The sequence below is a fragment of the Protopterus annectens genome, chromosome 6.part0 (assembly GCF_019279795.1).
Source record: "Protopterus annectens isolate FY-2018-M chromosome 6.part0, PAN1.0, whole genome shotgun sequence".
NCBI classification, from domain to species: domain Eukaryota; kingdom Metazoa; phylum Chordata; order Ceratodontiformes; family Protopteridae; genus Protopterus; species Protopterus annectens.
In genome coordinates, this window is record NC_056737.1 from 1,768,361,939 (window position 1) to 1,768,506,117 (window position 144,179).

The 144,179-nt window shown below is 39.1% G+C and overlaps 1 protein-coding gene across 1 annotated transcript; it reads left to right on the forward strand.

Annotated features, from left to right (window-relative positions):
• The first annotated feature begins 17,610 nt into the window (after positions 1–17,610).
• IGFBP5 (insulin like growth factor binding protein 5) lies at positions 17,611–81,577 on the forward strand. Its single transcript, XM_044075141.1, has 4 exons — positions 17,611–18,521; positions 65,392–65,609; positions 72,539–72,658; positions 74,737–81,577. The coding sequence occupies exons 1-4, from the start codon at positions 18,182–18,184 to the stop codon at positions 74,866–74,868; spliced, it is 810 nt and encodes a 269-aa protein (XP_043931076.1). The 5' UTR covers positions 17,611–18,181; the 3' UTR covers positions 74,869–81,577.
• Positions 81,578–144,179: the final 62,602 nt, after the last annotated feature.

A 144,179-nucleotide genomic window follows, 5' to 3' on the forward strand; every position in this document is an offset into this window, starting at 1 on the left:
CATAGTGGGTCCTTTTCGGGACACAGATCTGATTTTACAGGCCAATACAAACCCACGGTCAGTACAAGGGATAGAACTTTCCTTTCTTGCCTAATTATAAGCTTATTCTTGTAGCAGTTTAGTAGTTTATCCTGTTTCCTGTACCATGTAGGTACTTTAGATACAGAAATAACTATTGTATGCAACTATTACAGTACGTATGGGACATAATTATATCCTACAATCCCAGGACATTTGCCACGTTTAATATATTTGGTCAGGACACAACCGCCGAAAGAGGGAGTGTCCCTCGCAAAGTGGAACAGGTGTTAACACTATCATTGGCTCATGTCCATAGCACATATTTGTAATGGTGTATAGGCATATATCTCCATATCCTCTGTTCATAAAGGTTGGTACTGGCAGAATGTGTGATTGCTATGGTCTATGTTATACACATATGTGAACACTTCAACCACTGTATACGGGAGATCTACGGAATCCCAAGATCACAGTGTAATGATGCACACAGTCCCGGAAACAGACTCCCATACCCCACATTACCAACATTGACAGTAACTCGCGAAGTAACACTAACTTGGAACACACACATGCACACACAGACACACTGCTACCCAACACATCCAAACAAACCATCCTACATTATGTATGAGCAGGTGGTCATGCCCCCTACACACCCCATGTAGGTGCCTGTGCCCCACACACCAGCCCCTACTTTAATATTCTACATCCTAGGTTGAGCAAACAGATGCGCAAAGCTAATCCACAACCACACATTACAGTCCCCCATGAACACACAACACACACAGAACACACACTTACAAACACTACAGCCCTAAGAAACACATGTACACCCAGTAACCTACCCAAACCGTAACACCAAAAGCACTGACTAACTGTCCATTAACATTGTGAGATTACACCTCGTGCATCTGGTGTTTCGGTACTGTGTTCTTTCGGACCTTAAGCCTTGGGATTATGTGCGTCAGTATGTAAAGCAGTCGGTATGTGGTAGGTATCCCATTTATATGTACCTCCATGGTTATGTAGATGTTGTTAACCTATCTATATATCTACATATATATGTATATACCCATATATCGACATATCTCTCTCTCCCTCTCTCTCTCTATATATGATGATGTATATATATATATATATATATATATATATATATATATATATATATATAACATACACCTTTCATTGTGTAAATGCCAGTTTGTCCTATTTCAACATATTCCTACCTTTTGTGTTTTATCCTGTCAGTATACACAACTGCCATTGGTACATCTCAGGTAGCTTAGTGGTATGTTATTGTGATGAATGTGTACATGGTTGCATGTTCTAATCCTGGCAGTGATATCTTACCTCTCAGAACAGGCACTGGTAGTGCAAGGGTGATGAATGCATATTTCAGTGGTTGTGTGTTCCACATGTTTATTATTCTGTGGAGAACTACGTATATATGCAAGCTGTGTTTAAGATATACTATGTAACATGTACACATCTGTAAAGATTCCTGTCAGGGATACTCCCCATTATTTGGAACTACATCCCTGATTACATTATACAAAACCCCTCACTGATACTCTGGTGAATCCTTGCAGAGTGGCTGGTGAACAGTAGCTACACCCCAGGGATCCCGCAAGTGGCTCTGCTCCACAGAGAGACAGTTAGTTGATCGATGGGGTGGCGACAGCAGACATGTTTTGCCTATGCTTATAAGTGGCCTCGGCAGTTGGGCATGTACCTACCTATGTATCTATGAACCTGTACATACAGTATGGACACATGCTGATAGCTTAATATACTGTTCAGGTATTGACTTACCTTGTGCCAATGGCGGTTGTATGTACAATAGTTGAGGGCTACCTATGTAGGATGCACACAGTAGACCACCTATACATGACAATTTCAGGTGGTCATGTGTGTCTGCCATCCATGTTTGCTGTGTGTGCAGGTGGAGAAGGGTGTCAGTCCATGAATGCCTACACTGTCAGTGTGTGTGCTATACGTTCCCTCTTTGCCAAGGCATGGGTATACTGGGCACGCCTCCGTCTGCCTACTGGGGCAAGCAAAGGGTGTTCGTGGTCTGAGTCCCCCTGTGCCTGTGGGTCCCTTAGCAATGGTGGTGGGCTGTGAGGGCCTTCATCATTCTGTCCCTGCTGCAGCTGTTTCTGCAGGATCATATTGTGTAGCATGGCACATACTATGAAAATGTGGGCACACGTTCCTGGAGATTACTGCAAGTCTCCACCAGATATGTCCAAGCAATGAAACTGTGATTTAGCATCCCAAACACGTGCTTTATGATGATTCTGGTTTCTGCATGTGCCTCATTATGGCGTTCTTGCATGGCTGTGTGTGTATTTCTGATGGGTGTCATCATCCATGGTTCCAGTGCATAGCCAGCCTCCCCCACCAGGTGGCCATATGGGATGTCCCCCCTGGCAAATACCTAATACAGCTGTGAGGCATGCCAGATTTGGGAGTCATGATAGCTTCCAGAACTGCCAGCACACACATCCATGATAATGCCCTGGGCATTGCACATGACCGGGCAGTTGATGGAGGGGAATCCCTTGCAGTTTATGTAGCACCTACCCCCTGCTCACCGGGTGGTGACTTGATGTGTATGTACGTGCAGTCTATTGCATCCAGTACCTCTGGGTAGTCCGCCACATGGTGGAAGAGACGCATATTGCTGGCCATCTCCTCCTGTGTTTGGGGGAAGTGTATGTGCTCATTGGCATGTGGTAACATGGCATCCAGGAGCTGGTGGAGTTCTCTGGATGCTGATGCCTGTGAGATCCCCATGATATCCCCAGTTGGCCTTTGGAAAGTACCTGTGGCTAGTATTCTCAAGCTTACACATACCTTCGTTTCCACTGGGATGGGTTCCCCTCTTTTACTTCTGGCTCTGAGGCATGACCCGCACAGCTCAAGTTGCTGGATGATGTCCCTGTCCACCCTGTAACACTCTACTATCTCCAGATTATGTAGCCCCTGGTAGGTTACCCTGGGTCTGAACACTTGTCTCCTCCTCTGATGCCTGAGATGGTTGTCAGCATCATCTTCCACACCACCGTCAGTCCCCAACACATGCTGGTGAATCAAAGCTATGGCAGCCCCTAACATATACATATTAAAAGTTCCCCGTCTGTATACACCAATGGTGCAGAGTGTCTGGGAATACACAAGTGTGTGTGTGGGGTTTCCACACCTTATACTATTGTGCAATGGATGATGATGGTGTAATTGGGTGTGTTTATGCTATTCCTGCTGCAGGGTATCTTAATTATTGGTTTTACAGCAGGTATTGCTATTGTGGGGCCTTTGGTGTTGACTTACGCTTGTCTGCCGTGATTCATCTATTGCCCTTTACTTCTATTTTCAACTCAATTCACCTCTCATTGTCAGGCATGCATCCAGCTGCTGCCTTTCTTGTTTTGTACTTCCACAACCCAGGATTGTGTTTGGGAAATGTGCTATGTAGCTGATCTACAGCAAGTTTGCTTTTTTCTGCTGAGACAGTTCTCTTTTCGTTGCTGTATGGCACTTCCCCTTTCCTGTTCTGCAGGTAGCTGCTAGCAGCCTTGTTAGCTGTTGTCTATGGCCCACTGTGAGTTTCTAGGTGTTAATTACTCATTTTGTACTCCAATTACCATGCTGCAGCATTTCCTTATTGTCTTCCCGTATCCTTCCTGTTTCACCTGTGGTTCGTGCCACGCACAACCGTTTATCGGGTTTCATGTGCGTTTTCATCCACGTTCACATGAACTTTCAGTTACCTTGTGTACTCTCAGCTAAGCAAAGCTATGGCTACTTCCACACCCCTATCCTGCGGCTTTGCTTAGCAACACGCAACATGGATTAGCAATGATCCAATGTGCTTATAGATACAGTGGCGCACCCCTCTCATGATGACATGTTTACCTCCAAGCCACTCCTCGGTGTTGTAACACTACGCCATGTGGTACATCCTTATGCCGGCGGGATGTTTGTGATTCAGTATTACTTGACTCATTTGCATGGCATTGACTGCTAATTCCTAGTTACCGCACGGAACACTGTCACAGACTCTTAGCAACCCTTGTGCCATGGTTGTGGTGTAGCATGCATGCCATTGACTATTATGGGGATATCATGAATTGCGTTACATTACAGTTTTATGACATCTAAATATATTTTCCTTATGATCCTGTTGGCGCACTGATGCACTGTGGTTTTACTTTGCGTTGGTGTGGCCATGAAATTAAATGTTATTTTTTATATGTTGTGCATGTTGTTTTATGCCATTGGCTATATATTTAGCCACTGGCATATATTATCATTATAATACGTAAGTTCGGTCCGCTTTTATGGCTCTGATTTTATGTTTGACAACATGTAAACCTTTTTTTTTTGGTTTACATTTCTACATGTTTATGCTACACCTGCACAACTTCATGAATCACTATATACCTTCATTTTCATGCTACACTGCTGCACATGGGGTAATTAGCATACATGCACAGGGAGCTGTGCAGCACTGGCGTACGCTGGTAGTGCACATGGAAACAGCTCTTACCTGAATCGCTCGATGGCCATATTTGGCGCTAGATCGCCGACGCTACTCCGGCGCATGGCGCAAGCTTCATGAATCCCGGGGCCTGTGTTTAAAACATAAACTTAGATAAATGTATAACCCTCAAATGAATATTGCAATGGAAAGGCACAAATTTTACATAAGAAATCTAAAGCTTGATGAAACTATTGCAGCATACATTACTGACTTAAGAAATAAAACTTGTTTTAAATCAGCAGATCCTGTTTGGGCATCCTGCAGACTACTACAGCACCAGAAACATGAAAGGGAGACTTTTTGTGTTAACTGCAAGTACTTTTTGCTGAATTTTCTAATTTTTACTGATTTTCGTCGTTTTTATTACCTGCACTTCTCAAAAAGCTTAAAAATTAGATTAGCTACTTATTTCATTGTATTTCTGCTTGTAAGTCATTTTCCAGTTGTGCATTTGCCTTGCTTTATTTAAAAACTTTACATTTTCAAATTTCTAATTTTGCAAAGTTTTAATTGAGTTTACTGTTCTGGGCTATACACTCAAGTGCATTAGCCTTTCTGTGCTTATTTACTGTATAACTGCATTGTTTAGCCTGATTTAACAAAAAAAATTATATCTTGTTTGCTAATTCCCCCCTTTTTCTAACTAGAATAGTCCAGTTTCCAGGCTTTGCTGGATTCAGGACTTTAGTTTCAGTATTCAGACCTGTCCAGACCTTGCTGTGGTAGAGGGAGGTCCTACTGCTTACCAGTGAGAGTGGGAGCATCGTACTGCCTATCTAATATTAGAGAAGTAGTTTCCAGCTCTGAAATTGCAATTGTATTGGCCATTTTGAGATAATTTCTATCCCTTTCAACTTTCTGGCATAAATATGTGTGTTTGCTCATATCTGTGCTTGTTTTAGATCAGCAGACCCTGTTTGGTCATCCTGCAGACTACTACAGCACCAGAAATGATTAAGAGAGACTTTTTGTGCTAACTGCAAGTACTTTTTGCTAATTTTGGTCATTTTTATTATCTGCACTTCTCAGAAAGCTTAAAATGTAGACTAGCTACTTATTTCAATGTACTTCTGTCTGTAAGCCATTTTACACTTGTGCACTGTCCCTGCTTTATTTAAAAAGTTAACATTTTCAAATTTCTAATTTTGCAAAGTTTTAATTGAGTTTACTGGTCTGGGCTATACACTCAAGTACATTAGCCATTCTTTGCTTATTTACTGTATAACTGCATTGTTTAGTCTGGTTTAACCAAAAAAAATTATATCTTGTTTGCTAATTTCCCACCTTTTTAACTAGAATAGTCCAGTTTCCAGGCTTTGCTGGTTTCAAGACTTTAGTTTCAGTGTTCAGCGCTATCCAGACTTTGCTGTGGTAGAGGGAGGTCCTACTGCTTACCAGTGAGAGTGGGAGCATTGTACTGCCTATCTAACACTAGAGGAGTGGTTTCCAGCTCTGAAATTGCAATTTTACTGGCCATTTTGGGCTGATTTCTATCCCATTCAACTTTCTGGTATAAATATGCGTGGTTGCCCATGTTTGAGGTTGTTTTAGATCAGCAGATCCTGTTTGGGCATCCTGCAGACTACTACAGCACCAGAAACAAGAAAGAGAGACTTTTTGTGCTAACTGCAAGTACTTTTTGCTGAATTTTCTAATTTTTGCTGATTTTTGGTCATTTTTATTACCTACACTTCCCAGAAAGCTTAAAAAGTAGACTAACTACTTATTTCACTGTATTTCTGCCTGTAAGTTGTTTTCCAGTTGTGCACTTGCCTTGCTTTATTTAAAAAGTTTAAATTTTCAAATTTATAATTTTGCTAAGTTTTAATTGAGTTTACTGTTGTGAGCTATACACTCAAGTGCATTAGCCTTTCTATGCTTATTTACTGTATAACTGCATTGTTTAGCCTGATTTAACCAACAAAAAAATGCTATCTTGTTTGCTAATTTCCTGCCTTTTCTAATTAGAATAGTCCAGTTTCCAGGCTTTGCTGGTTTCAGAAATTTAGTTTCAGTGTTCAGAGCTATCCAGACCTTGCTGTGGTAGAGGGAGGTCCTACTGCTTACCAGTGAGAGTGGGAGCATTGTACTGCCTATCTAACACCAGAGGAGTGGTTTCCAGCTCTGAAATTGCAGTTTTGTTGCCATTTTGGGCTGATTTCTCTCCCTTTCAAATTTCTGGCATAAATACCCACGTTTTCATGCATTTGCGCACCGTGGGGCTAAGGTTAAACTATTCCCTGTACCAGAAAGTCTGCTCTTCGAATTTCCCCTTAGAACTAGCTAGTTTATCAGTGGTAGCACTAAAATCTGTGTACCTGTGATAGCACTTGCTCTAAAACTCGCTAAAAAGCACTAGGAAGCCTTAATTTGTTACAAGAACTTACCTCTCCTTGGTAATAAGAAGAAAATAGCCATAGGCACTAGACAGCCTACAATTGCAAGTACCTTGCCAAAAAGTAAGGGAAAACAGTTCTTGTACTCCACAAAGAAAGTACCTAACCAGGTATGTCCAAGGGTCAGCTTCCGGTGATTTCTCCTGTCCACCTGGTGAATCTGGGCATACTGGGGCAATGCAGCAATTGCCTCATGTACACAGACAACTCTCTCTCCTCCTACCACCAAACACTACAACCTGCAAAAGATGCACTTACATAGCCAAATTGGAAGCAAAGCTCTCTCCAGCCAAGATTGTGCTAGACAGTCAAGAGGAGAAGGTTAACACTCACACAACACCTCAAACAACACATAGTCTTTCAAAGCCACACCACCAAAACCCACACATAGTATCACAAAACCCACATATGCGGAGACTCTTAACATTAACCTGCCCAAGCAACAAGGACTCTGAAGCTGAAATGCAAACAAACACCACCCCCAAAGACAACCAAAGCATCACATAGCTCACAACACCAGTGTGCCACCCAACAGCAGCCCATAAGACAAGACAACGTACCCTACACTTAAGTCATAGGTGACTCTATAGTCAGGCACACTGATGTCCCACTCACCAGGCTGAACAAGGAGAAAATTACAGTTAGTTGCCTGTTGGGGGCCAGGATCTGCCACATAATGCATGCAATCAAGTCACTCCACAACAGGTACAAATATGACTCTGTCATTCTCCATGTTGGAGTGAATGACTTGAGACATACCTCCCTGGACTACATGAAAAGAGACATGGAAGAGCTCTTGGATCATGTAGCCCAGGCAGGTATGACCCTAGCCCTGAGTAGCATCCTGCCATTGCCCAGAATGATACCACAGTATAAGGACAAAATGATTGACTTCAATAATTGGCTAAGCTTCTGGTGTCATTCAAAGGGGATCTAGTATCTGTCTGCCTGGGATGACATGATCGACAAACCATGATGCTTTGTAAGAGATGTTTACACCTGTCGCCTCTGGGATTCTGTGCCTTTTTTAGGAAAGGTTCAAAGGACAAAACTACCACTGTAACGGGTACAAGCAAGCAAAATCTGAAGGCAATGCTACTCAATGCTAGAAGTCTAAACCTCGAGATGCACTCTATCAAGGCTCTACTAAAAATGGAGAACATTGATATCTGTGCAGTAACGGAGACCTGGTTCAAAGTCCCAGAGAACACCCCTGTATGACCAGGCTACAACTCATACCACACTTTTCGCACACCAAACCAGGACCGAAACACTAAAGATGGAGGAGTGTCCATATTCACCAAGGATATTCACACCTCCGGGCTGGTTGCCCAACACAATGCATCTGAAATTCTCCAGGTGCAACTAGCACTAGCTAAGACTGCAATACAAATTGTATCTTGCTACAGATCCTCCACCATGCCCCAAGATTCTCACTACACCTTTCTAAACATACTGGAAAATTTTAAGATACAACCAAACACCCTAATACTGGGTGATTTCAACTACTCTGCCATTAACTGGGAAAACGACTCCTGTACCAAAACCTTTGCTCAATGGTTCTTGGAATTCATAAATTCCAATGCCCTAGAGCAACTAATTCATAGTCCCATCAGGGGTACCAATATTCTAGACCTGGTCATTACCAACATGGGAGATCGATGCTCCACACCAGTGGTCACCCCCTCCTTGGTCAGATCAGACCATAAGCTAATCACCCTTGACATCCACATCACACCCCAACCCCCTTTTAAGGAAACCTCCTTAAAAAAAACTTCTCCAAAGCCAACTTCATGTTTCTCAAGTCAGAAGTAACAAACTTATGACACCCATGCAGATAGGAACTGGAAGTTCAACTGCTGAATCCTACACTAAGGTGCTGTACAAGCACATTCATTCGTGCATGGACTGAGCCATCCCAAATAGCACCAATATGCTGTCTTCTAAAAAAAGGAAGCCAATCTGGTGGTCCCCTGCCATAAACAAGCTGTACAACAGAATGAGGAAACTGTTGCAGAAAAGAGGAAGAACCCAGGATTCAAAAAACTCTCTCACCAGGCTCAATAGAAAAATGAGATCCCTCATAAAATCTTCCAAAGCTAGTTACGAAAACAAAATTGCCAAAGATTCCAAGGACAACCACAAGGCATTCTATAGCTGTGTCAAGAATCTAAATGGCAATACTCAGATCTGCTCTGAGCTACAGCAAAATGGCACCTGATATACTGATCCCAAGGATATTGTCAATATCCTGGCAGATAGATTCAGTGCCAACTTCACCCCCCTCTCACCCCCTAAAGAGCCCATCACAATACCGAAAGAATGCCAAATTCCAGTAATCACAGCCACTCAGGTAAAAAACACACTCTCCAAAGCCAAGAATACAGCATCCATGGGACCAGACGACATCCCAGGCTGTGTACTGCATGAACTACAAAATGAACTGGTACCTCACCTATATGTCATGTTTAATCATAGCCTCACCTCAGGCTTCATGCCCACAGAGTGGCACACAGCTACAGTTATCCCGCTCAACAAGGGGGATCCACTTTTGATCCCAGGAACTACCGTCCCATTAGTCTGACTAGCCTGATCTGCAAGGACATGGAACATACTATCATGAAACTTATAAACAAAGACATTGGCAACCTTCAAACACTGGACCCCACCCAGTTTGGGTTCGTGAAGGGACAATCTTGCCTCCTGAACCTGATTGACTTCTTTGAATCAGTCTCCATAGCTGTGGATGAGGGTAAGGTGGTTCACACAGCCTACTTGGACCTAGCCAAGGCTTTTGACACTATCCCCCACTCTGGAATCATAGATAAACTTACTAAGCTGAGCATTAATCCCTATGTCACTTGATGGGTTGCAAACTGGCTTACTAACAGAACACACACTGTAAAAGTAGCCAACTCCAAATCCAGCTCCAGACAAGTGACAAGCGGTGTAGCACAGGGTTCTGTCCTGGGACCACTCCTGTTTGGAATCTACTCTCTGAAGTACAGGCCAACACTAAGGGACTCAGGATTACAAAGTTCGCAGATGACTGCAAGCTGGGAGCCATTACTGAATCCCCAAATGATGTGGATGTACTACAAAAGGGCCTTACCAAAACAGATGCTTGGTGCCAGAGCCATGGGCTCAAGCTAAATGCCAAAAAATGTAGTTGTCCCTTTGGGAAAAAACACATACCTGTGAACTACCACATAGGTGGCAGTACAAAAAACACTGAAAGTGTGATAAGAGACCTAGGGACACAGGTGGACAGTGTTCTCACCTTTGATAACCACATAGCCACAACAGTTAGAAAATCCTTCTACATGGCACACCTCATCACTAAGGGCTTTTCATCCAGAAAAAAGGAGGTCATTGTCCCACTGTACTCATCCCTCATTAGACCCATTATAGAATACAATGCCTCGTTTGGTATGTACCTCACAAGACATCTGCAACAACTAGAAAGGCCGCAGAAATACCTCACAAAAAGAATCACAGGCCTAAAGCACATGCCTTATGCTGATCGTCTAAAGAAACTCCAGCTATACTCTGTCACATATCGCCTACTCAGAGGTGATCTCTGCCTAACATACAAGGCCATGTCAAACCCAGAGTTGATGGACATGCTACACTTAAAGAAATCTCAATCTATCTGTGTCACATGCTCCAGGGATCTTAACCTTGTCATCACGATGAATAGAACATGATGGAGGGATAGGTTCCTGACCCAGAGACTCCCCATGCTCTGGAACAGGCTGCCCATACATGTCAGGCAGAGTGCTACAATGGCCCTCTTCAAGAGGAACCTTGACAATTGGATGGGAGATAGGAAATCACTCCGGGGGTCACATCAGTAGCCCTGCTAGACAGGGGTCCAGGAAAGTAAATATTTGCGGGAAGCAATAGCCAGGGAATCGTTATGGCTAGGCTTGTATAGGCCAAAGGGCCGATAGCCTAGTACCTACCTATTAACCTATGAACCTATGAACATGCAGATTTGTTGATCTAAGAAATGAGTTGATAAAGGACCAACTTGCATGAGGTGTTGATAATGATGCAGTGAGAAAGATTTTGCTTCAAGATAGTGAATTAACATGAAGCAAGCCCATAGAGATTTGCCAAATACATACAGAAAAACATATGAATATGTTCATGAATGAGAAAAACATGTTTGCGGTATCTGCTAGTGAAAATGTCAATAGTGTGCATCAGAAAGTTAAGATGAAAAAGAAATATAAACCAAAGAGGCCATTCCAAACCTCATTGTTAACTGTCACAATTGTGGAGGCAGTCATGAACTTAAATGGGAAAAGTGTTTAGCTTTTGGTCAGCAATGTCACAAATGTAAAATGTGGAATCATTTCAAAAGGCTTTGCAAGTCTAAAGTGTTGCAGATTTATGTTAAAAGACAGTATCCAAAGAAGCAATTAGATTAGATAGAAACTGAGCCGTGAGGAAACTGTCTGTGTTGATGGTGTCTCTGTGATCTATGAAATAGTTAATACAGCAGACTATCAGTTATCAGCAAAGAGTGAAATATTTTGTACTGTACAAATTAACGGGAAACCTATACAGCTTAAAGTAGAGACTGGATCCAAGTGCAATGTTATATCAGCACATATGTTTGCTAAAGTAAAAGCTGGTGAGAAACGTGATTCATAAAAGTGTGCAAAACGAGTTGCTTATAGTGGTGAAAGGATTCAAACTGATGGCGCAGTAGTTCTTTCATGCCATTCTGTTGGAAGCACCTATGACTTGTAGTTTTACCTAGTCAAAAGACATGTGCAGTCACCGTTAGTCCTCAAAGACAGTCCAAGAATGGAACTGATTTCATTTAATGAAAACATCCACCATATAAGTCTGAATAACGATAGTTTTATGCAGAATATTTATATTGAATATGGCGATATTTTCAAAGACGAGCTTGGTAAACTTCCAGTAACATATTCCATGAAGTTAAACCATGAAGTAAATCCAGTTGTCAGACAGTACGGAAGATTCCAGTAGCAATGCAGAGCAAGGTAAAAGCAGAACTAGACAAAATGGAGAATTTAGATGTCCTTACTCCAGTAATAGAACCAACTTAATGGGTATCCTCCATGGTCATAGCTCATAAGAAAAGCTCAGATGATATTCAAATATGTTTTGGTCCAAGAGACTTAAACAAAGCACTTAAGTGTACTCATCATCTAATGTGTATAGTAGAAGAGGTGGCCACTCTCATGCCAAATTCCACTGTTTTCTCAGTCTTAGATGCAAAAAGCTCTTTTTGGCAAATTTCGCTGGATCACAAATCTTCATTGTTAACTACATTCAGTATACCACTTGGTAGATAACAGATTTTTGAAAATGCCATTTGGAATCAGTTCTGCCAGTGAAGTCTTTCAACATGCAATGAAACAAAGCTTTTTTCTGGTTATCCATGTGCTATTATGGTAGAAGACATTATTGTTGGAGGCAATGGTGAAGACAAACATGATAGAAACCTCAGGAAAGTTCTAGACTGTGCATGTGAAATAAATCTCAAACTGAATCCTCAGAAATGTAAATTCAAACTGAAAGAAGTTACTTATGTGGAACATTTGTTTGATTCAACCAAAAGAAGGGCAAGAGGCATTGTATTTTGGCCCTCTATGTCCAAAGGTATAGAGAAGGAAACTCTAGCATGTTCAATTTGCAACAGCACTAAACCGCATCAACAAAAAGAACCATTTCAGGTACACCAGATTCCTGAATTACCATGGTAGATGGTTGCCACAGATATTTTCAAATAGAATAGTCAGCATTACTTAGTGTTAGTTGACTCTTACTTAAATTAGTTTGAAAGTGACCTACTTCCTAACTTGACGTCCAGCACTGTCATTACAAAATTGAAGAGACATTTTTCCGTCCATGGTAGTCCGCATAAAGTCATGTCTGACGGTGGTGGACAGTTTACAAGTCAGCAGTTTAAGAAATTTGCTGAGTCTTAGGACTTTGTTCATATTACCAGTAGTCCTGAGTATCCACAATCCAATGGATTAGCTGAACATGCTGTTCAGAGTGCAAAACATTTGTTAGAGAAATCCAAGAGAGATGGTACCAATGTTTTCTTTAATTTAGTCAATCTCAGAAACATTCCTCGAGACAACTTGCTTGGTTCACCTGCTCAGAGATTAATGTCCAGACAGATTAGAACAACCCTTCCAATCAGTAAACAATTGTTAGTACCAAATGCAAAGAAGAAGAAGAAAGAGTGGTCAAGGCTCAACGTTCGAGAAAATATCAGTCGCAAACGTTGTACTATGATAAGACCAGTAAATGCTTTAGACCATTACTACAAGGAGAAGTTGTGAGAATACAAACATCTAAGGAATGTGACTGAGTGGGAATCATGAAGAATATTTGTGAAGAACCGAGATCTTACATCATACAATCTGAAGGAATGGATTTCAGATGGAATCGAAGACATGTGTTACTTGTTTCCAAACCAGTGACGCAGCAGATTGCCTGTGCCAGCAACTCTATTTCCCAGATGACTCTACACCTGTTCAAATTCAAAAGGACAGTGTGCTTCCTTCAATCAATTTTGATGTAATCTCTAATGTTCCAATTTTGAAATAATTCCCAGATATTGTCCCTGTTGCTAAACCTGGTCAGAATTTCTCTGTTACCAGATCAGGTAGAATTTCCAAACCGAATCCAAAATACACAGAGACTTGGACTTGAACTCAGTTTTGTTTATTAAAATGTTGATGTAATGTTTAGCTGTCAAAATGTCTTTGTTCTCTTATTTTGTATATCAAACAATATTAAAGAGGGAGGATGTAATTCAGTGTGTATATTGAACCTAGTCAGCCACTGTAGCTAGATAGCACGTGCATATAAATTAAAGTTACTAAGCACGTGCAAGATCAGTGCCATTTTGTATAGTCATTCAGTGTGAGTGCTAGCTTGAATGGAGATGCATATGTGAGTGTGTAAGAAGTAATGAGTCAGTCAGTTAACAGATGAAGCTCAAAGTATATGTTCCAGTTACAGGTCCTGATATGTTTATGTACAATAAACAACTTAAGCCCATCCCGTGCCTCAGTGTCTCATCTGAATACATGAAACATGTGATAGTGGATAAGCTGTAAATCTTCAAAAACACAAATTTATATTTCCAGTTCCTAAAGGGCTAAATTGTATCTTTGCAGAGACTCTTAATCTAAGTTATTGATTTTATATTGTTATCACATCTTTTTGGAAGGCTGTTGAAATTGCTTCTCTGCTTTTCGGCTAAGATTAAGTGATTAAGTACTGTATTAAGTGTAGGAATCCATAGCTAAATTTCTTGTAAAATAATACTTTTTGTACCACCTCTCAGCTGTCCAGAATTTCACAAATGTCTAAATGTTGCTTCATATTTTGGTCTGTTCCACATAACATTTGTGTTTTTTTAGCAAATATTTGAAGACTAAAGTTATTAAATAAAGACAGACAATTCAATTTCAGACTTCATATCCTTCAAAAAATGTATGTTAATGGAAAACCGGTTATGCTATAAACTTTCTAAAAGCAATATTTAAAATATCTCCTTAATTTTGGACCTTTCTCCTCCCATTATGTATGACTTTGTCTAGGATGTTTCTGTTAAGAGGTTGAGAGTTATGTTACCTTTCCTGACATCCACCTTGGGTGTCCACACGCTGTCCTCTTTCTCTTTTTTATGTGAAAGCTAACTCAATGAAAATTAAGGTAAGTCACACATCCAGGCACCTGAACATGACTTCAGAGAACCTCCCCACCACATCCAGAGGGACTGTAGTACCACCTGGAAGTAATGCTGTATTTTAAGGGGGAGAGTTATGTTTTGGAAAAGTGTTACCTCTTATTTCCAAAGTATTCAAGGCCAATACTAAAGAACAGTATTGTGCAATATGTTGAACAGAGTAACAAAGATAAAGACACAAAACTGATCATGAGCACATCAATGTCAAACGCAAGGGACTATTTTTAGTCTTTTTATTTGTCCTACTGACTTAAAGGAACTGTGCAAGTAAAGCCAAAAATAATGGGGGACAAAGGTTTAAAATATGGGACAGATTTTAAATATTGCACTTATAAACATAGAAAGTCAATAGAACAACAAGTTTTATATTAGCAAACGTTTTCTGAAGGATATGAAGTCTAAAACTGAAATGTTTGTCAGTATTTAGTTACTTCAATCCTCAATAATTTTCTAGAAAAACACACATTTTATGTGGAATAGTCCAAAAATATGAGACAAAAATCTGGACAATCTGCAAAATTCTGGACAATTGAGAAGTATTATAAATAATAAAACCTGGAGGTGATCAGAAGGCTCGCATAACTATCATAGCAGACCATTATTTTATTTATGTTTATATGACTGGAGCATTAAATTCCATTGTGTCAATCTGTGCAGCTATGCCTTCAGCAAGGAAGCAGTTAAAATCACTGCTTGAACTTGCAAAAGGGGAAAAAACTCATTTGGTAGATTAGGGCTCCCTCTAATGGGAAATAGTGAGTAGTGCAGGACTAAGTACACATGCTGCCATTTGAACATGGAAAAAGAAAGGAGAAAAAGAACAGCGATGGAGAGAGAGAGAGAGAGAGAGACTGCGAAGCAGGCAAGCAGAGCAAGAACTCGCACACATTCCTTCTTTGATATTTATCTAAGAAATAATAGACAAAAATAGAGAGTCGGACGATTATGAGGCTGCAGTAGATGTTATATTGTATTTCTTGCTTGATTTTATTTTGGTTTCATGCAGCTAGGGAGATTTGCATTTCTGGGACAGAGCAATAAACTAATATTTGTACGAAGTACAGTGTCCTGTACCAAGGGACTAGGAAAGCACATACAACTGAAGATCTTGGTAGAAGCTGCTGTTCTCCTTGGCTTCAAAACATAATGCTTTATAAATCATTTCTGCAGTAGGTAAGACTGAGAGTTCAAGTCTGATGGCACAAGAGTCTCTACACCATTAAATTGAAGTACTCTGAATTTTGATGTGGCAGTAATAAACACATGACTTTATTTTATTCACAGCCCCTCTAACAATGATTATTGCATGCAGGACTGCAATTTGGATACAGTTCTGTCTGTATTACTTGATCAAGACCTTTGATTCTGCATTTTGTTTTATCTTTATTTAGCACGTGTTAGATCATGCAGTCTGATGGCAAAGAAACATGTGACATCGAAATGCTTCAACTTACTGATGGAATAATATTGATTTATAGAATTATTTAAAAAACAAGAAAGGCAGCAAGACGCATGACTGCAGAGATACGTGTGTATGAGAAGTGTTATTTGTGCATAGCAGGTCAGAAATGTGTAACATCCATGAGTCCATCAGATTATTTACAATTCTGACAGAAAGTAAAGATAACTCACAACAGTATTCTTTATCATAGTTATAAATAAATTGTTTAATCACAGTAGTTTTGCATGTTTAAAGCTTTTGACTCTGCCTTTGCCTTATCTCGCTGAAAACATGCATATATTGCAAGAATAGCATAGTGATTTATTAATAAGCATTCCTGAGGATAAGCTCTGCTTGTCTGCATGTCTGGATGAAACCAGTGGAAATCAATGATTGGGGAAATAACTTAAAATACAGCAAAAGTTCCAATACAATCACTGTAAAAGTCAAATAGCTGCCCAGGCTTATAGCATGATACAAGCATGGCAACAGGTATACACAGATTTGCCTGCCTGACCCTCCTCCATTCAAAAAGTATTACAACTCCAGTGACACTCCTCAGACTGAGTTAATTGTGTGCATGCATGGGTATGTATGTTGGGGGGGGGGGTTGCTCAAATATGCAAAAATTAATTTCCTTACTGTATACAACTTGCAACTTGTAATTAGCACACAATCATGTGCTCATGTCTGTAAGCAAAACAATTCAATAAAAATTAATGTTTTAATGCGACCAAAAGTAGCATTTCAAGTCAAGAGGTAATGGCAGGATTTGAACACCATTTTTACTAAACTTAGAAAAACTTTGGAAAGTGTTATTCCACCATTTCACCCAAATGGGGTGACATCTTTGATAGAAACCTTTTGCACTTTGCTTTTCCAGGCAGTCTTGATTCTAGGTATAATGGCCATAATCCCCCACCCAAAGCTAAAAAGTCAAAGCTGAAAAGCCAATATGTCATCAGAGGTATCAGCTGTGCTTCAACTAACAGATCACGGCTCTGTATGATTTCAGACAGCAAACTTGGCCCAGAGTTTAATCAGGCAGTTATCTCTTTCCTCCTCTTGAAGCTGGTATAACAAGTATCTTTTAACAAGAACTCATTTTAAAACTATGCTGAGCTACATGAGCAGGCATAAATACTGTTCTCTCCACCTCTTCTCCAAAATATAACAATCTGGCAGTAAATTCAGGAAATAGGTGTGTACATGTGTGTGTGTGTGTGTGTGTGTGTGTGTGTGTGTGTGTGTGTGTGTGTGTGTGTGTGTGTGTGTGTGTGTGAGTGCGCGTCTTGATCTCCCACCCCACCCCCACTGCCAAGGTTTGAATCTGTATCCCTTGCCCTGGTTATTGGCATCTCTTCCATCTGGGGTGTTATTGTGGCTCAGATTACAGACTAGGGGTTGGCTGTCAGGCAGCCAGAGACGCAAGTCTATTTAAAAAGACACAGCAGTCTCTCCTGCTCTGTCTGCACTTAAACTGTCTCTGCTTAGAACTTCACTAAGTCCAGAAGAGATTGCAAGGAAAGCAGAGTGACAAAAGGTTTTTGGTGTGGAGTTGTGCTATTTCCTTCCTTGGTTTTTCAAGTACCGAAGCTTTAAGGAGAACACTGCTGTTTTATTGGAACAAAGGACTGTCTGATCTGAAACTGCACGAGAATTTTGCAGTTACCAGTTGGATAGACGTCTTACTCTCAATTTAAGAACAGCAGGTTTCTGCAGGTTTTCCTAGCTTTATTACTTAGTGCTGGGTTTTGGTGCACACCTTTGTGCACTGTTTTTGGATATTTTTCTTCAGAGCTGCTAGAATTTCCAGTGTTTCAGTTTATTCAGCAGCTCAACTTGAGGCCTTTGGACCTTCCAGTTTTATTTTGGACTCTACTCACAAGCTAGCAATCCCACTCAGCAAAGAACAAAAGTATATAGACTCCTTCCAGTCAGTGGAACAGTTCCCTCTGTAGGATTATATCTCTTTATTTTAATATTGTTTTTTGTCTTGTTTGCCAGTTCTTTTCAGGGGGCTGATGTTTCTCTGCATGTTCTTGCTGTTTGTACTGTGCCTGGGTGTCTCCCAGTGCAGGGGCTCATATGTACATTGTGAGGCGTGTGATGAGAAGGCATTATCTCTGTGTCCTCCAACTCGAATGGGGTGTGAACTGGTGAAAGAGCCTGGCTGTGGTTGCTGTATGACATGTGCACTTTCCGAGGGCTTCTCCTGCGGTGTCTACACTGAACCTTGCGCTCACGGGTTACGCTGCCTGCCCAGGCTGGGTGAAGAGAAACCCCTTCATGCACTGCTTCATGGGCGAGGTGTCTGTATTAATGAAAAAATCTATTGGGAAGAAAGAGAGAGACTAAAGGCAGGTGAGTTTCACTGCACTTGTATAAGTTTCTCTTTTATTTCTGAAAGAATCTGAGATGGAGGGTTGATTCAGCTTCATTATTGCTGTCTTCATCTCCTTATTGTGAAAAAATAATAATAGTACCACATAACCAATCATGACAAAAATCATTTATTACCTTTACCTTCTTTGTTGACATTGCTTGAATGGGACACTTTGTTGCTGGGACAGCACTGAGTGACACGGGTAAGTGATAGAACCTATAAAGCATACATTCTGAACAAGTTTTTCAGAACTGGGTATTCATTTGAACAGCATTTTTGCATAAAATACGTTTTAAGAACTGACACATACATTTTGAAACTCTTCCACTCTGTTTTTCTTTACATTATCCTTTTCCCAATTTCTTAGCCCCCCCCCCCTCCCCAGCACCATTCTTTCTGCACACATATACCTCCACAGGTGGGTAGGACAGATACATGCAATTTGTGGGTTGCAGAACAAAAGTCACATTGTTTTGATATCTTATATTGTTTAATTAGTTGTTTTTTTTTAAACAAGAAATTGTAGTTTAATATACTTTTCTAGTAGAACGTCATACTTCTCCGTATGATATTAATTAATTGTTGCCCTATTTGAGGTTGCTGCTGTCTATTACCTCAAGTACATGATGTCTCAGTGTTTAACTGTGTTAGCATTATATACATTACTCTCTGTATTAGATGCATACATGTCTGAGCAAACAATCAACAAATATCATACCTACAATAAACATACTCATGTTTTGTAGATGAAACCCACTACCTATTTTTTGAAAACATGCAGCAGGTGTAATCTAAAGGAAAGATTATGTCTGTAATGTATTCTGAGAACTTTAAAGACGTTTATTTGCTGTTGTTTAGACTGCTCTGTACAGGAGATTTTTTTCAGAAAATATGTGGGATGGCAAGTGTATAATGTCTGGCTGTTACAGCAGAAGGGTTCAGATAACAGTACACCATCCTACGTGGACCTGTGTTGACTTAATTTGAATAAACTGTATACAGTGGGAAGTACCGAAGGCATGCAAGTTCTTTAAGCAAGGAGAAGAATGTGAGCTTAAGAAGCAATCATCTAAAACATGCTGTTCACCATGCTCCCCCACCCCAGTCAAACAATGAGCAGTTCCCTAAACAGCAGGCGATTTTAATGCTGGGGAGCTGAGTTCTAATCCCACTTGCTCAGAATATGATGACTATATATAAAGCATGCAGCCTTTGAGTTTAACATATCCTAAATATGGGTGTAGCTCAGATTACACAGGAAATCTAACAATCGAGTAAAGGCAAAAAAAAAAAGTTAAAGAAAGAAAAAGTACCATTCCATGTAGATAAGAATGTGGGGTTGACTACTGTATGGACAAAATGGAACACAAAAGGGCAGGGTAGAGCATGATATATGGATGACTAGTTGCTTTGCATAAAAAGAATATATATAGTGAAGTACAGTGCAAATAGTGATGTAGGGTTGTGTACACACAGCATTTACACTGCCTTTTCAGTCAGATTAACAATTAGAGTATTGACAGGCAGCCTTGCTTAAAGTAAAAACACAAATGCTTGGTAACATATCTAAGAATGTAAAGGGACGTTTAGGTAAGGATTTTCATCAAGCTGTGAGGCAGTGGGCAAAGTAAGGATAGCAAAACATGGGTTGCAGTGGAAAGCAGGCACTGGGTCCACAGACACTGGTCTGAACATCAGATGCTGTATACAGTATGGAGAGCAACTACTAGGTCCACTAAGGGCAAGAGATGTGTTTGGTGTGAGCAGCAACTTCTGTCACTAGTGTGGAGAGCATACAGTGGGTTTAGTAAGTGCAACAGATGCTGAGGACATTAGGGGCAAAAAGCAAAGGGAGTAGTAAAGGCAATGAGTTTATTATGGAAACAAATGCTGGGTGCAGTATGGATATTAGACTCTGCATACAGTATGGGCAACAGACACAGCATACAGTGTGCAAAGCAAGTAGTAAATACAGTATGAACAGCAGAGCAAATGGTGGGCAGGTATAGTATTGGCAGCAGACAGGTTGCAGTATGGACATCAGACATGGTACAGTATGTAAAGCAGTCTGTGGTACGTTACAGACATCAGCCACTGGGAATAGTATGAACAGCAGAAAGTGGGTACATTATAGCTGTATAATTGCTGGTGATATACAGACCATAGGCATTTAGCACAGTGTGACCAGTAAGTACTAGGAAACGTGAAGAGTATGTTTTGGACAGCATGTGGACAGCATCTGTGTTATGCATAGATAATGCATTAAATGCACTATAGACAGCAGTGCACTGAGTATCGTACGGCGAGCATACATTATATGAAATGTGAACCATAAACTGAATGTTAACGTACTGAGGAACTGCAACTGTCTCAATGTGAGCTGAATGTATGAGGTACAGTATACATAAAATGCAGTGTTTATAGCACAGATTTGGTGAATTTAGCACAATAAGGGCAGAATGCACCTGGTAAAGCTGGACAGTAAGCAAAGATTGGTATGGCGACAGAATGTTTGGGGTCAAATTAAGCAGTCAAGCATAGACTTTTTTTTTTTTTACTGTGTAGTTATATCAGTCCTGGGGTGGTTAAAGTTCAAGGCAAGCTCAAGGATTTTGACCCCTAGATGTGATGATATTGCATAAGCTAAGACTAGAGTAGCTTAATCTTGATACTGTAGAATGATATTTCCCCTAAGGGTAATTAACCCATAATGATACATGTCCCACTATCATCATTGCATCTGTAGTTCATCTGCAATTTTGGCCATTCAGATGTGCACAATATGGCCATCATCAATATGTGTGTGTGTGTGTGTGTGTGTGTGTGTGTGTGTGTGTGTGTGTGTGTGTGTGTGTGTGTGTGTGTATGTGTGTGTGTGTGTGTGTGTGTGTGTGTGTGTGTGTGTGTGTGTGTGTGTGTGTGTGTGTGTTTGTATGTGTGAGTGTGCACGTGTTATTAACATGGGAGTACTGGTACAAATCAAATGCAGTGGGAACAATATGTACTACATTAATATACATATATATATATATATATATATATATATATATATATATATATATATATTTATTTATTTATTTATTTATCATGTATGTATGTGTGCATATGCAAGTCTCCTGCACTCTTTGGAATGCCCAGTTCTTCAGTTCATCAGTTCATCAAATCAACAGAGTGAATGACTGTGAAATGCAGTTGAGTGTTGAATGCATTGAATGTTGAATGTATCTTTAAGAAGTAATATTGAATGTATGCAGGTAAGTTAAATGTGGGTTTGGGTTACTAATGCCAAAATCTTGAGATATGCTGACGATGTTGGCATTAGGAGGTTGGGAGTATTTGTGACATTGTATGTGGTTAAGAGCTAGAGTAAAGGCTAAGTATGGCAAAAGATTTCATGTTGTGAATGTATGCTAGGGCAAGTGGTGTATCTCCAATTGCCCTTTTGTTGAGTACTGTTACTGAAAGGGCCTTTGTAAGGTAAGCTGTAGGCTTAGAGGCAGGGGTAGGGTTAGAGTTAGCATATTAAGATGGTGGAGGGGTGTGGTATGTTGATTTTCAAAATGCCTGAATCAATCACCTGTGGTTTGTGTCTTCTGCATTTTGATAAATCAGCATATAATCATATATACAGACAGAAGCACACACATACAGACACACACACACACACACACACACACACACACACACACACACACACACACACACACACACACACACACACACACACACTTTGCCTGTGTGTACAGACTACATTTTATGACTGTAAAATGGAGTGTAATGTACAGATGCTGAATGCAGAATGCACTGGGAGGTGTAGGGCCTAAAACACATGGCACCTTATCCTGGTTATGAGTCAGTACAGTTTGGGGAGGTTGTTCATGGTACAGAAAGAAAGATTTGCAAAAAGTAATTAGCATGTGTACTCAGTCTGTGAAGAATGTGCCTGGTACAATGCATATTGTGAATAATGCATTATGGTTAGTGACCATTAGATTTTTTTTTAATTGCATGTTCTGTACTTTAAGAGGATAAGCACAGACTTTAGTGTAATCAGATGTACAAGGTGTGTGAAAGACAGAAGGTAAAGAGCATAAGGTCCTGTTTGGACAATAAATACAGAATATGTGCTCACAGTTAAATATTAAGAGACTGTAATATGGCAGCACATGTTGAAAGCAGACTACATATACTTTTGGTAAAAAATGCATGGCCACTGAACTTATTTCCTAGGAAATATAAATGTTTGCTTTTGGCAAATCCATCCACAACCCCTTTTTCCATGTGGGGTTGGGGTGGAACTTCAACAGTGACAATCATCTAGAGGTGAGGTTTACACTGCTAGTGGCTAGCCCTGTCACAGCAGTTCTTCCCCACCACACACTCACACCTATGGCCAATTTAGAGTGACCAGTTCACTTTCTGTATGTCTTTGGAATATGGGAGGAAACCCATGCAAACACAGGGAGGATATGCAGACTCCACACAGGAGGCACCCCAGCCAAGAATTGAACTGAAGAACCTCTTGCTGTGAGATGAAAGCACTAGCCACTGTGTTAACCTTTTGGCATTTCACCACACAGTTGTTCTGCTGATTTCAGACTCTGATGAAGTACATAACTGATGTCTTTATACCTGTATTTCCAGCCTACAACAGGCATGCTTCCATATCAGCCTTTGTAGGTTTGTATCATATGGCAACTGTTTTTTTTTTTGCCCAACCTTGTTTAGAAGTGCAGACGTAAATTTCATTTATTACTGATATCTGATATAACTTGATATGGTTAACTTTGTAAAAGGTGCATTGCAATATAGGACTATTAGGTTATTAAGTCACAGGAAAGGCTCATTGGTGAAGCATGGTGCAGCATGTTAGTATCAGCTTTGTCTCAGAATTACGAGTGTTGTGTGCAGCATACATTCCTGCAGTAATAGGTAACTACATTTCAATGTCCCATGTAACCCCAGCAATTAGCTCACATAGTATGTTAACTATTGTATGGTATTTTCAAAAATGGAAGTCAGATAATAAGTGATGCTGTTCAGAGAGTCAAGTATAATTCCTGAAACTGGATAGTAGTTTCACAAATCTTAACACCCACAACAGAATAATTCCCAGAAAATATATCTAGTATTTAATCTGTACAATCAATGTGATAATGCGCTTTAACCACCAGGTACATGGCTCGTGCAAGGTGTTTGTCCCAATACAGGATCAGACTGAGTGCGCCACATACAAGTGTGCCTTAGAAAAGTACTCGTCTCTACTTGCGCATAAAACATTTTTTAGCTCTCATTCAGACAGTAATGGTACCACGTAAGGATTTTACATAAGTAAATCCCACCCACATAACTGCTCTGGCATGAGGGCAGCACTGAGTTCTGGAAGAAGTGTACAGGAAATCACTGAAGATTTTGTTTCCACTGCAGACTCACTGCTGTGATTTGATCTTAAGTGTCTGAATTCCGCAGTTGTATTACTCTGCAAAAAACAGTTATGTTCCACTCCACTAATAGGAACATTTTTTCTTCATCATTCTGCGGACTGTCTTTCCATAGCAAGCTGCTCTGTGCTCTGCACAAGTTGCTTTGAGTTCTGCAAAGTGCTATCTAGGAGTGAATCTGCGATTTCAGTACCACAACAATTTCAGTATTTCATAAGATTCCTTAATTTGGAATTCCACTGCACAAGAATGTCCTGCTTCTTTGCCTTCCTTTCATATAGCAAATGCATTATCAAATGCATGACTTCTGTGTTACAGTAAAGTTATCCAATGAAGACAAGATCAGAAAAAATGTATTGACTGCTCTGTGATGCCATGTTTCTGAGTTCAGCAAAGACACTCATAACAATTAAGTGCAAATTTGAGTCCTAAAGCAAATGCTTTGAGGACACAATGATTGTATACCATTATGTGTCACAGCAGATGAATTACTTGCACAGCTGTCACAGGAGATGATGTTTGACAGCAGGTGCATTAGTTTACCGAGGCTTCTTTCATTTGATTCCAAGCACATGCATTATAACTTACTTGCTTCTTGGATTTTCATGCCACTGCAACTGAGTTACTGCAGTTATACCAAGAATCCAAGCCCCTTTTTCAAATGCGCTGTGATCCCATGTGTTTCAATCCCATGGCAGATAAATGTCTGTAAAGTAGTTCCCAAGTGCTCTAGCTCCATCAGTAGTGGCATTTCCAATGAGTGATTCTATGGTATACCATCCAAAAGGAAATGTATTACTGATCACTGGTCCTACTAATTCAATCCCAAAGCATGTACATTATTGTTCAGTGACTTTATGGGTTCAAGTCCCACCACAGATTTGTTAATATTCACTGTTGAGTTGAATTCAAATCACTCTTCAGGTGTGCTTATATATACTAATCCTAATTGTTTGAATAACATGAAATGTGTATTGGTATGTAGCAATCCTCTGAGAGTTAATGGTTAACAACAAATCAGTACTAACAAGTTAAGCATGGGTTTGATCCTGAGAGCAGCCCCACTTTATAATACAGAAGGCTGTATTATTACAGAATGTGTTACTGAATCTTAATCATGTAGAGGTTCAAGTCTCGTGACAGTGGATTACTAAGATATCACACAAATTTGAGTCTTGTTATAATTCCAGTTACCCTACAATAATCCAAAGAACTCAGTTGTTACAGCAGGGACATTAAAGTACGGTAATCAAACCCAATAATTTCCCAGTACAGATGCATCACCAGTGAATGTTCCTTCCTGCATGTGGATTGATGCATAGTTCATACCAGGACTTACCTTACAGTGCTACTAGAGTTAAAAATTCCACAGCAACTACATGGGTCATGTCTGAACCCTAAAGCACATGTTTTTGTTGCATTACTGGGCTACACATTCAGATTTAACTGGATGTGTATTAATCTGCAATGGACTAAGACTAATTTCAACGACAGTTTTAGACCAGGAAACTGCTCTATAGGCTCAGCTTTTATTGCATGTCTATTACTATGTTTTGCTCATGCTTATTAGAAACTTATTTACCTACATTACTGTACAGTGATCTCAAAAGACTGAGTCCCACATCTCCATCATTCTACAGTGGGTGATTTCACAGGACAGAGTTCACAGCTCTAGCACTGCAGTAATCTCGCAGGACTGAGTCCCAACAGCTGCATCACTGTACAGTGAATTATCTCACAGGACTGAGTTCCAAAGCTGCATCACTGTGCAGTGAGTGATATCACACAACTGGATTTCACAGCAGTGTTACTGTATAGTGAGCTATCTCACAGGACTGAGTCACACAACCACATCACTGTACAGAGTTTGATTCATAGAATTAAATCTTGCAGGTGCATCACTGTATAGTGATTACTCTCACACGACTGAATCCCACAGCCCCATCACTGCACAGAGATCTCACAGGGCTAGTCCCACAGCTGCATTATTCTACAGTGAGTGATCTCACAGGACTGGGTCCAACAGCTCCATCATTGCACACTGATCACACAGGGCTAGTCCCACAGCTGTATCATTGTAAAGTGAGCGATCTCACAGGACTGAGTCCCACAGCTGCATCATTGTACAGTGATTGATCTCTCAGGACCGGATCCCACAGCTACATCACTGTACAGTGATTGCTCTCACAGGATTTGGTCACACAGCTCCATCTCTGTAGAGTGAGTAATCTCACAGAACTAAGTCCCACAGCTACATCACTGCACAGTGATTGATCTCACAGGACTGAGTCCCACAACTGCAGTACTGTACACTAGTCTCACAGAAATTAGTCTCACAACTGCTTTACTGTACAGTGATCTTAGAGGACTCAGTTTCACAACAATTGCATCACTGTACAATTTTGATCTCACAGGACCAGGTCATACAGCTACATCACTGTACAGTGATCTCACAGGGGCTGACTGACAGTAGCTACATCAATGATTTCACAGGCTATCACTGGACTGAGTACCACATTATCTGCTTTACTATACTGTTATGTTGCCAGACTGAGTCCCACAACTGCAATACTATACACTGATCTCACAGAACTGATTCCAGTAATAGCAGTGTTACTGTACCGTGATCTCAGGGAGCTGAAACTCACAACAGCAGCATTACTATATATCGACTGAACAAGAATGAACTTCACTACAATGCATTACTGCTCAGCAGTTTTATGGACAAATTCCCATAACACATGGATTACTGCAAAATGTTTTTACAGGACCAAGTCTCTTAACAGCTACATTACTGTGCATTGAAGCCATTTGACTGAGTCCTACATTACTTATATTACTGTGCAATGATCTCATAAGACTAATTTCCACAACTGCTTCATTACTGTACATGGATGTCACATAAGTGGGACTCCTGTAATGTCATTTTTATATGGCAATCTCACAGGACTGAATCCTGTAGCAGCTACATTAATATATGGATAACATATGGGTCATTGTCCCCAAAAGCTGTATTACTGTAAGATGAATTCAAACTCTGTCTTCTGGTAATGCTTTCAAGAATGAGTTCCACAGCAGATTGGACTGAATGCTGAAACAGCTGCAATACTGACTTGATGCTGTCAATTACATTTATAGATCTGTCCTGTAGAGGTTCTCTCTGGAAAAAAAGTCATTGCTCTAGTTACCTGCAGAGTCAGTCTCAATACAAGTAACTTACTATACTGCTGTCCAATTAGTCTGCAGGTTGGAGTCTTGCAAATTTTGGAACATTACTACTAGTGAACTGAAGTCAGAATGAGTTGATTATCATGCAAAATAAATTTATGATGCCTTTGTAGGCTTAAGTTCTACCTCTTTAACCTCTTAAGTTTTCCAGTATAAATACAAATCAATAGAGTGAAGATTGTAAATGGCCTTGCTGGAATAAAGCTGGTAGACTGAGTGCAAATACATGGTGGTAATGTATGGTGATCATGAGAGTTCAGTTCTTGAACTAGTGCAGCTGGGCAAGATCAATACCCACATCAGAGATTTTGTTAGTGTCAGTCCCTTAACAGGTGCATGGGCAGGTAGCAATCCTGTAAACCCTTGGCATTCATCTGTAGTGGTGCAGCTCAGTACTTTCGTGCTTTGGAAGGTATTTACTGCAGTGGTTTGCAGGGCTTCTACTGTCTACATTGATGCAGTCGTTTGCACTGCTCATGTAGCTTCATAATGCTTCTGTAGGGTAATATGTTAACATATGTAGTGGTATTCAGTGCTCTTGCGGGTTCATATGTCATTAACTATAATGATATATAGTGTTCCTACAGGTTTATATGTCAGGAAGTGTAGTGGATGCACTGCATCTCTATGCTTATATGGCTGTGTACAGTGGTATGTAGTGTTTCTCCAGGTCCATATATCAGTATGTGCAGTCATATATAGTGTTCATGCCAGTCGTGTCAATAAATTCAGGGGAATGCACTGCTTCTGTAGGTTTGCATGACAGTAAATACAGTGGTATGTGGTGATCCTGCAGTTCATATAACAGTAAGTACAGTGATATGACAATGGGTAAGTTTGTTCAAGATACATTCAGCACTAAGTCTTTGTTTCAGCTTGAATACACAGACAGTGACACACACACACGTTACTATGTGATGGTCAGGTAACATCTGATAGATATGGGCTGTGCAGCATAAGTGCATTGATGCAGTGATCCTATGGCGTCTAACTCAACAGAGATTAGTGTTTGCCCTAGATTTTTGAGGAACAATGTCAGTAAAGTGTAGTGGGATTTGAACCCTTAGCCTCACTGGACAATAATGTACATGATTTGGGACTGAAGTAACAAGACCAATGTGTACTGCTTTACTTATTTTGTTTTGTTATGGGCATATTCTGATTAAACAGTTAATCTACAAAGAAACATCAGCTTTATGGAGATGTTTAATAATTTATTGCTTCTCAGCATACAGCATGACATTTTTTTTCCTTTCTTTTAAACAATTTTTTTTTTACTTTAGAAATGTATATTTGTTTTAATACTTTGCACACTGGACAATGGAAGAGGAAGAGGTCAGAGAAGGGTATAAGAATACATTTGAAAATGCTGATAGTGATGTAACAAAGAAACCTTTAATATCAAGGCTAAATTTCACAGCATAAAATAAAACAATTTTGAAGGTTTGATGTTGGAAAAACAGATATGATTTGAGATATGAGAACTAGAAAAGCCTTAAAAGTACTTTCCAGGTTCCAGATTTAAACAGCAACCAGTCTTTACTGCTGAAGATGGAGCCCTGGCTTGGAAGCCCAAACAACATCCAACCATACAACAGTTTCTTCTTTTAGCATTAGGAATGCAGTTTAGTGGATTTTTGTTAGTAAGAGTAAAATAGGAAGCATTGTCCTTTAGCACAGGTCTCCATTTTTCCTATCTCTCATATCTTCTCTGGAACAGGTAATTTTGCTGGATATAGTGGGAGGGCTCATACTAGGTTCGTAATGATAAAGTTTCCAATAATTATCCTCCTACTTCTTATACATAAATATATATATATATATATATATATATATATATATATATATATATATATATATGTGTGTGGGTGTGTGTGTGTGTGTGTGTGTTGTGTGTGTATGTGTGTGTGCGTGTGTTTGTTTGTTTTTTGGCCAGTTGTTGCGCACATCTTTTTTTTTTTTTTTTTTGCTAATGAAGTCACTGTGTATTTTGGCACTTGGCAGTTTTTACAGCTGGAAGGGAGTGACCTTAATGAAAAGCAGGTGTGAGCTGTGTAATTGCTCCAAAGGGAATGAAAGATGACCTGTGGGTCAGGAGCATAACTGATCCTGGACTCTGAGGTCAGGGTTTGTGACTCTTGCCTTCTTGAGGTCATAAATAAAAAAATGCCTGTTCACACTCACATGTTGTGTTCTCTTTGCAGAAGTTTGCAGCAATTTTTTTAATGTCTGTGGTAGGAACCCCACTACAAAATCAATTTATGCCTGATAGTGACATGAAAGTGGTCTGTAGTTATAAGCCTGCCATCTTGAAGCTTTAAATAATGCATATTTGAGTTGAGCAGGGGCTGGAACTGTACATGGCTGATATGGTTAGAGCAAGTCTTCCTACTAACACATTTAACAACTAATGCATATAATAAGTCATAGGTGAAACAAGTCACATAGATTTATGCAGTTCTTCTTATGTGTTTTAAGTTACTCACCTGCAGATGTATATTTTATTTAGCTGTAAATGTGATTGGTCCATTTTCAGCCATGGTCTTGTTGCAGAAATAAGAATTCAAATACAGATGAGAACAGTAATGTAAATACAGATGAGAACACTATTGCTCAGTTCTGCAAAACATATACACACACACACACACACACACACACACATATATATATATATATATATATATATATATATATATATATATATATATACTCATGTTATACTTTGATTTCATTACTGTTATGCAACAATAGTATGATTTGCTAGTAGTAGATCTTAATAGGTTTTACAGATTAAGGAGATTAACAAGCAGCAAATTAACTATAACATCTGACATGAGTTTGATTCTCACACTGTCCACCTGCATACTGTGTAACTTTGAACAAACCATTTAAGCTGTTCAAACCTCTAAGGTAACCCCTGATGATATTATTTTGACATTATGTCTTATTTTGCATAGCTGTCAGTATCTTACAGTTGCAGTGTATTTTCCTTGACAGCTGCTGTTACCACTGTAGCATTCTAACAGTTTGCGGTATATAACAGGAGGAGGTGGAGAAGTGGTGATGGCATCATCTGTTTTTCTGGTCACTATCACTTGATTGTAAGTGGGGCTGGTGTTCTCTATAAGCCCCCCCCTCCCACCAAAGCATTCATATTTAAAAAAAAAACAGTTGAGGGTAGAAGAGGAAGGTTGGGGGATGGCAGCAATTTGCAATTCCTTTCATTCATAAAGTCCGCTGTTATTAGAATTGCACACATCTACATACAGACACACACTCACACTTAGGCACACAAAAATAATTCAGTATACTGATGTAACTGATCAGAATCCCACACATTCCATTTAAATTTTTTTGTCTCACTTTCTGGCTCCTCACAGCTGACCACCTGCTGCCATCAATTCCTCTCCTCATTAACTGGGCCTACTGGACCCACTTTAACCTTCAGTGGGGGAGAAACCACTCATGTCTGGGGTGGCTGCTGTCAATGGGGAATGTTTTTGCTACTTTTTCTCAAATCCCTGAGGGTAGGATGTGCAATTGGCTTCAAAGTTTATCTGTAACTTCTACAACAGGCTAGTAGCAGCAGCATGCTCCATCCTTCTTCAGTAGCACCTTTTTGTCTATTTCCATGGTCTCCACCAGGGAAGTCAGTTACTTTAGTGTACCCTGTGCATATGACCCTCCATCCTGCCCCACCAGTACCTCAGACACACAAGCCACTCTTCAGACTCAGGTTGCATGAGTCATACTCAAGGCTTTAACACCCTATGCCACTGACACAATTTTACTTTATTTTTGATTAAGTAACTTCAAGGACATTAACAAAATAAGCTATGGAACACATTCTCTAACCACTTCAGTCTGCCTGCAGATCCATGCAAGGCACCCCAAGTGGTATATTAACCCTACTGATCTGCTGCAAAAAATAGCTTACTTATTATTCTACTTGGCAATTCTCTTTAGAGCCATTTATTTGCCTGGCTATTCATTTGTTGTAAAAATAACAATAAAATAAAAAATGTGCCGTAGAGCTCCTTGTTTTAGTAGGTCTGCTGCTTAGGGCACTGTAAAACCTTATCCATTAGCCAAATAGAAAACATGAGGCAGTGCTGAGTGACAATTACTGAAAACAGTAGATAAACCTGATATAATGATGCCACTTGGTATTCTGGGTATAGAGTTACATAAAGTACAGTGGTCTCCATAATCTCTCCTCTGGTAAGGAAAATTTGCCTACATGGTCTTAGGTGGTCAATGAGAAAATAAAAGTTCTTAGTGTCAGTCCACGCTATCCATGAATTAACAAACAACATGTATAAATAAATAAACCTCGCTGTGGCTGTGAGTACGTGATAGTCAGATACACCTGCTAATTGGTATGAAACCATCAAGTGTCACATGCTGTTACAGAACTGTTTCATAAAGTGCGCATGCTGTCCGTGAACAGTAGCAATTAGCATTTCATTCTAAGTAACAGAACACTTCTACACCTATTGAGACACTCTGTCCGCATTTGTATTAATAAGTTAACAGCATACCTTTAACAAAGAGGTGGCAGCTATATTTAGAAAAATCATTTGCCCATTATTGTATACAAAGTAACTGATCCCCACACTTGTTTCTGCCAAACAGATATGTGTGTTTGTGTGTGTGTGTGTGTGTGTGTGTGTGTGTGTGTGTGTGTGTTGCTCCACTCCCTTCTTGTCAGTGCAGCTGTTAGTTGACTGCAAAATCATTGGAAGGTTTTGGTTGACAAGCAATATGTGGATTATTTGCAGGGTTATTTTACGAGACTGAGTAACAGTGACGATATGGATGTTTTTTTTCCAGTTATGTGATTACATATTTGATGCATCATTTCAGCACCCTTACTACACATCACTTAAACCTCTTATCCTGATTTTCTTTCCTGTTCAGCTGTTAATGACATTTCATTCCTACTGTCCTGCTTCAATAATGTCCATATTGCAAGTAACATTTTATATAATACTAAATCTTTAGTTTATAACTATTACTAATTCGATTGCATTTCTGTTTGTTTGTCTGTCACATTTATATATTTGATTCCTGCTAATTTTACTTTTGTACATTTATCGTCATTGTTGTATCTTTCGGCTTTTCCCGGTTAGGGGTCGCCACAGCAGAACTCCGGTCCGCTAATGATTGGCAGCAGATTTTTACGTACCGAGTTGCCAGCCCTGACGTACAACCTTCAACGAAGGAACGCCCATTCACGCATGTCTCCACACAGAAGACACTTTAGCTGAGAATCGAACAGGATAACGTCTTACTGTGAGGCGACAATGCTACCGCAGCACCACCACCGCAGTCAGCACCACCACCACAGTATTTATCATCATTGTTTTCTTTATTACCTGGTACTGGGTCTGAATGTCCATTGGGATTACTGTCCTACTCTGTAAACAAATTCAAATAAATAAATATGTGAATAGGTAAGTGGGGTGCAGGAGGGCTTGTCAAATTCGATTTTTTGTACTTTTAGTGAAAGGTGATGGCATGGTGTTTGACAAAGAGGACACTGGTTGCCCTAAAACTATACATGTAAATATATATATATATATATATATATATATATATATATATATATATATATATATATATATATATACATGCATACAAATCTCCCCAACACACATGGATATATATATATATATATATATATATATATATATATATATATATATATATATATATATAGACACACACACACACACACACACACACATATATGTGTTTGTGTGTGTATGTGTATATGTATATATATATATATATAGAGAGAGAGAGAGATGTATACTAGAGATCTGCTAGTTATGGTAAGATATGTTTCTAATTAGCCTGTTGGGGCAGACAGTTGCTTTCCTCAGCATAGCTGTGCTTTTCTTAAAGTAAACTGTTAACTGATTAATATAGATACAAATCAAAGTTTACTTGGCCACACAGGTATGGCCAAGGGACCCTTTATGGTTAAATTTGTCTGGAATCCCATAGTTTACAGATAGATATTAACAGAGTAAATTCTATGACTATAGGGTGAAGTTCATTTGCAGTTTATAGCCTTAACCATCTGAACTAAACTGCCAGGCAATGTTTGCTGGTCACAACAAAACTTTTTTGACACTGAGAACACCAGAGGTGTGTCAGTTTTCAATTACATTGTGAATAGAGACATTTCAGTTTGTGAGACATCTCTATTTTTTTAGCTTCAGTGGTAAGATGCCCCAGTAATCTCCATCATATGAAGTGCCAGCCCTGCAGACATGCAGCTGTGCCTTCATATATGTAACCCCAGGTTCTACATTTTGCTCCCAGGTTTGGTTTGGAGTGCTAAGTTCAAGTAATCTTCTCCTCACCCTATGCAGCAGGCCATCAAACTTCAGATCCTGGTTTATAAGTAATACTGATATTTGTGTATTGCAGAGCTGTGTAATCCAGAAAAAAAAGCTGTTAAGCAGTCCCTCTGCATGAAAGATCAATTGACTCCATAATTCTGCCGACGCAAGTTGTTATAGTCCATTTACAGAGGATGTCAGCAGAGCCAAGGTTACTATGCTGTTACCAGCAGGAGCTCAACCTGTCATAACATCAGGTCAGCAGACAGCCAGCATAATCTTCTGGTTCTCTGCTCACCTGTCTTAATATTAGGTCAGCAGACAGTCAGGAGATGATGCTGATGTGGTGGAAAAAGCAGTGTTTAACATTTCTGTTTTAGCTACATCAGCAAGAAAAGCTGATTTTCTTGCTCAAGCCAACAAATACTTCACACCTCCTTTTAGGTGATCTTAAATAAGCGCCACCATCTAAATATTACAGTTTTGTTTTCTTTATCTCAAAGATACTTCCTGGTGTTGCAGATTCACTTCATTTTGGAGATGGGATCAATATTTTTATAGTTGTATAGGATCATAGGGCCCTTACGAGCCTAGCCATGTTTAACTCCTGTTCCCACGAGTGTTTTTTATGGGCAAACTCTTAATTCAGCACCTGTTGCCTCTGTCCAAGATGCACACTGATGTACCCCCTGTAGTGAATTTTCTGTTCCCCCTCCTATCGTCTAAATTACACTTAAATAAGGTCAATGAAGGGCTTTGTTTAACTTGAATTGGGAGTTTGTTCCAATGGTGAGGTATCCTTTGCAAGACAAACCTGTCCCTCCAGCAGGTTCTGTTGATGTCAAATACAAGGTTATGTTCCTTAGAGCGAGTGACTCATATGCCATTAGACTTGCATATGTGCAGTGTTTCCATTAAAGCTTGGTCAGAGAATGCTTTATATGCAAGGCACAGGCCCCCTCTGCATATTCTGTGTGACACAGAGTAAAGTGACAGTGATTTCAGTCTGTCCACACAAGACAGATGGATGCTGCAGACCCTGAATTTTCCTTGTAAGGAAACCTTTGTGGTCTCTCCGACTGATGCAGGTGTTTAGAGAGGTATATGCCAAAGGGAGCATTGTACTCTATTATTGGCTTGATGGGGGAAGTGTAGAGGGAGGTTATAACTTCTTTTTTTCTGGAGGCAATGCCCTTGCTTATGACATGAGCTATATAAAATGTCCTTCTTACTAGTGTGGAGACATGGTGAACCAAGATGAGATTGCTGTCAACCTGTGTGCCCAGATCTCTTACCACTGTTTGCATGCTTAATATATTGCTACTGACATGATAGTTCACAGGGACATTGCCGTGGCATTTTTTTGCATTAAGTTTGAGGCCCAGACTTTGGCTCCAAGCATTAGTAGCATGAGTCCTTCCTGCAGGATGTTGGCATCATTTTGGGACTCAGTGACCGCTCACAGTTTGCAGTCGTCAGCAAACCTAGTCAGCCAAAGACCTTTAGTTTTTGCCTGTACTTCAGAGAAGTAGATTCCAAACAGCAGGGGCCACAGAACCATCCCCTGTGGCCCAACACTAGTTACGGGCCTGCTGGAGGAGGTGGAGTCCCCTATTTTGACTAAATTAGTTTATCAGTGAGCCAGTTTGCAACCCATCTGACAATGGATGGGTTGATATTCAGCTGGGTGAGTTTATCAATGATGCGTGGGAAAAAGTGTCTGAGGCCTTAGTTAAATCTAGGTAGGCCATATCTACAGATTTACTTTCAGCTTTAGTGACTGTTTTGAATAAGTTTTCCAAGTTTAACAGGCATGACTGCCCCTTGACAAAGCTGAACTGAGTGTGGTCAGGCATTTGGAGATTTCCTGTATCTTTGTTAATGAGGTCCATGATGGCCCTGCAGATAAGGCTGGTCAGGCTAATGGGTCTATAGTTCCTGGGGTCAGTGGATGCTACCCCTTTGTGCAAGGGAGTGATGGAAGCTGTTTTCCATTCCTTTGGGACGTAGCCAGTGTTTAGGCTCTGAATGAAGAGTACCCAGTGGTGTTCCTAATTTCTGTTTTAACTCATGTAGAACACAGCCTGGGATGTTATCTGATCCCATACAGGCTATATTTTTGGCCTTGGAGTGGGCATTTAAGACCTGCTGCTTAGAGATACTAGATGGAGAACAAAGAAAAAATGTAGAGGAAACAACACTGGACTAGCAGCTCCCAGGCTACCCCAATCAGTGCTTCCATCTTTCAAGCCTTCCAAGACCCAACCAGACACAAAAAAAGCAATTAAAAAACTTCCCCATACACACCAGGATGGATCACATGACAAATACCACAATATTGTCGCGCCAACAGTTCTATTCATTTCCACTTGTTGATAATGACCTTTACTGTAATCACCTTGCTTTGCACTGACACAGGTTCTTTTGAGAATAATTTGAAAACTGTAATGTGAGATCAGCAAAAAATACACAACCGCACAAATGCTAGGGTTACCATAGGGCTAACTCTCCCTTTCACTGTCATTTAATAGTTGCTGGTTGTTGGTCAGACTACTTGCTGGGACCAGGTTAGAAGTCGCACAGTGGAACTGATTTCCTGATTTAGAAGCAGACACTGGCTAATCCTAGCATCAGAAAGGACAGGCAGGACTCTGGACTAATGGAGAAGTAATCATCTTCCCTGGCTCCAGTCCTATCTACCTTGATCAGAAGCAGGACCACTCCCCCAGAAATGAGTAGCTTCCCTGATATAAATCCCGATTTGCAGCAGTAGCATAAAAAAGCAGATTCCACTCAGTGCACTTAAGTTTATCATAGATTCTGAGTTATACATTTGTTTATTTTCAAGTACACAAAGAGTTTGTTAGAATCAATTTTTTAATGTTCGATGTATTTAGCTGTTATTAGCTGCATAAGACCCACTACATGAATGTGTCTGTTTCAGGGATAACCCACAAGCATTTTTCTCAAAAACTTGGCTCTAAAAATCAAGCAACTAGCTGTAAGAATATAGATTGTTCCCACATGCTTCTTTAATTCAGTAATATTACCATCTTGTTACACTATGTAAGGGATGTTTCCAATACCTGTACTCTTTAGTAAGATAGAGGTCTGCAGTAATATTTTATTGGTGATGGTGATGTGTGTGCGCGATGTAACACTTAAAGCTAAGTATAGCAGCACAGCATTGCATCTATGGAGGAGGGGTGGACACTTTAGGGGTCCGGCTAAGTATAGCAGTACAGCATTGCATCTCTGGAGGAGGGGTGGACACTTTAGGGGTCCAATACCATTACTGTGTCTATATGTGAGGATGTGTAGGACAGTGTTGCAAAGAGTATGAAAAGTGCTACAAAAAGAACTGAGGAAGACAGAATTTCAGGTGACACCCTTATAGCTGATCTGAAATGACTGGCTTTTGCAAAGCTTCAAGCTTAGTGTAACATATAATTAAAGTGTAATAAGACCACCATGTAAAACTGGTCATCAAGTGAAGTGGGAATTTTGTGTAGTTTTCAGCATAGCTTTAACATGTCCCATATTTTTGTCCATATATTAAACATTTTTTTTTTATTTTTGACAAATCACTTAGAATTATAGTCAGACAGTTAAGCAATACCAAACAGTAAAGTTTCATACTTTATATTCTTCAGAAAATGCATGTTGGTAAGATATGTTTCTAATTAGTTGACCGGGTTTGTCAGTTCTATGGTCAAAGAGTCAACTTTGTTTGCAGCTTATAGGTTAATGTAGTGTAATATTTAAAACTGACCCAGATTTTGGTCTTTTGTCCAACATCATTTTTATATTTGTCCCTGATTCTTGAGCAGATGTTGAGAGCTATCGTTTGCAGCCCGGTTAACATCCTTGTATATTTAAAAGTATATGCATACCTGAAAAGGCAGAGGAATGTGCGGCTATTTATGAATATCTGGCAAACAGGGACAGTTATAACAGAGACGCTTTATGAGAAAGTGAAAGAGAGAGAGAGAGAGATGTTGGATCTTATGAGATACTGTTTAGTAACATTACCTTGCACAGAAGGCAGGTTACAGTGGCGCCCTCTGTCAGTGGGTAGACCAGTGTTAGAATTCAATTATACAATGACTGGCCATTAATATTCTAAAATGAGCACACTGATTGGCCAGCCCAACCAGCGTGCCCATTGTAAATCTGAGAATATGTTTGTGTCTTTCGGCTTTTCCCGAGAATATACCACAGAAAAAGGTCCGGTCACCCAGACTTTTTTCCGTTGGTATATTCTGTAAGTTTTATTTTTTTAAACAAAAATTTAAAAAAAAGTCTGTAGTCTGGACTCCGTACATACAAGAGAGACAGCATGGAGAAAATACGACGAAAATCAGGTACGTTATTTGAAACTAAAGACATGTACCTGATTTTCCTTGTATTTCCTCCATACTGTCTCTCTCTCCTACCCCTAAACTGCCCGAAACTTTTTTTTTAATTAAAAAAAAAAAAAGAAAGAAAAGAAAACCTTTTCTCCGTTGCTTCCTTTGCAAAACAATGATGTACTGGGTAAGTGTGGGAACACAAGTCCCAAATGCATGCACAGTACATCAAAAAAGTAACAGCATATGTAGCAGAAGTGAAAGGACAACATGGCGCCATTGTACAAAGACATTATTTAAGAAAAGTAAGCATTTTTTCCCTTAAATAATGTCATTGTATAATAGCAGTAACTGACTCAGTGGTGTGGTATATTAAGATTTACCCACAGTTGGCTTTATTTAATCACTCGGGCTTCACCCTCATAATTAAACTACACCAACCATGGGTAAATCTTAATATACCACACCGTCATCGGTTATTATTTAATTATCATCTGAAAAAGTAGCTTTATGTACATGGAGACCAATTGCTGCTGCAGCAGATGTGTTAGATCTGAGTGCTGTAAGTTCATGAAAGTTCACTTATCTTTTTTTTTGGAAGGCAGGACTGACATAAAACAGTTCAAGCTTTGCCCCAGAAGTCTCGAAGCAGAAAAGCACATTAAGTTTCTTAACTGCTAATAAGCATCACCCTGTTGCACATTGTTTGATTCCCTTAGTATCAACTTGCATTCTCTAACACTAGAAGCAAGTAATTTTAACCAAAGCATTGCTGTTGTTGTCACCTTTGAAAGAAGACATTTCTGTCTGGCAAGTCTTACTTGTTTAACAAATGAATAAAAATATTATATTTTCCTAGAGAGGATAGAGCAAATAAGTGGCAGTGGTGGGTGGGTGTGTCTTTTCAAGGTTGTTGCAGCAACAAAAGGGGCTTGGGCAGAAATGTTTACAGTGGGAGGTGAGGGACTTTCAGTGATGAATGACTGACACAGCAGCTTTGTGTATACTGCTGAAGATAAAATAAAAATATTTATAGTGGGGGATTGGGGTTCAGGAAAGAATATAACTTTGGAGAGCACATTTACTAATATTAAATCTGAAATGTAAGACATTTGCAGCCAGAATCATGTAATGTCTTATATGAACAAAGCTAGGCTGGAATTTCATACAACTGAAACCACAATGCAATAGCTTTGTATGTGTCTGGGTTACACAGTAAAGAGACGCTCATTGTATAGGGGAGGGGTGGAAGTTTGCATGGCTAACAGCTTGCTATAACAACATTGTTAAAACAACAAATGGTTACACTAGTCCGCAAGGTAATACATTTAAACTGAAAACACGGCTTATGTAGGCTACACTACTATGTTTGCTGTTTTCATTGTACTGGTAATATATATACCTGTTTTTGCAGATAGTATAAAGTAAATTGTTCTTAATTTTCAGCTAGGTTATTTTGCACTATTTGTACTGGTCAAGAGTGAAAAAGGGTCCTATGGTCCATTCCACATATCTGTAAATAAATCCAATTGTGAGAATCTTTATGCCAGCTGTGGAGGGATTCTATTTGCACAGCTCAAACTCTGATGTAATAGTTGTATATGTAAAACAAGGTTTGAGTGAAGTATAAAAGTGAAGGTATTTATGATTTTTGAGACTATGTGGGTGGTATCTCAGTCTTTAAAAAGCATGTTAAACTTCCAGAAAACTCTGCATAACAAGAGAACATCTTAATGAAACCACATATCAGGAAAAGGGGCATGATCTGAATGCAACAGGCCTCACTCATACAGGAGTATGAAAGAGAATAATTTAATAAGCTTTTTACAGCCTAAGTTACCAGTGCAAAAGGCCAATGTCAAGTAGCAGAACCACTACATTTTAATATGGGGATATAGGTAACAGTTGAGAGTGGAGGTTGCCTGGAGTGACAACAATTTATTTATTTTTTTTAATTCGGAGCCCAATGTTTGAACTCAAAGGGGAGGGTAGAGGGATTGACAGTGAAGAATCATAAAATTTAACAGGTGGGGGATGACATTGTTTGGAACATGTGGTACACTACAGCAGTCTTTATATGAGTTGTTACGTTTCAAAAGATGAAACAGCATTAAGAGAATTTTGCAGAGCTGACATTATTTACTATAAGAGTACTGTGGAGACCATAATTCAGTATGTATTTAGGCTAGATGTACAGAGGAATTCTGGTACATTATCCTTAATTCTTTGTTTTGACACCTCCTCTGCCCTATTCAGGATCATGAAAACCTGGAGCCTATTTCAGCAGTCACTGAGTATAAGGTAGCGACCCTTTCATGGATATAATGCCTGTGTGTGTGTGTGTGTGTGTGTGTGTGTGTGTGTGTGTGTGTGTGTGTGTGTGTGTGTGTGAGTGTGTGTGTGTGTGTGTGTGCGCGTGTGTGCGTGTGTGTGTGCATGTGTGTGCTTGCATTTTCTGCAGTTGGCTACGTTTTATTACACTGAACCATGTCAAATGTGTATTGCTGCAGCTACATAAAATGAAATGCATAGGGATAGACTCCAGTAGACGTTATCCTACATCAGTGAGACACCTGTTACCCAAACTTTATGCAGCAAAGAAAGAACATATTTGGCCAGTACCTTAAAGTAAAATTAATTTGAAAATAGGAGACATGCATAATTTCCTAACTTGTACACTCTAACTACACACATAAGCTAACCTGAGAGTGTCATTGCACAGCTATTAACATAGGTGTTTACTGACTGTTACACCCCCCCCCCCCATGCACTCACACACACATATACCAGTCTGCATTTATTGCAATGCAGTTATACTCTGTCTGCCCTGACTAGTTATACACTTGAGTCCCACAATGTAGAGCAGGCCTGTCTTTTCCATTCATGCTTTGCTGAAGTACATTCTTCTAACTGCAGAGCTAAGCAGGTAATAGTTTTTAAGTCACACATTTCAGGTCATCATTTCTTTACTCAGACTGGGGGGGGGGGTCACTAGTTTCATTTATGTTAAGAAATGAAAGGAATGAAGCAACGGTTTTATAGGCAATTACTGACCCATACCACTCAAAAGCATTTACAAAATATAAAAAGCATCTTCCTTTAAACCTTCACTGTTGGCATTTACAGTTGATTTCTGTCCCCTGTACTAAACTGTACTACATACTTTACAACCTACTGTCTGTCAACAGCATAGTGATAGCATTTATAGATAAGTGAGGGGATATACACTGATGAAAGGATTTGTGTTCCTGAAAGCTTTGTTTTATTAAAATAGCATTTATACAAGTCTAGCTTGTTATATTAAATCTGCTTTATGCCTGATGGAATGTATAGAAACTATACTCAAAAGAAGATGTCAGTTGTTAGATGAACTTGAACCGTACTCCCTACAGGAGTGATGCAGATGTTTTGTGAACACCCCTGCATGACTTTCAGCTTCTCAGTGGACAAGGTTTCATGCATTTTAGCTGGGTGATGGTGATTCTGCAGAGCTCACAGTCCTGTATTAGAAAATGTTTATCCTGGAATGAATTATAATTGCAAAATCTGAATGTGTAAAACCATGCCTTTTATTTCCTGTATTAATCATATCACCTTTTATACTGCTGCATTACAGGAAAAGGGCTCCAGCAAAGCCCTTTGAGGTAATTCATATCAGTATCTTCACCCCCCCCCCCCCCACATACACACAAACACACTGAAAAAAGCTTGTGATGATGGTTAATGCTGATGTTGCACAATTTCTTGACTTCTGCAAACAAACAAACAAACAAACACATTTGATTAGATTTCTACTTACAGGTAGGATGGTAACGCTTCATTTATAACCTCCAAAATTTTCCACTGCAATGAGAGATAAAAACTTGTGTGTGTATTGCCTGCTGAGCTCATTTTGCAGTAACCAGATCTAACCATCACAGTAACCCTGATTTAAAAAAATGCACACAAGAAGAATGGAAATCTGCTGCGACTGTGCTATCTCAAGAGATACTTTTTGCTGCAGTCATTTTTTACAGGACAGAAAATAATGCTGAGGAAATGTAATGGAGTATTTGCTTAAATTTGCAGTTTAACTCCTGTTTGACCTCCATCTGTCCTCAGTTCCTTCTGTTTGTAAAGTGTTAGTTACTTAAAATTCTTGCAAATGGGTCAAATGTATTCTTCCTCATGTGATTTAGCTGATGAACGTATGCTAATTAAAATAATGCACAGCCTGAAATTCCCATGGAAAGAAGCATTATGTCTTTATTTACTGAGCCTGAAGTATGCAGGATTAGGCAATTCTTGATGAAGATGGTATGGCCTTGGTAAAGTCAGCTGACTGTTTTAAGTTAACAAATTGGTGTACATCAAGTCAATGACTTTACTTCTCTGTTAGTTAAACAACTGCCTCAAGGCTCTGCTGCATTCTCTTTTAAACACCTTAGTGCTTGTAAAAGAATTCCTCTTCTGAGAGCATATTTCAGACTTTATGTGCACCTTCTTGGTTTGACACCAGGCAGCATAATAAATCTGACTTAACTCTTTGTGACTGTTTTAGCCTTGTCCCTGTCTACTTTCTAGTCCAAAGTATGGTCTAAAATACTAAAAGGATTAGTAATCATAGCATTAATTTGTTCTTGTTTGGAATGCCTAAGTTTGGTAGTATTTCAGAGGCTTAAAGGCAAAATCAGAGTTTGAATTGCTGAGCCTGCATTCCACCTAAACTGTATGAGTTTGAGCAAGTCACCTGCCCAGTACTACTGGGTTACCTCTGAAAAAGGGGTTCAGGCGCCTAGGCAGCGAGACATTTCCCTGTGGTACATTTGACTGGGGACACATGCCTGAGGTAACATTCAGCTGTAGAGAAATATGGCTGTTTGCAAATTCCCTGTGGGCAAACAGAAGCATACACTGCCATGCCCACAACTTCAGTAATGAAATGCACATGGGGAAAACAATGTCCATAGTCCCCACGGGAACATGAGACAGTAGGCAATATGGCAGGCATCAGCAGCAGGCTGGCCAGAGGGCATGTCAGTGGCAGTAGAAATGCAGTACACAATGGGCAGTGCCTTTATAATTGGAGTGCGTGGACCATTACCCCCTTCACAGTGTCTAGGGAACATTACCTAAAACACATACTTGAACATAAATGTGACTACAGTATCCTGCAGGATTTTCTCCATGCTGTAGCACACTTATACATGATGCAGTTACATAAGTATGTACTGTACACTGAGCACAACACTCATTACTTCTTCTGCCACCATTAATTTGGTTATTAAAGCTCTGAGCATGGCAGGGTGTGCTTCTCTTTGCCCACAGGGAATTTGCAAACAGCCATATTTCTCTACAGCTGAATGTCACTTCAACCATGTGTCCCCAGTCAAATGTACCACAGGGAAATGTCTCGCTGGCTAGGCGCCTGAACCCATGCAGTTCAGGTAAACATTGCTACAATTGAAATTCTTTAATGCATTTACTTAAAATGTTACCTTTTAATTGTATTCCTTATTTTGTCATGTTATAGTTCACAAGGTTCACAGTGTATACAAGTTTGTGTGTTGGTGCATAGATTATTGCAGTTGATTTTTTTATTGAGTCAAAATGTATTAACATGCTATCATGTATCCATCCCAAACTGTTGTACATTGCAATGTTGCATCACTGTGGCCTTTATGTTGTGCATTCTCCTTCTTTGTCTCACTTCACCTTGTGAAAATGAGTTTTTATTTTCTGTCTCTCCTTGTAATCACAAAGCAGCAGAACAGAAACAATGGGTCCTTAAAGTGTCATATACAGGTCCAGACTCTGTGTACGGCTCTTGAATACAAAGAATACCAAAAGCCCATTTAACAATTTGGCAGAGAGCAAACTATGTCTCTGCAGTGCACACTGGGATGCAAGCTCTCCTCATACTGTAAACATGCCAAGTATACACATATCATTTCATATGTAGGGCACATACATTTGTCAGGCACTGCATCTGCCCTTAGTAATGTCAAAATCTGAAGCCACAAAAACACTATCCTTAGACGTGAGTTTCAGTATGAGTGCAGATGGATGAAGAATAACTAAGAACCTCCCCTGACTGTGGATTTGCTCATCACTGGCTTCACTAAATGCATATTCATTTCCTCTGTTTCAGTCACCAGCTGTGCACTTTCTGCTGTGCTGCTGTGCTCAGCAGCTTTCTGCAAACGTGTTCATTTTGTAGAACTGTGCAGCTTTCAGGCTCACGTCATTCGCAGTGCTGTGTAGCCAACACTATCTGTTCATTTGAAGCACCATGTAACCTGTTTCCTTTCTGTCTGTCTATTGTATCATACAGCCTGCTGCCTCGGTTCATGTAGTTCATTTGCATTACTCTTCAGTGTACAGCCTGCTGCCTTCATGCATTACACAATACAGCCTACTGCCAATCCATCTTTTTCTAGAACTATATAGCCTGCTGTGTTGTGGTTTGGCTTTATCTATGTACTACACTGTGTTCCTGTGCGTGTGTGTGTGTGTGTGTGTGTGTGTGTGTGTGTGTGTGTGTGTGTGTGTGTGTGTGAGTGTGTGTGTGTGTACTACAGATCTACGTAATATCATATTAACTGATTTTATCTTGCCCATATCACTGAAAACTTACTTCACAACAAAAATGTTTTTTTTGGGGGGCCCATACCACCCTTACTTATATATGGTTACTTCATGGTGACACAACCTCAGAGAAAATTAAAATCACGAAGCACAGACTATCACTGCTGGAGGGAAAACAAGATCTTCTACAAATCTGTGGCTACAACATGATGCTGACCATTGCAGTCCACACATACTCTGCTAGATTCACTTCCATAATAATTTGTGTAATAAAAAAATAATCCCATCAGATACAGTCTACAGACTACTCAACTTTTCTACAAAATAAGTTTACATGAAATGAGTTTTTGATAATATTAGCTCCATGAAATAAGTTTAGATGAAATTAATGGAAGATTTTATGTTATAGACCTGTGTATTACACAGAAAAGTTGTCATCTAACACTGTGACCATTCCAAGCTAAGGGATACAAAAGGTTTCATATGTGGCATCCATATTTTTTTTTAATTTAAGCTACAAAACTGAACTGCTGCCTTTTAACAGAAATATATTTTCCTTTGCAGATTACTCAATTGGTAGTGATCCTTGGTGTGTGTTTGTGTGTGTGTGTGTGTGTGTGTGTGTGTGTGTGTGTGTGTGTGTGTGTGTGTGTGTGTGTGTGTGCTAGTAACTAGTCTGTCGCTGTCATTTCTTCTGGGATCAGCTCATATTGGTGGGCTCACATGCATTTTCTACCAAGCTTTAAGTGGTTAAAGACCAGTAAGAAGGGAGTATTCTACTGCCATCAGTTTTAAAATATTCCACATGCCCTTGCATATGAAAACATACCTCCGTGGCTTCGTTTTGCATGACCTTCAAATATGGGTCCCATATGTGTAGTGTTAAGGAATGCTGATATCAGGATTGTTTCTTTTTCCAGCAGTGTGTCCAAAAACTGCAGTCACTGTAGCATGTCAGTAGACTTTTATGATAGTAATGTATCACAGCAATTCGTGGAATTTAAAGGCAGGCAAGACTATTTTCATAATGCTTTACCAATGTTTCCATAAACAGGGACGCAACAAGTATGCATTCTGTGTAAGGCATGCATTCTCATAGATTACCATAAGCCTCAGGGAAACAAGTGTAATATGTACAAAGGTTTGAGAGAAGCTTAGCTTTGTGAAGTTGTTTTAAACAAATTCTGATGTTTCTCTGAGTTCTGCAGTGGAACAGCAGTTGTGAATGCGGGTAGGTTTTTGCATTCTGGGAAAATTTGCAGTGCCCCAAGGTACAGATTACAAAATACACTAGCAAATGTACATTGCGTGGTTTGGAAGATATGTGTAAGCATTTCTATGGATCGTATAATGCCTGACAGCATCAAATTCTAAATGTTTAGTCTTTTATATGGAACATATAGTATAGAAGTGCATTTCCTCACTGTCAGAAACTTTTGATATGCTTTACTAGATGACATACATGAAGGTTTGTGTCAGGCATGATACTTTAAATAGTTGTGGGTCTGAGTGTTTATGTAATTCCCAAGGATGTTAGGTATAAGGATGTTAGTTGTGAGGACACTACTGGATAAAGAAAAGGTTTGTGTTCAGCATGCACTTTTGCTACTCTGCTGTATATGGCATCATATAGTATTTTGGTATTCCATGGCTTGACATATATTCACAGGTATAATCTAATGCTGTAGTGTAAGAGCTCTGCTTGTATACATGCATACATGGTGCAGAGAGTTAGGGGAAGGTCTTGATATTTTTTGAGGTTTTGTGTTACCTTATGCCATTTGCTACAGCATATGGCTTCCTGCATTATTCATATCACCAAGAATATCAGCATGGGGAGGCATCTCTACTAGTCTATTGTATGTATGTGCTGGGAGTAAGATTAGAGCCTCATGCTCTGAGGTCCTAGGTGCAAGAATCATCAGTACTACATTGCTCTGGAAGTGCAGTGTAGCAGAGAACACATTACTCCTTCTTGATGCGACATGCCTGAAAACATGGTCTGTGGTCCCAGCAAAGGTACTTGCAAGAACTATCCTACAGGGTAACTGCACTGTCATACTGAGCATGATCTTTGGTTCCATCTTGGTAAATGCACTGTCACACTGAGCATGCTCTGTGGTCTCACCTATAAGACTTACTTGTATTGTACACTGTTTAACCAAACATGCTGTGAAGTCTTATGTATAGGAGTCACTGTTGCTGTTTCTCAGCAGTGTCACAGTCAGCATGCATTGTGGCTCTAACTACAAAGACTGCCTGAGATATCAGTTGTAAAATTTACCAGTGCAGAATCACTGCGTCAAGAGTAGGTGTGGACATTTCTCCCGCTCTACGTTTCTCTTTGCTTCTCTCTCTCACTCTCTGTCTTTGTCTGTCATGGGTAACCCCATTGCACTTCTCTGCTGCATTGACTAAAGCCCCTCTTACCACTTAAGCAAACCTCCTACTTGTGCATTATGTGACCTTAACAATAACATTTTACTATTTCATACTTCTTGGTCACCCTTGTAAAGGGAGGGATGATCTAATTACAAAAAAAGCCATCCTCTCTTTCAACTAGCACTTTTTCACAACCTTTCTAAATCGTGTTCTGTCTGATATCTGTGTCTTCTTCTACACCTCTTCATTCCTCATAAACCCTAACTGACCCATTATTCCCCTCACTACGTTTTGTGCCTGTATCATGTCCACTCTAAAAGTGTGAACATTTTCAACCTCTTTAACTTCTGATCCCACAACAGCTGATTAATTTTACTTAATATTTTAATATGTCTTCCCTGCACTGTCTCCCACAGTTTAATTTATTTATTTGTCTAAATGTTCTCCAAACATATTTGTTTCCCTTCTGTCACACATGTAGTTTTGTGCAGGTATGACAGAAGCCCTTCCTTAGTAATGGTGTGACCAGAATTATTTCCACGCTGGATTCAGAACACCTGCTATATGACAAGTTGCATGGCTGTAGCATACAAGCTGCATTTGCCCATAGGCTATATTTCTGGGGTAGTGTTTCAGTCAAGGTATTAAAATATCAATTGCCATCTGCTGGGGTGTAAGAAAACTTCAAGGTGGAGGACAAAGGACTTATTGCCCTGATTGTGAATATCTGCAGGGATGAACATTTATGCACTGGGTAATAAAAATGCATATGTACACTGTACACACCTGTGTGTATGTATGTGTGTGTGTGTGTGTGTGTGTGTGTGTGTGTGTGTGTGTGTGTGTGTGTGTGTGTGTGTGTCTGTGTGTGTGTGTATCTGTGTATGCACGCATAAACACGTGTGGGGACTAGAAATTTACAAAACTATATGTGTAGCAAACAATCACTATTCCTTACCATCAAGATGAGTGAACTTATCCAGCATTCTTGTATCATGATTTGATATTGTTTAATCTATTCATTAACTCTTGTAGACGGAGAAAAAAATGCTTGTTGCCAGTATGATCCCAGTAGCAGAACAGGTCTAAATGACCTATTTAGTGTCATACAGCAAGAAAATGGGAACTATTAAAATCAAAATAAGGTTAGCCAGATACAGCCTTAAACTCTGCAGGAATTTTTTTACCGGGTGATTGTTTGGGAGCACAGGTCAGAAATCAGAAATGGAGGCAATTTTTAACTGTTGGTTAATACATTAAGATTGCACTAAGAAGCCTGTGGCAGGATTTGAGCTACTGAACTATAAGTACAGGAACACTAAAATCCCTTAAGCCATTTGTGTCTAGTCAGAAGCAGACCCAAAAAGAAAGACTTGTCTGTCCTTCACGCCAGGTTTGCTTGCATTCTTGCTTGAATGATTGATTTACCAAATAATAAAGTGAAATACAATACTGGAAGAGTACTGCAAAATATACATGCAATGCACACCCTGACAATATTAGGCAGGTGTTACAACTTACATTGTTGAAAATAGCTTCGTCTAATAATTTACAGTATTGGAAAGACGTATTCAGGAGCAAGTGAAGCAGAAGAGTGACTTTTCTGTGTTATCTTGATGTTCTGAGTCAAAGATCCATTAAACCCCAACTCGAGGCAGTCATAAACTGGTCGTGCTGGCTCCTGATGGTCAGAAGGAGAGTGCCAGTAACCAAAGGTAAAGGAATACAGTCTCAGTTGGGAATTATAATGGGGACAAATGACATCTGTCTGCCATCTTTTCCTGTAAATAGAGCCTTTGGGGTATGTATAAATGTATGATTAGCTTTGCTGCCCAAATGCAATCTGATGAATCCCTTCCACCTGAAGTTACACATCAACTGTGACATAAAGCAGTTACGTTATCACCTTGTAGATGCATCATTGTCCATCAGAAGAGGCAAGACATACAGTAATGCAAGCTGCCTCTTTAAGAAGTGAGTGCTTAAGTGACAGCTCTAGTTTCTTGCTGTGATCATAGCATCAGGTGGCAAGACAGTATATTGGCTCAGTATTTCTCTAGCTCACTATGTTTTGTATCCAGACTCAGAGCTGGGAAAGGGTCCCTGACCGGATACAAATCATTCCTTCCTGTTAGGTCATATGCTTAATTGTTGGCAGCAGGCTGTGCTATTTGCAGTAAAAATATAAATGTTCTTTGCCATGACATGCCAGAAAACATAAAACATAGCCTGGTGTGAAAGTTAAACCGACATCATGGGTTCTCTCCTAAGCCTAAATGCCTCTTGGACTGAGTTACAGACCTCTTTCTTGGTAACACCAAACAATAAACCATTTTTACTTGCTATAACAGTAAAAATAGTTTTCTGCAGTAGAATACCCATCAAGCACCTTCCTGTCTTACTGTCTAAAATAACAACTCCTAATGCTGAGGGTTATGGTAACTGCTTATGAGACATACCTGGAAACACAACTTTCTCTCCCTACTTTTTCTACCTTCTTTTCTCATTTTATTACTATAGTACAAAGTATAACCTTGGCATGGGTTGAATGTAAAAATGCCCATATAGCTGCAAAACAGTAGTAAAATTCAGTCTGTGACTTTGAAGTAGTGAAGGCTGAGTCACAGCCGAGTCATAGGTTCAGCATGGATTATCGCTGTGAAAAGGTACTGCTAGCATATTTAATTTATTTATATTTCATTTTTGTAGGTGTCTATCTGAGCACAGTTTATATCCTGAAAGAAGTCTAGAGAGAAAATGTTAACATTACCTAATGCAATACATAGTCAAAGTAAGCGAAGTCATGAAACTGATGTGGAAAATAGCCACTTTAATAATGATTGAAATCGTGAATTTGGCAGAGAAAATAACCACGGTGAACACATCTGTTGATGATGAACATAAATGTTTGAAATAATGCACAGTGAAATAATACATTAATAAAAACAGTGCATGCATGATATGCATATTAAGAGCATATTACTATGACGAGAGTTGAATAAAACAGAAAAACAATGAAGTAAAAAAGCTATAGATGATCTAAAAACAAATAGCACAGAATTATCTAAATATAGTAGTGTAATCCATTGGCCTCTTGGGTATAACTTGCAAAACATGCTGTTGGCAGTAATTAAAGTCTGTTGTCTGGAGTCAGGCTTATATTACATCATAATAACATGCATATTTTAATTTGTATTTTTCTTAATTGCCCTTTAGTGTAGTCATTTGAATGTTGTTTGATATCTTGTGGTGTTATAGCTAATCATAATCTGTCATTTGTTTATGTGGTCCAGTGGTGCAAGGTTTGATTCCCACAACCTCCACTGCCTATGTGTGTGACACTGTGCAAGTCACCAAACACTGCTCCTGGGCTGAGTCTGGAAAAGGTCTATGGAGATAAGTGCTGTACTTTGGAAAAAGCAATATTAACAAGCATCCCAGACTATGTTATCATTACAATTTTATGCTAATTAAAACCCCTAAAAGTTGGTACCACCTGCAGCTTGTCTCTGTGAAACAAAAAACAGTGAATGGCACCTTTTGAGGCATATTTGTTTTTCTCAATGCCATTTGCAAGAAAACCTTTTTGGCTGTCGTTTAAAGTCTCAGGCCGTTTCAGCATTTTGATTGTCACGGGCCCCTAAATCCACCACCAATTATCTGCCTATAATTTCCAAAAGACTTGTTTGTGTTTCCTTATTGGGAGTGACGAGATTCTGATGTTTCCCTTGGGACATTTTTGAATGGCCTTGATCCTGTTGCATGTGTGACTATAAATAAAACTGAGGACATTCCCTTGAATAGCAATGAAACAAAGTATTTCTTCCTAGTTTCAGCAATGGGCAAAAATAATCCATTTTAATGAGGTAACATTTTCATGCACAAGATTGTTGTGTAGTCCATCAACACTTGGCAAAAGACATTATTTAGCATGAAGACTAGAATGTTTAAGGACAGTTTAAGCAGGGGGAAATCAGCAGTGAAACTCTGTGTGTGTGTGTGTGTGTGTGTGTGTGTGTGTGTGTGTGTGTTTGTTTGTTTTCAGGATTAAAAAGACATTATGCATGAGCTGCTGTAACAAGAGGGAAGAGTTGAAAAATCCAGATGAAAGCAGTCCTGTTTCCTCCTGCGAGAGTCTACATAAACATATGCAAATCATTTCACTCTATGTCTACATGTACCTGTCTGTGCCTCTTTCAGTCTGTCACTGTCTTCCATAGCATATGCACAAATACCCCCCCACACACACAAACACACACACACACACACACACACACACACACAGTTATAAAATGGAAAAAGAAAACAGACAACTTGGAGGTTCGTACAAAGAGCTAAGAGTGCTGAAGTTCCTCTGTGTTTGTCCTGTGATTTCTGCACAAATACAGCTATAGATCATGTCCGTCACAGATATGTATGCTGACCTAGCTAGTACTGCAGTGTGGAAACTTTTTGGGAAGTGTACATGTGGTTTGAGTAAGCCCATTGAACAAAGACATTTTATTTCTAATCAGAGAAACTCTTTGGTGACACACCCAACCAGAATAACCCTTCTCATACAAGTGAACGCCTGCCCCTAAAACACAGAGTGTTTCAGGGCAACATACTTTTTCAGTACTGAAAAAATCATCTCCTGCAATTTAGCCATTGCCCAGGTTAGTCATACAAGGCTAGTAGCCTCTTTTCAGGAGAGACAGAAGGTGATATTTATACAATAGGGAAAATTTGGCCAGGGCGTTAGAGAACTCTTTCCAGTAGGTGCTGTAGGATCTTTTAATTCCACCTGAGCTACCACCATCTCAAGATGATGGGACTGCAGTTTAACATCTCATCCAAAGCACAGCACACTTAGGAGTGCAGCACCCCCTTATGCTGCATTGTAGTGTCAACAATTGATCTCTCTGGTGCAGGAATAGAACCCACAGCCTTTTTGCATCAAAGGTGAGTGTCCTACTTGTTTTGCTACTTACACAAATAAATTAATGAATGAACACATGAAAGCATACATACATACATAAACAAAGCATAGCCGATCTGAATAAATACATTTTAACAAAAGCTGTAATTTTGTAAAATCAGGGTAAATATGCATTTTTTAAAACTTAATTGTGGAACATCTGTTTGCAGAAGATGAATTGCTCCACCCCCCCCCAAAAAAAAAATTGAATGGTGTCAACACACATGGCATATGTCTGACTACACCCTTAATAACAACTGGTCTGTAAGGGTGAACATGTTGTTTATCCTACTGGTTATAGAAAAATAAGCTGCCCTTCATTATACAAGGACTCATGCATACCCAATTTATAGTAAGAGGGATGCCAACACAGAGAAAAATAATACCACACTGGCTTTTCCAGCTTCTGTGATTATTTTTAAACAGGCTTTCTTTGCTTGTGTGACTCTATCATATATTATAGGCCATGATAAAGGGAAAACATGTTTGTGCAATGGCTTTCTAAAATGCTGCTGGCAAGCTCATATTGAATAAGGAGGATTTCAAAAACCCTTGAAAGTGTCCACAGACCACACAGGCTAGCTTATAACACATGTCAATATTTGGGTCTGTTAAATCACAAAGAGTAGCATTGTCTGAGATCAGAATGCCAGCAGCTTTCTTCCAAAACACAAATGAAGATATTAAAGATTCAGAACCCATGGAGTACAGATCATCAGGAATGGTTTTCTTCCAACAATATACAGCCAGCTTAAACAGTGTTGCTTGCATCTGATTTTGTTAAAAAAAAAAAAAAAAAAACACGTGCTACAACTTATTTCCTGGTGGTCACCGAGAGAACTCAGTCAGCAATTTAGCAGGGATTATGTCTCCTTCCATTTGGTGCTTTTGTTATAATGTGCTTTCATGTTGTCTTTTTCCAGTACGCTCAAAGAAAGAATCCTTATGCACTCAGACATTTGAGGTGCGTAAGTTTGTGAAAGTACTTTAATCGAAAACCTTCTTCCTTGCCTGTTTCAGTAGCAAATACAGTATGAGATGTGCCCTGTCCAGAATGAGTTTTGAAGCCTTAAGCCCATTGGTTGCCAAGCTATTTTATTTATATACTTATGTATTTATTTATTTATCTTTGTTGACACGGAAAGTGTGACTGGGCAGAGTCCATTTTCAGCAGAGGCCTGGGGACAAAAGCTCCACCACAGTACATTTATATTAACAAGTACATTTCAGACAGTTCTCAGAAAAACAACAGTTATATTTCTCATGAAACAACAAACATAATTGCAAGACAGATATATACAGTACAATATTTACATCAAGAATTATGTCTATATGGTTGCTCCATTTGTAAAATCTTGCAAATGTAAATGGACTGATACTGCAGAAGGGAAACATTGTTGTAAAGAAATTTAGTGTTCTTACATTTCAGCAAAGATACTGCGGTGGTGGTGCTGCGGTAGCATTGTCGCCTCACAGTTAGACATTGCCCGTTCGATTCTCAGTTAGAGTGTCTTCTGTGTGGTGACATGCGTGAATGGGTGTTCCTTCGTTGAAGGCTGTGTGTTAGGCCTGGCAAACTAGCATGTAAAACTCTACTGCCAATCATTAGCGGACCGGAGTTCCGCTGTGGCTACCCCTAACCGGGAAAAGCCAAAAGACACAAACAAACATTTCAACAAAGAAAGTTTTTCAAGGAGGTCAAAATATGTAATGAGTTAAGTTATAAAATTATTTAGAAAGGGATATTTTAGTATTGCATTGATTTGTAAAATGTTCAAGAGGTATAGGGAAGTAAGTTATAAAGTTCGTTAGGAGGGGAGGGGAGATATTAGTTGTGTATAGGAGGACAGTAGTAACAGCATTAGGATTGATTCTGTTTAGATTGCCTGTTCCAAATTGGTGTATCTAGAAGGTTTATAACTTGGGTATACAAGAGATGCATGAGAGGAGTAGAGCAGTGGATGGGGGCAGTTAGAAAAATAGAAATATGAGAAGTGTTGTTTAAGGGTTCTGTAAAGAGATGTAGTCAAATGCAGGAGGGAAAGTTTTTAGGGGTGTAATGATTGAAGTAGAGGAGGGCAAAAAGTTAGTGATAAACAATAATAAGTTTGTGCTTTCACTAGCAGTCTCAACCTAGTAATAAACATGAGCATGACCAGGATTTGGTAAGGTATTGTTTGAGCGGGGTTTTATAGTTTGGGAGCTTGTTCATCATTTTTACTTGTATAGTGATGGTGTTCCAGAGTTTGGACATGTAACAAGAGTATACTGAGTCCCTCAATTAATTATTTGGTTTAGTAGAAGAAATTAGCAGAAATGTATCATCAGAACAGAGGTCCTGTGGGGGGGTGTAGGTCAATAATATATTTTTAATGCAGGGCATTGTTCAGGAAAATATATCAGTTTGTATACCATAAGTAGCTGGGAGTATGTTATGTAGCTGTTATATTCTAACCAGTTTAGCTGCTTTAAAGATGGGCACTGGTGAGCTCGGTGTGCAGTGCTGGTAGCAAATTTAGCTAGAGCTTAGGTTTGTAAGGATAGGTGAGGCATATAAGAGGGTTGGAAACAAATAGGATGAGGCTGGGTTTTTTCTTGCTGGCTCTGTAAGGTACTGTTTTGCCCTGTAAAAGAAGTCAAGTTGCTGGTGGGTCTTTTTAATTGTTTGAAGAATATGTTGATCAAATTTAAGATTGCCATCTATAATAATGCCCAGTAATTTAATTTCTGGTACTACCTCAGTTTTAATATTATTTTCAGGTGTAACCAAGAAATATTGTTTTTGATGGAGCTAGTGTTTTGGGGTAAAGAGTATCAGTTTTGTTTTATTAGGATTATGGAGTAAGTTTGTATTTTTTTCACCCAGGTTTTGATTGAAGAGAAAGAAATTTGGGTGATTGCTTGTAGTCAGGATATTGTGGAGGCTGTACATATTAATGTTGAATCATCTACATATTGTACTATATTTGCCTGGTGTGTGGCAATATGAAGCATGTTTATAAAAATATTAAAAAGAAGAGATCCTAGAATAAAGCCCCAAAGGACACCTATGGTAACTGGAAGAGAGGTCCTGTTGCCATTTGACTGCTTGTTGCTTTCCAGATAGATAACTAAGAAACCATTAAAGGAAGGAATGAGAGAGACCTATAGAAGAGAATTCACGGAGTAAATGCTGGTGTGATACAGTGTCAAAAGCTTTGGATAAGTCTAGGAACACAGTTGACACTACGTTACCATTGTTCCTATGCGGGTCTGAAACCATGCTGTGTTTCTGAGATCAGAATATTTGAATTTAGGTGATACAGAAGTTGTGCATGAATACATTTTTTTAAGTATTTTTGATAAGGGGGATAGAGGACCGCAATGGGTCTCTAGTTGTTAAACTCTGTAGATGTGCCACCTTTGTGTAAAGGTATAATAATGGACTTTTTCATATGAAATTAACGCATTTTTTTGAATATAGATCTATTTATCAGTATAAATACTGAAAAAGCAATTGCATCTGCAACCATTTTTAAGTAGTCTGAGGGGAGTTGGTCAGCAGCTAGGTGGTTGGTTTTAGCTTATGTAGGAGTTTTTGTAATAGTGGAGGTAGGTACTGTGCTGAAGTCAAATAGCTGAGGATGTTTAGCAGAAGTTGCAGGTACTGAGAGGGCAGTGGAAGTATTAATGTTTGTGAGGGACAATATAGTCTGTATAAAATAATTGTTAAATTGTGTGGGAATTGAATCTGTATTATTGTTGGATGTAGGGGTGGTGGTAGTAATTTTGCCTGGATGTGAAAGCTTGTTTATGGATGTCCAGAACAGTGTCAATGTTTATTTTGAAGGATGTTATAATATGTTTGCTTGTCATGTTTTATTTGGTATTTTGTCCTATTAGATAGTTGCCCAAAAGTTGAAATTTATTTTGTTTTCTATTTTTGTGCCACTCTTTCCATGCTTTTTCACATTGTAGCATTAATTTCTTAGTTTATTTTGTTAGCCATGGTGCAGGATTGGATTTGACCCTTTTAGTATGTAGTGGGGCAAGGTTATTGAGAATTTTGAGGAATATCTCATTAAAGAATGAGACAGCAGAGTCCAGGGGCATAGCTTTTAGTGTTTTTCCATTATATTCGCATAAGGATTTGAGGAAAAAAGTGTTTATCAATGCAAAAACAAATACTAGATTGTTGCATCCCTGTACAAATAATGCACATTATTATTATTGGATATTGCATGTTACTGGAAAGTGCATGGATGTATGGATGAAAAAACAATAGCCAAAATGACATATCATTGAGTGAAGAAAGAGACTAAGTAGTTGTTTAGAGGCGAGACAGAGCTGTGACACTTCAAGGTCCCATGCATGGTCACCATTTCAAAATAAGATTTGTGCAGTGAGCCTTTTCAACATTATTTAGTATTATTTGTAATGTCATGTTTTTGAGTATCCCTTCCCCCTTGCTAACTAAGTAGTTCTCAAAGGCCTATGGCTTATTTTGAGGAGATAAGTAATGTGGCATTTTATATAACCTTGGAGACATTAGTGGCCCAGTAAGGATCAGTGCTGTAAGCAAAAACAAATACATTTCTCTGCTCTCTTCTACCTGAAGAATCACTGTAAAGTGAACCTCTGACATGGAGTTTGTTGACATTCTGGTGTTTTGAAAAGATTCTGTGATGGTTACTGAAAGCCAATGACTCTCAGTGTTTGTAATCTGACATGGTGGAAACAGTTGACAAAGCTGAAACACAGGGCTTGAGCAATTTGTCAATGTGCCACAAGGGGCTGTTTGTGCATTATGTTCGAGGAGAGAGTTTGATGATGTGTGAGATGATGGAAGATAATAAATGCTAAAAGTAAATGGGAGTTTTGGAAAAGCCAATGAGAGCAGGAAATCTGGGATTAGCTGTAAACATTATGGAACTGCAGCTGCCTTTTTTTTTTTTTTTTGCTTCAGAGAAAGTGGTAAAAGTAAGACTTTTGTGCAAGTGGCAACAAAGCAGAAGTCCAGAGCTGACTCTTTTTTTTCTAAGAAAGAATATTATATTATAGTAGACAGGATCAAAGGTTAACTATCTACTGACGTGAGACATAATTTTTATGGACAGAAGTAATTCTGGGATTTAAAATCAAGAAAGTTGACTGACACAAACTGTGATATATCTGCTTTCAAATGCTAGGGTTTTAAAAACTGATTGAAAATGAGAATATTGTGGCTAGAGGGAGGCAGGGATAAAAGGACAACATTCTGGTTTAACAGGTAATAATATAATTTTTAAAACATGGGAGGAAAACAGAGGACTTGTATGATTTTTTTCCCCCAATTGCTGCCATTTTAACAGTGAGGATACCTAGTGTTTTATAATAAAATGAAGACACAGACGTGATAGAGAATAGTGCAAGAGACAGAAAAGGACAATATGGGCTTTTTTGGGGGAGGGGTCAGTAAAATGAATAGAAGGGAAGTTGAAGAAGCATTACAGTTTCGTAAGAGTGGTAAGGGTATAAGTTGTTAAAAAGCCTCATCTTGTAGTGCTGTGCTGAAATTCACTGGTTTCCACTTCCAGATCATTTGGTTTTAAGCAATCCACCTACCCAGGGAGTGTTTTGTGTCAAACATGATTTTAATTTGTGGATTTAGGAAATAAGGTAGAAAGGCAACAGACTGCAGACAATTAAGGCCAGATTCCAAAAAGGTTGCTCTCAGTGTAAGTCTGCCCTGATTCCAAAAGACCTGCACTCAGTGTAAGTTACATACTATAGCAATAACCCACGCCTGGGTGTGGGTAATGCTGGATTTACCCACGGTTGGTGTGGTTTGGTCACGAGGGCGAAGCAAAGACAGCCTTGGGTAAATACAGCATTACTCACACCGAAGTGGGTTATTGCTATTATACAATGACATTATTTAAGAAAAAAAAATACTTTTCGTAAATAATGGCATTGTATAATGCCTCATTGCAGCCCTTCCCGCAGCTGTCTGCTATTCTGCGGCAGTTCTGATGTACTGCGCATGCGTATGCGTATGCAGTACATCAGAGCTGTGGGTGGAAGCAATGGAGAAAGCAAGATCTCCTTTACAGACACAGACCAGATTCTAAAACGCCTGCTCTCTCAGCCTGTTCTCTGTGTAAGTGGTCACTTGCACTGAGAACAAGTCTTTTGGAATCTGTCCCTTTGTGTCTGTAAAGCAGGGAAAAAATATTTTGTTAGGGTCTGAACTGTCAGCTTTGTTCAAAGTAATGGTGCCTTATAGGTGGAATAACTTAGGAATCTAATGTATTTTAGCTGAGCCTCTTATTCTGGAAGAGCAATGTAGATTGTGTTCTTGCTGTCAAACAGTAGATCATCTCTTTGTCCCCTGCATCAGTATTGGAGGGATCATGGAGAAGGCATATGTTTCTGTATTCTGGAATGTCTTTAGGAAAATAATGCAACATTGTACTGGCTTTCTGGACAGGTTCACTCCTCCATGTCATTTGATGCCTATATTTGTGACATACTAAGTCTATCCAGATCACCAGCTTTATGTGGAGACACATATGAAAGCCCATTTTAAGAACATAAGATTTCAATAGGGCAGGAAGGAAAGGGGGAGGAGAATAAATTAGTGCATGTATGGTGATCTTGATAAACAGGTAAATTATGGAAGAGTTGGGAACTTAGTGTAGGCAGAGTCATCTTCAACATCTCTTGGTGAGGTTATTTCCATTTCCTTCAACCTTACTTGCCCCTCTCTACATGTGAGCCAACATGTTGCCTGTTGATACTGCACTAATGCAAACTAGCATTTTTAACCATAAGCAACTTTGGCTTCTGTAGAATATGCTCTAATAGCATGCATCTCCTCTCCTGTTAACTGAGAAATCAAAGGTATCAGCTGGTTTGCAGAAATAAATCACAGCATGTCTTGTGTTTTTGTAAAGTGACCATTAATGTTGAAATAGTCCTTTTTGTCTTTGCATTCTGCATCTGAATGCAGAAAGCTTTGTAAGTTTTGTTTTTCTTAACAGAAAAGACTACAATCACAATGCAAAATAAATTTCTCCAAAGAAGGTAGCAGTAAAACTTTTAAAAATGCTGAAGTATTTCACTTCTGCACTGACCTATCTCCAACACAATATACAGCTTTTCTGGATTTAGTATATATTTTATTAATTAGTCGTATATATATATATATATATATATATATATATATATATATATATATATGTGTGTGTGTGTGTGTATATACGGTAAAGCGTATTAGGGAAAGCAGTTATTTTCTTTTTCTTCACCACCCTAAACTTGTTCTTTCATTTCAATTCTTAGAGCAGCTGTATTTGTCAACTTTTTCAAATGCTGCATTTAGCCACTGAAAACTGCTGCTGGGCCTCTAAGAGGTCCTGCACTCCCCTCTAGTGGAATGTAGCTCTTATTACATTTGTCTACAACTGATTTTTTTTTTGCTAAGTACAATAGTCTTGAGTTCCATATATTTCCATCATGTTACTTAATGTTATTCAGCAGAAATGACATTTTACTCTTACACATGATGTTTAACAAAAATGAATACTAATGAAAGCAGCAACTAGTTATGGTGAAAATAAATGCACATCTTATTTTTTAAAATATATTTGTAGTGCTGAGCTGTTCTCCAGTTTACATATATATCTACTGCCGTTCATTTGTTTGCAAAAATAAAAACCACAGACATACATATATTATACTGTGATACCTGTAGTATCCTGTTTATGGCCAGAGGGGAACTAGAGTAGTACACAATGGGCACAACCACTGTCATTTGGAATGGCAAGCCTTCCCAGGGTATGCACACATGCACTCACTTACTCATGCAACACATGCACCTCTATGGGCACTTCAGAGAATTGCAAATTCAAATAATAATGTGTTTTTGGGATGTGGAAGTAAATGGAGTAACAATTGAAAACTCATTGGGAATGGAAACATGCAGACTGCACACAGAAATCTTGCAGCTGAAAACCAATGTGGAAAGCCAAAAGCTGTGAGGCACACATACACACACACACACACACACACACACACACCCACACACACACACACAGACACACATGCACATTCAAGCAAACACACACATGCCCAGTCATACAGACACAGACACACACACGCACACACACACACGTATGTACATGTATGCAAGTGTACTCACATGCACACGCATTAATAATTTATAATGTGTGTGTGTGTGTGTGTGTGTGTGTGTGTGTGTGTGTGTGTATCTACACATATGGTAAGTCATTTTAATACTATTTCTGTCAGTTGTTTTCATCACTATAACATATGTGGTGTTCTCAGATGTTTTTTTTTTTTTCAGCTTATTATAAGCACAGTTCTTCCTAAATAGGCTGTTTCTCCATGTTAGTAGGATAAACTCTCTTTGTTAAAAGGTGAATGTCTTTCACTCACTGTCTTTCCATTTCGGGTTACTATTTGAGGGCAGTAATTAGAACGTTTATAATTTGACTGTGCCAGGCCTTCTAGTCGAGTTCTTTTCTGTTCCTGGATGGCATTCGTGCACAATTGAATAGTTTTGTATTTGAAAGGATTTCGATGTTAATATGACAAATACATTTTTTACAAAAGTATCATTTTCTTTCTTTCTTTCTTTCTTTCTTTCTTTCTTTCTTTCTTTCTTTCTTTCTTTCTTTCTTTCTTTCTTTCTTTCTTTCTTTCTTTCTTCATGTGTTAACCAGATGAATTGATTTGTCTGTGGAACCTTAACTATGATCTGAGCCAGCATGTGATATCATAAAATAAAATATACAACAACACAACATATTAGCATATGAATGCACATATGTGTGTGTGTGTGTGTGTGTGTGTGTGTGTGTGTGTGTGTGTGTGTTATGTATATGCATGTTGTACATTAACAAAATACATGCACGATTCAGGCTGTAGAGAAGCTGCAGAGAGGCAGGGCAAGGAGCAGGAGATAGAATAAAAAAGCAAACAAAGAAGAGTAGAAATGGCAGAACAGATGAAGTAAATGAAAGTAAGTTGTTATGAACTGTTAGGAAGACACTTCCATTTTGAGATGGACTTAGGAGTGTACTTCAAAACTGGGAGAATCATGAACGGTTCCTGATGTCAGAATAGTTATACTGCAGATATCAGGTGCAAGCCCATGAAAGTTTTTTTCCCCCTCAGACAGGATAGAATCAGATGTGGCACAACTGTATTCACATAGGGAAAAGGAGCTGCAACATACAAACTAATCTTAAAATGAGTGCAAATTCAACTGTATGAACCTAAATTATGGCTTTACAATATTCTTCATAACAATAAGAGAGAGAGAATGCAAAGACATTGACTACTTCATCCTATTAGGCAGATTCTTTATTTCATATGAAAAGAAAGTACACATTAATAATAGGAGTCATGACAGATGAAGGAATGTTTAATATGGGGTGGTAAAATATCTCTATGTGTTTAAAGACTGTGTCTTCAGTGTACTACTGTGGCATTTATACATCCTTGATGAACAGATGGTTACAGTGATGCTGCTTCTTATAAAGGAGTGGGTAATACGTCGGAAGTGATGATTTGATAAATATGACAAGGTGCTAAGGAAAATTATGTTAATGCTACATAGTGGATGCAAGTCAGGATGAACTAAGCTACCTACAGATCATTAGTGATATGGCATTTGCATACAAAAAAATTGTTTGTCTGCATTAGCAATTTATAGGTTCACCACAGAGGTAGTAAAAACAGAGACAACAACAAGTAAACAGTTGTCATTATGTAGATTATAACAAAGCATTTGATAAGGTGTGGCGTAGTGAACCCAAAATGAAAATGAAATTCTGAACTTTAACTAGGCTGAGGCGATGTTGGCAGGAACCCTAGGCATAAGCTGGTAGGTGGTGCAATTGGCAGGTGAGTACAGTACTGGCATTGCGAATCACAGTTTCATAAATTAATGCCAATACTGCATTTGCAGTAATAGGTGAAGCACTCATTGTGCAGTCATTTAATGAGATTTAACTGCAGCAAGCTGCTTGTTACATTTCTAGCAAGCAAGTTGCTACTTCCAGGCTACTTTGAGAAGACCTTTGCTTTTTTTCTTCTCTTTAGCTGCAGTTATTGAAAGTTAACCTGTGCCTGTCTGGTGGGTTAAATGGCAATAAAACTGTACTATGACCTGAGAACAATAGGAACAATAATGCTGCTGGTGTCACAATGGTCAGGCTAGGGGCTTCAGCTGATCTCTTTATACACCACTGGTCTAGGTATAGCAAAATAAATAATAATGACACAAAATTACTTGTATGATAACTTCAAGGGAAGACTGTATACAGCTGCAGGAGAGACCATCCCTGTTATCCAAGTTATCACAAAAAACTGAAATTCATTACCTCTCAGTTGTTCACAAAGGCACTGAAACGTAAATGCAATATAATATATTTTATTGTACCAACATAGGTTTTGCAGTTACTCAAACTTTTGAGCTAACATCAACAGTAATTTAATTATCTTCATTTTTGATAACCCGGTTGGAGTCCATTTTCGCTAGGTGAGGGCTAAGAGCTGTATTTAATTAAGTGATTTACTTAGGGTCATACAGTTGTCAGATGGAATGTGAGGAAATCAAACACGGTACCACATGATAAAACATAAGATGGTTAGTGTAAGGAACTCATTGTATACAGAAATAAGAAAGACAGTAAGCATGAACTTTATCAAAAATGTATCAGTCAGGAACAGAGAAAACACAGATTTCACAATGTAGATGGGCGCATGAACCCGTCTTGCCTCTGCTTATCAACTGCGGCTATTTGCCTAACTGGCAAATCATCTTGTACCCGAATTCAAGGAAATGTTGGCAAAAAGTAGACTGATAAAAATACAAAGCTATGCAGGCTCAGCTTTGGAAACTGGGGGAGATGTCCATTGAAATTTAACTAAAAAGGGTTTACAAGGTGAAATTGTGATTTCTTCTTTTGTTTAAGATGCAACCATCATCCTTAGAAGGCAAAAGTTGTCCATAATGAAGTGAGCAAAGGGATGCAGGTATATAGATAAGTGCACAAGGAGATGGCAGTGAATTCCTGATTGCTTCTCCCCAGTTTGACTTCTGTTTGCCCTTACAGGTTCATAGGTTCATTGGTGATTACTATTCTTCGTAAAGGTATTTTAGAAGGTGTGATACCCCGATATTATTTTAGGGGGTATATTTAGGTTTGGGCATAAGTGATCAAGCATTTACAAGGGAGAACCTTTTTTACTTCAAAACTATGCAAAGTGGACACTAATCAGCTAAAGTAGCACGACTTGATGTGGGTAGCTACACCAAGTTTTCACCGGAGATTTCTATGACTCAGGTGTGTAAAATAGTTTTAACTTAACCCTCAGGAGTTTGTTTTTATTTGTTTTCTATTAAAACCGATTTTTGAAAGTAAGCATTTGCAGTGAGCTATGGTCCTTTTTAGCATATATTTGGTATATATTTTGGTTATTTGGTGGCATATACGCTTACAACTTAGTATTTAATATGACTCCGATTTGTTAAGCAGCTGAATATTTCTGACAGTTAGTGACTTAGGCACATAAGTAGACAACTTTCTCACAACAGTTTTTGTGGTAAGAAAATGCTGATAAGCAGCATAGTGCACAAAACATTAATCTATTAAGTGGTGAAAATTAAAGCAATGTATAAATAATATAAATACATGATCACCAGTACCTGCACAGACAGCATTTGATCAATTCTCCAAGTCTAATCACTGAAAATTGTACTGAAATTTTGTCAGAATACCAGAAATTAGTATGATACTATAGAAGATGAAGGGCATTATGAATAGCAAAATTATGCAATAAAAAGTATTTAATATGTCTGTGCATGTCTGTATGAATTTGTTATCTGGCTTGACCTCACTCATAGCCACACATCAGCACATTTGCTTTATAAATGTTTGGCATTTCCCCAAACTACTTACAATTTTTTTATGGGTGTTAAGCCTAGATTAGTAAATATTCCTGCTCAGTTACCAGATTCAAACAAACTGACTATACAAACATTAGAGTGTGAGAAAACACATTTTTGTGTGTATGTGCATGCATCTGTGGTGTGTGTGTGTGTGTGTGTGTGTGGGTATACGCATATGCTTTCACATGCTCACAAGTGAAGAATATCTGTTTTGACTGTCTATAGGCAGTGATCCACACACAATATCCTTGCCTTGTATTGTCAGAAATTCATTTCATATTGACTTTTTGAGTGTTGTTCTGTATTAATAGAAGGGAAATAGTGGAACAGGTTAACAGTTTCAATTGTCTGGGAGAGGTGGTTCTGAATGAAAAGTTAAAAGCTTGAAGCAGAGGGGCTTCAGACAAGTGGCACAGAGTGCCAGAGGTAATGTGTGACAGAAGAATGCCAAATAAGCTGAAAAGTGAGGTGTGCAAACAACAATGTGACCAGACTACTGCATGGTTCAGAAACAGGCACTGAAGGAAGACCTTTTGAGGAGGCTAGAGGTGATGGAGATGAAGTGTCTGTGATGGGTGGTAGGATGTGCTCTGTAGGACAGCAAAGAAGTGAGGACATCAGTGCTGAAGCCCAAATAGCTCCAACTACAGAGAATGCCAAAGACAACAGATTACAGTGGTTTAAGTACCTGTGCAGAAAAGCAGAAGCCAATCTGATGAAAAAGATTTGAAACAGACATGAAGGAGGCAAGAAGAAATAAAGGCATCTGACAAAGCAATGGATGGTCTGTGTGAGAGAAGACCTGCGACAATCAGGCACGACTTTCAAAAAAGAAGGAGAGTGGTATGATCAAGGTGAAATGGCAACAACTGATGCAATACCCTGACCCCATGTAGAAAATTGGAAAAAGGGGTCGATAGTGATGATGATGATTCTGTATTAATAGCATTTGCTTTAGTTTAACCAGAAATGGCAATTAAGCTAAAGATATACAACTGTGATATGCTCCTTAGCATATGTTTGTCATGGTAAAAGTAACCTTGTCACTTTTTTTATTTATGACTGTACATCAAGAAATGCTGGATTGTTTTGCACAAAATTGCTTTAGTACCAAGAAAGAGGTTGAGTAGTTCCCACTGTGGAGGACAGTAAGGTTGCTGCTTAAGAGATCTTCATATTTCTTAAATAGTAAATGTTCATTATTAAAAAAAAATAAAGAGTATTTTTATGTGTGTTTATAGTAATTCCTGCATTTCTACTCTGTAATGTGACATTTCAGGTTTGCTTAGTGAGGAATTCAGAACCATATGTTTTTCTGCCCATTGGTGTTTGATGTCCCAGATTTGCTTTACTGGCTACTCACTAACATTCCAATAGTAAAAAGTAACATGAACTTTTTTTTTTCTTTTTTGTGTTATTATTTTCTTACATTTTGATGTCTGTCTTTCACTTCAGCAGAGAAATACTTCATAAAGGTCCTAAGTTGGTTTGCTGTATTGTGTTAAGCTGAGCTCAGAATTTTAATGAACCTTAAATGGTGGACCAGTAGTTAAACTGATCTCTAGGAAGTAAAACAAGGACAAATAAAAATGCTTGCTTTGCTGAATTCCAAGTTTTCTGTTCTCTGTTTTAGAGGCCAAAGAGCCTGAGAAGCCAACAGTACCTGAGATCACAGAGGATACATATTCTGAGAAAGTTCGGCCCAAGCCAGCACATCCACCAGGTCATAAATACGAGGCTCTGCTGAAGCAGCAGAGAAAGAAGCTGCAGTCAGCAAAGCTCATTAGCTCCACAGAGAATGTCGCCCATCCACAGGAGTTCTATCCTTACCCAGAAATCAAGATGGAGCTGGTAAGAATTATACAAACTGCCAATTGCTTTAATCATATAGACAGCTAACGCCTCCATACCACAGTACCTTATCACTGTATTTTCTTGAAGTCTATGAAGAAATTAGCATAAGACAAATTAATGTCTGAGTGCTTGTCTTAATGCTAAACTTAGCTGTGGCTTGGTCAGAGTAATGTTTAAGGCAACAATCTAATAAAAGTGCTCTTCCAAGGACATGTATTTTCTGTTAATGCTAGGAAAACTTCTTGAAAATCTGCTACCTTTGATTTTTTAAATGATTTGAAAGATATGTATTACACATTTATTACATGTTAATTATTTGTTTCCAGTCTCTTACCGTTTTTATTTTGTAGATTTTAGTAGTGTTTTTAACTTACTGAGAAATTCAGAACCGTATATCTTCATAACTCTCCCGATCTTATAATCAGAGTTCTCTTAATGGCAACTCAGTGATACCTCCAGTTTGTATTGCTATGTTACAGCTTAGTCTTTGGTGAAGTGACATTCAACACCATTGTAAATAACCTTGGTTTAAATATGGTAAAAGCAGGAACTTGCAACACAATGAAGGTCTTATGAGCTGCAGTCCAAAAGAGATACAGCTAAGATTCCCAGAAGACTGTGACCTGGACACTTTCATCATAGGTTCATAGGTTCATAGGTTCATACTAGGCTATCTGCCCGAGGGCATTTACAAGCCTAGCCCATAGTTTTGTGGCTTACGCCACCCCTTTAGTATGGGGAACTATACCCATTATTTTGCTGTGCCTCTGTTGAGCAGTGACACTGAGGTAATCCCTGGGGTATATCTGCGATCTCCCATCCATTGGTCAAGATTTCTCTTGAACAAGGCCAGCGAGGTGCTCTGCCTCACATATACCGGGATTTTATTCCACAGCATAGGGAGTCTTTGGGTGATGAATCTATCCCTCCAGCACGTCCTATTAATAGCCGTGTCGAGGTTTACATCTCCCGCCCTTGTGGCTCTGACGGATCTAGATTTTTTGAGGTGAAGCATATTCATCAAATCTGGGTTTGACATGGCCTTGTATGTTAGGCAAAGGTCACCTCTGAGCAAGCGGTGGCGACTGAATAGAGCTGGAGTTCTTTCAGTCGGGCAGCATAGGACAGATGTTTGAGACCCTTTATCCTTTTGGTGAGGAACTTTTGTGGCCTCTCCAGCTGCTGCAAGTGTCGGGTCAGATACATTCGAATGGGGCATTGTACTCAATCATTGGTCTGATGAGTGATGAGTATAGGGAGACTATGACCTCCCTTGATCTAGATGAGAATCCCTTCATGATAAGGTGGGCAATGTAGAAGGTCTTCCTAACTACTTTAGCTACATGGGTGTCGAATGACAGACTACTATCAACCTGGGTCCCCAGGTCCCTGATAACTTCTTCTGTACTCAGTGGATTGCCACCTATTTGGTAGCTAGGGGTAACCTTGTTTTTCCCGAAGGGTATGACTATGCATTTTTGGCATTTAACTTTAGGCCATGGCTCTGGCACCAGTTATCCGTTTCTGTGAGACCCTTCTGAAGGATATCTGTGTCAGATGTGTTTTCTACTATGGCCCAGTTTGCAGTCATCTGCAAACTTTGTCAGCCATAACCCTCCTGTGTTTGCTTGTACTTGGAAAAGTAGATGCCAAACAAGAGTGGGCCCAGGACTGAGCCCTGTGGTACACCACTTGTGACAGGCTTTGAGTCTGACATGGCGCCAGCAACTCTGACCCTGTGGGTTCTGTCACTCAGCCAGTTTGCAACCCATCTTGTGATGTATGGATTAACATTTAAGCTGATGAGTTTTCAATGATACCCGAGTGGGGTATTGTATCAAAGGCCTTCGCCAGATCGAGGTAGGCTGTATGGACTGCCTTTCCCTCATCAATGGCTTTGGTGACTGTTTGAAAAAGTCAACCAAGTTTAGAAGGCATGATCTGCCTTTGACAAAGCCAAACTGGGATGGATCCAAAGTCTGCAAATTCCCTATGTCTTTATTTATGAGGTCCATTATGATCCTCTCCATGGCTTTGCAGATAAGGCTTGTCAAGCTAATGGGCGGTAATTTCCAGGGTCGGTGGAGGCACCGCCTTTGTGAAGTGGGACCACAGTTGCAGTCGCCACTCCTGGGTGCGTATCCAGAGGTAAGACTATGATTAAACAGCTGTCCTAGCTGTGGGTTTAATTCCTCGTTGAGTTAAGTGGAGCACACAGCCGGGGACACCATCAGGTCCCATGGATGCTGTGTTTTTGCTTTGGAGAGAGCAGTTCTCACTTGGGCGTTGGAGATGTTTGGGGGCTGCAATCGCTTGGTATAGATATCTCTCCTTTTGGGGAGGGGAGAAGTTTGCACTGAACCTGTCAGCCAGTATGTTGGCAATGTCTGTAGGATCAGTAATCTTCACATCATTTTGAACTAGTTCTGAGCATATCTGGGAGTTTCCTCCCAGGTTTCTAACATAGCTAAAGAAGGCCTTATGATTGTCTTTTGAGTCTTTAGCTATTTTTCTCTCAAAATTTGCTTTGGATGATTTTATGAGAGCTCTTAGTTTTTACTTATAGTGATCAAGGGTGTCTTACCTTTTAAGGATTTTGCTCTATCTTGTAGTAGCTTCCTCCTTTTGTTGTAGAGTTTGTTTATGGCTGGGGTCCACCAGAGTGGACGCTTGCCTTTGGTACAAAGAGTCTTTGTTTTGCTTGGGATTGCCTTATCCATACAGTCCTGCAGGTGCTGGTAGAAGGCATTTGTAAGTGATTCAGCGGCTTGAGTAGTGTTTTCCGTCGGCTCGGGGGCCTTAAAGGAGACCACACTAGTCTTTAGAAGTGTGAAGTCGGCTTCAGAGAAGTTCTTTACTGTGGTCTTTTTTATTTCAGGTGGGGGTGGGATGAGGACCTCCAGCGAGATTAGTTTGTGATCTGATCTCACCAGTGAGGGGTATACTTCGGTATTGAACATTGTGCTCCCATGTTCGTGATGATGAGATCAAGTATGTTTTCTCCTCTTGTGGGGATGGTGACTAGTTGTTCCATGGCATTTGAGTTTATGAATTCCAGGAACTTTTGGGCTAGGGTGTTTGGGCTTGAATAGTGTTCCCAGTCTATATTAGGGTAATTGAAGTCACCTAATATGATGGTGTTTGGTGATACATTTATCCCTCTAGTGTTTTCAGGAAGGCCATGTGAGGTTCCTGAGTTTGTGAGGGTGGCCTGTAACATGCTACAATTTGCAGGGCAGTCTTGCCTATGGTTAATTGCACCTGGATGGTCTCCGATGCATCGTGCGTTGCCACCAGTCTTGAGGTGTGGGTGTCTTTGATGAATATGGATACCCCCTCCTTTCTTGGTATTGTCCGGATTTTGGGGCGGAGCATGATAAGAGGTAAAACCTGATAGTGCTGGGGTGCTCTCAGGAGCCTTGAACCAGGTTTCTGTCACTGCACAGACATCGATGTTCTCCATACTGAGAAGGGCCTCGAGTGCGTGCATTTTGAGATTTAGACTTCTGGCATTGAGCAGCATTACCCTTAGTTTTTCCTTTTTTGTGTTCTAGGGTGGTAGGTTTAGAATTTGAGCCTTGCCTAAAAAAGGCACTATGGGGTGGCAAGAGCCTTTGCCAATATCCGGAATCCCAGCGGTGACAGGTGCAAGCCGTCCCTTGCGAAGCAGCGTGGCTTGTCCAGCATGTCATCCCAGGCAGACAGACATTGGATCCCCTTTGAATGACACCAGTGTTTAAGCCAATTGTTAAAGCTGATCATCTTATCTCTGTATTGTGGCATCATTCTTGGTGAAGGTAGGATACTGCTCAAGGTCAGGGTCATACCTGCCTGGGCTACATAATCAGAGAGCTCCTCAATGTCTCTTTTCATGTAGTCCAAGGAGGTACGTCTCAGATCGTTTACACCAGCGTGGACAATGACTGAGTCATATTTGTACCTGCTGTTGAGAGACCTGAGTGCTTGCGTTATGTGGCGGATTCTAGCGCCCGACAGGCAGCTTACTGTGACCTTCTCCTTACTCAGTCTGGTGAGCGGGACGTCAGTGTGTCTGACTATGGAGTCACCAATGACTAGTGTGTCTGGCATTGTGTTTGGCCTTAAGGGCTGTGACTGTTTGACACTCTGACTGTGAGGTCTATGTGTTGCAGGTGTTGTGTTCTGAGGTGGTGGTTGTTTGGGTGTCTGCTTTGGTGGCCTCTGCTGTTTTGGTAGATTTTTGATCAGAGCCGCCGAGTATGTCTTTGTGTGTTTATGTGTATGATTTGAGGTTGTGATGGTACTATGTGAGACTGGGTCTATAGTGTGTGTGGTAACCTTCTCCTCCTGACTGGTCATGAACGTAGGATCATCCCTAACAAATCCCATCAATGCAAATATCTTAATTTTTGATTTGCTGGATACTAGGCTTGTAACAAATGCTTACATTTAACCACTGGCAACTTAACAGACATTCACACTAAGGTAGTAGCAGAAATTATGTGCCCAGGCTTCTGACTTGAGTGGAATAACACATAATAAGACATATGGAATAAGTAGTCTCCAAATATTAATAATAAATATGACTGACCCACGTTACTGATTTTCATATCTACTGCTTCCCCCTTACAGGTAGCCAATTGCTAGTTGATTCCCAGTTCTGCTTTTATTTATAATGGCTCTACCCTGACCTCTATTCCTGAATTCATTGCAGGAGACTTTGAAGATCTCTAAAATAAAAGTGCCAAGTTTGGTTCAGTAAGGACAATACCAATGTTATTACTATAAAAATCATGATACTCTAAACTGTAAAAATAACACTACTAATAAAAGTAAAATAAAAATATTGGTAAAATAAAGCAATTTATTCAGATAAAATTGTGAGCAATTTTTTTATACAGTAGCACTTTATCAGATGAAGTACTATTCTACAAAAGCTCTCATCTCTTCATTACCTTACTAAAAGGATACAAGGCCTAAACAACATGTCCTTCATGGACCGACTCAAAGCCCTGTCACATTACTTGGTATCCTACAGACTGCTAAGAGGTGATCTGTGTCTGGCATACAATGTTTCCATGACTCATTACTGATGGATTTACTGCAAATCAGCAAGTCAAATAGCATAAGAAATACTTGGTCTAGGGATCTAAACATCTTCTGCAATATCAACAGAATGGTTTGAAGAAACAGGTATATCTCACAGAGGATACCCCTGCTATAGAATAGACTCCTCATCCACAAAAAACAAAGCTTGTTCCTGTCCATATTCAAGTGCAACTTAAACCTGTGAATGGGAAACAGAAAATGTATTTTAGTACTGCCCCTGTATTACTAATGAATAGAAGCAACTCCTAAATGCTTTATCCTATGCATGCCCCCCCCCTCAAATTATCTACGATATAATCTCAGTTATTGTAATTAGAGGTAATATATAATTATCAGCCATGGGCTGGGTAAGGCCAGTCTGTAGCCAAATGGGATAGATTATTTTGAGAGCAAAAGTAGAAATTGGCTAGGCTTAAAATGACCCACAAGGGCAGCTACCCTAGTACCTATTCATGAACCCATGAACCATTGAAACAGAACTTGGGCAACCTCTTAGCTAATGACAACAACATACTAAAAGTGGGGGATTTGTATAATGGTTAAGGCATTTACCTCATAGACACAAGGAGTAAGTTTTAATTTTCATGAAAGAAAAAATGGCAGTTTGACTTAAAATGGCCTACAAGGGGAAGTAGCTTTGTACTTACCTATGAACATAAAGGCATATTGAGATGAATAGCTTATTTTAGAAAGGAAAGGTTGCCATAATGGTTAAGGTGGTATCTCACAGATGCAAGGTACTGGGTTTGATTCTACCCATTGATGAAAATTGGCTGGGCTTAAAATGGCACACAATGATATTTAAGTCTAGTAACTATAACAAAAAGTTGTGTGCATCGGAGGAATAAAATGGATTTGAAAGCTTGAAAATGGAGCAAAATTTTAAAAATTGTCAGTGCAGTTAAATGCAGAGTACCACACTTGGTCCATAGCAATCTTAGTATGAGGTTATAGCTGGAAGGATCGAACTGTTGACAAAAGAGTAGGAAAAGGATATGGAGATGTTGACTATGCTTGCATTTTCCACTAGGAGCAGGGTGAGAGGGTGTGGCAGTAGTAAACACAATTCTGGGTTGTATCCTCAGAGAGATAGTCTCCAGAAGCAAATAGGTGATGTTCCCACTTGACTGCACCCCATTCAGGCAATACCTTAAACATTATGTGCAGCTCTGATTGGCTATACAAGAAGAAGGCTCTCAGGCTAATGGATGAAGTTCAAAGGAAAACAGCAAGAAGAATGTATGGGGTGGGGGGTATATGACCAGAGATCAGAGGAGCTAGAGCTGTTCTCACTGCAGGCTAGAAAAGTCAGGAAAGACGTGTAGTGCATGTTATATCTTGGAGATGTGAAGGAGATGAGCTGAATAGGAAGAACAGATGAAGGGTGAAAGTATTCTGTCAGTAGAGTTTAGGGATCAATTAACTCCCTGGATATGTGAAAGTACTTCTTCACCAAGAGAGTTGTGGACTCATGGAATGGGCTTTTAGAATGGGTAGTAGAAAAGGAATTGAGAGACATCACTGAGAACTTTGCACAGGTGTACAAGGTTGACAAGGAAGAGGAATGGAAGATCAAATATTGAATACTGAATTTAGTTAAATGGCAGACTAGATTATCTTACTTTCCTCTTAAAATCATGTGATGTAGCTTTAGAGTCAGCATTGCAGACCTGAAAGGTAATCCTACATATGCTGACACACTTCTTTTTTTACTTTAGAGTGTTACTTTAGAGCTATACTGTTAACTTTTTGTTTCTAGCTCTGTTTTAGTATGTTGAATCACTGTGTTAATTAATTGCTGCAAGTCTGATGTATGTGTGTTTTACTTCTTCTGTTAGGGCCCATGCAGTAGACATATTGAGAGTGCACTGCGGGAGCTAAAAGCTGCATCCAGAATGGTCCCAAAATCGATTCACCTGCCCAATTGTGACAGAAAAGGCTTCTACAAAAGAAAACAGGTAATCAGCTCATTCCACGTCTTTATCTCTGTCTTGCTGTCCTTCTTACTCTGTTCCATACAATAGATGCGTTCTAGGTATGTAGTATGTAGTGTTGTACTTTTCTGTGTGCATGTGTGCAAAATCATGTATAAGGTACCTGAAAGCTTGGAGAGGATACTACTTAATGATAATGTTAGTATACTCTGTAATGCATTTCACAGTTTGGGCCCACGGAACCTGACTTGTGAAATAACCCAAGACTCCCACTTCACTGCTGACTCCAAGTGCAATGGCTGACAGCTGAAGTGTTCAAGTTTAGGAATGCAGGGGAGGACTTTGAACCACTGCCTTAGGAGGTTGTGTAGCATAAGTGTTGTGCCAAGAATGGCACAGGTATCACATCTTACCCACTGAGATAAGAGGAATTAATAATCCACTCACTTTTAAAAAATATGCAAATTCTTCTTTACTGTTTTTTTGTTCTACTGTACCTGTATTATTACAAAAAGCACAATTATTAATTATACCTGATATACTGCCCAGACTGCTTATTTGTTGATATAAGTTTTCTTTATACCAAATCAGCACTACTTACTTATTTATTAAACTTATTATATTTTCAGCTAAATTATCCCTATTTATGTATCTTTCATCCCTGCAGTCATAGCACTGCCAATATTTTATTTTAAGAAGCCCTGCAGGGTAACCCAGCTTGAATGCCATCATCTTATCTGCACTTTTAGACATCAGCTCCCTACTTATCCACTGCTTTCAGCATAACTAACATTTCCTCTACTGCTGCAGCTGCCATAACCAGATCTAAATGTACCTTTGCTGACTTTCACCAATTGTTTCATCTGGGACACACCCCTACCTTGTCACTGCAAGTATGGCTTCCTCCATTGTTTTTCTTCACTTCTACCAACTTACTGTTCCTTGACCACATACACTTATCTACCTCTCCTTGTAACTCACTACTCCTTCACCACATACACTTACCTACCCCTCCTACTAACTCACTACAACTTCACCACATACACTTAAATACCTCTTCTACTAACTCACTACAACTTTACCAAATACACTTAAATACCTCTTCTACTAATTCACAACAACTTCACCACATGCACTTACTGACCTCTCCTACTAATGCACTACTCCTTCACCACATAAACTTACCTACTTCTCCTACATGGTCCCCATCACTAACACATATTTTACTCCTTCACCACATACACTTACCTTTTATCGATGGCAGTTTACATTTACCATGTCCCCTCTAAATGTGAGAAATGCCCAATTTGACCAGCCTGGCTAACAAAATACAAAAACTAAGTGAACAGGGATATGTGTCAGGTAACTCCCTCAATGTAGTGGGCATTCTTTGAAGGCAGAAGGGCATTTTCCCTAAGTGCCAAGACTTCATTCATTTCTTAATGCATGTTACAGATAATGTCCATCCTGTTTTCAGTCTCTGTACAGCCAGGTATACCAAAGCAGGACACATCTTGTGCTGTAGTAGTCATAAATTACTGCCCCCAGAGCTGTGATTATGATCACAGATTTTCTTTCATGTATGCTGGGACTGCTGTCCTCAGCCTGTGGGGCAGCATCTGCTTGAACTTCTTTGGAGCTTCAGTTCTGAGTCTTTCCTCTTTCAAAGCTGTATGTCTGGCTGTTAGAGCAGTTCACAAAACTCAGTCTCTAATTAAACATGCGACTGGAATGTACCATACCCTTAAAGTCCTGCTGTTCAAACCAGTGACATTATAATCAGGAAGTAATATTTTAAACCCATTATAATATCAGCCACAGATAAATCATCTGTATTGCAACCAAATTCTCTACTAAAATTAAAAAATGACATGTCTAGTGTTAGGGTAGAGGATATTTTGGATATTTTGAACATATAGGCCAGATGTTTTCTGTAACCCAGTTACTGCAAAACTAGTAAGGTGTCATAGGGACTGCTTAAAGGGGAGTAACTACTCCAGAAAAGACATATAGAAGAGACAGAACTGTATATATCAGAACCCCAATAAATGCAAGAACAGCTATGACTCTAATGTTAATGTTCCCTTCTTTCTTTCCATTAGTGCAAACCTTCCAGAGGACGGAAGCGTGGACTTTGCTGGTGTGTGGACAAGTATGGTATGAGACTGCCAGGCTCTGAATTCATCCGTGGAGATGCACAGTGTCAAGGCTTTGATACAAACAATTCTGAGTGAGGAAAGCTTCTTTCAGTGAACTGAGGACCTTGGAATCTTACCTGTTCTCAACTTAAAGAAACAGTCATAAAAACAAACTTTTCAGCTGAACCCATGTCATTTACCCTTTCTCTGGTTTCATATCATGAGTTAGGGAGGGAGGATGTTTTAGCCCTTTTCTGGCTAATTGTGGCTATTGAAGCACTTGTTTTTCTTTTTTCTTTTTTTTTTTTTTTTTTTTTGTAACGAGGAAGTTAGTAGACATTTCCTAAAGCTGACACTTCTTCAAACACAGATGTGTTCGTATGTTAATGTATAAATTATTATATTTCTGTCATTTGTATTATGCACAGAAACCATAAATATTCAGTTGATGCGCAGGACTTTGAAAAGACACAGGCAGTTATATTTCTTTAAGAAAAGGTTTGCATTGTCAGACTTGTTGACAGTCATGGAGGGTAGAGTCAAAGACATGATGCCTTCCTGTGAAACATTTCAATTGAAACGAGAATGCTTAACACATGTTTAGTTATGACTTTGAGAAATGTTATTGATGACAAGCTGTGATTTTAATTTTCTGTAGCTGTTGTACAAAGAATTTTGCAAACCTGATTTTTTTTCTTCTTGCTGTTTTTCACATGCTGTGTTTTAAATGACATGCACTCGGGCCTCTGAGAGACCTCTGCCTTGAAGCCACTAGAAAAGAACAAACTTCTATTTTTGACAGGGGGGGACATACTGCTTAGAAGCAGGTAGCACGTCCCTCTTTTCAGATGTGGTCTTAGTGGGTATTTATTGTCCTTAATAAATTAATCAATGGATACCTGTTACCAAAAAGGACCTTTTATTTGGACAGCATTCATTAAACTGTGTGCTGTACTATGGTAGTTGTGGGCTTTTATGGGGAAAAGCAATCTGTGCCAGACTCCTCATCTCTCACCCCTGCTTACTCCTATAGAACATTGGTTCCAGACAGTGGGGTAACTGTATATAGGAACCATGGTCAGATGCTTGCAAAAGCACTCTATAGAAGAGGTTGTTACAGTGGAACAGGAAGTTGAAGGTGGTGGACTGATGCAAAGAAGACAGGCCGCATGTGGTGGCACTGTTGTAAGTTAGCTGGAGGGATTCAGAGAATGTGCTAGAAGATGAACTTGTCGGGTCTTCCCTAAACATATAAAAATCCAGAAAGTAATGAGAGGATTCCAGGGAGATGCTGTTTTTATAGCAGCTATCACAAATATTGGCTAGGGAAGAAACATTAGACTGTGCACAGTTAGTATCCACAAGGATCAGTTATGCTAGGATGTGGCTTACTTAAGGTTCTGACTTTTTTGTTTTGAATATTGTGAGTGTTTGTACATTTTTGCAGGCAGCTCAGAGTCTGAAATGTAAATCTTATTAGGGAAACTCTGGAAGAAATGTACACATTTCAGATGGCATATATTCATGTGGGTTATCTAGACAAGAATATAAGTAAATTAGATGCACCGTTTAACTTCATGGTGCACTATTCTAAATTGTTGCAGTTTTCTGTAACAATTTGATAGGTACAAGTTGCATCTGTCATTATGCCCACAAATTTTCTTTATTTGCATTTCTGCTGATGAAAACACTGACTTGGATGAATCTGGTTTAAGTCAGTACAGATGTTTTATATATTGTATTTCCCGTAGGTCCCATCTGTTTTTCCTGCTCTGCAGCTTAACCTGTACTAGTCCCTTTGGTAGTAGCACATGGAGTAAACACACTGCATGTAACAGGATGCAGTTAAGTTAATGGAAGAGGCTGCATTGTTGTTGTACCAGGACAAACATTCTCTGCAGACAGTGTGTGCTCATGGACACAGTCCACCTGGACTGTGGTAAGACAACCACTGACCTGTCTTGTGGTCTTAAGTATCTGTTTAGTATGGGCATCTGAAATGCACATATCTCATAAAATGTCACCTGAGTACCCTGCTGTTTATGAAATTGAAATGCAGTTACAATAAAATGTCAATTATTGTATTTCAATTTTCCTTCTAAACTAAACTGGAAGTAAAAATTTACCTTTACAGATATAGTGTACACCCTAATGAAGTGTTAACTGTAGTGCTGTCCCTGTTTGCTCTGTGAAGTCACAGGACGAATCATGAATTACTCTGCAACATTTGAACTTCCATTTTGCAGTTAAAATTCATGAACTGTACAATTCATCAACTTTTCTGACTTTCACAAAACATTTAAGAAGTCAAGTTGTGAAAAATGTATATTCCAGCAATCAGGTGGAGTAACATTGAATACAAGGACTAGTGAATGAGGTGTTTCATACATTATATATTACTCTCAGTGGTCTACTTAATATGCTGCAGCCAAATTCTGACTATGCCAGCTAGAGTCTGACTAGTGGGGACTCTCAGGGAATACAGACGAGAAGCAGGAATCTCATTAAACACCACTCTCACAATGTGGACAGCCCATTGTAAATGCTCTGTAGTAAATCTACTGGCTGGGCTGATATATTAATGAAGATAGTAGAAGGAGACAAAATGAAGGTAGAAGATGCTAGCAGCCTGACTGTAGCACAACTGATACTGAGACCATCCAAAACCAGATAAACCTTGACCACACCAAGTAGCTGGAATGCTAGTACTGGGGCATTAATTTGTTGCATGCATACCTGAAGAATGCTGCAAAACACTGCAGAAGGTCACATTACTAGAGAATATTCTTGAACCTTAAGTATAGCTACATTTTGCTGTACCAGTAGGATATTCTAATTTAAGCATGTTGCAAAAAACTGTGGCCCAAATAATAAGTGATGTAGTTTTTTTTTTCATCATAGTAAAGTATTTGAACATGTGGTCACCTACGGAGTGGTTATTGTTCCTGTTGTATAGTTTAGTGTTGTGGGATGTTGCAGACAGTCAGAGTTCCTTTCATCATGGTAATACTGTGTTATAGTGTGTTTCTGGAAAATTGTTCTACCACATGTGGTATCCCACTAATATATAAAATGAAAGGCTTTGTGTGAACTGAAGAGACTTTGGTCACTTCTTTAATTTCTTACACTAAGTGATTCTGCAGTACCTTTTTTGCCCATTCACAGAATTACTGTTTGGTGTTCCCATGTTTCATGGTGTTCTTGTTTAGATGACTTTCTCACATGCTCCCATATACATCTCAGAAGCAGAGCTGTAGCGTCTCTTTTCCTACGTCAAGCCTTTCACATATAGCAAAAAAAATAAATAAATAAAAATGCTAGATTAAATCCTATGGCCATAAAGTATGCGGCACTTTTTGTAACCACACTGTACTTCTGCATCACTCCAGTCACCCACAGGTGCTATCCCTTGGATTTGGTTAGAGTTCAAATGGCAGAACCCCCTGTCTCCCTACAAGACTAGCCAAGGAATATTGTGTGCAATATCTGGGGTCAAGATTCCAAATGTTTCAAAGGGCACTGTAGATTTGTTTAGGGAAAAGTATAAATAAGCTATATTTCTACAAAAAGAATTATGTTGTTTCTGTTGTTTGCTGTCATTTGTTTATACTTTGCATCCTGGTAAAAAATAACCAAGCTTGAAAGAGAACATAATGACACGGATTATTTTTATCCAAAGAAGGCACCTCCCCACTGAGAGAGAACTTGAGGCTGGGTAGTCACACTTAACACTTTGAAGAGCATGGATTCGGAATGCACTTGGATTTTCATCTTCCTGACTTGTTTCAAAGTGCAGCAATTGACCCAGACTGGTTACTGGAACCAGGCAATGTTATAATCAGCATTCCTCAAATACAACTACTTCTGCTGAATCTTATGAGAACTTGCATCTGTAAAACATGCCTTAAGACTGGATATTTTATGTTATCAGTTTATTGTGAAATGCAAATCCAGAAACAAGCAACTGTTTGTGTAGATCATTGCAATTACAAATGTGTGTAGCAAAACTGGATGTACTCAATTTGTAGTCAGTGTTTTTGAATTCTTTACCAGCAGTTCATATTGTATGCTAAACCCCAAAAAATATATGTTTTTGTAGGAAGTTAAACTAAGTCAGGAACAGATTTTAAAGTCTTTGCATGTATTAGAATTTCAAAGCTCTTAATTTCTGGCATAGTTTCAATTGAATAACACATATAATCCTGATGCACAAACAGCTGTCCAGGTCAGCACATTCTTTAAGGCATTATGAGTTTGAGTTTTATCTGTACTTTGCAGAGTGTGAAGTAGATTGAGCTGAAGCCTGTCCCAAGTATAAGTCCCTGATCATTTCCTGACACAAACTCACTGCTGCTGCAGCTTCAGTTTGCCTGATGGTAGAGAATCCATTTATGTGGGATTTTCTCTTTTCTCCATGGATATGTAACACTATCATTAGTATACATAAGTAAGGGGATGTGAAGGGTGTGGGATGGCTTGTTTTTTTTATAGCTTTCATTGAGCTGAATCTTCAGTCAATATGCATTTGCCTGCTTGAAACTTCAGAGAACTTACACTCAACAAAATGTATGTACAGGAAGCAAGTTACTAGTTAATACATTTAATGGGAGGGACAAAATCTTAGCTACTCTCAACATATGTGTTATGTGGATGATACCCAGCCATGGGATATTCACCAGAGATGCGTTAGCATAGTCAGGTCTCTTTGTGCTGGCTGGATATATGTTGTGCAGTCCTTTCTTTGTCTGATTTCCCATATTCCACAGTCAGAGCAGAAGTAAATAGTTCTTCAATTTGTACAGTTATTTATCAGCTGTTTCTGTTATGCTGCAGCAGTTACATTTACCTTCTTCGTTTTCAGACAATCGCAGTCATATCCAAAATAACAGAATGGCTGAACATGTCATTGTTTCTTACATCTGAAGTTTTTCCCCAAGTTGCAAAATCTCAAATGTCCTACCTCAAAAGCGTATGTATAATACACAAACACCATTTTTTAGAAGTTGAGATGGTGATATTACTTCATCAGTTTTGAAACGCTATCCTATTGTCCTTCGAAGGTCAGCTAGACAAGGTTGGAACTCATCAAGTTAAAATCACCAATATTGAACTATTTGCTTGCTGTTTCTGCTAGAAAGTCAGTGTCAGTGCATTTTCTATCTGTGCACCAGATGTGATTAACTGAGACGGGGCTTTTTTCCCATTTTCTCCTTGATTGTACTATCATGGAGTTGGTATATTTAAGGAATTAGAGTGTAAGTGGAAACACCCACTAACGGGATGCAGGGGGCATTGTATTCAGCAAAAACACTTTTAAAAGTCATTTAATTGACTTCTAAACCATTTATGTTTCATACAATGGGATCTTCATATAGTAGTTGATACTTGGGGAAACACAGGTGAAGTATTTTTCACATCTGTAGATTTCTATTACTAGGAGAGAAATGGGGCTTGTAATTCAGGCCTGAACAAGGTTACCCATAGAAGATGTAATACAACTAAATATGTCTGTTATCAAGCTACCATCAGTTTTAATGTGCTCCTTTTAATATTTTGTACTAATAGAATATCTTTAGATGAACATAAGAAAGGAAAACACTTCAGATATAAAAATCAATGCAGGACAACAGAGGTTATTTTAATAATCACTCTGATTTTTTTTATTTCTTTTTTTTTTTATTTTGTTAAATAGCATCATGAGCCTTTAAATGTATTTCCAGATGTTTATCAGATAACGCATAGGTAGTCTGTGTGTTATATTTTACTGGCCTAAAGGTTTATTATAAAGTTGTTTGTTGCTTACCATTGCCTTAAAGGTATTTTGGTTATTTCATTTATATGTAATAGTTGTCACAGTTTGTGTCCAGGTCACTCATGGCATCCCATTGCTGTGACTTAAAATAACATATGGTCAGTCTGTATTCATGTCTGTAAAGGAACGGGAGTGGCCTGGTAGAGCTGCATACAACTACAGAACAAATGAAATATACACAACCATCTTACATTGTCGACATGAGACATAACAATGTCTGTGAAATCTGTAAACTAAATTAAATAGAACCTGTTATTGTGCCTTCACTACGGTGTATTGTAATGGATTACATGTTAGAAAAATAAGGCTGTATATTGGAAGAATGCAGGTCTAAAGTCAGACCTAATCTATCTATTCTTCTATGGATAATTAAAACCCCAGAATGTATTTGCATATTTATTTGCACTATCTTTTTCATACAATATTCTAGTAGACAGGCTCCCGTGATGCTAAACTACAAATAAGACTGAGTTTTTATGACTACAAATGATGAGTACCATGGGGATGGACAGTATTGCTCTGAGTTATGGTATACAGTGGCTGTTTCTATAAGAATAAAGTAAGACCAGTTTGAGTTGTGTTTGGCTAGCTGGTACCTGCCTGAGATCCCAGCTGTCCACTGAGATCACTTTTATTTTTTGAACCCAGCAAGCTCTAGCTGAACCCATCCCTTTCAGCATTACACACAGCTCTTGAGTTTCATCCCTTTGGTAACATCCCCAAACAATTTTACTGTTAACCTTTCCAAATTGTTCATGAGTAAGTTCTGTTTTCCTGAGAAATAATAACTCTTAACAGATAAAAAAAGCTAAATGGAGGAGAGTTTTGTGGTTGTTTTAGTATTTTTTACTTAAGGACAAAAGGATTTCACAGTTTATTGGACAAACATGAAGATTGCTGTACACTATTTATTCAACCTATAATTTATGTACTCTCTCATCTTTGTCTTTTGTTATGACAAAGCATTTATTTAATAAAGTTATGTATACAATTCTTGACTAGTCTTGAAGGATTGTAACTAACTGCTTGATACAACTGTCTTTTGTTTATAGAATAAAATTACTTCATGTAGCTGAGAGAAATGGGCAGAAAGCAGGAATACAAATCATGGTAAAGAATGCTGTTTCTAGAATAGCCAGTGCTATTCAAAGGCAGATGACAGGGCATCTGTGAGCAAGGAATTGTCACTGTAACAGTATCTATAGCATCAGTTACAGTAATGTGTATTATAACTTCCTGTAACTTCACAAATAACTGAAAGATGCATTCTGTGCAATACTGCATGTAGCTGCAGGGGAAGATGCAAGGAAAGCTGCAGAGCTGAGTAACGCAGCCTGCATAGTGATTCCTTAAGGCTTGTTTATGTCACTGATTTCATTGTGTGGCTGTGCCTTGCACCCCACAGTATCAGTGAAAATGTGGGAAGCTCAACCTCAGGATGTTCTGATTACTTTCAACCATCAAGTTGGCAGAACTTACCCAGCATTGTTGTAGCATGATTTAATATTGTTTAACAAATTACATACAGTGTGGCATACACTTCTGAATGATGCATTGCTAACAGGATCACTTGGAATTTAATAAAACATTCTCCTCAGTTTTCCAGAGTCTTTAGGATACAGCTCTGTATGATCTCATACACTGTAGCACTATCCGTTTTTTGAAAGGCATTGTTTCCATTGGTTTAGAAATAGTTGAATACTCCAACCTGTGAAGCTACAGTTTTATGTAAAGAACATGATTTTTTTACACAACTTTGCATTTGTGTTCTATTTCTCATACTCATAAGACACTGTGTCAGCCGTTGATGTGCATATGATACTGTGAGAGAAACATTCTTATTGGCTCATTCTGCACTAAAAGGGTGATATGCCTTGGCAGCATCATGCCAGATTACCCATATGTGCAGGCCCCGCTAGAAAGACACTTGTTCAATGTGATATTTCAGCATTTCAGGGAAGGCTTGGGTTTCCTCTCACAGAGCTGACAAATTAGTTGATGAATTTCCAACCACACTAAATGATTGGGCAGAGAAGAACTGCTTAGCCAGTATGACACAAACAGTAGAAGTGAGTGGCACTGTCTTTGTGCTGGCTACTTGTTTCTTTTAGTCTGGACTGAAAGAACTAGAAATAGAGTGTGTGCATGTGCTGAAGATATCAAACTTTGAGTCACACTTTAATTGGGAACTGTAAAGGTCTGTTGAAGGTTGACTGTCTAAGGCTGCACTAGAGGACAAAATTCTGGCATGTTGTCTCCATTAAGTAGGTGAAAACAGATTTCTGCTTCAACCTCAGCTTTGATTACTGTACTCTTGCTGTCCTACCAGATGTGTAAATACAGATCAGGAGGTCTATGGTCTAGCAGTGAAGACCAGTAGAAAGAAAGATCACTCGCAGGGGTGAAGGTAGGTTGGAGCCAAGAAAACATATGGTGGATACCATCATCAGTCCCCTTAGCATTTTTATATGGTGTATGTTTGGCCCATCAACTGCAACCATCTTTCTCAATTCAAAGCCTTTCTCCTACCTTCTTCAATGGTTATGCTTGACTGTCACAGGTCTTCCTTAATGTAGACTATCCATCTCATAGATGGACAACCTCATTTTCTTTTGTTTTATTCCTGCCTCACCTAAATCTGTTTTACCAAATTGTCTTCCGCTCTCTTCAAACATGTACCTAAACCACTGTAATGTTTTTTTCTTTGACCTTCTCTGCAGTTGGGCTACCATGGCTTGTGCACTGATGTCCCAATTTCTTCTTCTGTTCCTCAGTGTGCATCCTACTACCCATCTCAAGTACTTCATCCCCATCATCACAAGTTTCCTATACTCTTCAGATTTCAGTGCCATACAGAAGCACTGGCAACTCCCATGTTTTGTTCGCCTTACTTATCAGCTGCATTGTCATTATTTTGTAACATATTAACCCTGACACTCTGTGCCAGTTGGCTGCAGCAACCTTTGATTCCAGCTTTGACCGCCTCCAGCTTTGACCGCCTCCTTCAGATTTCCCTTCTCCTGAAACCCACTTCACAGATAACTGAACCTGCTAACCTATTGCATTATTTTCCTTTATATCTCAGTCCAGTTTCATCTCATTTTTCCCATTTGCTACTTTAAACCATTGTCTTAAATCTAATAGGAAAATGGTCATAATGCAGTTATAGAAAGCAGTAGCTGACTTCATATGCGTTTATATATAGTAATTCCACCGGCAAAAAAAAAAAAAAAAAAAAAAAGACCTTGGTACCCTTAGGAAGGTTAAGAATATGACAAGTAAGCTAGTTCAGGTTTTGACATCTGTTGTATGGCAAGGTACCTAATATGATTGTGGCAAACAGACAGAAGTGACATCAGAGTAGAATACAAACACTCAAAGTTTAGCAAGAGTAATGAAAGTGGAGGGAGAGCCCTCCATATTTGAAAAGCATGTCCAAATTCTTGACAAGGAAGGCAAGCTAGGCATTTTAAATGTTTTACTGACAGCAATTTCAAAGTTGGTCTGTTCAACAGGATCACACTTTTCAATCAAGAATGTATGGCTCCTCACCTTTAGCAAGTTCACAGATTTATCTTGTCTAACTTGAGTGTAACTCTTCTCTAGTGTACCTTAATGACATGGTTTAAATGAGTGTACCCCTCTGAGGTAAAACTTAATGATGTGGTTTGAGTGTAAGCCTTCCAATGCATACATTAAGGTTATGGGTTATCCATTTGTGTTAATATGGCCAATGCAGTAACAATAAATGTTTAGAAGAATTGTTATTTGTTTATTTATCTGAATGTGTGAACCAGGGTAGAACACAATGGACAAATTTTAGTCTCAGTCCAGAAAGGTAGAGAAAACAGCAATTTTTGTATCATTTGACAACCAGGGTAAGAAATACAAACAAACTTATAATAAAGACAAAAAGAAATGTATATATGCTACTGATATATATATATATATATATATATATATATATATATATATATATATATATATATATATATATATATATACATACTGTGTGTGTGTGTGTGTGTATATATATGTATATATACATATATATGTGTGTGTGTGCGTGTATGTCTACATGTATCATATATCATCATCATCAACCTTCTTTTTCCCATTTTCTACATGGGGTTGGGGTGTCATGTCAACTCTCACCATCTCTCTCTATTTAATGTCACTCTCTTGCCTTCTTCAATACTCATGCCTGACTGTGGCATGTCTTCTCTCACACAATCCATCCACCTCTTTGCTGGATGCCCTTGTTTCCTCTTGCCTTCTTCCTATTTGTCCCAAAACTTTTTCACCAGACTGTCTTCTGTTTTTTCTGCACATGTGCCTGAACCACTGTAATCTGTTTTCTTTCACCTTTTCTTCAACCGGAGCTACTTTGGCTTCTGCTCTTATGTCCTCGTTTCTTTGTCTGTCACACAGTGTGCATCCTACCACCTGTCTCAGGCACTTCATCTCCATCACCTGTAGCTTTCTCAACTGCTTGGCCTTTAATGCCTAGGTTTCTGTACCATACAGTAGTACTGGTTGTGCCACTGTTTTGTCCACCTTACTTTTCAGCTTCTTTGTCATTATTCTGTCATATACTACACCAGACAATCTGCATCAGTTGTCTGCAGCTCCTTTGATGATATGTATGAGTGTATATACATGTGTACATGTATGCATCTGTCCCAAAAGATTCTTAGGTACTAAAAATTGTAAAGGAAGGTTACAGACTCAAGTAGGCTTCCTCCCACATCTTACACATATTCATCAGGGACTAGGATCATCTAATTACCCCAGTAAAAGAAACTGTGCCCCATGAATCCAGGCAATGATTCTAATCCAGACCTTTCTATGCCCCTAAAAAGGAGGGGAAACTGGAGACCCCCAGTAAAGCTCAGTGTGGGGGTAGCCTTTACCCAGATGGGAGACACTCATGATAGAGATAAAGCTCAGTTTGGGGTTAGCCTTTACCCAGAACCCCTCCCCCAATCAGTCCTTCTACATGGACAGCTCAGACTTTGTCTGGAGGCCTTGATCTCAGAGTCTCAAGGTATAGGGCTTATGGAATCACCAGTAGGGGAAAAAAGCATCAACTTAAAAGAGGTGCTGGCTGTCATCTAGAGCATGAGGGCTATAAATCAGCTTTGGAAAAGAGGGCTCTCCAAGATGTGATGGACAATACCACAGTTGTTCTGCACATCAACAAACAGGGAGGGTCAAGGTGGTACCCACTGTGCAGCTTAGACAGAATAGACTGGGAGTTGGAAATGCAGCACAATATGGTTTTAAAGGCAGAGTACATCGCTTCAGTCCTAAACTCCATGGCAGACAAGGTCAGCAGGACCAAGACAGACCCTCATAAGTGGATGTTACAGTATTACACCAGGAGGTCTTCCTATACCTAGTAAACATATAGAGTGGTCTACAGTCTTGCCCCAGATCCCCATACCATGCAGAGACATTTCTGTGATAGATTATTTCTCCATAACATGGGCAGGGCACTTCCTATATGCCCTCCCCTTCCCCTTGATTGCCAGGGTTTTCTTGAAGGTAAGGAAAGAAAAATGAAAGATGCCCCTCCTAGAACTCATTTTGACCAAGACAATGTTGGATTTCCATGCTAATGCAGTTAGCTGAAGGATGCCACCAGACTTTTCCAGGCATAGTAGATCTACTATCCCCAGACAAGGGGGGGGGGGTTCTTTCATCCACTCTAATCTGCAGAACTCTGAGACTTACTGTTTAGAGAATTTTTTTATGTCCTTCTTGTACCAGTGCACAGAGGGCATGCACAGATTTTTAAGGAATATAGCAAACCTACCATGAGGAGGACTCCAAATGAAGGCTTTCCTCCTGTTACCAAACTAGTGGTCAGGACTCCAAGAGTGCATGGGTATCCGTGAACCTACAATACTAAAATAACTTGCTTAAAGCTTGTTTATCCTACCACTCTACCATGGTCCACCTTTCAGCAATTCCAGCTTTTCTGACTTGGGAATTTCTCCTATCCAGCCTATCCCAAGTTAAACAGTTCCTTAAAGGGGTCCTACACATTTAGCTACCAAGTAAAAGAGTGGACCCCCAGGACCTGAACTATGTACTTGAAAAGATAGCTCAGGCTTCTTTTGAGGACCTGAACTATGTACTTGAAAAGATTGCTCAGGCTTCTTTTGAGCAAGCAGTTAAGAATCCTTTGAAATTCCTCTTCTGAAAAAATGTCCGTTTTAGTTTCTATAACTTAGTTGCCATAAGCAGGAGTTAAATCTTAGAACTAACTCCTCCTTTATGCAAAGGTAGTTTCAGAATTCATACTAAGTTAGACTATCAATTCACCCTGGGGATCACGTCAGTCGTCCTGCTAGACAGGGGTCCAAGGAAGTAAATAGTGTGGGAAGAAATAGCCAGGGAATTGTTATGGCTCGGCTTGTATAGGCCCTAGGGCTGATAGCCTAGTACCAACCTATGAACCATCCAGCTACCAGTCTTCTTCCCCAATCCTCAGAATGAGGGGAATTAATTTTGTATTAGTTGGACATGGACAAGCAACTCAGGTTTTACCTGGATAGGACAAAAAAATTAAGAAAACTAATCAGATCTTCATCTCCTTTGCTCATTAGAAAAAAAAAAAACAGCCACTGCCAAAGCAGACCAGCACTAGATGGCTCTGCCGTTATATACATTTCTACTACCACAGCATGGGTTACAGTCTGTATAGTCCAGTGAACGCTCAAGATACCAAAATGACCTTTGTGGATGGGGTGCACATCAAATCTATCCTAGAGGCATCTGCCTGATCCTCTCTCCACACCATGATGAAAGACTATAAATTGGACACCTTTTCCAGGGCTAGAAAAGGGCTTTGCTAAAGCTGCACTTCAGGCCAGCCTTTGCATTGTAAATAAGCTTTCTTCCACCACCCTCCCTGCTTATGTTCTGGAACTCGTCCCTGAAGTAATGAATACTGCAACAGTGATTAATGAAGACCATAGTACAATCTTGTATGTAACTTACCATAATAGCAAATGCCCAAATAGTTCCTTGTTGCAATACCTATTGCCACCCACCCTCCCCACAAGGCATGCTCTTTTCTACTTCTTTCCTCTATGTCCAGGTGAGACAACTTTCTTTCCTTTCAGCTTATCACTACCGTTTCACTTGCCCCTTGTGGACTAGAATAGAGTTCTGAACTTAGGTAGGGCACTGATAAAGACAGTGCCCCTGCTGTTATGCCAGCATGTTCTTCTGTGCCTGTGGGCAGGCATACACAGCATGGGGAGGGAGCTGAGCTGTTGGAGATTCAATGGATATATGGAACACCTAGCAGTGAAGTCCCAGAAGTACTGAATACTACAAATGTACATTATCAGAACATCTACTATTATAGTAAAGTATTTACATAATTGTATTTTCCTGCTCACCCATTAATATTAATGCACTGATGTGAGGGGAGTTCCAAATGAGCTATAGTCTTTGCTTTGTATAACATCTAAGCATTCAGACACTCGTTTAAGACCTAAACCCTCAGACAGAAAATACCCCATAGATCCACTTTGGCATGGAGGACGTTTATGAATGAACATCTGATCACTTTCTCTCCATTGTACATACTGTGGAACTGAGGGAAAATGATAAAATAAAGCTTTACAGATATGTAGAGACAGTTGCAGACAGTCAATCAGGACACACTTGGTCTAAGCCTTTGTAAAAATAGAAAATAAAGCACCATGGCTGAGTGGTTCAGCCTTATAGCCCCAAGTTTGATACTAACTTCTGGTTGCAGTCTGTGTGGAGTTTGCATATCTCTGTATTCTCTGTGTGAGTTCTCTGTCATGTGATAAAAACACAGTGGTTGACTGATTGTTCTGAACTTTACTTAGATATTACATTTACCCTTGCCATTGTGGCTAAAAAGAGTCAAAGGACCAGCTTGCACAGATTAATAAATAATTAAATTCAAAAGCAAACTTCTGAGATTGCTGTTGTTACATGTATAAGGAATAGCTTATTTTAGTTGTAAATCAAACAGGTGGCATGTGTGTATGTGTGTGTGTGTGTGGGGGGGGGGGTGAAATAAAGAATGCTGAAGTAGATTTAGATAAGCTTTAAACTTTTTCTGATAGTTCATATTTTCAGAAACCTATTTTATCCTGTTCATGATCAAATGAAGCCAGTGCCCACTTTGACAATCTGTGAGTGTAAGTAGGAGATTCACTTCTAGATGTGATACACATCCATCACAGGATGTACATTTCACTACTATGGCAGCCAAAAAGGTATGTATTACTGTGCTATTTACTAGGTTTATTTTCATCTTTGAATGTAAGTATATAAGGTTTACATGTATTTCATATGTATCAGTTGTCCCATTATCTTAAAAAGCAATTGGCTGCATCATACAGCAAATCAGTTAAGCTTTCCGATAAGATAGATCTTATACTCCTGGCATAGTTCAACTTCTAGGTTAGAAATTGGTAATATTTTGACACTGGTGACACTTGAACTAATAAAGAATGCATGAGGGGCACATTAATAAGTGATTGTGTTGGGTCTACTAATAATTACATTTTCCTGGGGCACCACTCAGTGGGCCTATGAAAAAATTAGGCTGATAACATGTAGGATGCTAAACATGTACACAGTTATGTACAGCATTGCCAAGCATCTCCTGTTTACTAATTATCAAAACAAGGAAAACACTGCATTTATTAAGTATCACAAGTCATTTCACCAATGTAACATTGTCTTTACGAAGAATTAATGCTCATTGGGTAGCTTGGCAGTATTAACTACTTATGTATATAACAAGAACACATTAAAACAAACAAACGAAAAAATAGATTAAATAAAAGAAACAGACATTAGGTAGTACTTATGGAAGGAGAGTTTTAGTGGTGTAAAATTGCTTATAGATGATTTAGTCACATTACCCAAAGTCACCGAAATAGATTTGTTGGTACTGAATGAGAACCCAGCATACTCTGGCATATTCACAGACATGGTGGAAGGGATCTGTGCACCACTTTTGGCATGCTGATGTCCAGTTGCCCAGACTCGGTTACTTGCAATGCTGAGTGAAAGCTCTATGCAAAACCAAACATGCTAAAAATGAACTAAGGGTATGTATAATAATGGAATACAGTGAAACGTATGAGATGATGGTATGGAGGAAATTTTAAGTTCTGCATATCCAGGATATAGGGTGGGAGGGTAGTGCAACAAAATTGCTTAGCCTGGGATACAGAGGGTAAAGGGATACTTAACCTAGTGATCAAAGCAGAAGCTGATCAACAGCTTTTCAAACAAAAATTGACAGGTAATTCCCTGCTTAACTCTACAGGGTAGAAGAAAGCATATCACAGAAAACCCAGCCAGTAGCATGACAAAGACTGAAAGCAACTGCACTGACACAAACAAGGAAAGAAGTAAGTAGATAGCCCAAAGTCGATCAACCACCATACTAATTATGCATGAACAACCAAGTACATATATGAGTAATGACCCACATATACAACAAAATAAAAAATAATTTGCCACATAGACATTCAGCTTGTAACAGAAAAAAATAATTAGTCACAATCATCTTATCCCATAAAATAAAACATGCAAATACAGTCACACACAGTTCTGAGCCATTAATATCTTGCCTTCATATGCAGACGTACTATTCCAGCAAGTGACTGACAACTTCTCTGTTGTCATTGTCATTATTCTGTAAAATTGATCAGTGGGTTACTCAACAGATTTTGATTGGTGAGTCATTGACCAACATCTTTTTCTTTGATCGCCAGATAGCTAATTGTGTATTAGTCAGTGGATGACAGCCTAACAACTCGGGTGGGCTGTATCACATGCAGACAAGTGTTTGACTCTCTGCTGGTGTTTCAAAATCAGAAAAGAGGCAATAAAAGCAACTCAATTTTTTTTGGGTCTGCTCTTGTTGCCTAGCTGATAAAGCCATTTAGAGCTGATTTATACATTCCTTGTTACTGTTTACATATTTTATTTTCTGTTTTGAGTAAATCTATATTTTTATGTTCTGCTTTGTATTTTTTGGCCTAGTGTGTTTTGGACATTCTGAATTTAATTGGTGGATTTGTTCTAAGTGAGAGGTAGTCATATCACTGCATGTCTTGGCTAAATTTTAGCATGTGGGCTTTGAATCTCACATGTTTTTCACTGGTTATTTTGTTTCCTTGAGTACTAATACACAAAGTGTCACTTGGCCTTGTCTTCTGATAAGATTCAAGAGGCCTGCATTGCCTGAAGTCTGAGTTTTAACTCCCTGCTGGAGTTTTAAAATCAGAAAAGAGGACAATAAAGTAATTTAATTGTGTGTGTGTGTGTGTGTGTGTGTGCCTGTACTCATACAGCTTTTTAGACTTGCTTTCTAAACTGCATGTACAACCTTTTAGACTTGCTTTCTAAACTGCATGTTACTTTTATGTATATGGTACGTAAAAATCCACTACCAATCATTAGCGGACCGGAGTTCCGCTGTGGCGACACCTAACCGGGAAAAGCCGAAAGACACAAACAAACTTTCAGCAGTAAGTAAATCTATATTTTTATTTCTAGTTTTGAGTAATCTGCATGGCCTAGTGTGTTTTGGGCATCCTGGATTTCTAAGGTGGTTTGCTCTAAGGAAGCGGTAGACACATTAATGCAGGTCTTGGCTAATTTTTAGCACTTGGGCCTCAGATTTCACTTGTTTGGTATTGGGTGTTTTGCTGATATGTAATATACTTCACTTATTTGGTATTGGTTGTTTTGCTGATATCTAATACACTGAGTGTAGCTTAACCTTTTCTTTTGATTAGGGATCTGCATCACTTGCAAGTGGTGAAAGTAATTTAAGTTTCTCTTTTGTGTCTGAACTTAAGTTGGCTGACAGATATAGCCATTTAGAGTTGCTTTCTGTGTTGCCTGTTACAGTTTATAAATTTTACTTTCTGCTTTGAGTAAATCTATATTTTATTGATTGCTCTGAGTCATCTATTTGGTCAGGAGTTTTGGGGATATTGTGGATTTAAGTGGCGGTTTGCTCTATGTGAAAGGTAGACAAATTACTGTAGGATATGACTAACTTTTAGTACTTGGGCTTCCGACTTCACCTGCTTTTCATTGGTTATTTTGTTTTTTTGAGTGATAATTAATACAGAAAGTGTGGCTTGGCCTTGTCTTCTGATATGACTCAAGAGACATGCATCACATACAATCAGGGTTTGACTCTGTGCTGGAGATTTTTCTCACACACCCATGTAGTCATTGATGTGCTTTTAAACTTGATGGCTTTTGAGCTACTCACTCATGCTATAAATTTACCTTTGAAAACAGAATGATCAAGGTAGCAAGACCTTCCCTTTAGACTCTTAAAGCTTAAGTTAGCTTCTGTTTCATAACATCCCACTCACTTAGGGCAGATCTTATGAAATCTGTATTTTCTGGGACTAGATTACCAATCACTGGGAGCCTACGAACTAATTCTCAGAGATTGTCTTGAGATTGGTGCTTCTGTTTTGCTTCTGGTGAGGGAAGGAGCAGAAGGACACTATTTTTTGCCCTTCCTGGTGATTGCCAATCATTGGATAGTCGCTAAATTGTGGATTAGGAGCCATCCTGGGATAAATGCTACAGTTTTGATCTTGGTGAGGGAATGAGCAGAAGGGCATTGATTCCTGCTGGTCTCAGACTTGGCAGTGTATATGGGACTTCATTCAGTTTTCTGTTACAGTTTTGGTGAGAACCTTTTCAGAGCTTTTGTGCAGCTTGGCTTTCTGTTTTGCCCAGCTACTGTGAACTCTATCCAGGGTATCTTCCTAGACAAAACTATAGCAAGTGTGCTGCACCCATCAACATTTGAGTTAGTGCTACTTCTCAGAAAGCAGCTTGGGATTAGTGCTACTCTGTGCTTCTGTTGAGAGAAGGAGCAAAGCATCACTAATTCCTTGTTGCATGCAGCTGTGTTGAGACCAGCACTATCTCCACTACAAGACAGTTAGCACCTCCAGTAATCAACTCCAAAGCTGGTAGAGATGACTTCCCCTTCAGCCTGCATTCCATGGATTTGCACTTTCAGCTGTCTATGTTACCAGTTTGGTTGGAATGGGCATCCTGAGGCAATGCAACAATTGTCACATGTTTACTGATGACTGTGTATTACTAAAGCAAACTGATACTGTGTGTGAGAGATGTAGTTATACAGTGTTACTGGAGGAAAAAATTTCACATAAAGTCACTGCAAGCAGCAAACAGGTTGTCTGTAACACACAATGCCACTGTATACCTTTCACATGTAACACAGACCCACACATGCTTAGGCTCTTAAATGTAATCCACATAAACCACAAAGGCCTTCTAAATGTAATCTGAGAAACAATTACTCTCAGTCACCTCACAAACACACAACTCAGGAAGCATGAACCATGTTATTTATTTATCCTTTGGTCACCAGGCTAGTAACCTCATTTCAGAGGAGACCTGAGGTAGTATATATACTTCTAGGGGAAATTTGACAAGGTCAATAGGAAACTTCCCTATTCCTTATTGCTGCGAGTAGGACCCATTTTGCAAGAGCACTTCCTGTTTCCATCCCAGGTGCAGAGATGGCCCAGAGAAACAGAGATGCAGCTGAAGAGAGAAGAAGATGATGGAGAGGTGAGAGAAATGGAGGAGAGAGAGCAATTATTGAGACCAGAGAATGAGCGCAGGATACTGAGGACATGTATAATTACAATCCTTCAGTTGGGAGGGTTGCAGGATGATTTACTTAAAGAAATGGTGATGTAGAGTAAGACAGAAAATGAAGGAGATGTATCCTGGGTGGACATTATAGAAAAAATACAAAAGGATGATGCAGAGACAGTCCCAAAGGATAGCGGTTAGATGGAAAAGAAAACGTATGCAGAGAAAATAAAAGAAGGCAGAAGGGTACTAGCAGAAAAAAAGGCAGAAGAAAATGAAAAACAGAAGTACATGGTGGGATTCAAAGTAAAGAAGACAAAGAAATGGACAGGTATGAAGTACTGGAGAATTTAATAGCTCCTTTGGGTGTAAAGGCACATGGGGTAAGAGCATTTATTCTTATTATACCATGCGATGTTCGCAAAAGCCGATAAACGTGCACGCTGATTGGCTAATCCAACCAGCGTGCACATAGTAAATCGTACAACAAATAGGTTCATAGGTTCATACTAGACTATCTGCCCTAGGGCATTTATAAGCCTAGCCAGAGTGTGTTTGCTTTCGCCACCCATTTTAAATTAATTTTGCTATGCCTTTTTTTGAGGTTAGTATACTGTGCCTCTGTCTAACAGTGACACAGAAGGGATAGCCGGGGTAAACCTACGATCTCCCATCGACTCATCAAGATTCCTCTTGAAGAGAGTCAATGTAGGACTCTGCCTAACCTGGACTGGGATTTTATTCCAGAGTGAAGGGAGCCTCTGGGTTATGAATCTGTCCCTCCAGCATGTCCTATTTATTTCAGTGCTGAGGGTCAAGTCTCTCGAGCGCGTAGCTCGATGGGATTTGGATTTTCTGAGGTGCAGCATGTCCATTAATTCCGGGTTGGACATGGCTTTATATGTCAGGCACAGATCGCCTCTGAGCAGGCGGTATGCCACTGAATAGAGCTGGAGTTTCTTTAACCGGGCAGCATATGGCATCTGTTTGAGCCCTTTGATCCTCTTGGTGAGGTACTTTTGGGGTCTTTCCAGTTGCTGCAGGTGTCTGGTAAGGTACATCCCAAAAGGGCATTGTACTCAATTATGAGCCTGATGAGGGATGAGTAAAGAGGTACGATGACCTCCCCTGATCTAGATGTGAATCCCTTCATGATTAGGTGGGCTATATAAAATGTTTTTCTAACCACTTTGGCCATGTGGTTGTCAAATGAGAGATTGCTATCAACTTGGGTCCCCAGGTCCCTAATGACTTCTTCTGTACTTAATGGATTACCACCTATGTGGTAATTTGTGGGCACTTTGTTTTTGCCAAAGGGATGACTATACACTTTTGGCGTTTAGCTTGAGGCCATGGCTCTGGCACCAGTTGTCTGTTCCTATGAGGCCCTTTTGGAGGATGCTTGTGTCGGCTGGAGAGTTGATTATGGCCCAGTTTGCAGTCATCTGCGAACTTGGTCAGCCACAGTCCTTCCATGTTGGCCTGTACCGAGAAATATATACTGAACAAGAGAGGTCCCAGGACTGAGCCTTGTGGGATGCCACTTGTAACTGGTTTGGAGTCTGACATGGCTCCAGCAATTCTAACCATGTGGGTTCTGTCCTTGAGCCAGTTTGCAACCCATCTAGTGACATAGGGGTTTATATTTAAGCTGGTGAGCTTATCTATAATGCCCAAGTGGGGTATTGTATCGAAGGCTTTTGCGAGGTCCAGGTAGGCTGTGTGGACCACCTTCCCTCGTCAATGGCCTTGGTGACTGTTTCAAAGAAATCGACCAGGTTTAAGAGGCAGGATCTGCCCTTAACAAAGCCAAACTGGGTAGGATCCAGTGTCTGTAGGTCCCCAATATCTTTATTTATGAGGTCCATGATGATCCTTTCCATAGCTTTGCAGACCAAGCTAGTCAGGCTTATGGGGCGATAGTTTCCAGGATCCGTTGAGGCACCACCTTTGTGGAGAGGGACCACTGTTGCTGTACGCTACTCTTTGGGTACATATCCTGTAGTAAGGCTAAGACTGAACAGTAGTTTTATGTTTGGGTTTAGCTCTTCTTGGAGTTCATGTAGGACGCAGCCCGGAACACCATCTGGTCCCATTGATGCTGTGTTTTTTGCTTTGGAGAGGGCGGCTCTTACCTGAGCATCTGAGATGTCAGGGGGGCAGCACTCTGTTGGGATAAATATTTGCCCTTTTGGTGGGGAGAGAGGGGAGAAGTTTGCACTGAACCTGTCAGCTAGGATGTTGGCAATGTCTGTGGGCTCGGTGTATTTTTTGTCATTTTGGACTAATTCTGAGCATATCTGGGAATTCCCACCCAGGTTCCTAACATAACTAAAGAAAGCCTTGTGATTATCCTTAGTGTCCTGTGCAATTTTTCTCTCGAAGCTGGCCTTAGACGATTTTATGAGTGCCCGTAGTTTTTTGCTAATACTGATCAGAGATGCCTTCCCTTTTTGGGATTTTGCTCTATCATGTAGTAGCTTCCTCCTTCTATTGTATAGTTTGTTTATGGCTGGGGTCCACCAGACAGGACGTCTGCCTTTGGAGGATTGGGTCTTGGTTTTATTTGGGATTGCATGATCCATGCATTCCTGAAGGATTCTGCGGTCTGGGCCGTATTTTCCACAGGCCCGGGGGCTTTGAAGGATTTCGCCTCGGTTTTAAGGCATGTGAAATTTGCTTTAGAGAAGTTTTTCACTGTGGTTTTCTGGGCAGGGGGTGGGGTCGGGATGTGAATATCCAGTGAGATTAGTTTATGGTCTGATCTTACCAGTGAGGGATACACTTCTGGTCTGGAGCATAGTGTCCCCATGTTGGTGATGATCAGGTCCAGTATGTTTTCCCCTCTTGTGGGAGTGGTAACAAGTTGTTCCATAGCATTTGAGTTTATAAATTCTAGGAACCTTTGGGCTAGGGTGTTGGAGCTAGAGTAATGCTCCCAGTCTATGTTTGGGTAGTTGAAGTCACCCAATATAATGGTGTTTGGAGAGACCTTCATATTTTCCAGTATTCTCAGGAAGGCCAAGTGGGGTTCCTGTGTTTGGGAGGGTGGTCTGTAGCAGGCTATAAACTGGAAGGCAGTTTTACCCACAGTTAGTTGCACATGGATAGTCTCTGATGCTTCGTGCTGTGCCACCAACCTGGAGGTGTGGGTATCTTTGACGAATATTGATACTCCCCTCCTTTTGTGGTTCGGTCCAAGTTTTGGGGCTGAAAAGCATGGTATGAGGTATAACCTGGTAGTGCTGGGATGCTCTCAGGAGCCTTGAACCAGGTTTCTGTTACTGCACAGATATCGATGTTCTCCATGCTAAGGAGAATTTCGAAGTCGTGCATCTTGAGGTTTAGACTTCTGGCGTTGAGTAGCATTACTCTTAGTTTCTTATCCCTTGTGATACCTATGGAGGTGGGTTTGTCTTTTGAGCCTTGCCTAAAAAAGGCACTATGGGGGTAGCAAGAGCCTTTGCCAATATCCGAAAGCCCAGGGTGACAGGTGCAAGCCATCCCTAGTGAAGCATTGTGGCTTGTCGAGCATGTCATCCCAGGCTGACAGGCATTGGATCCCCTTTGAATGACACCAACACTTAAGCCAATTGTTGAAAGTGATCATCTTGTCTTCATATTGTGGCATCATTCTTGGTGAGGGTAAGATGCTACTCAAGGTCAGGGTCATACCGGCCTGGGCTACATGCTCAGAGAGCTCCTCTATGTCTCTTTTCATGTAGTCCAGGGAGGTACGTCTCAGGTCATTCACACCAGCATGGACAATGACTGAGTCATATTTGTACTTGCCTTGGAGTGACCTGAGTGCTTGTGTTATGTGGTGGATCCCAGCACCCGACAGGCAGCTCACCGTGACCTTCTCCTTGTTCAGCCTGGTGAGCGGGACGTCAGTGTGTCTGACGATAGAGTCACCTATTACAAGTGTATCAGGTGTGTTGTTTAGCCTTAAGGGCTGTGACTGTTCGGCACACTGGCTTTGTGAGCTATGTGTTGCACGTGTTTTGTTTTGGGGTAGCGGTTGCTTGGGTGTCTGCTTTGGAGGTCTCTGCAGCTTAGGCAGATTTTTATTTAGAGCCTCCGAGTATGTTTTTGTGTGTTTATGTGTTTGGTTTGTTGTCGTGGTAGGTCTATGTGAGACTGGAATTGTAGTGAGTGTGGTTTCCTTCTCCTCCTGACTGGTTACGCCAGTACTGAGTTGAGAGAGCTTAGCCTCCAGTTTGGCTATATGGTTGCATCTCTCACATGTGTTGGAATTTGTTGGGAGGAGGAGAGGGTTGTCTGTGTACATGAGGCAGTTGTAATATTGCCTCAAGATTCCCAGATTCACCAGCTGGACCGCAGAGGAGATTGACAACTGACCTTTGGACATGCTAGAATAGTATTGGGAATTCCTTTATAATTGAAAAAAGGGCCAATGGGGAACAAGGTACTCAAGGGGAGTTTGTGAGGGTGTAGTGCTTTTAATTTTTTAGAGCTGACTTATATAATTGCTTTAGTGAGCAAGTGCCAGGTAACTTAAATGCAATGTGTTACAGGTAACTTAAATGCAAAAATGACAAACAGTAACTTTCTTTCAAGTGAAACAAGGAAATAAGTACAGTAAGCAATGCAGATATCACTAGGGATCCACAGAAGTGCTAAAAGGCCGCGTTTTAGGTGGAATTAGCGTTTCAGGGAAATAAACAAACAACAAGCATACAAATAAAGCTAGATTCAGCAGGCCTGGATCTAGTCTATGCTACAGCAAACAAGGTGTACCAATTTCAGTAAGAAACAGTTAGAATATGCAGGCACTATAAGCCTCTAACCAAATAACGGAAGAAGTCTGGTCGCGAAAATATCATGCTGCGGCGACAGCAAATAAACATAACCAAATGTAACACCACAAACACCTAACAATTACACCTAATCACACAAAACTAACCAATTCCCTTATTACAGTCCTCAGTCCCTCACCTCGAATACTAATAAAATAAAATGTCATGCAGTCGCAAATACACCACACACACACTACATAACCACCACTTATAATACAATAAAATCAAGCATTCTGATAAAACCATTCACTCAGCTATATTCCCTACAATAGCTATACACAAACAACTCCAAAAATGTACACACTAAAAGTAAACACAGCACACATCCCTCGCAAAGTCAAAAACACACACCATACCTAACTTCCACATCAGCATACACCTTCTAAAAGCGCATACAACACCACCATCTAGTGACCAATTAGTAAAACTACATATTTTAAAAAAATTAATACAAATTAAAACTACACCACATTTCTAACATACCTATAAGTACTAAAACATAACTACATGTTATAAAGTTCTGCACTGCTTAAACTATATTATACCAAGCACCACCTAGCCCTTTTGATTACATCCCTTCAAAAACCTGCACGAGCCCTGTTAAACAGAAACACTACAAACTCAGACAGGGAAAAACACCCAAACAAGAGACACCATAGATAGAAAATAATAAAAAAAAAATATCTACTAATATAATTATTTCCTAACATTTCCTGAAAAATTAAAAAATAACATGTATTTAAATTAAAATAGAAATAAACAATAAACACAAACTGAAAGTGTGGACTATTTTATCTCACAAAAAGTGTAAGAATACAAAGAAAAGCAAACAAAAACCTAAATAGCAACAATACAAAGATAATACAAAACAAACTAACACCATAGTATAATAGCAATAACCCACTTCTGGGTGTGGCTAATGTGGGATTTACCCACGGTTGTCTTTCGCCCTCAGGACCAAACCACGCCAACCGTGGGTAAATCCAGCATTACCCACACCCAGGCGTGGGTTATTGCTATATTAACAAAGATACATTTTGTGACATTATATTTCAATGGAAACTTTTCCTGGAGAATATAAAAAAAGAACAACTGTAACCCATCGAATCTTTATGTGATAAAAGCATTTAACAAGGAAAGAAAAATGAAAATTCCTTTACATTGTCAAACAGAGGTAGAAAGAGAGACCTTGAAAGGACTTTTGAAAATATTATATAAAGAAGTATTGGACACTGCAACATTTTATGACAAAAGGGGTTTATGGACTGGTGGCTGGGATTGTAATATTGTGTTAAAATAAAAAGAGAAAAAAATATACAAAGTGTTAAAGTGGATAAATGAATAAAGATGAGAGGTTAGTAGTAAAACTATATACATATAATACATTTTGGGTTATGTTGAAACACAGGTGCCCAGTAGGAAGGTAGCTGGAATAAAGAAGCTGAACCACAACAAAGTAAAATCTTCTTTTTTAATACAAAATGGTAAGTGCTTTCGCAATGGTAACCATTGCTTCATCAGACTGATGAAGCAATGGTTACCATTGCGAAAACTGAATTACGTGAATCCAGCTGGATAACTAATTTGAGAGACAACCGTCCACCAGGTTTCAATAGTGTTGCCCTATTGAAACCTATGCTGAAAGCAAGAAAAATGAGTGTAGCTTCTAGAAAGGAAGATTAATGGACAAATGGATAACTTATGGCAATGGAATACAAGAGCTGCAATTTATTTTATGCTCTGCCAAGTTGTTCTGCAAATTTATTTACATCACTTGCAGTTTAATTATTTGAGGCAGAGACTGGTAAAAACAAGGAAAGTTGCAGCAGTGATTATTTACAATGCCCTTTGTGGTGCAAGCTTATTATTATGGTAATGGAATATAAGAGCTACGAAATATTTTATGCTTTGCCATGTTGTTCTGCGAGTATATTTACATAATTTGCAGTCTAATTATTTAAGGCAGAGACTGATAAAAATAAGGAAAGATGCAGCAGTGAAAACACTCTTTGTGGTGCATTATACTATGCTGAATTTGTGACCAGGCAGTATTTTTTGTAGAACAAGGAGCAAATAGCTAAGAATATTTCAGGAGGCATAAAGTATGTCACTCTGAAGACCACATGGGCATTATGTATTAATTTGTTATACTGTGAATTATGCACATAACAGGAATTTATATGCAAGAATACTAGTGCTATTGCACTTATAAAACTATAATATATGCGCTACTTGCTTTTGTGAAGTACTGCATATTGCTGAATGAATTGAGTGACAATATGCTCTAGCAACTAAAGGAACTTAGTCCCTTCAATGCTATTGGATAGCTACAGGACAAGAAAATTGTAGATTGGACATCTGAAGGCTTAAATATGATTGGATGTAGCAAGAAGCAGGATTTATGCTGTATGCAAATCATTAACCTTGTTGCTATTGGATAGCTTTGCCACTAGGATATCAGATATTTGATACTTTGAGATACAATAATGATTGGCTCACAGCAAGACACAGGAGATATGCTGTATGCAAACAAATGAGTTTCCATTGGTTATGACTATGTGTCTGGAGCATTGATTGGTTTATTCTGTCTTTAAATCTAGGGTAAGCACAGCCAAGAAACATGATCGGATGAAGGCTAGTAAGCTGAAAGCACTTATCAAGGAATTTTACTGTGCTCCTGTTTTTGTTGTTTTTACTGAAGATTAAAGTCTGTTTTTAACATTTTTACAGCTGTGTTGGAACCAAGGATTTTTTCCTATTACATTTCTACATTTATGCTTGGAGCCTTCAGCAATACAGCTATGTTTTCTTCATTTCAAGTTATGATCCCGGGGATAAAAATTCAAAGGGGGATATTCCAGGGTGACTCTCTGTCATGGCTGGTACTCTGCCTTGCCCTTAACCCATTAAACTGTCTACTTAACAGCTTAGGCCATGGATATAATTTGGCTCCTAGAAAACAGCAAAGTGTAAAGACTTCTCATCTTCTCTTTGTCAATGATATAAAACTATATAGCTCATCAGATGAGGAACTGAAAGCACAACTGCAAGCTGTCAAAACATTTTCAGATGATATAAGAATGTCATCTGGTCTTGATAAATGTGCAAAAGCAGCGTTTAAAGCAGGAAAACTGCAGCACCAGGAAAACATCAGTTTGGGACAAGAATGTGATATAAAAGAACTTGAGCAAGAGGGAGTGTATAAATATTTGATAAGTGATGAAGGATCAACAATAAAACATGAACAAATGCAAATAAAACTTAGCAAGGAATACTTCAGAAGACTTAAATTAATCCTGAAAACAGCATTGACATCTGGGAACAAAACCCAAACTATAAACCAATTTGCTCTTCCTGTCCTAACTTTCGGTTCTGGAGAGACTGACTGGCCCCAAAACATGTTGACTAGATTAGATAGGAAAACAAGAAGGATGCTTCATGCTCACCAAACAATTTATAAAAATCAGTACATACCAATATTATATATTCCCCATTCCAAAGGAGGGATGGGCCTCCTTGAAAATGATTACATGTGTAGATCTGCAATCTTGGGACTCCACACATATCTGCTAACCTCACAAGACCCAACTGTAGTGAAAGTTTTGAAACATGGGAGAATAAATCTAAGATGACTTCTCTGCTTAATCTAGCGGAAGCATATCGGCATCAAGCAAGATTGGAAATCAAACCAGAAGTAGATAAAAATCAGCTAGCAACTAATTGTGCCAAAAAACAAAAGAAAGAATGTAAGGTGAATCACCAGATGAGAAGGCAAGAAATGTGGAAAATGCACAAATATTGTTGCAACTATAGAAAACTTCTGGGAGAACCTTCATGTTGATCAGGAATGAACACAGCAATGGTTAAGGAGAGGCAAATTCAAACTAAGAGATGAAAGGTTAATATTGGCAGCCCAAGATAGTGGGATGCATACATGTGGGTTTACAAAGCCATTGAACATGTGGGAGAAACAGACAAATGTAGGTTTTGTAAAACCAAACTGGAAACAGTCACACACCTCGTTGCTGTTTGTGACATACTAATGGCAGAAGGACTGTATACTGAAAGGCATAATAATGTGGCAAGACTGTTACACTGGGGATTGTGCAAACATTATGGTACTGAAGTGGCTGAAAAACACTGGAAACATGAGTCACAAAGCATCATAGAAAATGATGAAGTTTACATCACATGAGATCATCCATTACCAACAGTTCAAAAGATAGATGCTAGAAAAACAGATATAGTGGTCCAAGAAAAGCAGACAAAACTAGCATTGATCATTGAAATTATCACACCCATTGACTACAGTGTCTTGTGTACAGATAGACACAAAGTCATAAAATATCAGGGTTTGCAGGCAGGAAGGACAGTAATGTGGAAGAAAGATACCCAGACAGTCCCAATAGTAGTAGGAGCAATGGGTCGTATAAAGAAGAATCTACAATCACATTTAGAAATGGTACCAATACTTGTAACTCCACATGACTTGCAGAAGGAGTCATTACTGGGCACATTGCAGGTGCTGTGAAGAGCACTTCTGGCTGACATCAAAGATTGAAACAATACTAATTTCATGAACTTTAATTGTACTTTGACTTAGGAATGGGGTCCGTACCAGTCATGGTATTAGAAACCCAAAAGATTTTGGAGAAATTAAAAAAGCATCTACCTACCTCTGAAGTAAATGTAATACCAAATTTAAAAATAAACCTGTATAGTAGAAGCCAAACATAAACAGGCTCTACAATACACAAAAGAACTTCATTACATGCAATAATAAATGTAACTGCCAAGATGTCAAAAACGCTCTTGATGAACTTCACAAGGAAATCTGGTCCCTAATTATATCAACCAAATCTAGATATGAAATAAAAATAGCCACTCAGGCAAAAGATAACTGCAAAGCTTTCTTTAACTATCTTATGAACAACCTCTGAAGCAATGCCTAGCACTGCACAGAGCTAAAAGTAAATTATCTTACATACACAGACCCTAAGGACATAGCCAATCTTCTAGCAGACACATTTAACTCAAACTTTACCCCTCTCTCCCTCCTTACATTCCCAGATCATATACCTGCATCTGCACTCTCCAACTGTCCAAAAAACACGTACTTAAAGCACTTTCCAAGACCAAGAGCACTGTTTCTGCTGGGCCAAATAAAATACCAAGCTGTCTACTGGCACACCTAAAACAGGACCTGTCAACCCCCTAAACAGGCTATCAATACCATTGTCCAAACAGTTTTTGTGTTAACTGAATGGAAAAAAGCAACAGTCAAAAAACCCTGTTCAAAGGTGGAGCATCAATAGAATCAAGTAATTATAGAGCCATAAGTCTGACAAGCCGAATCTGTAAGGCTATGAAGAGAATTGTTATGGAAATAATAAATAACATAGGTAATCTACAAACTCTTGACCCAAGCCAGTTTGTTTTTATCAATAACAGATTCCGCCTGCTTAATCTGGTCAACTTACACAAAAAGGTTACTAACACAATGGATGATGGAAAATCAGTACAAACTGCATATATAGACCTTGCAAAGACATTCAACACCATGCCACACTCAAGTGTTGTTGACAAACTTTATCAGCTAAACGCTAATCTAGTCTTGCTAATCTAGTCACCCATCAAAAACACACCCCTGAAAACTGATCCCTTAGTTAGTGACCAGGAAACCTATACAGACAACAAACTGTCCTTCATTAATCATGTATCCATTTTTGTAAAAAAGTCCTTTTTCATTGCACAGCTCATTAGTAAGGGTAAGGACTCCTGGTCCAGGAATGTGATCATTCCACTGTATTTGGCACTTATTATTCTGATTATTGAGTGTAATGCCCCCCTTTAGTATATACCTGTCCAGACAGTTAACACAACTTGAATGACCACAACTGTTTCTCAATAAGAAAATCACGAGACCTAAATCATATAAACTACACTGATCATCTCAAAGTTTTGCCTTCTTCTTGGTATCATACAGAGGGGGTGATAGTGCCTTGCATACAGAGCCTCAACAGAACCTGTCCTCTCAGATCTACTGTTCATCCACAAGTCCAATGGTGACACAACCTCTGGCTCTAGAGTTCTTAATCTCTTCTACAACATAAGTAGAACATTCTAGATGTGTATCACAGAGAATACCACTTTTTGAAGTGTTTTTCCCATCCAATTAAACTAAAATATTTGCCTTACTCTAGTCAAATGTAATCCGGATTAATGGATAGGAGACTGCAATTCACCACTGGTTTAGCATCCTTGCCCCATATGGATGGGGTAATATGTAAGTGTTCTGCCTGGCTCCAAGTTACTCATACTTAAATTACAATGGCTAAATACTTCATGGGAATGCAGGACTAAGCTTTTACAGATCCTCATGGATCAATAGCTTAGTAAGTACCTATGAACCTATGATGAGTGATAACTGTGGTGAAAGAAAGATAGCAAGAGTTCATAGGTTCATAGGTTCATACTAGGCTATCTGCCAAGGACATTTATAAGCCTAGCCCATAGTTATGTGGCTTTCGCCACCCCTTTAGTTTGAATAAAAACTATGCCTATCATTTTTCTGTGCCTCTGTCAAGCAGTGACACTGAAGTAATCCCTGGGGTATATCTGCGATCTCCCATCCATTGGTCAAGATTCCTCTTGAACAAGGCCAGCGAGGTGCTCTGCCTCACATGTACCGGGATTTTGTTTCACAGCATAGGGAGTCTCTGGGTGATGAATCTGTCCCTCCAGCACGTTCTATTTATAACCGTGTCAAGGTTTAAGTCTCCCGCCCTTGTGGTTCTGAGGGATCTAGATTTTTGAGGTGAAGCATATTCATCAAATCTGGGTTTGACATGGCCTTATATGTCAGGCACAGGTCACCTCTGAGCAAGCGGTATGAGACTGAATAGAGCTGGAGTTCTTTCAGTCGGGCAGCATAAGACATATTTTTGAGACCCTTTATCCTTTTGGTGAGGAACTTTTGGGGCCTTTCAAGCTGCAGCAGGTGTCTGGTCAGATACATTCGAACGGGCATTGTACTCAATCATAGGTCTAATGAGTGATGAGTACAGGGGGACGATGACCTCCCTTGATCTAGATGTGAATCCCTTCATGATCAGGTGGGCGATATAGAAGGTTTTCCTAACTACTTTAGCAACATGAGTGTCAAACGAAAGGCTACTGTCAACTTGGGTCCCCAGATCCCTGATGACTTTTTCTGTGCTCAGTGGATTGCCACCTATATGGTAAATAGGGGTAACCTTGTTTTTCCCAAAGGGTATGACTATGCATTTTTTGGCGTTTAACTTCAGGCCATGGCTCTGGCACCAGTTATCCATTTCTGTGAGGCCCTTCTGGAGGATATCTGTGTCAGATGTGTTTTCGACTATGGCGCCCAGTTTGCAGTCATCTGCAAACTTTGTCAGCCATAACCCTCCTGTGTTTGCTTGTACTTCAGAAAAGTAGATGCCGAACAAGAGTGGACCCAGGACTGAGCCCTGTGGGACACCACTTGTGACAGGCTTTGAGTCTGACATGGCTCCAGCAACTCTGACCCTGTGGGTTCTGTCACTTAGCCAGTTTGCAACCCATCTTGTGATGTATGGGTTTACATTCAAGCTGATGAGTTTTTCGATGATACCTGAGTGGGGTATTGTGTCGAAGGCCTTTGCCAGGTCGAGGTAGGCTGTATGGACTGCCTTTCCCTCATCAATGGCCTTGGTGACTGTCTTGAAAAAGTCAACCAAGTTTAAGAGGCAGGATCTGCCTTTGACAAAGCCAAACTGGGTTGGATCCAAAGTCTGCAAGTTCCTATGTCTTTATTTATGAGTTCCATTATGATCCTCTCCATGGCTTTGCAGATAAGGCTTGTCAAGCTAATGGGCGGTAATTTCCAGGGTCTGTGGAGGCACCGCCCTTATGAAGTGGGACCACAGTCGCCGTGCGCCACTCCTTGGGTACGTATCCTGAGGTGAGGCTAAGATTAAACAGCTGTCCTAACTGTGGGTTTAATTCCTCATTGAGTTCATGAAGCACACAGCCGGGGACACCATCCGGTCCCATGGATGCTGTGTTTTTGCCTTAGTGAGGGCAGTTCTCACCTGGGCGTTGGAGATGTTTGGGGGCTACAATCCTCTGGAATAGATATCTCTCCTTTTGGGGGAGAAGTTTGCACTGAACCTGTCAGCCAGTATGTTAGCAATGTGTGTAGGTTCAGTAATTTTCACATCATTTTGAACTAATTCTGAGCATATCTGGGAGTTTCCTCCTAGGTTTCTAACATAGCTAAAGAAGGCCTTATGATTGTCTTTAGAGTCCTTGGCGATTTTTCTCTCAAAATTTGCCTTGGATGATTTTATGAGAGCTCTTAGTTTTTACTTATAATGATCAAAGGTGTCTTACCTTTCAAGGATTTTGCTCTATCTTGTAGTAGCTTCCTCCTTTTGTTGTAGAGCTTGTTTATGGCTGGGGTCCACCAGACTGGATGCTTGCCTTTGGTACAGAGAGTCTTAGTTTTGTTTGGGATTGCCTGATCCATGCAGTCCTGTAGGTGCTGGTAGAAGGCATTTGTAAGTGATTCAGCGGTTTGAGTAATGTTTACCACTGGCTCAGGGGCCTTAAAGGAGACCACACTAGTTTTTAGAAGTGTGAAATCGGCTTTTGAGAAGTTTTTCACTGTGGTCTTTTTTTTTCAGGTGGGGGTGGGATGAGGACCTCCAGCGAGATTTGTTTATGATCTGATCTCACCAGTGAGGGGTATACTTCCGGTGTTGAACATTTTGATTCCATGTTCGTGATGATGAGATCAAGTATGTTTTCTCCTCTTGTGGGGATGGTGACTAGTTGTTCCATGGCATTTGAGTTTATGAACTCCAGGAATCTTTGGGTTAGAGTGTTCGGGCTTGAGTAGTGTTCCCAGTCTATATTAGGGTAGTTGAAGTCACCTAGTATGATGGTGTTTGGAGATACATTTATCCCCTCCAATGTTTTCAGGAAGGCCATGTGAGGTTCCTGAGTTTGAGAGGGTGGCCTGTAACATGCTACAAATTGCAGAGCAGTCTTGCCTATGGTTAATTGCACCTGGATGGTCTCCGATGCATCGTGCGTTGCCACCAACCTTGAGGTGTGGGTGTCCTTTATGAATATGGACACCCCTCCTTTCTTGGTGTTGTCCGGATTTTGGGGCGGAACGCATGATATGAGGTGAAACCTGTTAGTGCTGGGGTGCTCTCAGGAGCCTTGAACCAGGTTTCTGTCACAGCACAGACATCGATGTTCTCCATATTGAGAAGGGCCTCGAGTGCGTGCATCTTGAGATTGAGACTTCTGGCATTGAGCAGCATTACCCTTAGTTTTTTCCTTTTGGTGTTCTAGGGTGGTAGGTTTAGAATTTGAGCCTTGCCTAAAAAGGCACTATGGGGTGGCAAGAGCCTTTGCCAATATCCGAAGCCCAGGGTGACAGGTGCAAGCCGTCCCTTGCAAGCAGCGTGGCTTGTCCAGCATGTCATCCCAGGCAGACAGACATTGGATCCCCTTTGAATGACACCAGAATTTAAGCCAATTATTAAAGCTGATCATCTTATCACTGTATTGTGGCATCATTCTAGGTGAAGGTAGGATACTGCTCAAGGTCAGGGTCATACCTGCCTGGGCTACATAATCAGAGAGCTCCTCGATGTCCCTTTTCATGTAGTCCAAGGAGGTGCGTCTCAGGTCGTTGACACCAGCGTGGACAATGACTGAGTCGTACTTGTACCTGCTGTTGAGAGACCTGAGTGCTTGCGTTATGTGGCGGATTCTAGCGCCCGACAGGCAGCTTACTGTGACCTTCTCCTTACTCAGTCTGGTGAGCGGACGTCAGTGTGTCTGACTATGGAATCACCAATGACAAGTGTGTCTGGCATTTTGTTTGGCCTTAAGGGCTGTGACTGTTTGACACTCTGACTGTGTGGTCTATGTGTTGCATGTGTTGGGTTGTGAGGTGGTAGTTGTTTGGGTGTCTGCTTTGGTGGCCTCTGCTGTTTTGGTAAATTTTTGATCAGAGCCTCCGAGTATGTCTTTGTGTGAGTATGTGTATGATTTGAAGTTGTGATGGTACCATGTGTGACTGGGTATGTATTGTGTGTGGTTACCTTCTCCTCCTGTCTGGTCTTGCCAGTCCTATGTTGAGAGAGCTCAGCCTCCAGTTTGGCCGTATAGTTGCATCTCTCGCATGTATTTGTGTTTTGTGGGAGAAGGAGAGGATTGTTCAGTGTACATGAGGCAATTGTAACATTGCCTCAATATTCCCAGGTTCACCAGTTGAGCTGGAGAGGACACTAGCAACTGATCCCTCGACATACTAGAAGTAGTAGATAAAGAGACTTTCAAAAGGACTCGGGAAGTGGGTTTTAGGCTGGTGGGGTACTATCTATAATAAGAGTGCTTTATCAAGGTGCAAGTACTGTAGGAGTAAGTGCTAGGCTTTACAGATAGAGAATAGGCTACTTGGGAATCAAGTAGAGATGAACTTTTCAGTTATAGGATATGCTGGTTAGATCAGCAGTACAGCTCGAGGAAGGTAGTTCTAAGGGAAAATTTGAAGAGTGGAATTTAGATGTCCCGAATAGTTTAACCTTGTTTAACCACCGCTGCTCTTGTGTGCAACAGTGGCAACTCCGCGCTAACGCGCGTTTAGCGTGTTTTATAGCAGGGGGCTGAAGGGAGCTAGAAATTGGCCCAAAATGACCAATGGAATACTAGTTTCTGGCTGAAACTTCACCAAAACGGACAAAAAGGCCGCTCAGTGCTTCCCACTCCCACTGGTAAGCAAAGAAACTTCCCTCCTTCCTAATAAGGCAATGGATCAGTAACAGGAACTAAAAACAAAGCCCAGGGATCAGCAACTCTGAAACTGGACTACTCTAGTTCAGTAAGGCGGGAAAACAAGAGATTTTTTTGTTTTATTACAGAGATAAGGAAAAAAACAGACAGTAAATGCTATAAATGCTGTAAATCGGCTAGCGCACTTTAGTGTGTAGCCTACAGAAACAATTTGCAACAATTAGTAACTTAAAGTGCAATAAACAGTGTAAAATGCAGAAATCACTTAAAGTAGCAGTAAAACAGGTGAAATGCAGTTGCTAGCTTAATAACAGTGGGAAAGCCACAAAAATACTTATATCTGGTAGAAAGTCACTCTTTTAGCTCTCTGCTGCTTGGATCACTCTGCAGGCCACCACGAGGATCTGTGCTGAGTTGGTACAAGCTGGAAAATGCGTGTTTAGCGTGTTTTATAGCAGGGGGCTGAAAGGAGCTAGGAATTGGCCCAAAACGACCAATGGACTACTAGTTTCTGGCTGAAACTTCACCAATTCGGACAAAAAGGCTGCTCAGTGCTTCCCACTCCCACTGGTAAGCAAAGAAACTTCCCTCCTTCCTAATAAGGCAATGGATCATTAACAGGAACTAAAAACAAAGCCCAGGGATCAGCAACTCTGAAACTGGACTACTCTAGTTCAGTAAGGTGGGAAAACAAGAGATTTTTTTTTTTTTTTTTACAGAGACAAGGAAAAAAACAGACAGTAAATGCTATAAATGCTTTTAAGCGGCTAGCACACTTGAGTGTGTTAGCCTACAGGTAAAATTAAGCAACAAATAACTTTTTAAGAGTGCAAAACAGTTAATCAACACAAAAACAGTTTAAATAGAATGCAGAGCTGTATAAACAGGCTAAGAAAGCACTACAGAGTCAAATGAAAGTTTTTAAACAGATAAGGATTTGTGAAGATTCTGAATAGACAAAGTGCTTTATATATATTAAATTATAAAAACAGTAATCTGTAAAAATAATCAAAAGATACTTATATTTTGTAGCTCAGTTGCGGTCAAACAACTTCTCCAGCCTGCACTGTGTGCAAAGACACCAAAGTTAGGGCAAGACCAGATCAACAACTTTTTTTTTACAAGAACACAAAAGAACCAGACCCACTAGCCAAGAGATAATTACACAGAGTAAATGTTTCAGTTTATACAATAGCCTAAGACAGCAAAGCACTGCAGAGTCAAATGACAGTTTTTAAACAGATAAGGATTTGTGAAGATTCTGAATAGACAAAGTGCTTTATATATATTAAATTATAAAAACAGTAATCTGTAAAAATAATCAAAAGATACTTATATTTTGTAGCTCAGTTGCGTTCAAACAACTTCTCCAGCCTGCACTGTGTGCAAAGACACCAAAGTTAGGGCAAGACCAGATCAACAACTTTTTTTACAAGAACACAAAAGAACCAGCCCCACTAGCCAAGAGATAATTACACAGAGTAAATGTTCCAGTTTATACAATAGCCTAAGACAGCAAAGCACTGCAGAGTCAAATGAAAGTTTTAAACAGATAAGGATTTGTGAAGATTCTGAATAGACAAAGTGCTTTATATATATTAAATTATAAAAACAGTAATCTGTAAAAATAATCAAAAGATACTTATATTTTGTAGCTCAGTTCTTGGTCAAACAACTTCTCCAGCCTGCACTGTGTGCAAAGACACCAAAGTTAGGGCAAGACCAGATCAACAACTTTTTTTTTACAAGAACACAAAAGAACCAGCCCCCACTAGCCAAGAGATAATTACACAGAGTAAATGTTTCAGTTTATACAATAGCCTAAGACAGCAAAGCACTGCAGAGTCAAATGAAAGTTTTTAAACAGATAAGGATTTGTGAAGATTCTGAATAGACAAAGTTGTAATCAGAATCAATGACACACACATGGTAATCAGACATTAGTGTAAAAATAGCACAGACTTCATGACCTTATCCTATTTTCCATGTCAGGGTTGTGATGGTGAGAAAAGGAAGCAGTTACAGGACCTTCTTAATAAAACAGTAGTAAATTAGCTGGTCTTGATAACAGGTATGTGACCTAAATGAGTGATCATATCAAGGACAGATGGAACAGTATATGGGGATTGCCAGGGTCCACATGTTTGGGGCAACAAGAATAGTAAAGGACAAGCCATTCTAAACTTCTCTGTGGTAAAGAACTTAAGAGTGACCAACACAATGTTTTTCAAGAGTCAATGTCACAAGATCACATGCAAGAGTTGTCAGCATGCAACTGAGACAGACTTGATCCTAGTAAGGAAAGAGTATTGGGATCAAATCAGAGATTGTAAGGTCACCTTAGTGAAATATTTAGCCCCTGATGGCCAAATCAGCTACAAGCAGTGGTCAAGTAATGCTCTGAGGGACTAGGTTGAAGACCAGGAATTTGAATGGATAACACAGGAGTTCAAAGGAGTCATGATTAAAACACCAAAAGTAAAGGAGGAAATAGATGGGTCTGAAGAATGGCATTGTCTCCAAACAGTGTGTTGATGTGGCCAAAACAAAAATGAAAATGTATCAATCAAGGAAGTTGTCAAAAGAAAGGATGTGCAGGAAGAAGTGTGAGACAGAAAAGATGGACCAAGTCAAGGAATACTGGTTAGAAAAAAGGATGAGAGAGAAGGAGCAATGGCAAATAATGCAGTTATGTAAGTAAACTCACCTTATTAGTAGATGTTCAAAAGATCACTGCTGCTGTAACCTGAGCTGTATGGGTTATATCCTGCCTAGGGTATAACAAAAGGGCAGCAGCCAAAGCTTAAGGGTGGGTTCCATATGCCCAAACCATTGAGAGTACGAACAGACCTGGACAAAATCAGCAGTCTGGCCACCAAGCCATTCAGAGCTTTCATGCCAAATGAAAGAGGGAGGCTAGAGCCCTAAAATCTGTCAAAGCTAGGTATTTAATAATTAGTGCCATCACCATGGCAAATAAAAGTCATTAAAAGATAAGGGGGATGGAGAGAGGGAGTAGCTACTGCAGCAGTGATCAATCAAACATCTATTGCTATGGTAAGTTTACTTGTACAACTGCGCTACATGCATCATTTGATCACTGCTACTGTAGCCTTAGTAATATGGGTAGAATACCATGGCTAATACAGTTTGATAGAAGGAAGGATGAGGGTCCAGTATCCCACACAGAATGGTCCTAGTAAAGCCAATTCTAGACCTGGAAAAGGAATCTAGCTTGTAATGAATTGTAAAAGTATGTATAGAGGATCAAGTTGTTGCCACTATAATACTTCTGGAGTCCACCCCTTTCCAAAAAGTCACCAAGGAAGTCAAGTTCCTGGTAGAATGTACCTTAGACTCACAAAGTGGCAAAGTGGCAAACACAGCTTTAATAGTCACAGTCTAACAAACACAAGCATGAGACGTCCACAAGAGCAAGATTAACGTTCACAATGTAAATCCCATTTTCGTCATCAACTTCATCAGATAACAAGATGTCCCATTCATCCCCTTTTATACATCCATTAATTAAAATGTAGCCAATGAAACTGAAATTGAATTAAAACATAAACCTTTGAACACTGTTCTACATCATTAACTAACATTAAGATACAACAATGTTAAGAGAAATGTGTTTGAAACATTTAAAAACATTGATAAAACTAATGTCATGTGAAAAAATATATGTAAATATATTATAAAGACATTAAAAGTATCCCTGTACTAACACTTTGCCACTTTGTGAGTCTAAGGTGCTTTGTTTTACGATTATTAGTTTTTTTTTTTTTTTTTTTTTTTTGACACCATCTGTTTTTTTAAAAGTTGTGGTCCTGGTAGAATGTGCCATGACTCTTCCTGGAATTGAATTGTTATTGTGAGAAAAACAAAAGTTGGTTAGCATGGGTCAACTGTATGGAAACAGTCTGCTTTAACCAAGGTTATCATTTTTTTCTTACCTTCTGAAGGTTTTAGTCTTGTCAGGATGGTATCTGAGTTGTCTGTGGACATCCAAAGTATAAACAATCATTTATTCCTCATTTGTACTTTTGGAAAAGAAGACAGGGAGATTGATAGCTTGGCCTAACTTTAGACATAAATAAAGGTTTAATTCTTAATCTCTCTCTCTATATATACATATGTGTGTGTGTGTGTGTGTGTGTGTGTGTGTGTGTATGTATATATATATATATATATATATATATATATATATATATGTATATGGGTTCCCTTTAGTTGACCGAACCGACGATTCCCCGACACGCGGACGACGAAGACCAAACGACCGACAGGTAAGTTTACCGAAAGGATGATTTGCCGACAGCGGAAAGACCGACAAGGGTAATGTGTGAGCGCGACTCGGTAAGTGTGCGGACGGAGTTAGGAGCGGTCAGGTAAGTGTGCGATATTGTGGGATTTTGGGTTAGGGTGTGGGAAAGGTGAGTGTGTGTTAGTGTCGGAGTTAGGGTTCGGGTAAGGTAAGTGTGTGATAGTGAGGGACTGTAGTTTAGGGACGGGTTAAGTGAGTTAGGTTTAGGTGCGGTGGGGTGAGTGTGCGATAGTGACGGGCTTTATGTTTTTGGGTGGGTTAAGTGAGTTAGGGTTAGGGTGCAGGTAGGTAAAGTGTGCGATAGTGTCGGACCTTGGGGTTAGTGGGTTAAGTGAGTTAGGGTTAGGGTGCAGGTAGGGTGAGTGTGCGATAGTGTCGGACCTTGGGGTTAGGGGTGGGTTAAGTGAGTTAGGGTAAGGGTGCAGGTAGGGTGAGTGTGCGATAGTGTCGGACCTTAGGGTTAGGGTTTGGGTTAGGGCTAGTGGCTATGCTATGTAGTGTAATGTGTTGTTTACGTTCGGTGTGTCGGTGTAATGGTGTTCGGTGTTTTGCGTTGTTGGTTTTTTGTGTTGTCGGTTATCTGGTCTCGGTGGTTTGTGTGTCGGCGAAGTGGCGTGTCGGTATTTTAAAGTAGACCCATGTATATATATATATATATATATATCTTTGCAAACAATGGGATAAGTTTGACCCCCCCATGATAGCTTGCAACTCAGATACTCTTCTTGCAGAAGTCAGAGCAGTCAGCAAAACTGTTTTCAATGTTAAGAACTTCAAATTAGCCTGACAAAGTGGTTCATGTGGATCAAGAATTACATTTTCCAAAGCAAAATTAAGATCCCATAGATGAACCACCTATTTTCTAGACAGATGGGAATGCAGAACTCTTTTCAAAAAGCAGTTTGAAATATGAATGCATTGAAAGACTGAGTTTTTTAGGCAGACATGCTGAAATGAGTGTCAAATAATCTTTATTAGAGGAGTAAGAAAGGCCAAAGGGTAACTCAAACAGTTATTGCAGAACAAGATAAATACTAGCCTTAAAAGGATCTTGGATATTATTTTGGTACCAACTAGAAATTATTTCACTTTACTAATATATGACATCATAGTAGTAGGTTTCTTTGCCTCCTTTAATACCTGATCTCCATTCTCAGAAAATAGATGTCCAAAGGATACTACAAATCTGTCATCCAGGTGGTTAGTTTTAGTTGTTTCAAGTTGAATTATGTCAAACAACCCTTGTCTTGAATGAGAAGGCCCAGCCTGTGAGGAAGTGAGTGATAATTATCCTTGGTCATTTCCGAAAGAATGGGAAAAATTTTGCCTGGGCCAGAATGAAGTTAGCCCACTGATCTTTGGGGAGTCCTTTAGAATCTTCAGAATGACCCTAGATATCAGTGGAAAGGGCAGAAAGGCATACATGAACATTTCCATCCAAGGTAATGAAAATTCATCCATTTTCCAGGGCTGCTTGAAAGGAGTTCAGGAGCAGAATTTTACCAGTTGTTTGATGTGAATGGAGGTGAAAGGCTCTACATGAGGGGTTGCCCATAGCTGGATAAAATCCTGGAAGACCCCCTGATTCAGTATCCATTTGTGAGCATCTGTTCTGGTCCTTTTCAGATTGTCTAACACAATATTTTGCTCTGATTGAATGTAACATACATGTACAGTGAGATTAAACCAGTACTTATCACCCAGGCTACCATGGCTAATCTATGCAGAGGGCAAGATCTGGAATATCTATTTGTTTATGTACCGCATCACCGTGGTGTTGTCTGTAATCACTTGTAGAGGTCCTGGGGACTATAGATGATTGAGACAGTGGAGTGTATTTATAACTTCCAACATCTCTTTTATGTTTATGTATTTTGGTCTGTTTTTTTGTTCCAAAGATCCTGTGCATTTACTCCCATAGACTCTGCCCCCCCAAGCAAACAATGAGGCATCTGTTGTTACAGACTTTGCTAGAACTGAAAGGGAGAATTGGTGACCTGGATCCAGATAAAACTGGTGCATTCACCAAAGCAGTTTTCTTTTTACAAATCTCAAACATGGAATCTGAAATTTCAAATCAAGTTGAGGTTGGGTCATATACAGACTTAGGTAACACTGAAATGTTCCCATGTGGAGTCTGGCTAGAGGAATTATGAAAATCATAGATTCCATGAATCCTATAGACCCCTTGCTGAAGTCCTAGAATGAGTTAAAAAACTCAGCAATAGACCAAGATATAGATGTACATTTTCCTGTGGAAGAAAAGCTTGTTGAACTGAAGCATCTAGGAGCCATCCTAGGACTCTAATCCTGTGGGTAGGAGTCAGACAAGACTTTTGAATGTTTTCCTGGAAACCCATTCTGCAAAAGGGATTTCTTACCCAAGTGAGAGATTCCATACACTTTTTAAAAGTCTCTGCAAAGATAAGCAAGTCATCTAGATAAGAAATAATGTGAATACCTTGAAGTCTGCAATAGGCTATCACTGGAGCTAATCATTTTGTGAATATCTTTTGAGCAGTGAATAAACCAAAGGTTAGTGAACAGAACAGAAAGTGTAATCCAGATGCAGAAAACTGTTAAAAGATTTTACATTTGTGGCTATAGGGATATCGTAATAAGCATCTTGTAATTCTAGAGTTAAAAAAACTGTAAGGGGGAATAAGTGGTAACAGGTTGTGAAGGGATAACATTTTGAACTTTGGGAATTTCATGAACTGATTGAAAAAGGAAAGGACTGCTCTCCATGAGACTTGTTTCTTTGGTACCAGAAAAATACTTGAATAAACCATTTCCTGTTTGAGGAAGGAGAAAAGGCTCTGTAACCCTTGAGTCAGCAAATGCTGGATGGCAGGAGGGAAAACAAGACGTTTGATCTGGCAGATGTGAAAAAATGCCTTGAAAAGGAGGGAGGGACTTCCATTAGTGTATCCCCTGATAGATCATTCTTAGAACCCAGTTGTCTGAACTTATACTTTGGTAAATAAAGAAATGCAGAGTCAGATTTTGGGGAGATTTAAGGACTTGCCAGTGCAAGAAGGGGAAAATTATATGAAGATAGTCATTCAGACTTCATGGGCTACCCTAGTTTCTGCCCCTCCCCCATGCTTCTACTGGATGCTTGCTTGCCAGTGTTCTTTTTGATGAGAATGCTTACGCTGTGTTTTATTAAAGATCCTGAGTTACAGATGAAACATTTAACAAACTTCCAACTGACTGAAAAGTCAAGTGACAATCAAAAAAATGAAATGTCTAATATAAAACAGATAGTTTTACTTAAACAAATCTGTTTTTGTCATAAAATAAATTGTGGAAGTTTTTCCACATAAGCTTCCTTTTCCAGAGTGGAGCTTATGTGCCCAGCAATGAAGAAACTCTAGATGATCATCAGTCTTTGAAAGCCCGCAATAGAAGCACTCTTTGGTAGCAGGAAAACTATGAAGGACTTGTCATCCAAACTACTGATTTTCTCCAGATCTGCTTGAGCTCCCAATGGTCTGGGTTTGTGGAACCCATCCTTAAGTTTTGTAAGCTGGCCTAAATCTTAGATGGATATAGTCCATATAGTTAAGACTACTTTAACAGTGATCAAATGATGAACATCAAGACTTGAGAAAAGCTCTGCCTGCGTCTAGATGATAACTCAGGTAATGGGACAAATTCGTTCTATCAGGTTGCAAGCCAATGACAAGAAGACAAAGAAGATCATTTGCAGATACCATTCCTAATGGATGTCAGCAGTAATCTGCTCACCAGTCCAAAGGTCATCAAGGTCATATGGAAGCAGTACTTCAGGAAACATTTGAATGAAGAAAACCCCTCACAATCTGTATTGCTACATTTACAGTCTATAATTAAACAAAGTGCAGTAGGAAAAATGAAGTCAACAAAAGTGGTCATCAGTATTTGATCAACATGTTGGATGAGTTATGGGAGGAATGACTCCTGGGGGTACTGATTACAGTGGGTAGAGAGACATATCCAGATGACTGGAAAATAAATATTCTAGTGCCAGTGAGCAGGGGAAAAGGAGATATAACCAGCTATAGGGAGTACATTGGCATCAAACTCCTGTCATACTGCATGGGAATGCTGGAGAGAGTGATTCATAAGCAAATATGCAGACCATAACAGTGAGATGGGCATGAGCAGTTTGCATTCAAATCAGGATGCAGCACAACAGAACCAACGACTGCAATGAGACAGATAGTTGAGAAGAAGAAGCTGGAGATGAAGGAAGAGACCAAACAGGCATTCCTAGACTTGGAGAAAGCATATGACAAAGACCTAAGAAAGCTGCAAGGTGTGATGTTCCAGAAACACTGTCAGTATTAATGCCAGGTTATGTGCAAGGACTCGAGTGAGCAGAATTTGGACTCAAACATGAGTTTCCAGTGGGTTTGAGTGCACATCAGGCTTTAGGTTTGAGCCTATTAGTTAATGTTCATATTGGTGATGGAGTACATCTTCAAACAGGTAAGAGGGAACATATCAACTAAGTTGATTAATGCAGACAGTGGGGGCACTATATACAGACTCTAAATAGGAATTTTAGCAAATGATACAGAACTGGAATGTGGCAATGAAAGCATAAAGGATGAAACTGACTGTAAACAAGACATTAGTCATGGTAACAAATGGAGGGAAATCAAAAGAAGCTGAAAATTGACATAGAAGTGAAAATAGTGGAACAATTTAACAGTTTCATGTATTTGAGAGGTATGGTTGAGGATAGGGGAAGTCTGAATGAGAAGGTCAAAACTAGAATCAGAAGAAGGATGAACACAGGATAGCAGCAGATTTCTTCAGCTCCACCAATTTCATTACACTGACAGGAATTAATTGCTTAAAAAAATAATTTTTGAAGTAATTTTCTTTCTAAATATGTTTGTTTTATATAGTTCTTGAACTATATCTAAAAAAGAAAGGAAATCTTAACAATATTCCTGTCAGAAATCACTTTGGAAATTTTCCTGTCAGTTTATCAGTCTGAAATGAGTTCCAGTAAGACAAATTCTCAAGACTCCAGCATCAAGAAAGAACTTCAGTCTCTGATAATTATAATCCAGCAACTTACTGCTAAAATGGATAAAATGGATACTAAAATAGACACCTTCATAGAAAAAACTACAAAACAAATAGACTTGTTACATATAGACCTGCAACAACAGAAGATCCAGATGACAGGCATAGAAGAAGCTGTGAATGACATGGAAAATAGAATACAAGAAGAGGAAATCAACATTGAGTTTCTACTGAAACAAAATACACATTTACAAACAAAGTTGGATGACCTGGAAAATAGATCTAGGCGCAATAACATTAGGATTTTTGGACTGCCAGAAAATATTGAAGGTAACAATATTACTTCTTTTTAAACAACATGGCTCCCTAAAACTTTAGACTTACCAGAAGCATTCTCTTTTGGTATCGAAAGAGCACATAGATCTATAGCTAATACTAACTCTAACAAAAACTATCCTAGATCGGTTATAGTTAGATTTTTATCATCTTTTGATAAAGAGATGGTTCTTAAATCTGCTTGGGCTAAAGCTCCTGTTAAGATTAATGAGACAACTGTGCGTTTTGACAATGACTATTCTTCCATGGTAATAGCTAAAAGAAAAGTTTTTCTGCCACTAATAAGGGAGCTTAAAAAAGCACAATGTAAAACATACCTTCTGTTTCCTGCCAAGCTTAAAATCTTCCTTCCTGATGGTCCTAAAATTTTCGATGACTTAGACTCTGCTTTACTGTTTATCAAAAAAATAAGATTTTGGATAAAATAGAAGAAATGGAATGGGCTAGTCCTTCATTAAAGAGACTGGCAACTGAAACTTCGTGGAAGACTTCAGAGAAGAAGAAGAGACTAAAAAACAAATGATTTGTTCTAGGTTTTTTTTCTCTCATCATTTTATTTCATTATTAATCTTTTTAAATATAGTTCCTGCATTTCCAAGAAGCAACAAATATTTTGAAAAAGATTTAATCAAAGTTATTCTCTGTGTGCAAAGAAATGTTTTGTTTCATAACTAGTCAAAATATCTGGAGATTTAATGGCAAGTTGTGATTCAACTTGTTTCTCTTTCTGAAAAGGAGAAGTAAGGTTAGTAATTTGATACATTTTTTTTCTTTATCTTTTTATTTTTTCTTCTCCTTTTCTTCTTTTCTTTGTTTAAACAATGACATTCTATTTAGATTATGTAGTGGGTGAAGGGGGAGGAGGCAGGGAGAGAAGAGTAATGAAAATATGATTAATAGAATAATAACATATTTATTCCTTGTAAAAAGTTTATATGTTCTTCAAATGCTATTCCTAATTATACTTTCTTGATTACACTGCTTATGCTTGTTTGTAAATAATCTGTCATGCTTTAACTAATAATAATTAGAACTAAATAATAGTAAATAATATGTTTTATTTTTAACTCTATTAATATAAACAGTAAGTAATATTTCATTGTATATACTTCTTATAGCTTTCTCTTAATTTTTTTTATTTCTACCTTACACCCTTTTACTTTCTACTCTCTTTTTCTTTTCTTTATTAATATATAGAAATGCTTTTGATCATATAGACACAGTAAATAAGATTTGCATAAAAATTGAGTTGGGACAAAAATATTGAGTTTTATTACTTATTAATAATTTTGGGCTTAATTTCACTCACATAGAGGCTGTAATAACCTGTAAAATACATTGTGAAGGTTTTGTCATGTTTAGATGCATTTACATTGCTAAATGAATGTTTGTCACTAGTTTTTAATAAGTTTCCCGCCAAAATGTTAAGAGAGACAATCTGGGATGTGGGCTGTCTCATGCACAGTGTCCATGAGCTACTTCAAAAGCTTCAACTCTCAGAATTCTCACAGAGAAGCTGAAAGCAGCTAGTCTCACCTTTGACCTAGATATCACACTGACACATCACAGATTCAGCAATGACACTCTACCAGGAAATAGAAATGATACAAATGCGACTATGTGAAGGAAAATGAACTCTTTAACATCTAAATGTGAGTTATTTTATATAATTACTTAAATATCTATGTTATAATTCATAAAATATGTCAGTTATAATGAGTTTAAATGATAGTTTCTTGTAGTAAGTAAATGTCTTACTTTAGAAGGCATAGAAAATGAAACATTTATTCAAGTGTTTTTGAAAATCTACTTAACAGCAGCTTAATAATCTGTGTTAAAAACTTATGTTCCAAACATATACATTACTATAACTCATTTAATTCATCTGATTGACAAGCATAAATAATTTTATAACTCTATACTGGAAGAAATTGTCATGTGACATATTTTAAAGCAGTAGTATAGCATGGTTGTACAATTTGGTTACTAAAATGTGTTTGCTGTGCATTATTTTATATAAAGCAGACAGATTTATTGTAGGGACACCAAGTAAGATGGTGTTCAGTAAGGACACAACTCAGTGAGATCATATATATATATATATATATATATATATATATATATATATGTGTGTGTGTGTGTGTGTGTGTGTGTGTGTGTGTGTGTGTGTGTATGTGTGTGTGTGTGTATACATATGTATATATATATATATATATATATATATATATATGTGTATGTGTGTGTGTGTGTGTGTGTGTGTGTGTGTGTGTGTGTGTGTGTGTATGTGTATATATATATATATATATATATATATATATATATATGTGTGTGTGTGTGTGTGTGTGTGTGTGTGTGTGTGTGTGTGTGTGTGTGTGTGTGTGTATATATATATATATATATATATATATGTGTGTGTGTGTGTGTGTGTGTGTCTGTGTGTGTGTGTGTGTGTGTGTGTGTGTGTGTGTGTGTGTGTGTGTGTGTGTGTGTGTGTGTGTGTGTGTGTGTGTGTGTGTGTGTGTATGTGTATGTGTCTGTGTGTGTGTATACATATGTATATATATTATATATATGCATGTATGTGTGTGTGTGTGTGTGTGTGTGTGTGTGTGTGTGTGTGTATATATATATATATATATATATATATATATATATGTGTGTGTGTGTGTGTGTGTGTGTGTGTGTGTGTGTGTGTGTGTGTGTGTGTGTGTGTATATATATATATATATATATATATATATGTGTGTGTGTGTGTGTGTGTGTGTGTGTGTATGTATATATATATATATGTGTTTCTGAGAATCTGCATAACTATGCAGTATGATTTATAACAATTTCTATGAATATAATACTTTATTCTATTGACAATAATGAGTTTGAGTAAATGCTCATATACAAGCAATTCAAGGTTTTTTTTGGAAGCTGTTAATTGCATTTACATGACAGAAAATAGATGCATCTTAATATATGTAATGTCTGAATCATATTAGCCAAAGTTTTTGATTTAAATGAATGTTAGAACCTATTTTTCTCTCCTCTTGATTTCTAACATCAAGATCATTTGAATGCTATTTGAATACAAGTGTTTTATATTACATGGATGTATATAGTAGTATGAACAGTTTTTTTTTTTTTTAAAAAAAGGGTTTATTTTAGTTTATATGATGCTGTTTTACCAAATGTGTAGTCTTGTCTTGCTAGATAATTGAACTGAAAACTGTTAACCTCAGTTAAATATAATTAGTATTAAATTGATAAGGTGGTAGCTGAGGTACTGCTGCTTAGGGTAGGGGGTTAACTTGAGTGGTAAATACTACTCTAAGTTGGAGTTTATAACTCCAGGCTAGATGCAAGGTTTAATCCTTACATTATTTTCACTTGTTCATTGTTATTTGTATATAGTTTTGACATCCACAATATATTTTGTACATTCATTGTCACTACAAACAAAATTGAATCCTATACTGAAATCCCATAAGAGATTCAATAAATACAGCTATATTTAAAGGTACACCTAAAGGAGGAGATGTAACATTACTTATCTTGTTATTTGTTATTTTGATCATAAGATTCTTAAGTTTTAAAAATGCCAAATGACATCTTTAAAAGGAATTTCTTTAAACATTAATGGATTGAATAATCCATGTAAAAGGGCAAGCCTAATAAGATACATTAATTTACATAAGGCCAACTTAGTCTTCCTGCAAGAAACCCATCTCTTGAAAAAGATATTGATAAACTAGCCACAAACAAATATACAGTATTGGTTAGTTCAGAGCACACTCAGAAAAAAGAGGAGTGGCTATTTTATGGAATAAAAGTATGCCCATTCCTAAAACCATTAAGTCTTATCAGGATGACAAAGGAATGTTTTGTATGGTTACAATACAAATTAATGGGAAGACTTACACTTTAATTAATGTATATTGGATACCTGGAATTGGTATTAATACAGTGAAATATCATCTTGATAAGATCATATCATTCTCTATAGGAGATATTATTTTAGCTGGTGACTTTAATTGTATACTACATGAAAGTGATACTACCACTATAGGGAAAAGAAGAATTACATCTAATGCAAAACATTTAAATGATTTTGCTAATTCTTATCATTTGAATGATATCAATAATCAGATAGATTCAAAGTCATTACCATACACCTTTTTTTCTAACAGATACAAAACTTATTCAAAAATAGATAGGGTCTTTATTTCTAACCAGATGGTAACAGATTTAATTAATTCCAAAATCATTTCATGTCCTATATCTGATCATAATTCAATTGTCTTTGAATTCATGATAAAAATACTCATAATGTTCAGATCAAAAGGATACCAGCATACTTAACTCAACTAAAAGACTATAAAGAATATATACTTTCAGAAGTAAAACATTTTTAGACATAAATAATACTCCTGAAGTCTCCATTGTTTATGTTTGGGATGCCTTAAAATCATATATATATGGACAAAGTATCAGATGGTATAATAATAAAAGGAAATCTTGGGATAAGGAATTGTTAGATATTCAAAGTAAATTAGACTCTTATAAACATAATAATAAAGAAAATATTATGGACAAGAAAGTTATTGAAGAAATAAACAAACTAAATGAGAAATACAAAGAAATTTTAACTCATAAAGTTAAAATAACTTTAGAGAAAAACAAGTTTTTGTCTTATTCAATAAGCCCCAAATACTTACATAGACTTAAAAATAAAACAAAAAGGTTGAATAAACAAAACCATATCAAAGAAATCTTTTCTCTAAGGAAAAGAAGAATGTTTCTAGTATACCAGAAATACTAGATGAATTTAGAAATCACTTTCACAAAATTAACCATAATAACATTAACATGGAACCTAAAGATTAAATAAAGGAGTTTATAACCACAAACATGAATAAAAAGCTTAATAAACAACAGATTAAACTATTGGACAAGAGTATTTCATATACAGAAGTTATTACACAAATAAATAAGCTTAAATCAAACAAAGCACCGGGTAATGATGGTATTATACCAGAGATATATAAAATCCTTTCTAAAAGTACATATTCATTAATACATAAGGTTTTTATTTTGGCCCAATCTGAGTTAATAACCCCCCCATCTTGGCAATATACATTTATTTCGCCAATTTTGAAACCTAATAAAGATCCAACTAGATGTTCTTCATATCGGCCCATCTCATTACTTAATGTTGATTATAAAATGTTTATGAGTATCTTTGCTGATAGATTGAAGACAATCATTCCCAGCATTATAGATATAGATCAGACAGGCTTCATTGTAAATAGAAATACTTTTGATAATATAAGAAGAACTTTAACATTAATTGATTTTACAAATAGGAAAAAGAAAGATTTAGCACTTATTACTCTTGATATAAGTTCAGCATTTGATTCAGTAAGTTGGGACTATCTGTTTACCTTAATGAAGTGCACAAACTTCTCAGATGCATTTGTAAATCTAATTGAGCATTTATACAAAGGAACGTTGGCTTATATTAAGGTAGGAACATATGTTTCACAAAAAATACCCATTCTTAAAGGTACAAAACAAGGATGTCCACTTTCTCCACTATTATTCACTTTAGTAATGGAGCCTTGGGCTAATTTGATCAGAAACAGTACTGACATAGAGGGTTTTGAAATAGATGAAAATACAACATCCAAAATTCAGCTTTTGCAGATGATGTTCTAATTACATCAGCAGGATCTAATTCTTCTATGCAGTCTCTATTTGATAAAATGATGAATTTTAAAAGTATTTCTGGTTTAATATTCAATGAAGAAAAACTAAAATACTACCTATATATACGAAAAAATACTCTCATTAGTGATTTTACTAAATATGTACCCAATTCAGGTCAGATAACTTATTTAGGTATAATACTATCTAAAGATATTAAATCTATTATATATAATAATTATAATACCTGTTTTCTTAATATACAAAATCTTTTAATACCTGGAATAATATGTTTTTACTATGGAGGAGAGACTTACAATTATTAAAATGATAATATTCCCCAAGATTTTATACTTAATACAATCAATAATACTTCCACCTACAAAAATAATTATCAAGAAACTGAATACATTAATGTTAAATTTCCTATGGGCACCTAATAGACCTAGGATTGCATTAAAGAAACATACTAATAGCTGGTCTCAAGGGGTATTTCTTTTCCAGACTTTAATTTATATACTATCTCTTCTATTGTAAAAGTTATTACTTTATTAATAGATCAGTTATATGTCACAAAATGGAAAGATTATTGGGAGCTAATTAGTATGCACTTCATGAAAATCTCCTTAACACATAAAAATATGATTGTAAATAACTCCATGTTATGGTTACTAAAGGAATTTTGTACTTCACCTATTACACCTAAACATATGGTTTGTTACCCATTAAATACTATTATTAGTTATCGTAACTTTATATTCATGCACCCTAAGTATAGGGAATGGAATTTTATTGTATTCCCTATAATGTATACTCAGGGTATGCTTTTGTCATCTACTTCTGAAGGAACTCATTTAACTATAGATAATGATCTAAAGTACTGGTATCAGTTGATATCTGATAATAAAGTTAAAAATCTAGATTTCTTAAAACAAGAATTTGATCTAAGAGAAACTTGCTGGTTAGAGGTTCAGACCTTTAGACAACATCTCATTAATAAAATAGATCTAATATCTATAACAGTTAAAGAATCTATTCCAACACTGATTGATTACTTGATATTAAATTTACAACATAAAGTTTCTGATAAAGGTAAACTTTCATACATACATAAAATTATCAGACAAGAAACTTTTTACAGTGTAGATTCATACTGGAATTATTTCACTTCTATTAATGGGGACCCACCAAATCAACAAGATAAACAATATATATTGGAATCTGCTTATAGAACTACGTCTTCCATTGTCTGGAGACTTTATACATGGACATTTTACATAGATCTTTTATACACCTTTGATGATGAATAAAATAAATAATAAAGATAATTTATGTAAGAGATGTAATGTAGAAATTAATGCTGAATGGGCTCATATGTTTTATGACTGTATAAAATTGAAAGAATACTGGAAGTCAATTAATGAATTTTTGCAGGCTCTTTTTACAGATAATTTCATTATTTCTAAATCTCTTACATTATTCAACACACCTGTACCTCAAAGTGTTAAAAAGGTTAAGCTTCCCTTGTTATGGTCTATTCTAGCAGTGGCTAGGAAAATAATAACTAGAAATTGGATTTCAGATACATCTCCTTCGTTCAATGAATTTAAAAATGTTATGAATATAGTGTGCCACATGGAAATAAACACAATTAGGACAAGAACAAATAGAAAAACATCTTATTATATTGTATGGGATAATTTACAAAATTTGTTAAAAAAATTTTAATTTCAATAACATGGTATTTTAGTTTAATTAATTGATCTGATTGTAGTGGATGTCTTTGTAAATACTTTAGTTGTTTTGTTGAATATTATAATAATACCTATTTTTAATTACTTGTATAAAATTGTTATGATATTTCTCTTATATGTTAAAACAATAAACCTGTTTTGAAAAAAAAAAAACTAGAATCAGAAGGCCTGCAGCCAACTGGCACAAAATGTCAGAAGTAGTGTGTGATGGAAGAACACCAAAGAAACTAAGAAGGTATAAAAAAATAATAATGTGACCAGTGCTTCTGTGAGCCACAGAAACCTGGACAGTGAAGTTAGACTAGCCAAGGACAGGTGACGTAGATGAAGTGCCTGAGATGAGTAGTAAGGTACACGTGGTGCGATAGATGAAGAAATGAAGGCATCAACACTGAAGCCAAAGTAAATCCAGTTGCCAAGGTCTTGGAGAACAGATTATAGTGGATTGGTCAGTTACAGACCAGTAGATGATTTGGTAAAGCAGGTTCAGAACAGACAGTAAGTAGGCAAGAGGAGACAAAACATCAATTAAAGAGCTCCTGTATTGTATAAGAGCAAACCTGTGAAAAGGCATGACTGTTGCAGAAGGTAGGAGAGTGAATCTGAAGAAAGACAGATGGCAACTTCAGATATAACACACCAAAACTATATAAAAATAGGGAAAACGGTGATGGATGATAATGATGATGATGATGATGGGTGGTGATGATGATGAGTAAAAACAGCTAATTCCTAGAGTAGATCTTTCATAGGTTCATAGGTAGGTACCAGGCTGTCGGCCCAAGGGCCTATGTAAGCCTAGCCAACAAAGTTCCCTGGCTTACGCCAACCCAAGAAAGTTAATTTCCTATGCGCCTGTCGAGCAGAGCCACAGAAGTGATCCCTGGGGTGTATTTCCTATTTCCCATCCACTCATCAAGATTTTTCTTGAAGAGTGTTAATGAGGAACTTTGCTTGACATAGATTGGTAGCTTGTTCCAGAGTATAGTAAGTCTCTGGGACAAGAATCTTTCCCTCCAGCATGTCCTGTTTATTGTGGTGACAAGGTTTAGGTCCCTAGAGCATGTAGCTCAAAGGTATTGGGATTTCTTTAGGTGTAGCATGTCCAACAGCTCTGGGTTTGACATAGCTTTATATGTTAGGCAGGGATCACCTCGGAGTAGGCGATATGCTACAAAGTAAAGCTGGAGTTTTTTGAGATGATCAGTGTAGGCCATCTGTTTGAGGCCAGTAATTCTCTTTGTGAGGTACTTCTGTGACCTTTCCAGCTGCTGCAGATGTGTTGTGAGGTACATTCCAAAAGGGGGGAGTCGTACTCTATAATGGGTCTAATGAGTGTCAAGTAGAGGGGAACAATGACCTCTTTTTTCCTGGATGAGAACCCTTTTGTGATGAGGTGTGCCATGTAGAAGGATATCCTAACTACTGTGGCAATGTGATTATTTATTTATTTTATTTTATTTTATTTTTTTTATTTAACATTTGTTGACCGGGAATGTCCGACTAGGTTCCACAGAGCCTGTTTTCAGCGGAGGCCCGGGGAGAAATGCTTATCAAAGGAGAGACTACTGTCCACCTGGGTCCCAAGGTCTCTTATCACACATTTGGTGTTAAGAAGACTGCCACCTATGTGGTAGTTCATGGGTACAGAATTTTTACCAAAGGGGATAACAATGCACTTTTTGGCATTGAGCTTGAGGCAATGGCTCTGACACCAGGCATCTGTCTCAGTGAGGCCCTTCTGTAAGATGTCCACATCATTTGTGGACTCGACTATAGCTCCTAGTTTGCAGTCATCTGTGAACTTTGTTAGCCAGAGGCCTTCTGTGTTAGCCTGTACTTCAGAGAAGTAGATACCAAACAGGAGTGGTCCCAGGACTGAACCCTGTGGTACTCCACTTGTCACTGGATTGAAGCCAGATTTGGAGTCTGCTACTTTTACAGTGTGGGTTCTGTGAGTGAGCCAGTTGGCAACCCATCTTGTGACATAGGGATTTATGCCTAGTTTAGTGAGTTTAGCTATAATTCCAGAATGGGGGAATGGTGTCAAAAGCCTTGGCGAGGTCAAGATAGGCTGTGTGAACCGCCTTACCCTCGTCTACGGCTTTGGTGACTGCCTCAAAGAAGTCAACCAGGTTCAGGAGGCAATATCTGCCTTTCACAAACCCAAACAGGGTGGGGTCCAGAGATTGGAGGTTACCAATGTCTTTGTTTATGAATTCTATGATGATACATTCCATGGCCTTGCAGACCAGGTTCGTCAGGCTAATAGGGCGATAGTTTCCAGGATCAGTGGTGGCTCCCCCTTTGTGGAGTGGGATAACTGTTGTTCTGCGCCATTCAGTGGGCACAAAGCCTGATGTGAAGCAATGATTGATCATGGTGCTTAGGTGGGGAGCCAGTTCGTTCTGATGTTCGTGTAAAATGCAGCCTGGGATTTTGTCCGGTCCCATGGATGCTGTTTTTTTGGCTTTAGAGAGTGCTGCTTTTACCTGTGAAGTTGTGATTACAGGGACTCTGCATTCTTCCTGTATAGATATGGTTCCTTTAGGGGGTGAAAGGGGGGTAACGTTAGCACTGAACCTATCTGCCAGGATGTTGGCAATATCAGTTGGTTCTGTAATTTTTGTGCCATTGTGCTGTAACTCAGAGCAGATCTGGGTGTTGCTATTGAGACTCTTGACATAGCTATAGAATGCTTTGTGGTTGTCCTTAGAATCAGTGATCTTGTTTTCATAACTAGCTTTGGAGGATCTTATAAGGGATCTCAGCTTCTTACTGAGGCTGACCAGAGAGCTCCTCCCCTCATGAGATTTTACTCTCTTTTGCAACAATTTCTTCCTTCTGTCGTAGAGTTTGTTTATGGCAGGGGACCACCAGACTGGCTTACTTTTTTTGGAGGATAGCGTCTTGGTTCTGTTTGGGATAGCATGATCCATACACTCATGTAAGTGCTTATAGAGTGCATTTGTGTAGAATTCAGCAGTCATAACTGTATTGTCCATCTGCATGGGTTTCATGTAGTTCACCACTTCTGTCTTAAGATGCATAAAGTTGGCTTTGGAGAATCTTTTTACCGTGGTTTCCTTAATGGGGGATGGGGTCGGGATGTGGATATCTAGGGTGATTAGCATATGGTAGGATCAGACCAAAGAGGAGTTGACTTCAGGTGTGGAACACCGGTCACTCATGTTGGTAATGACTAGTTCTAAGATATTGTTGCCCCTGGTGGGGGTGTGGATAAGTTGATCCAGGACATTGGAATTCATGAATTCCAGAAAGCGCTGAGTGAAGGTGTTGGTACATGAGTAGCTTTCCCAGTTAATGGTGGGGTAGTTGAAATCGACCAATATTAGAGTGTTTGGTTGAACCCTAATATTTTCCAGTATATCAAGAAAAGAGGAGTGGGAATCCTGTGGCTTGGTGGGGGATCTGTAGCAAGCTACAATTTGGATTGCAGTTTTGCCCAGAGTTAGTTGCACTTGGATAAACTTGGCTGCATTATGCTGAGCAACTAGCCTGGAGGTGTGGATATCCTTAATGAATATGGCCACACCTCCCCCTTTGGTGCTCCAGTTCAGGTTAGGTGGCCAAAAATTGTGGTATGAGTTATAGCCTGGTAATGCAGGGGTGCTCTCTGGAGCATTGAACCAGGTCTCAGTCACTGCACAGACATTGATGTTCTTCATTTTAAGGAGTGCCTCGACTGAGTGCATTTTGAGATTTAGACTTCTAGCATTGAGTAGCATTACCCTCAGTTTTTGCTTGCCTGTTCCTGTTATGGTGGTGAATTTGTCATTTGAACCTTGCCTAAAAAAGGCACTATAGGGGCAGCAAGAGCCTTTGCCAGTATCCGGAATCCCAGGGGTGACAGGTGCAGACCATCTCTAGCAAAGCATTGTGGTCTGTCGACCATGTCATCCCAGGCAGATACTAGATCCCCTTAGAATGACACCAGAAGCTTAGCCAATTGTTGAAGTCAATCATTTTGCCCTTGTACTGCTGTATCATTCTGGGCAATGGCAGGATGCTACTCAGGGCTAGGGTCATACCTGCCTGGGCTATAAGATCAGAGAGTTCTTCCATGTCTCTTTTCATAGTCCAGGGAGGTAGGTCTCAGGTCTTTCACACCAACAAGGACAATCACAGAGCCATATTTGTACTTGTTGTGGAGTGACCTGAGTGCGTGGGTTATGTGGCGGATTCTGGCACCTGACAGGTAGCTGACAGTGACATTCTCCTTGTTTAGCCTGGTGAGTGGTACATCAGTGTGCCTGACTATAGAGTCACCTATGACTAGTGTGTTGGGTACGTTGTTTTGTCTTATGGACTGTGGTTGAGTGGCACACTGAGTCTGTGGGCTATGTGTCATTTGGGTTATGTTGGTGGTGGGAGGTTACTTGCATTTCTGCTTTGGAGGTCTCTGTTGCTTGAGCAGATTATTATTGAGAGCCTCCACAAATGTTTTTGTGTTTCTATGTGTGGATTTTGGTGGTGTAGGTTTACTGGGACTATGTGATGAGTGTGGTGTGGTTTACCTTCTCCTCTTGACTATCAAGTTCAGTCCTGGTTGGAGAGAGCTTTACCTCCAGTTTGGCTAGATAAGTGCATCTCTCACAGGTTGTAGTGTTGGGTGGTAGGAGGAGAGGGTTGTCTGTGTACATGAGGCAATTGCTACATTGCCCCAAGATGCCCAGATTCATCAGATAGACAGGAGAGAACAATGGGAGCTGACCCTTGGACTTGCCTGAATAAAAAAATATTTTCCTCTAGACAAGTGAGGACAGTGAGTACAAGAGCTGTTTTTCTCTAAGCAAGTGAGGAAAGTAAGGGTCTACATTAGATCAGCGAACGCTTAAAAAAGCAAACGCTGATTGATCGACCCTATGTAAGCAAAAGCTTACAATCTGGAACTGTCAGATCAGCGATTTCTTTCCTAGGGAAAAAAATCGCTGATCTTAAACACATACACACAGCACAAGCACACCAAACAAATAGAAATACAAACACATGCACCTAAAATCTGACACTTAACCCTACACTAAACTATGCACACACCACTAACTATACACTTACCTTAACCCAAACCCTAACCCTAAGGTCCATCACTATCGCACACTCACCTCACCCGCTCAATAACCCTAACTCACCTAAACCCACCCTAACCCTCACGTCCACACAATCGCACATATACCTAACCCGCACCCTAATCCTAACTCACCTAACCCACCCGAACACTCACATCCACACAATTGCACACTTACCTGAATCCGAGCCGTAACTTTCCACCACAGCATTGAAAATACCAAAGCAACAGAAACGGGCAACCAAATTCTTTCCCTAGGAAAAAAATTGGGTTTCTGTTGCTTTGATATTTTGAACATTCACTTAAATAAGTTCGACCAATCAGCGTTTGCTTGTTTAAGCGTTCGCTGATCTTATATAGACCCGAAAGTAAGTACCAAAACTGTTTTCATCTAGGTAATGAGGAAGGGTGAGTGCTGTAGTAATTTGTAGTTTATTTAGTGCTTACAACAAGTTCTGAACAAGTGCTGAGCACGGATAAGCAAATTCAAGTGCCAAAACTAAGAACCTAGATCTGGATCTTGTTGTAGATAGGCTACCTTGTGCTTACCACTCCCACTGATAAGCTAGAGGGCTTCCCTCCAACACAGAAAGGCTTGGGGGCACAGAAGCTTACAAACAGTCCTGGATACAGCAAATCAGAGTTTCCCCTCATCTCTGTTGTTTAAAGCCAACAATGGCAATATAGTAGTCTGATCCGCAATAAATGTTATCATGTATGTTATTCACAGTTGCATGATAACAATTAAAGTGGCATAATCAGATGAAATAAAGTATTAGCTGCCTAAAACAATATTCTAAGCCAAAACAAACCTACCATTTCTCATCAAAATACAATCTGTAGAATACCCACAATAGCAACAAACAAGCTCTTCCAAAACACTAACAATTAGTATTACATGTTCTGGAGACAGATGTAATTTGTCCGTCCACCATCATACAAGCTAACTGTTATACATTAAGAATAAAAAGTTTGAGCACATTGCTGTTATTGACAATCAGAAACTTCTTAGACGTCCATCAGCTGTATGTATGAATATTGGGCTGGGGTGCATGACACTCAGATCATATATGCATGTATTCATACATCACCAGTCAAATAATATCATTTTTAAGATCTACACTATGGGCTGAATTCCAAAAGAAAGTTGTGCCTGGCGTAGTGCACTGAGGAATGTTTTTGGTGAGCTGAGGGTGGACATCATTAAAAAAAAAATGAAAGTACAGTGTATGTGCTGATCAGAACAGTACAGCATAACTGTAATCTCTGCCGATGTGCAATAGATTCTGAGATTCAATGTGCATCCCACCTCACACAGAAATAAAATGCAACCAATTGTTTTGGTAGAGTACATCATTATTTTTGGGAAATAGTAAATCAGAAGTCAAATTCACCTAACAAACTTATACTTTTCTTACCAACTTACTATTTCTGACTTTGCAGATTCCACACAAACTTCTAATGCACTATAGTGGATAGGGGTATACAGGTGATGTTGGATGATGATCTGTAACTTTGTCCTATCATCTACAGACACTCAGCACATTGGTGAGCCAGACTAATGTTAAGACTGTTCTCTGATCAAGTAATCATAGACAAATATAGGCTAGACAAAGAGCTAGTGCAAGTTGTATGTGGGATGTGTGCATCCTACATGTCTTCATGCAGCTTGTAGGGTAACCTAGTCCCAAAAGAAACAAAAGTTTGATTGAGCCTTGGTATACTGGCCTCTTGGATATCCCAGTGGCACATAAGTGATACTACCATAAAGGTGACGCACAAAAATGCTACTTGTATACTTGCATACTTGGACAGTTCCTGGCAGTCATGTGCAGTAAGATGGATTACTATGTCTACTTCCCAACTACACCACAAGAGTGGCAGAGTGAGATGCAGCAGTACTATTCCATAGCCAATTTTACCTGTATCCTTGATTCAACTGATTGCACCCATGTGCCAATTAAAACCCCTACTTGTGAAGGTGCATAACTGTACTACAATAGAAAGGGGTTAAAATAGCTCATTTGTCAGTTAATGTGCTCAGCAGATGGCCTTATCATTAACCTGATGCCATGCAGCCTGGTAGTGTGCATGATGCCGCAATATATTTTGAAAGTGTTGCATGGCCAATTTTTTAGGAAGGTGATATCCCTTTAGTATGAGAATTAGTGCAAGGACCCAATGACTCAAGTATGAATAGTGTTTGGCCTCACAGAGGGTTAGCCAGTGGGAGTGGGTTTGCATCAGGGTAAAACTATAAACCCACTGCTGTTCTTACAGGTGATAGACTACTTTAGCTAACAAATCAGAGGGGACAGATCAACAAGGTTACTGTATGCAGACAATGTGGCATTACAGGCAGACTCTGAGCAAGAACTTCAAAAAGGATAGGAAAATGGAATGCAAAACTGAAGGCACATGGGATGAATCTGAGTACAGATAAGTCAGTGGTAATGGCAACACCTGGGGAAATCAGAAGAAGCTGAGAACTGAGATAGAAGGGAAGATAGTAGAATAGGTTAACAGCTTCAAGTATCTAACCAAACTAAATCCACCAGCATCCAGGCTATGAAACAAAGACAAAAATAATTCCAATGAAGCCAGTCAGTAAAGCAAACCACAGTTTCTGGTTCTGATGATGTCTGAACTATCAGATGAAAGTGCTTAACTGAGTGGATTTTTGTTACTGAAGATTAAAACTGTGGTTTGATTTACTGACTGGCTTTATTGGAATTATTTTAGCTTAGTATCTGAGAGAGGAGGGGTGGTTGAGAAGAAGGAAAGTCTAAATGAAGAAGTCAAAGCTAGAATCAAAAGGTCTGCAGCCAAGTGGCATAGAGTGTCAAGGGTAGTGTATGACTGAAAAATGACAAAGAAGCTGAAAAGTAAGGTGTGCAAAGTAGTGGTGTGACCACTACTACTGTATGGTGCATAAACCTGAATGGTAAAGCCAGAAGAGTTGAGGATGCTAGCTGTGATGGAAATGAAGTGCCTGAGGTGGGTGGTAGGATGCACAGTGTGGGACAGATAAAGAAATGAGGACATAAAGAGCAGAAGTCAAAGTAGCTCCAATTGCAGAAAATATCAAAGAGAACAGATTATGGTGGTTTAGGCATGTGCAGAAAAACAGAAAACAATCTGGTGAAGAAGATTTTGGACAGATAGAAAGAAAGCAAGAGGAAATGAGGGCATCCAGCACAGAGGTGGGTGAATTGTGCAAGAGATGATCTGTGACAGTCAGGCATGACTGTCAAAGTTGCATTGAATCATGAAGGATGGCAACAGTTGATACGACACCCCAACCCCATGTAAAAGATGTGAAAAAGGGGGACGATGATGATGGTGATGATGATGATCCTTGTGGGACTAGTGCTTGATTAATATGCTTGTATATGAAAATATTGTTCTATGTTTTATTACAGTGTGATGGTGCATTGCTAATGTCTTCTGTCTACATAACCACAACTGGCAGGAATTATCCACACTTTAGTCCTCACTCATGACACCATTCAGAACCCCATTCATGCCAGCTGAGGATGCATTTAACAGACCACAAAAAAACTCAGAACACCAGTGAGCAAGTGCTTGGTGTGCTGAAAACAAGATTCAAGTAAATGGATATATCCTGGGTTGCACTGTGGTACCCACTACAAAAAGTTATGTGCACTGTCACTGTATAAGCCATGCTTCTCAATATGATTACCACTAAATGCAACAGCCTACCAGCTCTAAGTATGGGTAATCTACCCCAAGAACTCCAGGTGCCTGATGAGGAGACAACCACATGTTTCACAAGCTGATCAACAGGGGGCAATGTAATAAAAAACAGATGCGGGTGACAAAGTCTATGGCTATATTTGGGGGCTGAAGCAACCCATCACCATCTGGCTCACAACTTTGAGTCTTGTCATGCCATAAGTACACTTTTACAAAGATCAACATATGATACACCCCATTCATGACTGTACAAGTAAGCCACACTTGACAAGCACATTAATTTAAATGTGACTTGTCCCTGGGCAACATCAAACATACACTGATTTTATTCAATGCGTGTCATGCTACATCAGCTACAGATCATGTAGGGACAGATATCAGGAATGTATGAAGTTGCCAGTACTGAAGTAAAGTAACTGTTGCTGCACATCTAGGATGTTAGCACATGTGCAGCCAGTGTTGCATAGATGCAAGTGGTCTGTGCTACTGCAGTATTGATGCCAAAAGAGAATCATTGCATAAATGGACTGATATGTGGGGTGATGGGGGGGCTGAGGTCTAGGGTTGGGTGGAAGTAGCACACTGGAACACCTAAGTAAGACTCATAACTGAGGTGACAATACATAATTCTTATAACAGCTCATCTGGGCAAAACTGTTGCTACACAGATTGTACACTCTGCCAAGGCAACATCTGACATGAGCAAAAAGCATGCACTATACTTGCCATGCTTGTTACTTTATCAACGGATGACACATATAGCACTCCAGGAATCCCATAACCTCCAAAGGTTGTGCATGTGAATGTTACTGTAACAGCTATATGGCATGTGTTGTTACGGTTCCTTTGCATTTGACCGAATGTACACTTGTTCGACAAATGCAAGGGTGTGATTTAATGTCAATGGTGCAGATGGTCAAAGGGTGAATATGTCAATAGTACAGAATGTTGATACAGATAAGTGGGGATGGGGGGGTGAGAACACGTTTGTGTGTGTGTGTGTGTGTAAGTATTTGTGACTCTGAATCTCTCTTATGTAGTGGCAGTGTTATGGGAAAGTTTTAATGAAGTATTCACTGGTATACCTGCCATTGTATCGCTAACATAGATGAGGCTGCTCACACTGATGACTCGCATCAGAGTCTTGGCTGCCTCTATCACATGAGGAAACCTCAGCCCTATGGTGTTGTACAATATATCTGGTAGTGGTGTCTTGTGTAGGGTGGGGCACATTAATGGTCTGTGCGGTGGCACATATGCTTTGTAAAATGTCAGTTTGAGTATGAGCATAGTAACCAACAACAGCTCTATTTGCACATTGCAGTGCAGTCAGTATATGGATGACAAAGTGCCTCGGGGATGGTGCACAAGAGGAGTTTTTCCTCTAGTCAGTGATGGCACACTGATGATATGAGTCAGGACACTTATGGTCCAATTAGGACTGCGGCACTGTTCAAACACTACAGAGACAAACTGCTCTATAGAGTGTACAGTCAATGCCACACTGTTTCTATGTTCCACAAGTGTTGCCATGACCTCAGCAAGCCTGTCCTTCTGGCTCTCATTCAACACCTGGATGTGGTGTGCAGCATGATCAGGTGCCCGAGCGAGCATAATCAGCTCTGTCAATCCAACCACCTTCACCTCTGGTAAATGATGTCACCTTCAAAGAAAACACAGAAAAGAAAACAGTGGCTCCTTACAACCCTGATGAAGTAAAAAACTTCAATTTAATATTCAAAGATTCAAAGAAACTTTATTGTCATTTAGAACGACACAAGTGCAGCCTTAATGAAATTACAAATGTCAGCTCACAAGAGAAATGCAGTGTAAATAGCATAGATACAGTGGTATCAGAGAATAACATAAGAAAAGAAAATAACACGTATGACATGCAAGAGGTAGTTCACATTAAATAAACACATTCAATACCCGTTATCCAGTGATAAATAATAAATACCCACCACCAAACCCTACATTGTTAGGCTATAGAATAAATAGTGACTAGTGAATAGCAGCTGTTTAGTTACCATATTGAACTTGTTAACCTGACTCAGTATAGCCATCATATTGAATAATAGTTATCCTGGGGTAATTGCTCAGAGCAGCAGGATTAAATGAAAAAAAAAGAGGCTTCAAAGTATCAGGTGTTATGGTTGGTGTCTGTATTGATGTCTCACAGCTGTAGAATACAAACTGTTCCTGAATCTGGTAGTCCTACAGTGGAAGCTGCGGTACCTCCTTTCAGATGCAAGTTGTGAGAACTAGTTGTGGGCCGGATGAGTTGAATCAGCAAGTATTTTATATGTTCTCTTTCTTGCTCTTGTAAAGAAAAGCTCCTAAATAGTAGGGAGGTTTGTGCTCAAGATTTTATCAGCCACCCTTACCACCCTCTGTAGTTTCTTCTTCACAGCGGCTGTGCAGTTGTTGAACCATGCTATGAAGTTGCTAATGAGGATGCTCTTGATAGCTCTCCTGTAAAAAGTGGTAAGAGCAGATGGTGGGAGCCTGGCCTTTTTGAGTCTTCTCAGGAGGTGAAGCCTCTGTTGAGCCTTCTTGACTATACAGTCGGTGTTAGCAGCCCAGGAGAAGTCATAAGAGGTGTGAAGGCCCAGGAACTTGGTTGTTTTGACTTTCTCTACTACATCCCCTTTGATAGTGAGTGGTTGGTAAACTGTTGTCTTTCTCCTGAAGTCCATAATCATTTCTTTGGTCTTATTAACATTCAGGTCCAGATTGTTCCTGTCATACCAGGCAATCAAACTGTTCACCTCATCCCTGTAGTTTTGTTCATTCCCACCGTTAATGAGACCCATGACTATGGTATCAACAGCGAATTTTATAATATGGTTTGACTTATGTCTTGCAGTGAGGATTTTGAAGAGCAAGGGACTGAGCACACAATCTTGCAGAACACCAGTATTCAGGACTATGCATTGAGAGTTGTTTCCAGTGCATGTCCACTGGGGTCTACCATTCAGAATGTCAAGAGTCCAGTTACATAGGTGCTTGTTTATCCTGAGGTTCATGAGTTTATCCGACAGTTGCATCGGTATCACAGTGCTGAATGCAGAACTGAAGTCGATGTACAGCATCCTCATGTAGTTATTCCTCCCTTCTAGGCATTTTAATGCAAGGTGTAGTGTGACGGATATAGCATCCGCAGTCGATCTATTTAACTGGTATGCAAATTGGAATGGATTGAAGGACTTAGGCAGACTCGCAGATAGATGTTTCTTCACAATCCTCTCAAAGCACTTCATGACATTTGAGGTTAAGGCGACCGGTCTGAAGTCATTGAGGTAGGTAGGGCTGGGTTTATTCAGAAGTGGGACTGTTTCCTTGAGAGTGTCAATAAAGAAAAAAATAATCCATGCAGTGACAACAAGATTCACCATTTAATAATCTAAGCACTTTCATCCCCACCAAATACACTGTGACTTCATCAGATGAAATGTTTTACTTCATTGTGATTGTAAGGAGCCACCATTTTCCTTGCTGTGTCTTCTTTGATGGTGGGATTGTATACTCAGTTATGTTCCATGATAGTGCTGTGACTTATTACGTGTCTATGATAGCAGGTGTATGCCTTCTGAGATGTCTCCATGAATCTCTGCCATTTGGGCATGTGCTGTTGTGATGCATGTCTGCTATCTGTTGTAAAGCTGTATCATCATCACTGTTAGACCCATGTGTGAACAGTTTCCCAGGATCATCATCATCATGACCAGTAGCTAATGCTCCACTTCCAGCACATTGTCCAAGTTCACTGTCTTCTGTGTTGGAAGAAATACCTTGGGCCAAAGGACTGCTGCTAGTGAGGCTGGAGAAAGTAACCCCAAGTCAGTTCCTTGTGTGTCATTGGAAATCCTACCTCTCTCTACCATATCATTCCTTATAAAAGGGTCAGTGAAAGAGTCCTTGGATGATGCAGGAAGTGGATGAACTGCAATGACAGAGACAGATACACAAGCACACATTGCACATATCTACATACGAAATAGTATTTAAAACACCTCTGAAAGTCCCATAAATGTCTATACTGTACAGTACTGTAATGGTATACATACCTAGTCTTTGTCTCAATGACCTGACAGCATGAGAAGGTCCTATAAAGCAGAACATGTGAGCAGCAAACCAACACAGGAAGTATACATAGGCTGATATGACGTAAAGGAACACTTATCTGATATGTCATTGTCTGATGATACATCAGATGTTCTTGTGGATTGTGTAGTGGTAGAAGAAATGATGTGCCGCTTATGTTAATCTGTAGTGCCATATGTACTAATAATGTGTATTATGAGAGAAAACCTAAAACATGCCGTACCTCTGTGTCTAGGGATTTCAACTTCAGTGCCACTACATGGGATATGAAAATGTCTACAGTGTTGGTGATATGATGCCAGAAACACCTTGTTCCATCTGGCTCTGGTACGGATGGTCCACCTCCAGTGGCATCCTGCTGATGTTTATATCACCTGACATGTGATGTAGCATGAAGAATCAAGTCTGTGTACTGATGATGACAGGCCCTGGGTATCCTCCCATGCCTGACAACATCACTGGTTCTTCAAGCTACTTCCTCCCAGGTGCATTTTCTCCATGCTGCATCCCCAAGTCTGCCCAGGAGATTGTTGTTTTATTCTTCCAAACTGTGAAATTCTCATTTTGTGTACATGGTGCACTCATCTTCAGAAAACATGTGTATGTAGAAAGATTGTCTTTACCGTCTTTGCTCCTCATCAGCAAAGCATGATTGTAAAGAAAAGCAATATACACATGCATAAAATATGCAGTTTTAATTAATCAAATGCCAGCATACCTTGTGGGATGCATATGTAAAAATACGAAAAAAGATTGTCATAATTCTGATATCTGTTAAGGCACTGCAAAGAAAAGGGGATAAGATTAGTAAACCACATATAACCATGAACTCACAGGTAAATATACAGAAATAAAAAGTCCAGTAACCACTCTTGCAACAAGAAACTGTGAAAATCAAATCCCAAACTGGAAAGTACTGCTTCCTAAAGCCCTACAATTATATCTTTGCCGCAACCCCATAGTAGTGGTATCTATGTTTTCTGATAAATATAGACAGACCTTCCATAACACTAATATGTGAATCATCTCAAACAATGCTTAATCATGTTATATTATAAAGCAATGTAGAAGTGAAAGCACTGCACCATAGAATTATGTCTAATGCAGTAAAATATCTGCACACCTAGAAGAAGAGTTCAAATGTACACAAAAGAAACGGCAAGCTCATCACAGTGTATGTATGTGATGAGGACGTCTGTTATTCTACAGGATGCCTGTTAACACTGGCAGATAAGATGCATTTGTCTACAATGAGGACTCCAACAAAGGTCACCATATTGAATCATTTGTAAAACAACAACATTTTACTGCAATACAATGTAATACCAATTTTTGTAAAAACATATCTGCTAACCAAAAGACATAAATACACATATTGTGCAATTTGATTTATATAGATGTATTTCAGGAAGTATGCACACTGCATAACTTTTATTAAGGAAAGGTGTTTTAAAAAAAAAACTTTTATTAAGCAAAATGTATACTGATGCAGCACAACTATTTGGATCAATGTATACAGGCAGACGCTATCAAATTCTACAGCATTCTGTAACTTCAAATAAACGAAAGTCAACTTATATACCTGTGGAAATGTTTGCAGATAGTGAGGCTTCCAAAGAATAATGACAATCCATTAGTCGTAACATTATCCATAAATATATTTGCACCCAAAATAATTAATGAGGTTGAGTAGCATAATATATTTCTGAATAGTGTTGGAGTGTGCCAGTATAAAGATGTGGACATCAGCATATGACACTTGACTATGGCACATGCAAAGTACAGCTGCCAATGTAACTGAACTTACACAGTACATCTCTGATGTGTACAGATAAGATACACCGCTCTGTAGTGTGACAGATTTAAAAAGTAACACAGCCCGTTCCAGGTAATTTTCTCACCAGTTTTCATGTTTTGACTCACTCTGACTACTTATGTCGCATTGCAGCTATAGCAGGTTGTGCTGAGGCAATCCCAAGCATAAGTGTTACTATGTAATTACTTGAAAGATACACACATTTCCCTTAATCATTATTACTGAATGGCAGTGATAATGTTTTGACAAATGTGACTTGATGTACTTAACTGTACATAAAGTAATGTCCTTTGTGATAGGTGGGACCCCACCATCTGCACTCTGTTAATTGTTAATGTTTTCATTGGCTTTAAAGGGACGTTACATTACAGACAACAGCAAAGTTGTCATATGAATACTTGTTGACAACATTTTAAGGTTGTTTGTGTAGTCTGACATACAAAACCTATTTATGTGTAATACCCAAATATCAATTCATAGACATAATGACTGAGGAAAAACACAGAGAGGATGTAGACAGTTTTATAACTGCACTGGGTTACTCACAACACTGTGTGTCTATATACACAGCTATTTATATTAAACTGTACATTCTGCATATACCCTTAGGTATGTGATTGCAGTATGGCATGCACATATATAAACCAAATATGTATATACATAGGTTCATAAGTTCATAGGTAGCTACTAGGCTATCGGCCCTGGGGCCTATATAAGCCTAGCCAAAAAGGTTCCCTGGCTTTTGTCACCCAAGAAAAGCATTTTCCTGTACCCCTGTCAAGCAGTGCTGCAGAAGTGATCCCTGGGGTGAGTTTTCTATTTTCCATCCAGTCGTCAAGGTTTTTCTTAAAGAGGGCCAATGAGGAGGTTTGCTTGACATGAATGTATAGTTTGTTCCACAGTATGGGAAGTCTCTGAGACAGGAATCTATCCCTCCCACATGTTCTGTTTATTGTGGTGATAAGGTTTAGGTCCCTGCAGCATGTGGTTCAGAGAGATTGGGATTTCTTTAAATGTAGCATGTACAACAGCTCTGGGTTTGACATAGCTTTGTATGTTAGGCAAAGATTGCCACTGAGTAGGTGATATGCGATGGAGTAGAGCTGGAATTTTTGAGATGGTCTGCATATGGCATCTGTTTGAGGCCGGTAATCCTCTTAGTGAGGTATTTCTGTGGCCCTTCCAATTGTTGTAGGTGTCTTATGAGATACATGCCAAATGGGGCATTGTACTCTATAATGGGTCTGATGAGGGATGAGTAAAGAGGAACAATTATCTCCTTTTTTCTAGAGAAGAACCCTTTTGTGATGAGATGTGCCACGTAGAAGGATTTCCTGACTACTGCGGCGATGTGGTTATCAAAGGAGAGATTACTGTCCACCTTTGTCCCGAGGTCTCTTACCACACTTTCAGTGTTTAGTGAGATACTGCCTATGTGGTAGTTCATGGGTACCAAGTTTTTTCCAAAGGGTATGACAATGCACTTCTTGGCATTGAACATGAGGCCATGACTTTGACACCAAGCATCTGTCTCTGTGAAGCCTTTTGTAGAATGTCTACATCATTAGCTGATTCTATTATAGCTCCCGATTTGCAGTCATCTGCAAACTTTGTTAGCCAAAGACCTTCTGTGTTGGCCTGCACTTCAGAGAAGTAGATGCCAAACAGGAGAGGACCCAGGACCAAACCCCTGTGGTACTCCACTCGTCATTGGTCTGAAGTTGGACATGGAGTCGGCTATTTTTACTGTGTGGGTTCTGTCAGTGAACCAGTTGGACACCCATCTTGTGACATAGAGATTTATTCCCAGTTTAGTGAGTTTATCTATACTTCAAGAGTGGGGGATGGTATTGAAAGCCTTGGGGGGTGTGTATGTTGAAAAATATTGTTTAACAAGCCTACATATGCATGTGTAAGGGTTATTTGTCTTCATAGTATACATACAGGTATGTGTCATGTAGTCCTATACATGCCTGTCATTACACATATGTCTATATATTATATTTGTATGCACTTGCAGTATGCAGCATATGGTTATGACAGTTCACAGCTTTTGCAAGGGTACTGTGTGTGGTGCATGAAGGAATACTGTCAACTTCAGTGTAAGACATTCTAAACCATATAAGGGCAAATCCATGTGTTGCTGGGTGAAGCATGACACTATGTATGGTACTTATATGTTTTCAGATGTTGCATTGCACATAATAATACATTTTCCTTTCTGAATGTATACTATATCACATACAAGGTACATCTGTTGCACTTACCAGAATGATTAACTGCAGCCCATTAGCTGTATGTGTTTGTAATGCTGATGTGATCTACATGTAGGTGTTAACAAATGAAATTCATGGGACGTATAACAAATGTTGTGACCCATTCTCCACTCCTTTATGTAGCTCACATATTGTCACTGATTACTTCAGCTGTTATGTTCCTATGTATTCATTGGTGTCTTTCTCTTTTCTTCCAGTAACTGAAGAGGAAATCAGTGCCAACTGTGACCTGATGGTGTGGCAGATACACAGAGAAGAAGATAAGGGATTGAGGTAAGGAAAAACTGCAGCTGTTGTCATTCTTAAACACTGTAATAGCAGCTGAAATTTATTTTAGCAGCAGTCAAACCTCCTGCTACCTTTCTGTTCCTGTAACACAATCTAGATGCTTATGAATATGGACCTAATATCATCATGCACCACTCCCGTTTAAAGCAAATATTGCCTTTATATCCTGCACACTTTGGGTTGTATAATATATAATACATTAAATTACTTTTGTTGCAATGGATAAGTACCTATACATTCTGGAAAATTGATTAGCCCTGGGAATTATTACAGCTGACAATAAGCCCCTAAGAAAAGACCAAGTAGTGAGTGATTTGGACACTTACATTAACAGTGACCTAGCTTTAAACCAACATGTGCTCCCTGCTGTAAGGGAGTTCTTTTACACTGTGTAACTTATAAATAAAGAGGTAGCTATGCCCATGAGGGCATTGTTCCAGTTTGCTCAATTCTCATTAGGCTCACCATAGAGTACAATGTCCACTTTGATATGTACCTGTCTGGGCACTTGCAACAACTGGAACATCCACAGAAGTCCCTTACCAAAAGAATAGAAGGCCTAAGGCACATGACCTACATGTACCCCATTCAACACCAGTCATTATACTTGGTGTTATACAGAGTACTAGGAGGTAACCTATGCCTGGATTATAAGATATCCACAAACCCAGCATTAATAAATCTACTGCACATGTGCAAGTCAAATGGTTTTAGAAACACCTGCTCCAGAGACCTCATCCTCTTCTGCAACATAAACAGAATGGTCTGAAGGTACAGATGCATATCCCAGAGAATACCTCTGCCCTGAAACAGACTCCTCATATACATAAAGCAAAGCCCTTCCATGACCCTG

Excerpts from the sequence above, each read along its gene's own strand:
- IGFBP5 (XM_044075141.1), top strand. The coding sequence starts at position 18,182 with ATGTTTCTCTGCATGTTCTTGCTGTTTGTACTGTGCCTGGGTGTCTCC. Across the intron at positions 18,522-65,391 it reads AAGAGAGAGACTAAAGGCAG|AGGCCAAAGAGCCTGAGAAG; the intron begins GTGAGTTTCACT and ends TCTCTGTTTTAG. Across the intron at positions 72,659-74,736 it reads GCTTCTACAAAAGAAAACAG|TGCAAACCTTCCAGAGGACG; the intron begins GTAATCAGCTCA and ends TCTTTCCATTAG.